The following is a 139,870-nucleotide window of genomic DNA, read 5'->3' as shown; positions in this document are numbered from 1 at the left end:
ACCCAGAAAGACTAATGTAAAAGGATTTTTAGGAAAAAATAGTCTTTCTTGATTATTTTTATCTTTTTCTATTTAGTTTAGGAAATGAAATAATATGCTTAATAATTTTATTTTATTTTTCTAATTTTCTTCTGACTTCTATTACTTTTTATTTTATTTTTGGATTTATAGTTTGTTTAGGTTGGCTTTTGAATTAATTTAAGAATAAATTAAAAACCTAGTGGTGGAACCTGAGATGGGGTAGCCCACATAAAGGTGTAGTATGTAGGGACCTATGATAGAATGACCCATATAAAGCTGCATTAGGGATTTATAATGGGGTGACTTGGACAAAGATTTTAGGAGCATACGATCGAGTGATCTACATATAAAAACACATTTGTGATGGAAAATTATTAACTAAAATCTAAACTTGATGACAAGTTCTTTCTAGTTTAAAGAGATTCATGTAAAAGCTTTTTTGAGAAAGTAAATATTTTTCCTAACTAGTTTTATTTTTCTATTCAATGTTATTATATTTTTCTAGTTTTTTTTTATTAAAGATAATAATTTCCCTATTTAATTTTTTTATTTAGTATTATTAGATTGTTTTAGTTTTTTATATATAAAAAGTTGTAATAGTGATTGAGAATTTACAAATTAAATATTTTGTATGTCGTGTGCGTCCTTAATTTTTTAGAATTTTTATTTATAACAATTCCGTTAGCGTTCATTTCCGTCTCCGTCTCCGTTAAAATTAATTAACTCTCTCAACTTGTTTTAGAAAATTTCAAGTTCCTCTTCTTAATCTTACCCGCTCGCAGCTCCAAATTAATTATAATAATCAAAAAGAGCAAATTGCAAAGGAGATAGAGATGGCTGCTTAGTGCTTACTGTGCAGGCCAGCAGCATCGTTTCCTCTCTCTTTCCCAAATAACAGCACGTGGCACGTGTGCTAAATGTCCGCGTTCTGTCTGATAACACCGGTGGCTATTTTATAATAACTCACGGTTTTAACTTTTACGCAGCCTTCCACCAAAGTTAAATCACCAAGCTACCGCTAATCACCATTATCACAGACCAATCGAATCCAATTCAAGTGCTGGGACCCACCAAAAGAGCCCACTCATCTCCTTTTCTATGGGTCATATTAGAAACACCGAGCATCACAGCTCGTAATTTTACACCTTTCTCACTGCACTCTCTATGTTCTGTATTAAAAGTGATAGAGGCACTTCTTACATCCCAAAACTGAAGCCGCTGCAGTAGAAGCTTCCCTTCTCTCTCAAAGAAATTCTATAAATTCTTGAAGGCCCAGCTTTCTCTCACTGTCTCTCAGAAAAGAAACAATCTTGATGGGGTTTCCAGTTGGGTATTCAGAGGTTTTCTTACCAAAGTTGTTTGTACACACACTTTCCTTTCTGGGTTTTATCAGAAACCTCATTTCGTGTCTTTTCAACTATCTGGGGTTGTCAGGTTTTCTTGAAACAGACAATATTTGGCCCGACAACCCGATCCGAATGTCCTGCTACCCGCCTCTATCAGCTGCCCTTATCCGGGAAATCTTGCCTGTCATCAAGTTCGAGGATTTGGTTACTGGGGATGGTGGTTGTTGTGACTTGCCGGAGAGTTGTGCTGTTTGTTTGTATGAGTTTGAGGGAGAGGATGAGATCAGGTGGTTGAAGAATTGTAAGCACATTTTTCACAGGGCTTGTTTGGACCGTTGGATGGATCATGATAGGAATACGTGTCCACTTTGCAGGAACTCGTTTGTGCCTGATGAGATGCAGGAAGAGTTTAATCAACGGTTATGGGCTGCAAATAATGATGTTAGTGATTTTTACTGTGAGTAGAGTTCATTTTCAGTTTTCCTGAGAGCTTGGTTTTTTTTTTTTTTTCATTTTTAATTGTGGTTGTATCATTTGTACATATACATGGAAATTTGCAATTCAGCCAAATATAAGGTTTTTTTTCTTACTTACTATGAATTTCTGTTACATGAGCCTTAATTCGTATGATTAATGGAACATGATTGATCTGGGTCCATCAAATTTTGTCCTCTTAAGCGTATCTGTTAAAAATGGCCATGAACTTTTGTGTGTGGGTGCATACATGTGTAGCATATAGAAAGGGCCGGCTGCAAGGAAGCTGGTGGGGGTGCGCTGATATTTTTGTCTGGTGATGATAATGAAATTGGATTCCGTGCTCGACCCATCTCTCTCTCAGGCTCGAGGCTCTGTTGCTGTGCCAGCAAACATAGCTTGCGTAAACTGAAAGGTCTCAAACCTACCTACTCGGTTCGGGTCAATATTCATGGTAAATTATATTTCATGGGTATAGAAAGGAAAAGAATTAGGACTTGGGAAAATAGTTAGAACTTGGGAGCCTCTCCAAGGTCAAAGCAGTAGCAGCACAGATGCGACTATGATCCTAGATCAGACTTCTTCGATGTCTCCAATTATTCACGCTCAAGCTAAATTGGCGTTTAAATCTGCAGTAGACAGTGCTGGTTTCATGTTTCAGCAAAAGCAGCAGCTGCTGGTGTCGTTTTTGCAAAGAAAGATGTTCTATAAGATCACCATTCCGAAATTCCAGAAGCTATCGCCAACAATGAAGCACAGCATATCAGAATGAATGGTGTTGAAAATGATAGTACCATAACTGCATTTCGAGCACCCTTCAAACTGGTCCTCCGTCTTCAGTGGGTTCCAACGCACAGGACATTGATACAGTGCGAATACCAAGTATAATTGACAAGACTTTGTACGGAGACCCTACCTATCTCTATTTTCTTGTCTTCATTAAAAAAAAAAAACATCATAAGGAAGCAAGGTCTAGCATAAACCTAAATACATCATAATGAATTGAAATTGATGTATTCATTGAATTTCTAGCCCTCAAGAATTAAATAACAGAAAGCATAATGTAAAAGGTTTTGCGTAAGATTTACTAGTAAATTCAACTAGAAAAGCCCAGATCCTTCTTTCTTACTCTAAATTCAACACCGAACAAGCAACTTTTTTTTAACCAACACTGAACAAGTATGAACAGTATTAATAAAGGTATTTGAAGTTCACGACTAAACTTCTCTAGCAATATATCCTCAGGCAAAATGTTCATGAAGTTATATGATAATGGACAATCCCAGAGACAGACTGAACCAATAAGTAGTATCTGTATTATAATGAGCATAAAAGAAACTGGAAGGCTCATAATCATGGGAGATTGGAAAGAACATTCAATTTTCACTGGCATGCGATTGCATTTCAACCAGATCATTTTTTTTTTTTGAATCAATGTGAGTGTTCGGACCAGTTTGTGTATACCTTAACTAGTTTCACGGACCTGAAATTAACGATTATATAAGTCTCTAGTAGCTTTGAGAGGACTCAAACTCATGATCATTAGAGAACTAATTTAACCCGATTATCTTGATATTATTTTTTCTTTTCTCATGGTATTAATATCTTATCTTGAATACATAATTTCTATAAATTCAATTTCCCGCATCAAAGACATAAATTCCATCTAATTTAATTTCTCGCTTAGAAGGCATAAATTCCATGAATTCAACTGCAATTTAATTGTATATAATATATATAAATTTCTTTGTATTCTAACATTTCATATAATTCTATACAATATATAGACATTTCTTTGTATTCTTAGAATTGGAGATTTTTCAATTTCCCCACCCAAAACATGTAAAAATATAAATTTAATTAAAAAAAGAATGCCTTACCACAATTAATTTACCCAATTTAAAGGCACCTCTTGCAATTAATCCTAAGAATCCCTTCTTCCTCTTCAATTTATGGTTTTCTCTCTCTAATTTCTCACTAAACTTATTAATTGGGGTTTGTTTTTTAGGTGAGAATCTCTATAACTAATCTCCATGACAATAGATTTTTGAAGAAAATAGGAATAAAGGAGAAGAACTGAAGAAATTTCCAAGCTCACTCTTGTATCCCAAGCCATCAACCTTAGCTATAAAAAAGGGAGAGAAAAAACTTTTTTTTATTTACAATCATATCACTCATTTAATACCCATAGGTTATTCTATTCTAGTTAAATCTTCTATCGTCAGCATTTTTTATTTATAGATATATTATTTATTTCATCCAAAGTTTTACATAACTATTTTGAGAATATTTTTCACTAGAATTTACCAAAAACTTTCTTTTAATTTACTATTATTTTTTTTCAGGGTTAATCACGGGGGTTTACATTATAGTACAATTTATTAAGTATTTAATGCAATTAATTTCAGCTACCTAGGAATACGGAACTTTATTTTACTTCCATAATTAGTTTATAGAACCTTTGAGTTGAATCTAATCTATTGACTTAACCTTACTCTATGTTACCCTTTGGATAGGTTATGCATTCTAAGTTTTATTTTGCGTACATTTGTAATGAGAAAAAAAAATCAAAGAAAAAGAAAGTACCCTCATCTTCTAAATTAAGATTATTTGATAAGAGTTTAGAATTAAAAAATTTGTTTTTCCTGTGATTTCAAGTTTAAACTTTGTACTTGTTAATATGATAGCCACTGGAGACTTACATGGTCGTTAACTTTAGAACCCGTGGGATTAGTCGAGGTACACGCAAGCTGACTCGGATACTCATATTAATAATAATAAAAAAGATTATTTGTTAGGGTTTAGACTTTTATTTAGGTGATCAATTGCCCTTGCTGTAATGAAAGTTTTATGTGGGCATATTGTACTTGGCTTCATTTACATCCATTTTAAACCATCAATAGGTGATCGATTGCCCTTGCTGTAATGAAACAATTTAGGTGATCAAATTTTTTTGTGCTGTGTTTGCACGGAAGAGTTTCAATAAAATTTGATTATTTTTTTAAATATATTTTTGAATTATTTTGAAGTGTTTATATTAAAAATAATTTTTTTAAAAAATATATTTTTAATATATTTTATTTTTAAAAAAAAAAATCACTAATATACTTACAACAACGCCCCTTCCCTTATTAAGCCATGCTAATATATATGTATCATGCACCTCGCTAAGCTTAACATTAAAAGCCCAGCTGATATAAATCTATAACACAGTTATTATAATATATAAGACCCTTAACCGCTGTTGAATCTCAAGGACATATATAGTGATATGCATGTCTGGTACCATTTTCAAGACTCATTTTATTTAATTCTATAGTTATTAAACTAAATATTCAAAAAAATTTAATAATTTAAATTATAGAGTAAAAAATATATTTGTTTAGTTAAAACTTTGTCTTTCTTAGGTTTTTTTTTATTTGCCATACTCATGACTTTTTTTATATTAATAACATGATTGTTTTTTTAGTACAAATTTAAAACAATTAAAATAGATATTTATAAAAATATAAATGATTTAAATTTTTAAAAATATATTTTTTAGACATAACTCTTGTTTTATTCAGCTTTTTATTATTTCGATGAACAATGCTTTTTTATTAGAAATTTAGTTATTTATATAAAAACTTATCATAATAGGTAAATTGTTTTAAAAAAAACACAAAAAAAAAATTATCTAATAATTTTCTGTTCTTCCATTGTTTCTAGAGTAAGATCTGACGGTCAAAAAAAAGTTTGTTTCATTTTAAAAAAAATTGAGTTTGAATTTTGGAACAACGACATTGTTGGAATTTTATCTCTATAAATGCATTGGGTTAATGTTAAAGAAGTAGTTCAATAAAAGAAATTTTAATTTCAAATAACACATAAATTAACTTTAAAATGCCTCAAATATGTCGGAAAAAAAAGTTTAACAATGCCTAAAAAATGTCGGGAATAAAAGGTTTTATAAGATTTTTTTTCTTGTTAGGTTAACAATAATGTTTACTTTAAAGAAGATTACATACTCGGTGAATATATAAATAAAAGTGATTATTATTATAATTTTAAAATTTAATTTAAAAATTGATGATGGTAAAATTCATGTTATAAATTGAGAGGATTAACCCGACTGATCCAAAATCTTTTTTTAAAAAATAATTAAAGCAATTTTTTTGATAAAAAAATTCAAAAAAATCAATGGATTTTGACCCGTATTTTATCTCGGATTGATTTGGGTTTTTGACCGGGTCAAGTCAAATCAATTATTTCTTTATTTTTTTTTACTCGGATCAGTCCAGATCTCGGATCAATATGTCAAGTTAATTTTAGTTTTATAATTAAGGTTATTATAATATTATTAATTTCAACATTCAATATAAACTAAAGTGAAAAATTATCTAATAATTTTTTAAAATATATAAGTTTTTATAAACATACGAGTAAAATAGATTTCTTTTATATTTATTATGTTTCGTACACTACAATCAAATTAGATATAATTAAAGACAATTACTTTGTATTGGACATCACTACCCCCACACAATTATATTTTTGTTTTCTTTTTTATCTTTTTTTTATTTCTATTATTTCTATCTTTTATGTTTGGGATAGTAACCAATTGTCCTGACTCTTTTTTTCTTTAAAAATCTCCTTTCCTGGTCTCCTTTGTCTATACCGGTTCCATGAATCTATATATTTTTTCTTTGGCTCTTTTTCAACCATCTTATATTCTTCATTAGGCTTTCAGGTTCTAGGGTTACCTGCTTGCCTGGGCTATTTTCTTACGCTTTTGATGATGAACCCTATATAAACCTCCTGTAATTTTACTTTTTTCATCATTGTAGGGTGGTTGATTGATGATTATAGACTTATAGTACTTGTGTTATAGATATCAGATATGTCACTGGCAGCTGCCGAAGATCTATATATCTGGGCCGTGCCCAAGAAATTTGAAAATACGAGGAGCATAAAATATACAATTCATGAACTATTTTCATAAAAGTAGTAGTAGGATATAGTGAGTGTTACATGTATTTAACAGAGTAGCCTAAATGGTTTCTGTGAAGAGAAAGAGAAGAAATCAGATTGAAGTTTCATTAGCAAATTATTGCTACAAGAAACACGAATGCTGCGTAGCGAAAAGCTGAAGCATACACTATACGAAGTGTCTAAGTTACTTTTTGCGAGAACGTTATATGAAGCAGGGAATGTTTATAAAAAAGAAATACAACATAGCTAACTTTGTTTTCTCCAGGATACGATCGGAATGCAGCTTTCATGCCCATCTTGTCGATAGTATCAGGCTTCCTTTCATTTCACCGTATAAGATCTGCCTTCATTTACAGGCTATAACAAACAACTTTTGAAGAAAGAGATCTCGTTTTTCAAACTTTAGAGATGTTTCATTCTTCTCTGGGCTACTTTTCGGCAGTTCAACCTGGTTTCTTTCCTTTTTCTTTACAGGATTTTGGAAGAGCTGATTTGTTACTTTTCTGTGCTCATGTTTCGATAGGGATATCAATGAAGAGCAGCAATGACAAAAAAAATTGGATAGGATAATACTTCACAGAATAAATAAGAGTAAGGCTCTACATACATGTTCTAGGACAAACGTTATTGTTCTTGTGTAATTTTTAAGTGGAGGGAAATTTCTGCGAGAATAACAAGAGATAAAAACAACTTGGGATTGAAGTCGTGCATTGAAAACAGGGATGACCAACAAAAGAATGCTGTGATTTAGAAAATAGATAACTCTGCTGCAGATCTCCTTTTCAATTTCTTGAAAGGAAAGAATAAGCGCTCTAAACCAGAATTAGGTCATAAAATCGTCAGTTATTCTGGTATATATGGTAAATCAACAGGTGACAATGACAGAGTGATTCTGCAGTAAAATGCTTTGAGTAAATGCCTTTTTTTTGGCTCCCTGAAGAAAGAGGTCGATAATATGGCGAGGCAAGATTAAGCCGTCATATCATGTGCTGAAAAAACAAAGAAAAAGAGAGAAAAGAAAGGATATATACTCGAAGAAAAGGGCTTTCATCAGAACCTTTCCACTGTATATTCATTGATGTTTCACCAACAAAAATACAACTTCTCTCGAAAGTGATCAAGACTGCGGTAAGATTCTCGGGTAACGTAAGATTAATGAATATATTTATGAACAGGAAGCATATGGTAAAGGAATTATGGACTGTGGTAAGGTTCATTGGCTTTAAATGCTTGAATTTGATGTTTTTGATTTATTAATAAATAACACGATCTTTCAAAAATCAATTTTAGAAAAACTTTTTACCAATGCCAATATGAAGATTGTTCTGTTGCTTTTGGGATCTTGGAAACGTATCTTCATCCTTTTACTTTTGGCCATGTATATGCACATCTTCATCTTGAAACAGGAACAGACGGAGGTAAGGATAAAATAAACGGTGGTCCTCTGGTTCCTCTTGTGGTTTTAGGTTCTTGGCATAGTATTTTTCTTCAAATTCTAATGGGAGATTAGATACAAAACAAATGACATTCAGCCAATCCCTATAGATATTTGATAAATTAACTGTTTTTTAATTACGTTGTGGAGCTTTCAATTACTACAGAACTTTTAACAAAAGATCAAAATCGCTAACCTTATTTTTGTGTTTTAGTGGTACCGGATCTTTCTTATTTTTACATGGAAAGACTCTGCATTTCCCATAGTCTCTTCAGGCCTCAGGGGAGCATGAGTTGCAGCTCTTCAGGTTTGCTGACAACATGCTTAATTGGTTTATCCGTAGCTGCATGCGTGTTGCGTATTCTGGCCATGGTTCTTCCAGTGATTGAAAAAGGCAATGTTCGTTTTCTCTAGGACGCAATATGCTCAAAAGCAGTTCAAAATGGTGTAGCCATCCAAGTTCTATTTTGCACTGTCTGGAGCTTTGGGTATGGCTCTTGCTGTGGACAAAAAAGAAAGGTATTTTATTAGAATGCCTTCGCTTAACTGGTTTAGATTTTGATCATAGAGATTTTTGTAGTTATTTTTGTGGTGATTTTTAGCGGTCATATTCATATTTCTTGCACTAGAAATTTACAGTTTCTGCAAGTGATCCATTTAGAAACGGCAAAATCCATTTTGCACGTGCTGTGTTTCTTGTGTTAGAAATTTACTGCCATGGCTGAAGGTTCGGTCATAATCATGGCTAGAAGTTCGACCAGTGCCTCGGGATGGAAAGATCCGTAAAGGAAATAATAGTGTGAATTGCCTGCAAGGAAACGAAAGCATAGGGTCATGCGAGCTAGCTCTTTCCGTACGTATTGCGAGTAATTTTTCTGTGCTATATATATATTTAGATCTTGGAATCCTATCTAGCCATTAACATGAAGGTTTTCTTTTGGAACGACACATTAAGGTAAGCAACAAAACCCTCAATGGCGTCTTTTAATTTTGCTGACAACATCCTTGGAAATTGGAATCTTTTATATATATATATATATATATATATATATATATATATATATATATATAATACACACACTCATTGTTCATCATGAGACAAATGGTTGATTGTTACAGTGATTTGTTTTTTTTTTATCAATTTTTTAATTTTATTTTTATAGGTCAAGTTAATGAGCAATTAAAATATATTTATTAAAAAAAAATTAAAGATAAGAGGAATGAATGGTTTTTCTAAAATTGTGGCTAGATGTATATTTTATTTCTTTAACTTTTTATGTTATAAGATTTTAGTCCCTAACAATTTATGAAGTTCAATTTTCATTCCAAACTTTATTTTCTTTACTTTTTGTCCTTAATTTGAGAGACGAGAGAGAGAAAGAGAGAGAGAATGACTAAATTTAGGTGATAGAAAGAGAGTCTAGATTGAAAATGATTTCGGCCACTAAAATAGGTGATTTTTGGTGTTAATAAGTTTCTTTAGATGCATATAATTTATACAAAGTGTTGCTTTTCTCTTAAACTTGCATGAAATTATGGATTTGAGCCAAAAATAATTTTGGTTTCGAGTTGATTGTAAGGTATGGAGATAATTTTTGAGTTGATAAAGACTATAAACATGTTCTACAAGGTGTTAATGGTGTTTTATAAATTTTATCGGGTTGAAACATGATCCAAAATGAGTTTTTTTTTAATTTGAAATAGATCAATCCAATTTTCAGGAGCCCCAAGATCTTTGGGTCTTCATAGCTCGAGAGACTTAGCCTTTTTTGTTTTTTTTTTTCATCACAATTGCATTTTTTTTTCTTGTTTTTCTTGTTTTTAATTTTATTTTTTAATATCTGGTTAATTATTAATTATGTAATGTAATTTGTTTTTATTTGATTTTTTTCAATTACTTTAATATTTTATTGGTTTTTAATTTTATAAATATCTATTTTAAATAAAAAAATAAAATTTACATATACATATATATATATATATATAATATTTAACAAATAGTTAGTGTATATATATTAATTAACTTTAACTAAAAGGAATCAAGTAGATTTCACTTCAAATTCATAGTGAAATGCAAATGCCTTTTAGTTATAAGTTTTTTTTTTCAATTAATCTTGTTTAATTTAATTTTTTAATATTAATTTTTTTCTATTTAGTTTTCATGCTATCATGACAAGGATTCCAGATTTGACAGGTTAACCTAACTTGAAGGATTAACTCAGTTGACTCGGATTTTTTATATTTTTCTTAATTAGTTTTTTTCTTTCAATTTTATTTTTTAGTATTGATTTCATTGAGAATTAATTTTCATGATTTTGTTTCGTTTATTTTTCATTAGATTAACCTGATCTCATGAGGGGGTTGTACCATGCCCCTCCTCCCAAAGCACTATTCATTGGAATAGTGCTTTGATTTTTTTTTTGTTTTTTCTTTTCAATTAATCTTTTTTTTGTTTATTTTAATTCTTTAATATTAATTATTTTTCTATTTAGTGATCACATTTTCATGACACGGTCTTACAGCTAAACTCGCATCTAAGGCTTTTGAGTCTGACGTAGCAGCCAAACCCACTTAAATTTGGGTCAGATAAATTTAATATTATTATTTGTATTATAAATATTACTCTTACGTCAGGCGTTGTAACCAAACCCAAAACTCTTATATTTAGCTTTGTAGATAAACTCAATATTCTTGGATTTTTTTTTTGATATTTTTTATGCCAAAAAAAATTTAACCCTCCACATATTTCCAGCCACCCAACTAGTGTGTGTATGTATGTGTGTGTGTATATAATTGAGTTCATTTATAGTTAAGTGGCAACATCTACAATGACTTTGTTACTGTAATTGTCTTTATTTATAAGCTACATTGACATTTTTTTTTCCTCATTATGCATTCTAGTATGGAACTAGTTACATGACCTGCGAGATGCCGCGGGTCAATGGTTTTTGCATAAAAAATATCAAAAAAAGTTAAGATCTAAAAGTATTAGGTCTTTTTGCAAAACTATACCCAAGAGTCTTGGGTGTAGCTGCAACGCCTGGCCCAAGAGTAATATTTATAATATTAATAATAACATTAAACTTGCATGACCCAAGTTTAAGTGGGTTTGACTGTAATACCAGACCCAATAGTTTTGGATGTGGGTCTGACTGCAAGGTCGTGTCATAAAAGTGTGTTAATTAAATAGATTAATTAAAAAGAAAAAAACAAAGAAAAAAAACCAAAAGGAAGAAAAAAATTAATGAAGAAAAAGAAAAAAAATCTGAATTAACTGGGTTAACCCTTCAAATCAGGTTAACCCGTCAAACCTTGGATTCGTGTCGTGAAAGTTTGATAACTAAATAGAGAAAAAAATTGACAGGTTAACATAAAATTAACTGGGCTAACCCGTCAAACCCGGGATCCGTGTCATGAAAGTTTGATAACTAAATTAAACGGAAAAAATTAATTAAAAAGGAAAAAAAAAACAAAAAGGCACTAGCCTTTTCACTGTGGACTCAGTATGCAGTCTACAGTTAAAGACATAAAAACAGCAAAAAAACAAAAAGAAAAAAAAACTAAAAGCATCAGTCGATAACTAAATAGAAAAAAATTTAATATTTATGAACTAAATTAAATAAAAAAATATTAAATAAAAAGAAACAATAAAAGAAAAAAAACTTATAAGAAGAAAAAAACTAATGAAGAAAAAGAAAAAAAATCTAAATTAACTGGGTTAACCCGTCAAACCTGAGATCCGTGTCATGAAAGTTTGATAACTAAATAGAAAAAAATTTAATATCAACAAACTAAATAAAAAAATTAATTAAAAATAAAAAAAGGCATCAGCCTTTTTACCGTGGACTGCACTGTGGAGTCCACAGTGAAAGGCATAAAAAAAAACAAAAAAAAAACAAAAGGCTTCAGCCTTTTCACTGTGGACTGCATATAATATTAAAAGATGAAATTGGAAGAACATAACTAATGAGGAAAAAGAAAAAAAATCTGAATCAACTGAGTTAACCCATCAAATCAGGTTAACATGTAAAACCTGGAATTCGTGTCATGAAAGTGTGATAAACTAAATAGAAAAAAGATTTATTATTAATGAAATAAATTTAAAAAAAAGATTAATTAAAAAGGAAAAAGCAAAGAGAAAAAAAAACCTACAGGAAGAAAAAAAAACTAATCAAGAAAAAGAAAAAAAATCTGAATAAACTGGGTTAACCCGTCAAACCTGAGATCCATGTCATGAAAGTCTGATAATTAAATAGAAAAAAATTAATATTAAGAAACTAAATTAAAAAAATAATTTAAAAAAAGACAAAAAAAAACTAAATGTATCAGTTTTTTCACTATGGACTACATTGTGCAATCCATAGTAAAAGGCTTAAAAAGGAAAAGAGAAAAAAAAAAACAAAGGCACGCGCCACGGGTTAATTTTTTTTCTTGCATAAAAAATATCAAAAAATGCTAAGATCTAAGAGTGTTAGGTTTTTCTAAAGATATGCCCAAAAGCCTTTAGTTTAGTTGCAACGCTTGACCAAAAAGTAATATTTATAATATTAATAATAATATTAAACTTACATGACTCAAGTTTAAGTGAGTCTGGCTGCAACACCGGACCCAAGAGCCTTGAATGTGAGTCTGGCTGCAAGGTCGTATCATAAAAATGTGATAATTAAATAGATTAATTAAAAAAACAAAGAAAAAAAAGCCAACAGGAAGAAAAAAACTAATGAAGAAAAAGAAAAGAATTAAAAAAAAATTATTAATAATTAAAAAAACTGTTCAGTGTTTCACGGTGGACTGCACAGTGAAACACTGAACAGTTTTAGTATATATTATTAATTAAAAAGAAAAAAAGTAAAAAAAAATTCGAGTTAACCTGTCAAACCAGGTTAACCCGTCAAACTCAGGATCCGTGTCATGAAAATCTGATAACTAAATAAAAAAAATTAACATTAACAAACTAAATTAAACAAAAAAATTTCATTAAAAGAAAAAAACACAAAAAAAAAAACAAAAAAAACCATAAAAGCATAGAAAAAAAACAAAAAAAATAAAAAAAAACAAAAAAAAAAGAAAACTGCTCAGCATTCACTGTGAACTTAGACAGTAAAACACTGAGGAATTTTAGTTTTTTCTTAATTCTTATGCTTTCACTTCTCAAAAGTATTGCACTAACATTGCTTTTTCTGTAAACCTACCTCGAAGTGACACGTACGATCGCCTCCTCCAAACAATTCCCATAATCCAATCTCTGGTATCGGATAGTGTGTTATCAAGCCTTGGTAGTTTCCATCATCTTCCCTGTGCATCAGAGCCGTCAATCTTCTGACACAACTGGGATGGTGTTTGAAATTGTGTTAATATTACGATTCAAAATATATATTTTTTGAAAATATATTATATTAAAAGAATATATTTTTATTTATTAAAATCTATTTTTAATATAATACATCAAAATAATCTAAAATCATAAAAAAAACTATTTAAAACAAGCTAGCTACCGCACCTTGATCCTATTCAAATCCCGAGTGATAACCACGTGAGCACGCTCCATGCCATTCTATGAAATCATCCGATGAGAAAGGTCATTATATAAATGAGAGTGACAAGGTTGATAATATTACCCTCTGTGTCACTGCAATTCTCTAAACTTATAGTAGCAATATCGAGTCATTATTAATTAGATTTATCTATTATCATATATATATATATGTATATGTATATTACAAGTACGAGTACAAGATTAGTAATAATCAAAATGAAGATATTAATTAGTTGATGGAAGACGAAAGATTACGCTGTACAATCATGTGTTGGTGATAATTTATATCAGAGATATGGTGCTAGCTAATTAAATTACGATATATTTGCATGCAAGATTCTTAGATGACCGGAGTATGATCTCCATTTTGACAAGGTACCATGTTGACTTTTCCTTTTCCAACTTATGTCGTTAAAAGAAAGAAATCTCAAGGTAGGAGCAAGGCAGATACACCTTGGCAAGGACTTACAACCTCATCAGATAAAGTGACCGCCTATAAATCATTTTTCTTTATAGGCTTTGGACATGTATCATGACGTGTAATAGCGGCAGGCTTCTCTCCCTTTTTCTGAAACTGCACTGTAAATAATATATATATATATATATATATATATATATATATATATATATATATATATATATATATATAAATAAAAACCCAGCCCAAGGACAAAAATGTCCAGATAAAAAATACAAATAAAAATCGAAACATATGAAGGGCCAAGAAAGCAACAGAAAGTTAATAAGAAACCCTCATTATCGAGTTCTGTGAGATCTGCAGCGAGCAAAAACAATAGCGAAGACAGCCCCCTCTCCTTCTTCCCCTTCCTCTCCCCACTGAAACAAAAAACCTGCTCTCCGTTGGATCTAATATATAGACACAACAAGTTGTCCTGGTAACCATATATATAAACCCAGAATTACTATTTCTTCAAATATGAGGATTCGAAAGAACGCAAAGCTATCGTCTCTCGTGTTCTCGCACGGTTCAGGAGCTCAGCCACTACAGACGCATGTTTGCCAGCTTAACCAGTCACCATGGGATGTGATTTCTTTCTCTCAAGAAACTTATTACCCGTCTTCTTCACTCAGCCAGGTAAGCTTTCATTATGGAATGTCTCTCTTCATTTCTTTCATTTTTCTTCTTGTTTTGACAGATCTATCTAAACCCTTTCTCTATTTATCCTCTCTTTACCTGCATTTCTTCTTCTTCTTCTTCTTCTTAGGGTTTTTCTGACATCAAACATTAGGGTTGCCTTAAAACCCTAAATTTTCTTGGTCTTGTCGTGTGTTCTTCCCCTAATAGCCGATTAGGTTAATGGGTCTTTCTCATTTCTTTCTCTGTGGCTCTTCTCTCTATCAGTTCGAAGGAGAAGATAGCCTTAATGGAAATGGTAGCTTAGGCGATTCTATCGGTGCTGTTGAGAGGTAATTTAATCGTTAATGCCAATTTTGATATATCGTATTGTTTAGCATTAGGGTTTTTGGAATAGCTCGATATTTTGGAAGCAATTGTTGAGACTTTTTTTATGGAATGGTGAGCTTGTGTTTGCGGCTGTTGAATATTGTTGGATTATATAATTACGCGCAGCGTGGCGTCGATGATGATGGAAGATTCGGAACAGAAGGGAATGATTAAAATGAAGGTCGATAATATGGTTATTATTGACGATAATCATGACAATGAAGGTAACAGGAGATCAGAGATGCTTGACGATTACGAAGGAATGAAAATAGATAGCGAATTCGAGCTAAAGAAATGCAACAAGACTGATGGCAAAGGTTGGCATTGCAAGAATGAGACTAGAAATGGGCTCACCATGTGCGACCATCATCATCATTTGACATCTCTCAAATCATCATCATGTAACAACGGCAACATTAATGGCAGTGCCATTGCTACAAAAAAACCTGATAAGGGTACTTGTATTACCGGGGCACGCCGTGGTCGGGCAAAGTCAGCTAAAAAAGGGTCATCATCCAACTCAAATCCGTATGAATTTTATTACTATTCTGGGTTTGGGCCGTTGTGGGGCAAGAGAAGAGGAGATAGAGATGCAGTCAACAAGAATGAGGACAAAGATGTTGACAACGGTACCATTATTGATTCCATGACTCAAAATACGACACCGTTTTCAAGTTCTTCGCCAATTGAAAATAATCGGCAGTTTGATCATGTCGAGGAGGAGGAGGAGGACGACGACGACGACGAAGAGGAGGAGGATAGCGGCAAGAAACGGATGCGGAAACCCGTGAAAGCGCGGTCCCTGAAGTCTTTTATGTGAAGAGTTTGGAGGAGAGGCAGGAGAAGAGAAGATGCTGTGGCTGCTGCTGGTGTTCCAATTTATTTTTTGAAATTATCGGGGGTTATCTATTTATTTAGTTTAGGGTTAGGGGAGTTTTTGGTGATAATCTTGTTGCACGTGTTGTTGTGTTTTGCTATGTGTGAAATTAATGTTTTCTCTGTAACATGACAGTAGGGAGGGCTGTAGGGTGTGTGAGTAGCTGACTTTAATATTAGAGATTGTGCAGGTCACTTGATTGAAAGGGTAGTAATGTAATTTCAAGCTCTCGTTTTATCTTTTTCAACAGCTGTGGAGTGGAGTGCACAGATCTTTTTAGATCCGGAGCATCTTCTGATCGAATAGATTAAGGAATTAAATTAAATGGACTTCATATTTTGTAATTTTCCCATGCATGTTAACAATCTTCAGTCCCCGATTAATCATTCATTTCAATTTCATTTTTTTAGCATGTAAACATTTCTATTTTTATAAACAATTGAATTCTCACCATAAATAATAATAATAATAATAATAAAGTTGACATTACTTTGCGACTTGAAAACCCTAATTTAGGTGGTTAAGTTACTTCCATGATATTTTTTATTAAAAAAAAACAAGAAATCATTTTTTTTTTTTGTAATTATGTCTCGATCGAATCTTAAAGGTTTAGTTTTGTGGCTCTCTCCATCTCACGTTTTTAAAAAACAAATCCTTAACTCTAGGATATGCATCAATCAAGGAAACTTTTGAGAATTATTATTATTATTATTATTCATTGCTTATTTCTTTTGAGGTCACTTCATTGATTAAGAAAATATCAAATATGAGATTAAATTTTAGATGTGAATTAACCTATTTAACAATGCAACAGATTCTTCTCGCCCCATAAAAAAAAAAAAAACCCTAATTCAGGGACAAAACTAGAAATTCAGGAAGTGCCAATTGGATAACACATGATTTTTAGGTGCGAAACATGTATAATGCTTTTTTAATGATATAATTAAAAAAAAATAAAAATATAGAACTGAAACGTAATTTGTTTTCCAAATCTGGGTTCCATGGCCCCTCGTCTTCAATGCAGTTCTTCTGCCCCTAACCTCGTTTTTACTCAGCTTGACAATGAATGTGGCGCAATGGGTTCTCCTTGCCATTCAACCCGGTAAATGTGTCATCGGGAAAGCGGTGCATTATATTTTTGTACAAAAAAAAATTATCTAATCATAAGAAAATATTAAAGGATAAGCTAAAATTTTTTTAAAAAAATATTAATCGAGTTAGCATGTCAAATTCATGATCCAATCGTGAAACTAGAATAACCACGCAAAACAAATTGAATAAAACAATGAAAGTAAACCCCTAAGCAAACTAAATGATGAAAAATAAAACTGAAAAAAACTAATTTTAAAAAAAAACATTGAAAAAAATGAGTTAGTTTAAGTTCACTCGACTCAAGATATGAGATCGGGATAATTCCATAAAAAAAATAAAGTTCAAAACCCAATAATCTAATGTCGAATGATGAAATTAAAAAATAAAACAAATAATAATTAAAACAATGAAGACCAAATATGGTATAAGAACTAAATGAAAAAAATAATAATGAGGGATTAATTTAAAAAATAAAATAAATCAAGAAAATGATAAAAACAAAAAAAAAATAACGATCAAAATAATGAGTATCAAATTGGATACAAAAATTAAATGAAATAAAATATTGAAATGTGAAATTGAAAAAAATCAATTTAAAAGAATTTTAAAAAAACAAATAAAAATTAAAAGAATAAAAATTAAAATTAATATAAATACAAATTGACAAGATATATTTAATTTTTGGAGAGGCTGCCATGAAATCTAAGGCAAGAAGAGAAAAAAGAGGGAGAGAAAAAAAGTCAATTGAAGTCTAATCACCGCTTCATCGTGAACACACACTTGATTGTTGTAAAGAGAATGACATGACACTTCTACTGTTGTTATGAAAAAGAGTGTTTAACTGATAAAAGATATTAAAGGCACAGCTGAATATCTATTTGTTGGTGCATGTGTAGCATCACCAAACACTTTTATTTTTTTTAATTATATTTATATTTTGTTAAAAGATTGAATTGCCACTTATTCAAACCAATTATAATTAAAAAAAAAACCATAATAAAAATACAAAAACACCCTGGATGGAGTTTTAATTTTTTAGCTTTTAAAGGAAAAATAATTATTTCATTGTACAATCAAATCGTTAAAAGACCAAAAAGCTCTTGGACAATAGTTTTAATTTTTCTATTCTTAAATATATTTAAATTATTTCACTGTATATTTAAAATATTAAAGAATTGATTTGTTCTCGATGAATATGAGAACGACAAATAGATTATATGAAAAAAACTATAACTAGTAAAATGATTTTGTTTAGAAAAAAAAATTATTTTACTGTGTTGCAATCAATAATAAACTATGTTTTGATTTATGATAAAAGACGTATCTCTTTTAGCTTTTGTTTGAATAATATTAGTGATTTCTACGAGAATGTCATTGTAGTATTGGTGATGTTGTTTGATTGGATTAATTGCATAGTAAATTGCCAAAAAACTTTATTTTTTGTAATTTCTATTGTATTTCAGACCTAAAATTTCTTTCCTAATGGTTACTTATAATTTCATTAATTGATTAAAAAAACCTAACGAGGTCAAGTAGTGTAATAATTTCCCAGAAAGCTATTATTCATCAATTTGAAAGAAAGAAAAAAGATTTGGAATCAATCCTAAAATGAAATGATGGAAATGGTATGTGTAGCCAAGTAGAAGAAACTGAGTTCACACACCACCGACTGCCTGGGATGATAAAGGGATTTATGGGAATTTTTTTGAAAACTAGCAGTGTTGTGAAATTTTTGAGAGATTGACATACGTTATAAAAATATTTAGAAAGTAGTATACTATGTTTTTAAATATTATTTATGTATATAATTATTATTTTTAATAGCAGTTGTTTAGTCATATTTTAAAATGTATGTCTTCCAAAAAATAAAGGAATAATAAAAGAAAAAGAAAGAAGGAGTTATCGTGGACACACTAGAGCTCCGTTTCATACACACATGGTATCGTTAAAAAGATTTTGACGAGATGATTCTAACTACACCTTAGCAGACCACCAAATACGGTCGTAATTAATTCCAAATAAAATCCCTAACCAAACAAGGTGGTCTTTCAAGGTATGATTAGAATCGTTCATTCAATATCTTTTTAATGATACTAAATTTGTAAAAAATAAAGTCTTTATGTGTCTCAAATTTTGAGTTGACCTTTGTACATGTTAATTAATTTGAATAAGATATGAATTTTAAAAAAATTATTATTTCCAATAGCAATTGTGTTTAAACTATGTTATTTTAATAATATTTTTTTAACTTGTATCATTTTTTCAAAAATTTTTTTAAATTGTGTTAAGGATGTTTAACAGTACAGCTAGAAAATTATTTGTCTAAAATTAGAAAATTTATTTTTTACTTAAAATTTATTTTTTACTTAAAATTTATTTTTTTAATTTTTTTTAATTTTTTTAATATTAAAAATAAATTTTTAAAAAATATAAAATATTATTTTAATATATTTTTAAATAAAAATATTTTAAAACATAAAAAATATAACTTTTAAAATACACAATTAAGATACGGTAAATAACTCGATTTATGGACCCAACTTTTGTTAATCACTGAATTTCATTAAAGGGGACAAGTCACCAAACGGGACGTCCACTTTTTTCTTTAAAATTTACGGATAAAATCCCTTTCTTGTAAAAGTGGTTAGGAATATAGTTGTAGTTATTTTTTAAAATATTTTTTATTTAAAAAATATATTAATAATATTTTTTTATTTTTAAAAATTATTTTTGAGTTTAATAAACTAAAATAATTTAAAAATATTAAAAATATATTATTTTAAAATAAAAAATTAAATTTTTTTTAAAAGTACTTTAAAAAAGCACTCCCAAACGCTTAATTAATGGGCCAAAGTTGAAAAGCCGAGCACGCTCCTCATGCGCGTGAAGGAGCATAAATGGATGGCTCATGTCATCAAAAGGCTGCAATCAGATGGCTCATCTTTATTTCACAGTAGATTAATTGACAGTTAAATAAATGTAACAGCATTTAATCATCTGAAAATCTTTCTGAAAAGGTTTTTTAAAAAAAAAGAAGGAAGAAGAAAAATCCCACGTTTAAATCAGGGTTGCAATAGGGCTCCGATTGGGAAACTGGGAGCTCTTGGTTTCTGGATAATAATAGCAAGGAGCTGTTATAGTAGATGTTTTAAATATAAATTTAAATTATGCTTTGAAAGTTGTTTCAGTTGCTATTATTTTTTATTTTATTTTTCCATTCAATGTTAATAGATATTATCATAGACTAAGTTTTTCTCTAAACAATTTTAAAATCGTTCCTTTTTTATTTATTGAAACTACCTTGCAAATTTCAAATACAACTCTAAATTATTGTGATAGTCTCAATTTTATACTTAAACTACTATTTTTATGAATTTTTTAATTATAATATTTTGATTTTTCAATAAAGAATTATGTTAGAATCATTTAATAGAAAACGCTAAATTTTTTATAAACTGTATAATACACCTTGAATGAAAATATGGATGATTAGTCAAGAAGGTTCTTAATTAAGAATTTTTTGAAAGTCAAAGGGTTTGTTTTGCATAAAATGTTTTATAGAAAAATATTTTCTAGATTTTTTTATATTTATTTATGAAAAATATTTTTCTATGTTTGTTTATTGTACAATATCTTACAGGAAATAGTCATTGAAAAATATTCTTACAATCAATCTTCAAATTTAGTTTATTTATTGAAAAATATTTTTAGCTTATAAAGTCTCCTAAAATATTTTACAAATATTAATCTATTTATAATATTTTATTAACTCAGCAAGTCGAGCTTGAAACCTTATGGTCTGACTCTTTATTTAGCCAAGTTTGAAATCAAATTGCATGAGAGTTGTCTTGATATGATAAAATCAACTTGGCTAGTTCAAATACATTCCAGGAGACCGGTAAAAAAAATCCCGTAAAATATTTTATAAATAGTAATCTACTTATAATATCATCCAATTATTTTAACTTCCATATCTTTCACCATCATCTACACGATCACCTCATCACCATCTAACCACTACCATGACCACCATCTCACCACCATCTTCTCTTTTATCATTGCCATTAAAAAATATTTTACATGTAAAATTTTAGATAAAACTTTTTGCAAGTCAAACATTAAAAATATTTTTTAATTGTAAAATATTTTACCCAAAACAAACTGATTTTAAAAATAAAATTGAATATAAATTCTTTTTTAGTGATAGAGTTAAGACTATCTATATACTTGAATAGTATTTTTAAAATTTTTTTAAAAAAACCCCAACTCGAACGATTAATATGAACAAACAGGTGTTCATCACAAAACAGGATCAAAAAATTTCAAATGTGCTCTGAAAAAAGTTAACACAGGGTAGAAAGGATCATCCTAAAAGATTTCACCAGCGATGCTTGGCGTCTACTAACTAATTGGTAAGATCCCAGAGAGAGCACATAGAGATGAGTTTAAATTGATAAGCAGCAGCATTGAATTGAATATGCTAACTTCGAAGAGACGATGGAAACTTGCCATGATAAAGAGGAATCATATTAAAATGGGAGTATGTTTCAGTTTCAATTTGCTGAAAATTATAGTTTATATATAAATTAACTACTTTATATTAATTAGAGCCATTAGAACTTATACATATTATATTCTTTTCTTTACGAAAGAAAGCAACTATTTTTATAAGTTGAGGTATGAATAATACCTAAAACTATGTAGGTGCTTGTCAAATGATATATATACTGAACTGACCCGCATGAAAAATTTATACGGAGAGATCACCTGTATATATGCAAAAACTCACGTGATAGTTATGTAAGTGATCCTTAGACTTAAGATCACTAAATTATCTTATAGAGAGAATGCTATATATGTTTTGATCTTGCTACGTGTTGTTCTAATCAAGGGTAATGAACAAGCATATATTATGTATAACATGAACTATATGAAGGTATTTGAGTAATCAAAAAAGGATTCACCATTCTAGACAAATTAAGGAAAATATTTCATTTGTTATCAAATAATATTTATTGTAAATCCTTGTGTAAGGTGGAATGAGATTTGAAAGAGTTTCAGATCTTATTTAAAAAATCAATGACTATGGTGTTGAAAAAAACATTACTTGACAGAGTAGACACATTTCATGCTATAATGTCTAAATCAAAACATTATTGATGAAGAGATAATAATTACACTGAAAAACTAGTTACTACAAAGTTAAGTCAAACCACTTATGACTTTTCTAATATTTAGAGAATCATGACAAGTTGCTAGACATTGTACTTGATCTTCACAACTTATTAGGATTGTGATAATCATATAAGAATCATTAGTTATAAACTAAAATGAGATGATTAATCAATTGTAACTTGATTGTAAATAAGTTTTAGATATTTAAGACTAGAATGCAATTTGTATAAGGAATTACAATTCTAGATCTAGAAAAATCAAGTAGGGACTTGATTGAATAAATTTATAAAATTATCCTAAAATAATGTATATGATATTATTTAGAGAACAAATTGATATTTTATTATTTATAGAGTTTTCAGGTTTCTCTATAAATATAATGACATGCCTCTTATTTTTTGTATAATATAACATTACATAGAAAACTTGAAAAAAACAAAAGAAAAGAGTCAGAATTCAAAGGCATAACAATCTCTCTCTTCTAAAAAGATTTAGGAGATTTCTCACAAGTAGTTTGTGTAAATTACTGTTAGAGATCAGACTCTTGGATGACTTGTGGTTTGTGACAACCTAACCTTAAAGCATTTATTCAAAGAAAAAAATAACATATGATTTTCATGTAATCTTCATATAAATCCTAACCAATTCTAGATCTATCTAATGATATTCTTGGGATTCCAGATAAAATTAAAATTTATCATTTTCTCTGCGTTTATATATTTTGAAAAACACAACAAGCTTAGCATGTAACGTATGAGACTTGTTAAAAAACGTGTTTAGGGATGTTTTCCAACTTTCAATTCCCTGCAACAAAAAACCAACCCAACATATATATCAAAATTTAGAAACACAATTCACAATTCACAACTCATCTTCCCAACACAATTAATAACTCAACACACCACAATTCATCAAATTTAATAATTCATAATTCTTAAAACATTAAAGCCTACATTCTAACTACATCTAAAAATCACTCAAGCTAGTGAACGGGCCTGGAGCGCTCATGGGTGGGCCTGCACCACATCAACTTGTTCATCTTGAGGACGGGCATGTAGTGCCCGTGTAAGGGTTGGCATAAAAATCATTCCATTTCATGGATAACATAATTTATCAGTAAAACTCTAACGATAACATATGTGTGGTGAAAACCTAAATTCATCAATTACTAGTTGATACACTTCATAGCTAATTATCATATTTTATATCTAATTCGGTAAAATTCTTGAATTAACCTAAAAAACCCTAACTCTCACCCTAATTTACAATCAACAACAACTTAAAACCATTAATTTTCTTCAAAAATAATAAAATTAACAACTCAAATCAATATATTTTATGGCTAATTAACGTAATTCATAAAACAAACATATCTGAGGCTTGTCGGGGTAGAGAGAAAGAGGGGGTGGTCTTGCAGTGGGGAGAGAAGGGTAAGCTTATGTTCAAAAGTAGACATTATAAATAGTGAAAATCAAACCACTCCAGATGCAAACTATGGGTTAACACGACATGATTCATTTTTAAGAGTTGAACCATAGTTAGAGGGAGAAGAGATTTTGGCAGAATTTAGCTCTCTATTCCTAGAAGAAAATAAGTTATCTCCAGTACATATAAGAAAATATAGTTGTCCATACCAAACAAGACTTCTTTGATTGCATCTACCAGATTATTACGGCAAAACATGAAGTTAAATTGAATTAAAAATACTAAAGGAGAAATTATTGTTCCTCTAGATACAAATTACTATTTATTGGATACAAAATCATCATTGGACAAAAAAAACCTTTGAACTAGGCATGGGATGCAAAATGGTTTTTTTTACCAAGATATAATTGTTTTTTACAAATTATATGGGGTTATATTGGTAATTTTATTTTTTTATAGTAAAATTACTCATATAACCCTAAAATAAAATAATCTAATGCTTATTACTCTAGGATTTTTTTGCATTTTTAATTTTTTTTATAATAATGTAATTATTTGATGCTCTTAAAGACAAAACCAACAAAACTCTCATCCAAGGGTTATTTTTGTTATTTTACAATGTTTTAATTGTAAATTCCAAGGGTACTCAAGAGCGTTGTTGTAAATTACATTTATTAAATATAATTAAAAAAATCTTGTTGGCGAGTGCATGGCACATGCCGGCATGTGGATGACCCCTGCATCGTTCAAGCAGTGCGTGTGGAGCTATCCGGCCACTAAACACTATCTTTTGAAAAAATATGTTTGAAAGGTCTCTCCATCCTTATTGTTTTATCAGCCTTTTATATATTTTAGATAGACTCATATTAGTTCTTTTTTTGTTTTTTTTATATTGTTATTTTTATTATTATTTAAATTATTAATTGGTTCGATGACTTGGATCTCGGATCTCGGATGTTTTTTCTTAACATTTTTTTATGTAAAAAAAGAATAATGGACACAAATCTACTGTGTCCTATAGCAACAAGAGCCACGAGCTGCTTCTCTGCTCATTATTGTTCCCCCTTTTTTCTGCAGTATTTTTTTTTTCTTTTGACTTTCTGTAAATGTGTATGTACAGCCAAAGGTAGGATAAACAGGTTAGTGGATTGAGGAAAGATATAAATGTAGTTGAAAAGATTTAGGGGGAGGAGAGCCAGCGTTGAGATTGAATTTCTTGGGTATCCAGTCATTTAGGATTATTTTGGTTATTTGATATATACATATTATTAATAAGATTTAACTTATTTATCATAGAAATACATATGTGAATGGATTCATTCCCTCTTTACTACTTGCAAATCAGATCTTGAGTTGTAGCTGGCCGCAGAAATGTTTGAATCTATTAACAAACTGGAAAATTAGTGCCAGCTGCTTTTGGCAATCTGAATAAACGACGCGGGAAACAGATTGGACCAGGCATCCAGTTTCCAAGTTAGACGCAGTTTGCATGCAAATGGAGATCATGAGTGAAATGCTTGTGTAATTCTTCAGAAAGTGGTGATAAATATTGCGAACCTATCAATATACAATATTCGCAAAGTTTTACCCAAAAAAAAAAACAAAACCATTCGAACATGGCTCTCCCAGAATGATAGTTCAAGATCGCCAGAAATATTTTTAAGATTTTTAAATATGCAGCAAAAATGCAGACCCCAACCTACGGCTTTTTAATAATGTCGCAAGTAGTGTTCCTCCTATGATCTTGCAAGCACTGAATCTTATTAAGCAATATTGCGTCATCTTGGCAATGCTCTATGGAAAACTATTAATCCTTTCTGACCACCCTGCGCTGTTACTCTCATATCACTTGTTCGTCTTGAAAAGCAACTGCTTCGGCTTGCTTCTCTTTACATTACCATTTCTGGTGTGGGGTTGATTTCCACAATACTAGGCAGCTATTTGTTTATTCTTCTGTTATAACTGAAAAACTCCCCTGTGATTTTGAAGAAATAAGATAACAAAAATCTGAGGTTGATTGTTCCTTGTAATCCTTACGAATGCTCCAAAGAACCTCTGCGCATTTCCTCATGCTCGGCCTGCTCTGTCTGCCAGGAGCCAAACATTGCAATGCTAGTTCCAGAATCTTTTCTAGGGCCAAGTTATTTGCAGCAGTTCGCTCTAGCTTCGGGTCCAAGATCACAATGGCATTACCTTCTGCAAACTTCTTTATTGCCTGCATGTAAACCAACTGAAATCAGAACAGAGAGAAACCTTCCTTTGCTATTACTCCAGTAAATGTGATCGCTTTGATCTCTTGGACAAAAGTATTAATTGCTTCGACATATTGGTAGACAAGTTCCAATAATATTGAGATTAGATGGAAGCTCTGGGATTGCTTTATTGGTTCGGTGGAGGACTTCCATCAGATATTGCAAGCGTTGGATAACTATAGAGCTGTGGTTTTATAGCAGTTACAGAACATTATTAATAATTTAGCAATACTTGTATTGAGTGGAGAAACAGAGGGAAAGAGGATTGTACCCATTTTGCAGTTAATCGTTCCTTTATTTCCCTTTTCGGTTCAATAGGACGCCTACCTGTCATTAGTTCAACCAGCAACACACCAAATGAATAAACATCGCTCTTCTCAGTTAATTGATACGTCCTCATGTATTCTGGGTCCAAGTATCCAGCAGTTCCTTTAACTTGGGTAGACACATGGGTGGCACCTGAATCGCTGTCAGCTGCCAGTCTAGCAAAACCAAAATCAGCTACCTTGGCTCGAAAGTTTTCTGTGAGGAGAATGTTGGAGGACTTTATGTCCCTGTGAATAATTGGGTGATCTACATGGAAAGCAACAATGATCCAATAAGATATCTCTGACAACGTTGCTGCAAGTGGCAGAGAAATAGCAGAAGCTCCAACTTTGAAACAAGTAAAATTAGGTTGGCTGCCATTAAAGAAAACCTGTGTACATGTGAAGGTAGGTGACTGCATGAGCCACATCAATTGCAATATCTACGCGCCGAGCAAGGTCAATAACATTTCCATGCATACCTGCATCAATGCCATTCTTGAATCAACAAAATTTCCCACATTTGCAAACATATATACATCTCCATCCGCCACATCCAACACAGTATGTATATATATATATATATATATATATATATATATAGGTTGCTAAGAACTCACAATCCAAGTGTTCTCTGAGAGTTCCATTGGGAACATACTCCATAAGAACAATTCTTTCATTTTCATGTTCCAAATATCCATAGAACTTTACTAGATGTAAATGTTCCACCTGTGCCAGTGTTCGAATCTCACTTTGAAATTCTTCACCTAAATGCTTGTCATTTACACTCTGCAGGCACAGATAACCAAGCAATCTGTGAAACCCCAGAACACTCAGCGAAAAAGAAAAACAAATTGCAACTTTCACCAACCTTCTTGGCACGTTTGATGGCAACAGCGGTTCCATCTTGGAGTCTCCCCTTGTAAACAGTCCCAAAATCACCTTGTCCAATCTTGAATGTGGGGGAGAAGTTCCTTGTGGCTGTATATATTTCCTCCATGGTAAAATTTACACTCCCAGGTTCTCTCTCACGGACTGAATTGAACGGACTGCTATAAATGCCTCGATTTGAACCTTGCCTTCTTTCACTGCTCCCAGAAGTATTGGATACAACTGGCAGGAACAAATATGAGCGGTTCATTAACACTATAAATTCATTTCGTATGGAAAGGCAAAAAAGAAAACCTCATCAAATACTGCAAGTATGCGTCAATGTCCTGAAACTAAGCATTTTGTTATATTTTCTTTAGTAAAAAAACTTAAAAATCAGATATGCAAGTCTCCCTTCTTTTTTTTGTTAGATTAATGACACAGTTTTCAACTGGGCCAATAACCTGAACCCTAGTTTCTGGTGCTTTGGAATAATACCAAATCTGCTTATGTATTTTGTTTTTACCATAGCAATAAATTGACGTTTTAATCAAACTTTAGTGTGTATAAACAAGCAAAACACACACAAGCATCTGATCACTTGCTCCCAACAGAATATTTAAGTTGTGATTTGTTTGCAAAGATAATATTTTAAAATAATAATAATAATAATATCAATTTCTATATTATTATCACACTTTACAGTCCACAAAATTCAAAAATAAAAAATCCCCAAAAGACATTTATATATATCTTATGAATCAAGAACTACAACTCTCAAGTTTCCAACCTTTTCTCTTAGCAAAAACTCACTACAAGACAGTAATAAGGTAAAGAAAAAGGCAAGAAATTTACCAGAGGGAGCTTTTAACTCTTCAGAGGAACCAAAGGCCTTTGAATCGTTCGGCTCAGGCTCGGGGGGCATTAAACAAGCACCAAACACTCCGGCCACCGATTTCGCTACCGCAAACAATGGGTCCCGCTTCTTCACGGCGGAGCTGCCTGGGCAGGAGGAGGATGTAGGGGAGTAAGGAATATGGTCCGGCGTAGACCGTACGCCAGAGGCTGGGGTCCGGCGAACGTAGGGAGAACATGGGCTTTTCATTGTTTAGACTTTAGAGAGCAAGAGCGCGGTGGAAATGGCCGTTAGTAGTTGTGTTAGTCAAAAAAAAAAGGAGGGAAGACTTCGGTTTTTGAAAGGTAGGTGTGGCTACGTGAGCCGTTGAGGTTATGAATGGCAATAGCACCAGTTACGTTTAAGATTAGTAGCAGTGATTATGTATTAAGGCCAGCAAGCTACCTCTTTTTTTCTCTCATGGAAACCCTCTTTTTTTATACATATACGTTATTCGAAGACTCGGCAATTCAGAAAATAACTTGGTAAGGAAAGAAGCAGAGAGGGCAGGAATAATCAGCGTGGAAAGATTCAACTCGGCTTGAGAAATTGCCAATTTCACGCAATGATATTCCACCAAAAGAAAAAAAAGCATGGTGTTTGTCTATTGACGTTATCAACGCTCCAAAAAACAGAAAAAGATGTCAAATCAACTGGAAGTACTGTGGGAAATTTTGTCTGCTTGAACCACAAAAAACCCAGAAGGCAAATGTTGTTATCGAATTGCTTGGTATTGGTGTTTAGAGTTGAAATGTGTGGTTGGGTGGGAGCTGTTATGGATTTTTTTTTTAATAAAAAATATATTTTTTTATTTTTTAGAAGATGTGATGTGTGCTTTAAAATAGTTATAATTTTAAAAAAAAATCATCACACTTTCTATCCAAACACAACTTTTAGAAATCGATAACCGTAACATAATAACATTGTAAAAAGTAAATTTAAATAAAATAATCATGTAGAAATTAAAGATCAAATTTTGTGAGTTAACTCGAAATAACTGAATTATTTTATTATTTTATTATTTTTATCTTTTAATAGTAGGTTGATTAAGAATTGATTTTCATAATTTTTTTAATTTTCTTTTTATAAGGTTATTATTATCTCTTAATACTACTTTTTTTTCCTTCTCATTTCTCTGGGTTTTTTATTTAATTCATTTTCTTTTTAATTTTTGCCTTTAACATTTAGTTGGATGAAAATTGAGTTTCATGATTTTTTTTCTATTAAATTATCATGGTCTCACAACCTAGGTTATAAATTTATTGGGTCAACCTAGATTGAATCGAGTTATTTTTTTCTTTTACGATTTCTTCATTCAACAATGAGTTAGTTTAGAGCTAAGCTTTGTAATTTTTTTTTATTTACTTTCTATAAGATAATCTTGTTTTCTTGATTCGGTTCGCGAGTTTAGTTTGTTGGGAATTGGACTTCATGTTTTATTTATTTATTTATTAAATTATCTTAGTCTCATGAATTGGGTTGTGGTTTGCCGGATTAACTCGAGATGACTTAAATTGTTTTTTTAATTGTTTATTTTTTGATTTTATCCTTCAATAATAGATTGATTTAGAAATGAGCTTCATGTTTTTTTTTCTTTGGGGTAATTATGTTCTTATGACTTGGATCACGAGTTTAGTTGGTTGAAAATTAGAATTTATGATTTTTTTATTTGCTTTCCATTAAGTTATCACGATTTCATGATTTTTTTTGCCTTTAAGGCCATGCATTTGAATCTATGTATCTCAACCCTAAATAAAGCCACTTACTTTTATGGTATGCATGTCATTTTATCACCAATTGACCCATAAAGTTGTGACAATTATGTTGAAATCATTTTAAGCTTAGTTAATGATCTTTATGACAAGATCATTTTCTTTTAAAAATAAAACACTACCATTCATTAGAAGCTATCAACTCAAATGATTGCCATATGCCTATGTGTAACTATTTTTTCCTTATCACCATGAAAGTAGATATGGTTGATAGATATAAATATGCTTTCATGAAACACAAGGTAACTATAAACACTCTTTTTACATTCTTAGTCTAGTTTTTCTTCATAACTCTATGTAAAAATACCTATAAAAGCTCAATATAAAACATAGTCTTTAAGGTTTCATTTCCCTTGTAATCTTACTATTGTAAGTATTAGAAAGGCCCCTAAACAACACAAGAGACTTTTTCTACAGGTGTTTGTGAGCCTCTAGTAGTATCCTTTTTCTTTAATCATACATCCTGATTTTCTTCATTGATAGGCTTAGATTCATGAGGTTTACTACAACTTGTCCGTAGCTAGAAAATATCACATATCATTGCACCAAATCTTCACATATTATTTCATCAAAAACATGCCTCACTTCATTGATTGATCTATATTTTCCATACAAATCAACTAGAGTACTGATAAAACAATTGAACTCAAAATCCAATTTCACAATAAAACAAAACAATTCTCTACCAATCTCAACATCATTTAACTCAAGAAATGTGAAGCAACTTGTTAATAGTTATCACATCAAAACCTATCTTATCAAACAACATTTTTATAAAATAAAAAAGACCATGTAGATACTTTACTCATAATCATTACGCTTGTAAGCAATAAGCTAGTAAATAAAGTATTCCATATTATTTCTCCCAAGCATTTCATCAAATAATCTATGTGTATCATTAATCTCTTTGCATTTCATATAAATATTCAAGATGATTTTAGAAATATGATACATTATAAAATCTCAAATTTATAATTTGTGAATGTAATCATTTTACTTCGTAAACAAAACCCATTTTGGTAGTGATTTTTAGGACTTTGGAGTAGATATAATGGGCTGAGTGAGAATCAGTTAAGTGGGTTGACTTTATGAATGGTTGTTAACGATTTGAGTCAATCAGGAAAAACAGAAATGAGTTGTTATCTTTTATGGCATATTTGGCTTATAAGAGAATGGAATGATGGGATCAATAATTGACATTCAAAAGTAGACGGTGGGAATGGAAAGACTTTTAATATTTTTTTTACAAATTATTAATAATATATTTTAATTAAAATCTAAATTTTTTTTTGAAAAATAAAAGATCTAAAGGGTTACAAACAAAGGCTAAATGTCCAGGCTTAAAAGGTTGAGCCTATGCACACTAGCCCAATGGAAAGAAAGACAACTTTTCTTGCTTGGCTTTTTTTATTTATTTAAAGGTAAATGACACGTTCATATTAGTAGTATGATGCATCGTCTCCAAGTTTAGATTCCAGTCACCACCAATGGATGGGAAGTTCTCAGTCCAAGTTTTGGAACCCCATAAAACTATTTTCAACCCTTTCACCGGAAAATACATAATAGGCATTCTAAAAATCATATTAAATCTATGTCTAACATCAAAACATTCTTCAATCAATTTAAAAAACCAAAATTGAATCAAATGAAAAAATATCTCAAACACAAATCTACTTTTACTAGCAAGATAAAAACTCTAAAACATCTTAATGACACTCTTCTCAACAAGATGAACCTATTGACACCAAAATCATCCTTTTGTTATTCTTGAAATGGGACAAACCGACCTCTCTCTAACCCTTCCTTTTCCAATGACTTTCTCTATCTTTTGTCAAACACAAAGATTAAAACGTTAAACAAATAAAGTTTAAGGTCAAACACACATTAAAAAAATATAAAGGATCAAACATTTACAGGTTCAATATTTGGAGATCAAAGTGATTTATAATATTATTTTTTATACTATAAATTTAAGTTAGATTCCATTAAATTGAGCTCTAATTATGTTTTGATTTTTTATCAAACATTTTGAACTTATAAGAATATACAAAGAAAAGAAAATCTGAACAAACAAAAAATACCAATATAACATGTAATGATGAAATTGAGAAATAATAAAGTGCAATGATCAAAATGAAAAAAAAAAAACATTATTCACCGAATAGTTCCATCCACAATGCAAATGTATGGTAATATATAGTACAAAAATTCATCAAATAGTTCCATCCACAATGCAAATGCATAATAATATATAGTACAAAAACCATATTTATTGTATAACAAGTTTGAGTTCCAATGAAGATGTTGCGGGAGTATGACTTTTGGATCAATAAACCACAACCTTTATATAATCACTAGATAGGTAAAAAACAAAAGTTTTAAAAGCACTTACGAGGGAGGTGAATTAGGAGCTTAATTTAAGATTTAATATCTTAATTCTTTTTTAATTTTTTAACTCCTTAAAATGCCAAAACTATGGTTCAATATTCTTTTTCTGTATGCTAAAATTTTTCCTTGATATAAATATCCTGTACTTTGTTGAAATAACCAATCATACACATGTATAATTATTCAATGTATAAGTGCATAAAGTAGAAGAGATAAACAGTGAGAGAGACACATCAAATTTATAATGGTTTGATCAATCTTGCCTACACTAATTGAGTCATCGTTCAATTATTCACTAATCACTCATGATCTACTTGTGAGTGAGACCTTATCAATAATCTAATTTTTCATGAGTTTAAGATTAAAAAACCCTACACTCATGGTCTTTTTTAAGACTTAAGATCTTAACATTTCAATAGCTTATAACTAAGATTTTTTCAAGTGATTTTATTGTCACTTACACTTTCATAATGGATAATGTCTCATAAATATTTATCACACCTCATACTAATAAGAAGATTACAGTGAATTAAACTCAAGTTTTTATAAAAAGTAATCAATAACACACGCGCCAACCAATCTGCACTACATGTTTACTCTAACCCATTATATTTGTTTTGTAAACCCTCGGTTAAAAAAAAAACATTTAACCCATAAATGATACAGGTCAATTTGAAATATAAATGGAATATTTCTAAGTAATTAGAAATAAAACTTTAGGGAGAAAGATGTTTATGTTCAATAATTTAAAAGGGGGTCGAGACTGGATATCGAGTTAAATGAAAAATACTGAACTAGACATAAGAGCATTGTGGTAAAGAAGAAAATTCTAACCTATAAATACATGTTTTTTTCTTCTTCTTATAACCAACAACAATAATAGAGAGGGGGGGAGATAAGGCTTTTGATTTTCTTTCTTTAAATCCTTAAGAAAAACACAAAAAATAAGTTAAATTAAAGTGGTTAAGAGAGTTTTTGATGGATTAAGAGGAGGGATTCAAGCTTTTCTATAGTTTTTGCGCTTGGAAAGAGAAAGAGAAAAAAAAAAAGGTGAAGAAAAATGGTTTTTCTTTGCAAATTTCTTCTTGAATTCTTGTAAGAGGCGAGAACTACTCCTACCATGATTAATTATGATTCTCATGCGTTTTGGAACTTGGCATGTTGTGATTTTGTTATGGAAAATTAAATTGAATGTATTAGGTTGTTTTAATTGATGATTTTGCTTTAGAAAAGAGCTCTCAATTATAAAAAAGATCGGGTCAAGTGGAATTAACACAAAATTGAAGAAAAACTCATGCCTCCTTTACATGGAAGTTTCAAGGTTAGTGAATTAACCAATGTTTACTCATATTTTTTTCCGTTGTTTTTTTTTTAATTTTTTGTTTTTATCTTTCAACATTCGATTGTTCGACAATTGAGATTTGTGATTCTATTTATTCTGCTTTCAAACATGGTTGCTCTATTATCACGACTAGATCAAAAATTTCGCATCTTAATCTAAATGGGCTTATATCGAGTTTTTTTTTTTACTTTTTTTAATTATATTTTTTTCTTGATTTTCATTTTGCAACATTTTATTTGCTAAAGGTTGAGTTTCTGCTTTTTCCTTTTATTTTATATGAGCTATCATATTCTCATTTGATTTATTTGGAATTGGTCTTCAAACTTCTTCTCCTGCTTTTCTTTCTATGAGATTATCTCAATTTTATGTTCATGGTCACAGAATCTACGAGTTAACTTGGTTCAACTAAGGGGTTTTTTTTGTTTTTTTTTTGTTAGTTTCACCCTTCAACATTAGATTTTTTTATACTTCGGATGGACTCAAATCGGGTTTTTTAATTTATTTTTGTTATTTTTTTTATTAGTTTATTTATTGTTGTTGTAATTTTTATTTAAATTATTAATTCAGCTAATGACTTGATTTTTTTAAAAAAAATTCTTAATATTTTTTATGTTGAATTTTTTAACTAACACGTGTAATACAGGCAATAGATCCAGTTAATGCTAAACCATATAATAATAATCAAGCTGCAGTAATTTTTGTAAAATATACTTCATTTAAGGGTGTTAGATTCATGAGTTGACTCGTAAACGAGTTAATTTATGCTAATCGTGCTAAATCGCTCTAGAAACTTAAAAATAGAAGAAATTGAATTAAAATCAAATAAAAACAGTAAAATTAGGTGAAATAGAATAAAATCACGAGTTTAAAACCGGTTTTACGATTTCAACAAAATAAAACATATATAGCAGTATTCTAGCCCTCCACATCAGCATCAGCCAATAGCCACACACCACACACAACATTTACCCTAATCTCTTTCTCTCAGTCTCAGGCTCTCTCTACAATTAACCAGCTACTGTGAGATCGGCGGCTTCCTCTTCATCAACAACACTCTCTTTTTTTCCCATTATCAACGACTTTTCTAAGTAATGCAAGTTGTCAAGTTTTACTCATCTGAAGCAATCAACATCATATTCACCTGCTTCTTAATTGAAACAGGAAATAAGGGAACTGCGAGCTTTGGGTGCGGAGAGCAACATTAGTGGTTACACCTCGAGTACTGCTGAGGCTCCTGATCAACAGCAAACTTTCATGGAAGCAGGTCTAAATGGCTGGTTTCAAAAGCCTATGACTTTTGAGATAATAACTCCATTTCTTTCTAACCTCACAAACATTAACTGATCTAGATTATCATGAAGAGAGATCTGCCAGTCGATCCATGAGCTTTATGCATTTACTTTTGTTGTTGTTATCTGAGATTTTATGCATCCCAGTTGTTATCTACGGACTAATTCAACATTCTACTTAGTTTGTCCTCATGAAAATTTATCAGTTATTCTGTGTCTTTTCCAGAGGAAAGAAAAATTGTCATAAATGCTTGAAGAAAAAATAGATTTTGTTGCTGCAATGTCAAAAAGTTTACATTCTGTGTATACCAGGGAGTCAGGGACCATATTCCACGTTCTTGGTTTAGGCCATTTGAAAACTTGCAGGTGATTTTTTTAGGAGAAGGTGGAGATCCAATAAAAGTTAAATTCTGGTAGAAGTTTGAAAATGGGAAGAAACTTGGATATGTGGAATGTAAATTGTGAGAGAATAGAGTGTAAAAACAGAGAAGTAATATAATTTTTTATATTTCAAATCATCAAGCAAAATTTAAATCTCCAGAAGTTTTAAGTGTTAGCTAATGAAAATTTATCAACATGAATAATTATATTGTATTTTTAAATTATGTATTTATTTTTATTTGAATTATATATTTTTAGGTATTTGAACTATATATAAATTTTTATTTAAATTATTTATTTTAAAATGTTAGAATTATATATAAAATATATTTTTTGTGCTGTGTTTTTGACAACCTTAACTCCATTAATTAATTAATTAATTAATTAGGCAAAAGACTCGACTCAACTCAGACTCGAAGGGATAATGAGTCTGTATTATCAAAATGAGTGGAGCGCGCAGTGAGGAAAGCAGCAACAGAAAAAAGTATAGCAACAAAGACAAAATTACAAAAAGCAGAGTCACTCCTCCCCTCCCCTCCCTTCCCTGTCCTTCCCTTTCTTCTCACCGAATCGTATTTTGCTTCAGCGTCTCTCTTCAGGTAAGCTTCATCCTTCACATCTTTTAGTACTGATAGGCATCTCTTTGCCCATTTGGGTTCCGAATTTGACGCATGATAGTGTCTGCTAATAACTTATGTAGTATTAGTTTTTGTGATTTTTAAGGTGATGATATTAGTGACACGTATAAACTATACTGTTCTTTTGATGGGAAATAACAGGAAGCTTAGCTATGCCACAACCATTGGTACCATTTATTGAATAACAGAAGCAAGATTGCAGGGAATGGGAGGTTGCTGTTGTTCTTCAAGGAAACCTCATTTAAACGGAACGCCCGTGTATTATTATGTTAGTAATATTTACTTTATCCTTACTCTCGAAGTATATGTATATGATATCTGCCGGTCATGTTAGTTCTAGTAGATTTTGGTTGACATTAATGTTGTGTCATTATGGTTTCTTGCTTCTGTTGAAGTGGATGTGGGTTCTTGCAGGGCGAAAGCTGTGCTTTTCGGAATTGTGCATAGGATTCGGAACCAGCTAGAGTTTTAGGATCTCTCTTTGAGGTTTAAACCTGGGTGGGGTTGTTATAATACAAGATGGCGTTTTTGGTTTTCCCCATTTGCTCCAGTTTATCCTCGTATAAATGCACTGCTATAGAGATAGTTTTGAAGTGGAGCTGGGGTTATTTAATGGCTGTTACACCTGTGAAATGTTACACTTTGGTGTTCAATCAGTTTGGATTGGGAAAGGAAAGGCTATTCTTGAGAATGTTTTATGCGATAATGGGAGAATTTTAGGGTCAACGTTGCACGTATAGGGGACAGAACATGTTATAACTCAGTTGTTTTAGCCATGAATATAAGCTTAAAAACATGCCTCTAATTTTAGCTTTCTAATTCTTGCACTATTTCACAATCCGTTCCTTGAATGACAGCAAGCCAAATAGAGAAAAACCTTGATGCTGTTCAAAAGTGCCATTTGATTGATCAATTTTTGTGAATGATTGCTTAATTGAATTGTAATCTATAGGTTTGAGGGAGCTTTATTGTTGAGATTCTGTAAGAGAAATGATGTAAGATGCAATTATAAATAATTCTTAGAACAGACTGATACTCAAAGTTTGTATTCTGCACTTTTTTTCTACTCCATTTTACAATGACATAGCCTAAAACTACTACCACTTCAAGCAAAATATCTTGAAAATGGGCTCATATAGGTTCTTTTGGCTAACAAAATATCATCTTGAATTTGAATACATCAACGCCTGATAGTTTCCGCCCCCCACCTGTGCCTCTGCCATATGATGTGGTTTTGGGATGTCCACAATCACCAGATTCTGAGTCTGTTAGGGAAATAATTAGTCGCAGTAGTTTTGAAACTTTGGCAACATGTGAAGATCTTGAAGAATTGGACTGCAAAACTCATGCTAGTTCATTTCTTTTCTCCCCAAGGAAGTCAGACGTGACAAAATTCCATGAACCTGTTGCATCAGCAACAGAAGAAGATGCTTGTCCGATATGCCTTGAAGGTGTGGTGGTGCCTTTTCTCATAGGAGATAAATGCTGTTTTCAATTTATGTTTTTACAGTTTTTCTGGATAAAGAGAAGTAAATCAAGGTCGTTCCTGAATTGATGTGTAGTTGTCCAAAAGTAATTAGTCAGCTTTGTCTGCTTGCATTTGCAGAGTATGACTTGGAGAATCCAAAACACATCACGAAATGCGAACATCATTTTCACCTTTCCTGCATTCTAGAGTGGATGGAAAGGAGTGACATCTGCCCCATATGTGACCAGGTTTGCCTCTTGTAAAATGACCTTATGTGCTGTCAGTGGATGATCTTAGTGCTCTCTTATTACCTATGAGATGATTGATGTAATCTGGAATTCCTTTTAAATAGCCGCTTTGTTATCCCCTCGAGGAATATGCTATTTAGTTGGTTGTTTCACGTAAAAGATAGAAGCAAGTATGAGGGAAAAAAATTACTCTTCATGCTTTTGTGGAATGACTCTACTACTCGCTATTGACTCATGGTTTTTTTATACATTTATTTGCACTCTGCTTTTTTATGTTACAGGAAGTAATAATTGACCGCACCTACAATTAGTTGCTGTCTAATGCTTTTTGAGATGGAGGTTTTTTGGCTGTTTCAGTTAACAGCTTGCCAACTTTAGTGGGCTGCGGATGGTGTCAATTCTGTCTCACTGCTGGTTGGTACAGTGCCCACAGGTTCATTTTTAATTTGGTCTTGCTTGGTTTGAAGGGTCAAATTATCATTTTGTGTGGCTCCTCTTGAGAAGTTTAGTGGTAGTAAAGGAATGAACTTTTAGGACTATATGGAAACAGGTTTTCCTCTGTTTGTGCCTCTATATCCATGTTAATACCTCGGTTGCTAGTTATGAAATGGATCTGCAGATAACTACACGGTTGTTGGAGGGAGTACATGCAAACCATGTACCTTCAAGTTAAAAAGCAAATGGTCAGTGCTGTCTTCCATGTTGTTTTAGCATACTATATTTCTCTTTCTTTTGCATATTCTTTTCTATTTGCTTGTTGTATGCTGTGTATAGTTGTTCTTTAAAATTGCATCTGTTAGTTTCTGGATGAATTCAGCATCTAGGAGTCGATGAATGTATGGAAAGCGCATTGAACAATGAAAAGGTATACTGTGTGAACTCAGATTGACATGGCATTAGATGTATGCCTACTGTTTAATTTTAAGAAAAAATCTTGTATAATCCCCTAAGATGCATGCTTCTGCATATCAATTCTTTGTATCTTTCAATTGCCTGATCACAGATTTATAAGCTCCTCCCATTCCTTGTTACTGGTATTATATAAGAATTGTAATACCTTTTCTATCTACGATCTTCTTTGGGAAACTAAGTGAAACATATTTCTAGGAACTTCTTACATATTTCTAGGAACTTCTTTCCAACATTTTTTTGAATCGAAATTCAAGAATTGGCCTTGATATTTGGTAGAAGGGATGGTCAATGGTCAGGTTGGGTTAGTGTTTTTTTTTAATGTTTTCGCACCTGACTTGGGTACCTCCATAACCATCATTCACTTCCGATCGAATAAGGGGAGTTGAAAGGTTTTTTTCACCTATTGAGGTACCCAACACAATCTTTTTTATTTTATTTTTTTGAACTTTTTTTTTAAATGATCTCTTTAATGTTTTTTTAGCACATCACGGAATTACATTCTAAAACATTTACGCAAAGAATCTCACAAATGTGACCAATAATCTTATTTTTTTTAATCACATTTAAAAAGCAATACATGTGATAAAAATATAAATTATGTTATTAAATATATTAGTGATTTATGATAAGTAGTACATCAGTAGTAATCAGGATCATTGTCAAGATATCTTTTATGTTTATAAAATGTTTAGTTATGTGCTCATCATTTGATTAATAACTTTATATCATGTGTTTTGAGAAAATATATGGAAAATCAAATATCATCGTGACGCGTTCAGAATGAGGACTCCACTTGGGAAGGTACTGTTTCTGACAATATTGGACTAAACTTTGTGTATTTGATGTGTTTAAATTTTTGCAATTTTATCTTTTTGTTAATGTTTTTGTTTCCGTGCATTTTATAGAATTGTCTTATGCATCACATGTTTTAATTTTTGAAAGCACACACAAGCTTCTAAGTTTGGTGAGGAACTAGCGATCTATCCTATGATTATTGGTCAGGGTTCAGATGCGTGAAACACCCAACTCATATCTGAGTGTCTGCTTGGTAATGGTGGGTATACATGCCTTAATCATTTCTCGCAACACCCCTACACTATCTTTACGAAGATCGTCACTAGGTAGATATGAGACCCTTTTGAGACCAGTTAGAAAACCTACCCATGTTCACATAATGAATAGAACCCATCTTTACAAAGGTATTAACACCCTACTTGAGGTAAGTTGCATCGCGATTTGATGTGATAAAAAAAGTTTTAAAAATTGTCTTTTCATCGGATATTAGAAATACAACTTACGTGTATGTTCATAATCCTTCACCATAAGTAAGTCAAAACATTAAATTCTTCTTTATTCTTTGCAATTTTATTATAAAAAAAATCCATAAATAAAAAAAAATTACAAACAACACTCATTTTCACTAAGATGTTTTTTTTTGTTTTCTCTTTTTTACATCCACATTTGCACGCTACAAATTAAAAAAATTCAAAAAAACTAAATAAATATTACATCAAACAATTTGGAATTTACAAAATAAACCAAAAAGAAATTCAGAACAGTGCCGGACAGCCCTCTGAGATTGTAGGAAATGTGGTGGGTTGGCTGGGAAAGGAAAATGTGTGGTGGTCGGGCATGTGTGGGGATGAATAAGAGGTGCTGGGCTTGGGAGAGAAAAATCAAAACCAGGAGGGCAGCGACTTTTTGTTTTTGGCCAAGAGGGGGCGATCGGCTGGTTTGAAAGAGATGAGTTTTTAGGGTTAGGGTTTTTTGTGTTCCTTTCAAATGTGCGAAATTGCCCCTCTTTGTGTATGTGTTGGAAACTTTTATTTATAGGCAAAAATATTGTTAGGTCCCCAAACTTGATCTCTCAACTTCTTTTTTTTTTTTTGTAAATTTGATTTTTCTTATCAACATTAACTCGAATGAGGAAAATCATTGATTTTAAAAATAACGAGTAAAAAGTCACGCATTCAAAAGACCTTTGAAAATTTAAATCTTTTGAGAGAAGATATTGAAAATGCTAAAAAAAATTTTGAATGCGTTTGACTTTTCATGTGTTATTTTTAAAATCAATTATTTTTCTTTTTTGAGTTGATGTTGATAAGAAAAGTCCAAAAAATAAAAAAAATTGAATTTACAAAAAATGAAAGAAGTTGAGGGACTAAGTTTGAGAACCTAACAATATTTTTGTCTATAAATAGAAGTTTTCAACACATACAAAAGGGGGGGGTAATTTTGCACATTTGGAGAGCACAAAAAAAACTCTAACCCTAAAAACCCATCTATTTCAAACCAGCCGGTTGCACCCACTTGACAAAACAAAAAGAGCAGCCGCACACCCTCTGGTTTTGGGATTTTCTTCTTCCTTGGCCGCTCCATTTGTCTAGCCACCATCTCCTTCTCACAGTCACTCCTTTTCCCACCAGCCAAAGCATTTCCTTTCATTGCTCACCGGGCTTTCCTCCCAAAGCCAGCACCCCCCGCCCTTCTGCCAAAGAGAACCAGAGAGCAAAAGCTTCTAGCCCTCTCTGCCACTGCTCTCTTTCCCCCTGTTTCCCTTTCCATTTCCCCCCACAGATCGACCTCCATTTTTTTCCCATTTCCTTTCGCCCTCATCCAGTAGATCTTACCTTCTTCAGCCTTTTATGCACACCGACCTCCACAAAGACCCGACATACCTAGAGTCGTTCCCCTTTACTCTCCCATCTTGCTGGCTGTTTCAGTTTCTTCTTCACATCATCACCAGCCATCTTGCCAAGACCCAAAGTAGACCCTCCAACATCAACCCGCACATGATTGGACCTGTAGATCTAGATCCATTTCCAACCGAACCCCCTGACCGAACAACCTCCTCCCATATCCACCACAACTTCAGCGGCCCTGGACGACAGCAACAACCAGATGTGCCATTGGCAGAAGGAAAAAACTAACCGAGAGGAAAAGAAGGCTTTGAACATATCTAAAATCGAACAAAATTGTTTGTTTGTTGTGTTTCCTTTGCTTCGCAGGTGACGTTGCTTGTCACCACCGGCGAGGGAAGGAAGTTGGGCCAAATCCACTTGCTTCCTGAGCGTTGTCTGCGGCGGCGCGAGGAGAAGAAGTGTCGTCACTGTTCCTGAAGATCCAGGAGTTTTCCCACCATTGCTATGAATTTTAGGGGTTTATTTTGTAAATTTGAAATTGTTTAATGTACTTTTTGTTTAGTTTTGAATTTTTATAATTTGTAGCCTGCAAATGTGGATGTAGATAAAAAAAGAAAAAGAAAAAAGAAAAAAAACATAGTTAAAGTGAATGTGGCTGTATTTTTTTTTATGGATGTTTTTTATGATAAAGATGCAAAGATAAAAGAAGAATTTAATGTTTTGATTTGCTCACAGTTAAGGATTATGAACTTACATGCAAGACATTCCTAATATATGATGAAAAGAAAATTTTTAAAAACTTCTTTAACACAAAAAAAAACCATGAATCATCTTATTTTAGGTAGGGTGCGCTAGTGGTACTAATGCCTTCCATAGTCACAACCTGTCCTTTACTCGTGAATCTCTAATAAAGACCAGTACATTGAGGTTTTCTAGTAGTCTTCAATCAAATATTAGGTGGCGACTCCTAAAGAACAAACTAACGAGCGAAAAATTGTCAATCGACGCCGCGCAAGTGACGTGTGATGGAATGACGACTCCATTAGGAATTTCTCCTTTTGGGTAGGTCGTTTATATGTTCTTAATTGATACCATTATTATAAATTAAAATTTTAAAGTCAGAAGCGTATATTGGCTTTTACGAGGATTGTAACATAATATTGTAAGAATAACTAATTATATATATGAACAAAATCAGAGAAAAGATTTTTTTTATTTATCAAGTAAAATTTAATTCATAAATAACTTAATATATAAAATTGAAAAGAAAAATCAATTTAAAAAACAATGAAAAAAAGGAATCGGGTCTGGTAATTTATCAAACCTGTGACGCATGTAATGAAATTGAGATAACCTCATAAAATGAAAATAGAAATAAATTATGAAATTAAATTTCTAATAAAATTAATATTGAAAGATAAAATTTAAAAATAAATCAATTTTAAAAAGAACTTAAGAGAAAGGCTAAAAGACAATCTAGATTAATTTTTTAAACTTGTGACTCAGATTATTAATATGAGATTATCTCATAGAAGATAAACTGAAAAGAATCATGAAGCTTAATTAACAATCAATCAAATATTAAAAAATATAATTGAAAAAAAAAATTAAAAGGAAAAAAAAAACAAAGATTAAATTTGACGTAACACGTTGGTATTTTTTTAGAGAATTTATGCGGAAATTAAGGAGAGAAGAAGAGAAAAAAACAAAATTTCATGTACCATCATTTTATACACGTGTCGCACCACTGATAAGTGCAAGAATCTTTCAAAGCCACCAAGAAAGGCAACATTCTAATACCATATGTTGTCACACGTGGTTTGAGCATGACGATGTCTTTTATACCCAGAAACTATCAAGTAATTTGAAGTGATAAAATTCAAGAGTCGAAAGAATTGAGTGACAAAAAAATACGGCATTATTATAATTCATAGTAAAAATTTATGTGTGAACAATGATTCCATAAAATCAAAAAATGTTTTTTCTTTTCTTTTTTAATGTAATTTGATCTCCAGGTGTGCTTTTGAATCACCACACCAGAATCTACTACAAAGCCGTAAGAGACTAGCTATTACTAACTGAAGTTTCTAAATCCATTTCAAAAAAAGAAAAAGGATTTGCTACAGAGATCATTTTCTTCAGTAGTTAGACACGGATATCAAAGAGTGGTTTCAACTTTATTTTTTTTTTATTTTATTTGTTTATTTTTTTTTTAGGGGGGGAGCTGGGGAAGTGTAGCTTCTTAGAGAGGCTGCTTTCAGAGATGGCCGCCTCTCTCGTCGTGACTGTCCCAATCATAGCATTCATGGTCTTTGCTGTAGAAGGTTTAGTGGATTCTTATATTTCAACAGTGGCAGTTTGTATTATAACTTGAAAACATGTTTTGCTTAGAATTGCAGTGTCATAATTTTTAAAACTACATAAAATCCTGATATTCTTCTGGATTGAACACAACTATTTAAAGTCAGATGAAACTATAAGGTCAAACGAGGTGGCAGATTGTTGACTTCAGGAACTTTTGAACTGATAAAATTCTGTGTTTTTAATTTCAGGCAACACTTGCCAACTTTCTTTTCTTTCTTTTTCACAAAATAGTAGGGTTAATTTTTTTTTTAATTTGATATCTATAATTCGGTATCAAGGTTTAAAAAATTATAACTTGCAATCTGGGTTAACATAAACTTTTAAATCAAATAAAAAAAATCAAATTATCCCATATATAATATACATTACAAACTCAAATAAAAGACAAATACGAAATCTTCTTTCCTCCAAACACAATTTCTCTCTCTTCAATTATCATTTTGTCCTTTTCATAATGATATGATAACTCGAAAAATAGCGAGGAAAAAGATCGATGCAGTAAAGCACCAGGAAAAATAGCGAAGAATGATGATAAATCTGTTTCTGGGAGTGAAAATCAGGAATCTCCTGCCAAAAATTGTTTATCTGTAGATAGGACCCTGATTACGGTGGAGATGGTAATTACTTTGTTTTGTCCTGTCTTTTGTTCAATTGCATGCTTGCTTTATAAGTTCAGCTCTATTAATTATGAATTCTCCACCACTGTAGTTAATGAAAAGCAGTCTCCAAGTTCATTGCTGGCCCAGGAGGTTGATAATAAGATCAATTCAGGACAGGCGTGCCAATAGATTTTGTGAATTTCTCCGGAATCCATCAAATTTTCACCTTTTGCTTCAAGGAATTTTGGTACAGCTAGCAGTTAATTGTTCATCACCAAAGCTTCCATTTTTGGAATGATTTGGTTTAATAAGGTCAATGCAGGACAGAGACACCCGGACCTGGGTCGCTTGGTGTTGGGGTGCGCCTGGTTTATTTGAAGTTCGGTGAAGGTGGTGGCTATGAAGTTCGGCTGGATTGTGGGTTTGATGAGGATATGGGTTTATGGCTGGAGATAGTGGCTGGTGAGGGATCAAAGGAAAAGAAAGGTGGCGGGTAGGTTTAGTATTTAGGGGAAGAAGATGGGTGAAAGATCAAAGAAGATGACTAGGTCTTTTTTATTAATGTGAAATTTGTAATATTAAATGTAAAGATTTTTTAGCAATCAAATAAAAAATTAGATAATTTTTTATGATTTTTTTTGGATGTGTCAGTACAAGATGTCAACTGTTATGGGTGAACTATTAGGATGGAAATTGTAATTTTTTAAAATTTGATAGGTAATGCAATTTTGAACAAATAATAAAATGATAGAGTTAATTTTTCAAAAAATAATCAGAGAAATGACATTGATGGTTGTATTGTGAAGAACATCACAACCACACAGATAAATTTAAACAACAAATTCAATATATTATGTTGTTGGGAATACCGTAACCTATTAAAATATTATATTTTTAGTTTAATTTAAAATTTAAAATAATATTTATCCACTACAAATCAAAATAATTGATTATTAACGCTATTTTATTCTCAATAATTATGATAATTATTAATTAAAATGGTTAGTTGCAGTCAAATTTTTTTTAACTTAGTAGTTTCATTAATAATTATGTTAACAATTTAAATTTTAATAAAGTTTCTTAGTAGGTTAGTTGTGGTCAATTTAAATTTTAATAAGAATTTTTAACTTAGTAGGTTAATTAACAATTATAAATAAAATGACGTTAGTTATTTTAATAACTAAAAATTTTGGAATAAAATTTCTGATAAAGAATTGATCAAAAAAGAAATAAATATTGAAAAAAAAACTTATAATTTTGATTCTATTTCAATAAGTCACGCTATTGCATTGAAATAACATAACTCAATATGCTATTTTATTTATATTTTTTTAAATTGTGCTAATTTATTAAAAAATAAATCATAAGCTACTTGAGGAACAAAAAACTCTAAAATTCTAACACGATTTTTCAACTTTCAGGCACTGAGAACCACAAATCTCTCATATTTAATCGTAAATTTTTCTTTAAAAAAAACATTGAGTATACAAGTTGTTTTCTAAAAAAATTCAAAAACTGATACGAGTATCTAATTAAATAAATAAAAAATTATTTATATAAATAAAAAAATTCATTAATAATAACAAAAAGAAAAATTAGAAAAATTAAGAGAGAAATGTAAACCAAGATATCTAATATCGCAATATAAATCATTTATTCAATTGTGTGTAATAAATTTATTTATAAAAATCAATATGTTACATAAACCAATATACACATAAAATTTATTGAATAAAATAAAAGAAAAAACTTTTATGCAAGACTGCACAGATTAAAAATTGTAAAAAAATAAATATTTTTATTTTAAAAAATGAGTTTAATCTATATATAAAAAAATTATAGATGAATCACGTTAACCTCGTAAAACTGAAACACACTTTATATAATTAAAAAATAATTTTTTTTCAATAAAACTAAGAAATTTTTTTTTTGTCTTATTCAAATAAAATCAATTTATTTAATTGGTCAAGATTATAACTCATATTATTAAATCTTTTTAAGAATACTATTAGAATCTAAATATTTTACTAGAAAAATAACACAACCGGTGCTGTTTTGCGAGACCATCTAGCATCAACTAATAAGAAACAATACTGCCATCAGTTGTCCTGGACGACTTGTATTTTCATTGAAGACATCATGCAGTTAATGATGAATCTCATTTATAAAAAAGAAAATTAATATATCGGAAAAAAAAAAGAGGAAACATATACTTTGAATCTGCCATTAGTCATGTTTTGCTACTTAATTAATATAAGAAAAAAGAAAAGAAAAGTCTTGGGCTAAAAACGAAGAAGAAAATAAATTAAAAAAAGCCCTCCAGATTGGTAAAAAACAGGCAACTCGAAAACCTTCCTAATAGCCAAATCCCAAGAGACAGAGTGCAAGAAGCACACCCGAAGCCCAAGAAAGATTACTGAAAGAAAGAGTTGAAGCACTACTAGGTGAGATCTGAGATGACGGAGCAGGACCCAAATTTGAAGTTGCCGGAGCGACCAGGATATCAATCTTTTGTCCTGCTTGGCAGTGACCAGGGTAACCACATATAAAGTAGAAGTGGCCAAGCTTTTCAAGAGTGACTGTATCGGAGCCGTTGGTGTAAGTAGCTAGTGGTGACGTTGCATTGCATGACTCGAAACCCTGATGCGTCACTTGCTTCACGTTGTGGAATTGGTTGTTGTAGTTGAAGACGAGAGTATCACCAACGTGAAAATTCTTGTTGGCAGCCCAATCTTGGTAATCCACTTGACCCATGCTTGTCCAACCAGCAGAGTCACCGACTTGGTAAACGGTAGCCATGGAGACTCCGCAAAGAGCCGTCGTCAAGAAAGAAACCACCAGTACTGTTTTCCTGAAATTAGCCATGGTCGCTTGGAAGACAATGAATATGGGTTGCAAGAAAGCTGGTGCGTAAAGAGAGAGCACTGAGAGAGAGAATTCTAAGGTTTGCTTGAATGGGTTTGTGAGATAAATCGCCTCAGGTATCCTGTATTTATAGTGCGAATCTAATCCGGATTCTTCAAGGATACGGATTTCCTGATCTGTATATTCTTTTTTACGTAATCCATATCACTGAAGGAGAAGTTCCTGATTTCATGTGTACATACTGAGTTCGGATTCGCGTTGTTGAAGCTGCCATAATTCCCTGAAACATTAAAGGATATAAAAAGATTAAAAATAAAAAATAATAATTAAAAAAATAAGGATTAAAATTGAAATAAAAAAATTAGAGGGAAACAAAAAAAATTTAAATTTTAGGGTTAAATTGAAAGGAATAATAACATTAACCAAAAAAAATAAAAAATTTAAAAATACCAAGACCAAATTGTAAAAAATAATATATCATATATAGGCTATGGTTAGAAAGGAGATAATTTATCACCTCCAATGTTGAATTAGTGTCTCATCATGTCATCTCAAATACCTGAAAGCCTACTTAATTGATGCATTAAAGGTGAGCTGTATTTTTTATTCTTGAGAAGATCCTTTCCATTAAGAATGTGATATTTGCCACAAGAATCCCAACAATTTTATATTATTGGGCATACAAAACATATGGAGAAGGTAAAATATCTCTCTTAAAAAACAAGTGGTATTTTCAAAATCTTTTGTATATTAGATATGAAAAGACTTAGAAAGTTATTAATGGATCAATATATTTTATATTAGAATCAATTCCCTCATACTGGAGCTTTATCCTAGCACCCAACATAGGAATCTAGGATCATCATCTCTCTGCACACTAGCTAGGCAAAAAATTCTTTAAGAATCGTCCATGCAACAATTAATATTAGTGTTAATTATAAGAGTTGATCTCATCAACATTAATATTATGTATAAAATAATATAAAGCTGTTTTTTTATAGACACGTGGTACTCACATCAACATTAATACCATGTTAAAAAACACTTAAATGTTGATTTAATGGTCCCCCCTCGTCCCCACCACTTGGATGGGAAGAAGAAAAAGACTTATGACCCCTCGAATAAGAGGAAGAAAGTTCGAGGTATAAAGATTATAAATACTATCTAAACAACTCAGACAAGGAGTGTTTACTCTCTTGCATTATATTCTCAACATTTATCATACATAAACTAAAAACAAACATTATTGTTCGTAGAATTTTATTGTTCATTTACTATAACTCCTCACTATAAAGCCATTAACTCAATCATTAATATGTATTTAAATCCCATTAAAAATAATTATTTTGCAGAAATTCAGATTTATGTCACTAACCCTATTTATCCTAAATCATGGATAATAAAAAATTAACATAAATATATGATTATTCATTATTCAGATACTCAAAAACTCAAATTCCTTGATATATTGGATTCCATAATATCATCTCATATTAACATTTTCATGTTTCAACTTTCAAAGATCACAAAAGATATTGCAACTCATGATGACTTCGGCTTATATCAAAATCATCCTGAACAATTGTAGCAGAAAAGGAGAGGTAAGTATAAATTAGTACCTATAACTTTTTAAAATGAATTAAACAATTCATCTAGTTTCAAAAACTAATTAATTAGTCCTTAATCGTTAAGTGGTTGACAGATTCGTCAATTTTGCACTTAATACCTAAAATATCCTTTAAGGAAAAGGGGGAGGAGGGAAAGACACGGGGAAAAAGGAGAGAAGGAGAGGATGGGAATGGAAAGAAGGCGAAGGTGAGAGTTTGAGGAGACAGAGAGAAGAGATGGTGGTTGTGTTGGCGGAGGAGAGAGAGGCAGCGAGAAAGGAAAGGGGATAAAGAAGGAGAGAGAGAGAAAAGGGAAGGGGGAAGAGGGAAAGAAGAGAAAGACAAAGAGAGACAGAACAAGGTTATTGCGTTGGTAGAGGGAGGAGGAAAGGGTAGGTGCAGGTGGAGAGGTGAGTTGGTTGACGGCGGAAATTTACGAGTTGAGGAAGCAATTTTGAAAACAAGAAGCATTAAAGTAAGGACACCTTATCACCATTCTAACAACAAGCTCGTAAAAAGACAGTAAAAATAGTTAGAAAAACAATCTTTTTCTAGGCAAGACATGATTTCCATATGCATTTTATTAATTAACTAGCCGTGAACAATTAAGAAACAGGGTAATCAGACAAGACATGATGAATGCACAACTCTAGATGGGGACTCACATACCATGTCTATCGAGGATACTTTAGGCAAGCATTCTTTGTTGGCAAATAAATGAAAACTGACTAGACGCCTAAACTCAAAGACTCAGTCAAATTCCCCCCCTTTCTCTCGTATTTTTATCCTCTTGTTTCTTTCCATGGCTAGCCTCGTTTATAGCAAGCATTCTAGAAAAAAATGGTACATCCTTCTTTATGCTTGCTAAAAATAAAAATAAAAATAAAAACATAATCAAGGAGAGCAAGAGAACTTGAGCTTAATCTTAGAAACAAAAAAAGCAGAAAGTATAGTAAAAATAGGGAATACTAAAGGAAATGAAGAATCCAAAGCAGAGGAGAGCAGTAGCTCACCCTCTGCTGGATCACCCCCCAGTGAAAAGTTAAGGTCAGTTAGTGCCTCTCCCTTTATTGATGGTGTCTCAAGAAGCGATTCATTTGTGAGGGATAACCACCATTTCCTTGAAACTGCGGATCTCCACCCTGCACCTTCAACGTTGATCACTAATGATCAGGGGGGAGATTATCCTCCTGCAATAGGCTTTGGGGACGCAAAATACATTTGTTTGTTGGAATCTTCAAAGTTATGGGCAATTGCAGGCCCCATTGCATTCAATATCCTTTGCAATTACGGAGTTAACTCGTTCACAAACATCTTCGTTGGCCACATTGGAGATATTGAGCTATCTGCGGTTGCAATCTCTCTGTCTGTCATTGCAAATTTCTCTTTTGGTTTCCTGGTCAGCTTCCCTCGGATCCTCCTTTTGTTTTCTTCTAGTTATTTATTGTTGAAGCAGTGAATTTGCATCATAGTTTAATTTCCAATTTTTGGTTTTGATAACTAAAACAAAGTTGGGTGTCCTAATCTTACATTCATTGAACCTTTTCGAATCTTTTTCTGCATTTGGTTCAAATTCATGGTAGGATCTCTGTTTAAAATTTATAGATGAACTTTATAGATGCCAAAAGTAAGGATAAAAGTCCTTTGCTTGGTTCATAAGGTATCAAGGGCAGTGCTCGAAGTAATTCTTACCCCACCTCTCATGCTTTACAAGGGAGAGAACCGGTAGGCTAAACACCATTTATAATCTGATTGAAAGTTAATGATTAGGGAAAACCTGTTGGGGCAAGATTCATAGTTTCTAGCACATACTTCATTGGCAGGAAAGAAAAAAGAAAAAAAAGGAGCCAATCCTTGATCGGCACCTTTATGATTGACTACTTATTTATCTTGTTGAAATCCATCTTTAAGCAATGGAATTTAGCTTCTGATTTGTGAGACCAGGTAAAGGGTGTGTCGCACATTTGATTTCATTTTACCGTTCTAGCAATCCACTAATTGTTAGATTTATTTAAAATGCAGCTTGGTATGGGCAGTGCTCTTGAAACGCTATGTGGACAAGCATTTGGAGCAGGGCAAGTAAATTTACTTGGAGTGTACATGCAAAGATCATGGATAATTCTGTTTGTTGCTTGCTTGTTCTTGTTGCCGCTGTATGTATTTGCTACTCCAGTACTAAAACTGCTTGGACAACGAAAAGATATCGCGGAACTTGCTGGAAAATTTACTATTCAAGTTATCCCTCAAATGTTCTCGTTAGCCATCAATTTCCCTACTCAAAAGTTCCTGCAGGCACAAAGCAAGGTTGGAGTTTTGGCATGGATTGGTCTTGCAGCTTTGATCATACACATTGGGGTGCTTTATCTCTTCATAAACGTATTCAAGTGGGGTTTGGCTGGTGCTGCCATTGCTTATGACATCTCATCTTGGGGCATTGCTTTGGCTCAGTTAGCTTATGTGGTTGGTTGGTGCAAGGACGGATGGAAAGGATTGTCTTGGTTAGCCTTTAAGGACATTTGGGCTTTTGTTCGGCTCTCCATAGCTTCAGCTGTGATGCTTTGCCTGGAGATTTGGTATTTTATGACCATAATTGTTCTTACTGGACACCTTGAAGATCCTATCATCGCAGTTGGGTCCCTTTCTATCTGGTGAGAAACCCCTTCGCTGAAATAACTCTTCCTGTGCACATTCCTATCTTACAGTAGTAATGAAAACTTGAAAACATTTTCCAAAGCAAATAAAAGCACCTTGAGAGAAGCAGAAACAGATTTCCTATAATTGATTACTAGAGACATGTTAGGGGGACTATTTTTGGTTCGTTGATCTTGGCTTCAATTTCTTTCTCAGCATGAACATCAATGGTTGGGAAGGCATGTTGTTTATTGGAATCAATGCAGCTATAAGGTACAGCTAACCTCACCTCATTTTCTGGCATCCTTTTGCATTAGGATTATATATCTCCCTTTCATTGGATGTCAACATTCCTCATGAAACAACGGGCTTTCCTTTGTTTCGCAGTGTTCGAGTTTCTAATGAGCTAGGATCAGGCCATCCGAGAGCTGCAAAATACGCTGTCATTGTCACATGCATTGAGTCTCTCCTTATTGGGATCCTTTGTGCAGTGATTATTCTGGCAACTAGGAACCATTTTGCTATAATTTTTACTGCTAGCGACGAGATGAGAAAAGCGGTGGCCAATTTAGCCTACCTTCTTGGTATAACCATGATCTTAAATAGCATTCAGCCAGTAATCTCAGGTATAAATATGCTAACAATATATATATAAAAACCCTATAGATAGGCGCCATGGAATAATTAGGTTGCGTTTACTTGTGAAAACTTTTTTCATTTTTCAAAAAAAAAAATTAAAAATAGAAAACTAAAAAAAGGGTGTTTATTAACAGAGAATGAAAATTGTTTTCTTGGCTAATTCTCCATTTTCTTAGAAAATCGAAAACCATATTCATGTCTTTTAATATTTTCAAGCTAAGCCAACCAAGATAATTGTTTTCTACTTTGAGAAAACTGCATCTAAAAAGCATGTTTCCTTAATTGTTCATAGAAAGTTTCTATAAAATAAACAGGGAAACGAGAGATGAATACCGAGATACTGTTTTCTGAAGAAAACAACAACATTAACCTCGCCAGTACGTATAACTTACATCACATGCAGGTGTTGCTGTGGGAGGTGGCTGGCAAGCCTTGGTGGCTTATATAAACTTGTTTTGTTATTACGTTGTCGGCCTTCCTCTAGGGTTTCTTCTTGGTTACAAAACAAAATTGCATGTCAAGGTATTCTTCTTTCATCACCTTTACGATCAAACCAACATAGTTAAACTGGAATGTTAAGCAACTGCAACTATGTATGGATCAGACCTGGTTAATAAACTGGAGTAGTTCATGTATTGTCATTAAATACTACTTTCTTACAGGGAATTTGGATAGGCATGATTATTGGGACTTGCCTGCAGACATTGATCCTTGTTTATATTGTTTATAAAACCAACTGGAACAAGGAGGTGAGTACCTAATTACTTACACTTCCTGACAGTGATTTTGTGGACATGAATATTATTGCTGCATCCATGTTTATGACTCTAGTCTATTGTTCCATGTGTTCATGCACCATCAGTTAACCTTGCGGGAAAAAAAGAGAGAAATGATTAAATGTTTGATCTGTTTCTGCTCTTTTTTATTTGTTCCTCGGCTTTGATTTAGAGTTGAATCTTCAGGTTGAACAAGCATCTGAACGAATGCGAAAATGGGGTGGACAAGAAGAGCAACAACTATCCGGCGATTCGAATCAAATCAACATTTTGACCACTTAAAAAATTTCTCCTGGCACCATAAATGCCTAAAGAATTTTCTTGTATGCTTAGAAATTTGTATTTGTTTTCCGTTGTCCAATTCAATAATTTAGGCGGTGTATTAAACAATTCCAGAATTTAATTTCATCAAAATTCAAATGCTTCTTGCAAGTATTGTCCTGTTCTTATGACTAAAATGGATAAGATTCGGATTCAAGCCTTGTATAACCCTACTTTCCTGGAAGAATAATACCACTACACTTTATTTGGGATGAAGATTAAGAAAACGAAAGGGATAAAAAATAAAATAAAAATTCCCTCCTTTGTGTTTGGATGGAAAGAAAATGGAGGAACGAGAATCAAGAAGTTGTTTTCGCTTGGTTTGGGAACTAGAAGAAAAAGGAAGGGACTTTTTTAGCAGTAAGATTATGCTCGTAACCGCATAAATTTCTCTAGTTTTTCAAATTAAGGGTAGATTTGTAGATCTAATACTTAAAATCATATTCTAAAAAAAAATTGAAGTAAAATCCTCCCGCTTCCGCTGCAAGTTAGAGAAGAACGATTCTGTGGATTGGAGGAAAGATTCTCTCTTCAGTTTCCAATTTTCTGCTTGAAAATGACCGTTTTCTGTCCTCCTACTTTCTTTTCTGCCCCACTTTCCCTCGTTCCAAACACGGCGTTTCTTGTTTTGTTTTCTAGATTCTTTGCTGGCATCCAGTTTAGGGTGGCTTCTGATATTTTACTAAAAAAGGATCCCTCCGTTGCAATTCCTTATAACCTTCCCGCCCTTTTCTTTGACACCCTTTTCAATTCCTTATATCATCATTCCGGACCTAACTACATATTTTACTAAATTACTGTGAACCCCGTTTCTAGCTTCCATTAATTGCAATCTCGCCCAAACATTCTTTGTCTTCATTTGTTTATAATGGCACATACATTCTTTAAAAAAATATTTATTTTTTAAAAAAATCAAGATTTAAAATAGTTTTTTTAATAAAATATAGTTATTTAAAAAAGTTGTAGATTTCACATGTAAATGTTCAAATTGTGTTATTTTTCTAAATAATTTTTTAATTATGATAGTTTTTTTTCTTTTTTTGCTATGTACTGCTTAAAAAATCTCAATAAAATTCAATAATTTTATAGTTTGTTTTGATTTGCTTTTTATGTAATTATCATAGTTTAAAAAAAAGATCCAATATCAAGTTGGTGTTTGATTTCGCAAAAAAAAAAATTGATTTTATTGTTTGCAAGAAATTGAAAATGAGAAGATCAAAATTGAAATAAGAAAAATAACAAAAAAAAAATTAAAAAAAATATGGTGTCTTCCCTAATTCTATTTTTTAGATTTTGTTATTGAGAGTTTTTTTTTAATTTTATCCTTTAATATTATGTTGGTTAGGATTTGGAGTTGATAATTTGTTTGTATTTACTTTATATGTTGTTATCGCGGTCTCAGAAAAATATACTAACAATGGGTTGATGCTCAATTTCATAAAAAAAACTTTTGATTTTATTATTTAAAGAATATTAAAAATAAAGGGATGAGAATTGAAAAAAGAAAAAAAAAAAAAATAGGTGCCTTTTTTTTTAAGACAATGCAGTGTCAGCTCCTTTTTGGTTAATTTTTCCTTAAGGTATTTTCAAACTTTCTTTTTGGTCCATTTAGTTTAGCAATTAAAAAATTTAATTTAAAACTTTATTTTATTTATATTTTATTCATTGAATTTGAAAAAGGACAAAATGAGTCATTGTAAAATGACGAATGAGAGAGAAAAAGTCCAAAAGAATTTGATTTTAGTGTTAAAGTATTCCTTTTTATGTGAAAAGTTTCTTTGAGGACTTTTTAGGTTTCTATGTTACTGAAAAAAATAGATAGGAGTTTGAGGGGTTTTTTTTTATTTGATTTTGTATTTTTAAATTATTTTTTAGAGATTTTTTTAGTTGATAAGGTTTTTCAAGATTCTAAAAGTATGTTTAGATGTAAATATGTTAAAAATAAAGTTTTAGATCAAACACTTCTCTCGATTTTTTTACCACCTTCATGGTGGCTGGAATTTGAGCAAGACAACAAAGCATAATCTAATTCATTTAAAAGCAATTGGGCAAACATGTAGACTTGATCGAGCAAGTCCACACATGAGCTTATTTTAAAAACCTGGGCACACCTAACCTTTTAAAAAAATTAAATAATTATATATATAATTTATTTTGAAATAATTTGTCTTTTAGATATTATTCTATGAAATTCTATTTAATTTTTATTTTGCTTTTAAACCATCATTCTTTTTTACAACCCATCATATTCAATTTATTTTTTAATTTTATTTGGTTACTTTGCTATGATCATCAATTTTTGTTATCATATATTTAAATGAAAATAGTTTTAGAAAAATAAACTTAATAAATCGAGTTGGGTTCATGATTCAGGTTACGGGTTTGACTGATTGACCTTAATTGATCTCATATATCGCTTCCTTAATATTAACAAAAGGATATCAACTTGAAAATTTTCAAGTCAATTTATGTTTATATCAGTCTTCTATGTTGATTTTAGACCTGTCAAGTCAATCAGATCACATTAAATCAACTCCCACAATTTAAAACTCATGTTAAGTAAGGATTTGGGTCGAAATCAAAAGGTAACAAGATGATCAACTAAACTAGATTTAATGACACTTTTACAAAGTTTATCATAACAACGCACAAACATTATATTATTATTATGTTTTTTTAATGTACTTGCATTAAAATTTTTGGGTGTTAATTTTTTTTATTTTTGAATTGAAACTTGTTTCTTAAATCATGATAGATTGTTATCAAAGAAATAAATATTTTGGATAAAATTTTTAAGAAAAAATTGAATACATTAATGAGACAAATGGGTTTTAGTTACAGATATATCTTTTTTATATTCTTATTTTAAATAGTCCTAAATTTTTTAGGTATCTCTTTTCAATCCTTTTAGTTTTTATTAAATAAATATAAACTAATAGATTTTTTAAATTAAAGATAATAATAAGAAAAAAATTTACTAGCAAATTATTTTTTTCAATGAAATTTAAATTATTATTTTTCTTATAAAATATATTAGTGCCATATAATTAAGTTAACAAAAATGACATATGATCTAGTATCTTTAATTGTGTTTATTTCTCAACTTCATAATTTAGTCTTTAATTAGCATTAAATTTTTTTAAAAAAATTATTAGTGCATATGATCCTCAATCTATTTTATTAAATGTATGCATCATATTTTGAGTTAATAATTAAGTTTTTTCTTGCTACTATAAAACATATTAGCAACCTTGAACATTCTTTTTTTACATTAAAAAAATTATTCCAACCTACGATGCAACTTAAGCCAATTATCTAATAATGAATCTAAAACTAAACACATAGCAATAAAAAAACTTGTTTGGGTTTCATTTTTCAAAGAGAGCGAGAGATAGATGAAAGAAAGAAAGATTTTTGAGTGCTCAATTTTCTTTGAGCAACCATACCAAAAACAACAGATGTAGGAAACCTATGAATTCCAATCATTAACAAAAACTAAAACACATAGGGTTTTCACTGTAGGCCTACGCCATTGTAAACACAAAAGCAGAGCACCATGGATTGCAAGCATGCTTTTATTTTTTTAGTTCTCAAACCTTTTTTTTCTTGTGATTTGATCTCTAAATTGTAAAATTGATGGTCAATTGCTCCCAATTTTTTAGGAAGGACAAGATTCAAAAATTAGAGATCAAAGTTAAAAAAAAAAAAAAAAAACAGGGAGAATAGATGGTGGTTTTAAAGTTGGCATTGAAAGTTAATTTTGATCCATCTACTTTTTAAATGGTTCATTGTCAGTCCATTTATTTTTTAAAAAATAAATTTGGTCCAAAACTTCATCTTACTTGTTTTTTAATACCTAGTTTGAGGAGAAAATGAGTTATTGGATTTTGATGACAAAGAGAGAAAATCATCAATTGGTACCAATTTTAGCCACACAAAAAAAATCATTCTTGATTTCAATGGGTTCCATTTAATAAAAAAAAACTTTTATTTGTGTGTTATTTGGTATTCACCTTATCTGAGATGGTAAATCCAAACTCGATAAATTTTATAAATTTGATTTGATTTTTAGGTTTTTATTTATTTTTGGATTATTTGAACCCATTAATGGGTTTACTTGAATATCTAAAGTTTTTTTTAAGTGTTTGTTGGTCGAAAAAAATGTTGGAAGATGATTTTTCAAGCATGAAATACTTCTGCTCTAATTTTTCAATAATCTTTTGGTTGTTGCTTTTTAGGAATATAAATGATCAATCATCAATTTCTAGGAATGTAGTTGACCCATCATCTGTATTATTATTTTAATCATTTTCCAGTTAAGGGGATGGTAGCCCAAAAATGTCTGAAAATGAGTCATGTTAATAGTAGGGTGACAACTTAAATTATACCATCATTGTGCTAATATCAACCAATATAACCACTTTTGCAACCTATACATACTCAAGCATCTTAAGTACATTTCTAGGCATTGGTTAACCCTCTTAGGGTGATACATATAACTCATATGTAATTTGGCCCAACAACTTGAATAACTCTTTCTAGAACAGACTAGTGAAAATCTTGTCTTTATTGATAACAATAACTGCTGGTTGTCTATGCAAAATATAAAATTGGTCCATGAACATTTGTGCAATATCTTGAGCAGTAAATGGATGGGAGATAACTATAAAATGTGCATACTTAGTGAATCGATGAACTATCATTATAATGATATCCTTTCCTTTTAAAATCGGCATGCCTTCAATAAAATTCATGGTAATATTAACACAATCTCTTTCTAGTATTGGAAGTGGTTACAATAACTTAGGATAAGTCACCCTCTCTATCTTGGCTTGTTTACAAACCATGCACCTCACTTCACTTCATAGTGCCCATTTGGCACAGCGGTAACAACAACGACAAAAAGTAAAAGTTGAATTAAAGTGTTTGGTTAATCCAAACTACATATTTTTTCACATGGGTCCCACCTAATAACTGAGGTCGAACCTCAGCTCATGAGAAGTAAGTTTATATGCTTCTCCTGCGTTCTTCTCTTGTGGTCCCGCCTATGTCTTCTCATGTGGAGAGTTCCTCCACTGTTCACTTGAAGAGTAGAGACTGGACCCGGTCCAAAGCCATAAAAATATATTGAACCGGGTCCGACCTAGTAAAAAAAATATTTTTTATTTTTAATTGTGTTTAGTTCGAAAAACTAGTGTTTCACATTATCCAATAACACTATATAAATTAAAAAAAGATCGCTTGATGACGTAATATTTGTAGAATTTGATCACAATCCCAATTTTATTTCTAATTATATTTTACCTAATATTGTTGCGCACTTACGAAACCAATGAAACTGTAGTCCTTGTCAAATGTATTTCATACGTGATGGAATTGTAGATAGTTTAATGGAACAATATAAAATATTTTATATAAAGTATTATTTATTTCATGATGTAATAACAATAGTTAAATCTACAAAATTTAAATTAAAAATAATCAATATATATAGCCTCAATTTGAAATATATAACCTCAATTTGAAACTGTAGTTCTTGTCAAATGTATTTCATACGTGATGGAATTGTAGATAGTTTAATGGAACAATATAAAATATTTTATATAAAGTATTATTTATTTCATGATGTAATAACAATAGTTAAATCTACAAAATTTAAATTAAAAATAATCAATATATATAGCCTCAATTTGAAATATATAACCTCAATTTGAAAAGCATTTTTTTAACCAAACACATTAAACTATTTTTACTCAACTTCAGTTTCAACCACAGTTTTAACCAAACATATATTTTTTCAAACAAATCTCAACTAAAAGTACTTTTTATAAAAACAACTTTTTTTTAAACCACAACTACAACAACAACCGCAATACCAAATACACCCAATATAAAGTTCATTGGTGACTAATAAAAAAAGGTCTTGAGTCTTTTATACGTACTATATACCCCTCCATACTCATCAATATAAAAATCATGCACTATACTAACTAATTTAGATTTTAAATATCTTTTTTTTGTCCAATTACCTATCTTCATTTATATTTCATAACTCTATTGGTCATACTATAATCTGGTCATTCAATGGGATTAACTTTCTTTTAAATAGTTATTTCTTGTACTTAGGATGATCCTTGTAAGTAAACCATCAAAAACAAAATAAAAAATTCAGCCCAAGTGCATTGGTCTGGGTTTTCCCACCCAAGCATGCCTTGGTCTGGATAGCTGGCTAAGTGCGAGAGCCTTACAACTTTATCTTTTTTGTTCTGTTTTAAAATTTTTGAAGTTTGATTTTTTTAAAAAATAACCTTCCTTTTCATGTATTTTTTACTTTGAATTAATTTTTTATTTAAATTTAAGTTAATGACCTCTCTTTCTATTTTTTTAAATTATTTATTTTATCTATTTTAAATAGTATTTTTTAAAATTATTTTGTATTTTTATAATATTTAAAAAAGATTAATGTGATTTATCTTTAACTATTTTTGTTTTATATTTTATATAAATAAGCTATATTTGCATAATGTATTTAAAAAAGCAAAAATAATTTTTTTTTGTAAGAAAAAATAAACTCTAAGATAAATACATATACAAATTTAAGAAAATTCGAGTAAAATATTTGTATACTCATCTTTCTTTTATTTTTATAAAAAGATTAGCTTTTCATTTTAGTATTTAATTAATACTACAATTATTTTTTAGTTTATTGGTTTACATATTTTAAAATTTATCCCATTAAATATAAATAATATTATTAAAAAACCATTATAACACATTATTTTATTATGTTAAAAATTAATTTAGAAATCTACTCGTGAGGCAGCGCAGGTTATTTTCCCTGGAGGCGCACGATTTGTCTTTGAAATCTATTGGCGGCATTATTCTGTCATTGAATTTAAATGTTTTTCAAATTCAACCCCTTTTAAGAAATTCTTATCCTATGCTACCCTTAGCTGAGTAAAATAGACTTAAAAAAGCCAACTTATTTATAATATTTATATTATTTGACTTATATAGAAGTTAAATAATATGGATACTATAAAAGACATTGAATAAAATTTTTTTAAAAAAAAAACATTACAAGTTGGGTGGTGGGTAGAGATTTTTGAAATATAATTAATTTGATCCAGCTGGTATATCCTACAACAACAAACATAATTTGTTGTTATATATTCTGTTAAGCCTAAATTATTTGTCACAATTTATAATAAGATTTGAGCTAATTTATTTAATTTATTGAACTTAAATTTTAATTTTAATTAAGCTCAATAAAATTAGCAATATAACCTAACCTATAATATCCATAAAATATTTAGCCCAGCTTGATACATCTAAATTGCACGAATCTAAATAAATTAAATAAATAAAGTTTATAATTTATAAAATTATCATAAATTAAGTTAAATAACTATATGCTCAAATCCAAGTCAACTATATCCATCCACTTCTTTTTACACTACTTCAAACTCGGAATAGGCTAAAGTTGGTAAAGATTGGAGTTCCAATTAATTCAATTCGTGACTTTATTAAAGAGAAAAAAAAAAGATATTTGGAATCAATTTGACAAAAATTGTAAGAATTGGCAAGTCAAGGATCAAAATGGAGAAGTTGACAAAGTTTGAGGATCTAATTAATTCAATTATGGATTTAATTGAATATAAAAATTGGCATTTGGAGTCAATTTGACCAAAATTAAAAGAATCAACAAGACAATAATCAAAATGAAGAGGCTTAATTCTTTTAAAGCACTTGTAAATTCAAGAGTTGTTTATAACCAAAATAAACACAATAATAAAAATCGAAGGGGATATTCAGGTATAAAGCCATGTGAGTATTATCGTTTTGGTTTATATAAAATCTAAATAGTTTAAGACATTACATTCACTATTTTACGAGTAAATTCAACTATATTTCACTAAGAAATGTTCAAAACTAAAAGCTATAACTCCTGGTGTAGTGATATATCAAATCAATATCTTTATATAATCTCTTGAGTTGGTTTTAGACTAGTAAGACAATTTTCATTCATGCGGAGGATTGTTAGGAGATTTAGTTAAAAAATATGGTTAATGGGTACATTTGAAACCAAATTAAAAGTAAAGTCCACTCATTTTTAGTGCCAAGACTTTGTTGGAATTTAATCTTTAGTATAAGCTCTTTTCCATATAATATTAGTATGTTTTAAACAAATTATAGATGAATGAGAAATTAATCTCAAAAAACTATTAGTTGGTATATTTTGGTGAAACCTAAAACACTCTAAAAATACATTATCCTATATAGAAAAAAAAAACTTTATTTGTATTTGTAAAGTAAGAAGTTTAGAAGTTAAAACTAGACTAAAAAAGCACCCAGGCTTTTAAAGAAAAGAGGTCTTAAGTAAAGTAAATTTTGAACTTAAACTCACATACACACGTGTGTACTGGCCCAACCTAGCTTACACTTGGGCTCAAACTCTGAGTCAAGCTTGGGTCTAGGTTTGAGTTTGGCTTTATTGTAAGATAATATTTTGGGCTATAAAAGATATTTTTTTACCAACTAAATTTTAGACTTGGACATAGTCTATAAAGAATTATTTTTTTCAACCAATTAATTTGTTGAGTCCATGAAAGGAAAAACTTGATCAGTTTTTCTAGAATTCTATCAACAATATATGAACATATTTTTCAACTCAAAAGTCACTTTATTTAAATAAAAAAAACATTCATGTTTAATTATAGTTTATCATGGGTAATCAAAGCTATTAATGGGAAAGTCCATCAGTTTTTTATTATTAAAATTCTCTATAAAAAGGAGTTGAAGAAGAATATTTGGGTTTAGTTAATTCTGCAATCTTTTGGTATAATTTGACATTTTTATTCACTAAAATTTTCAACATTGTTTTTCTGGTTTTAAACCTTTCTTTTCTTTTAAAATTTATCATAATTTAGAGCTTAAATTCAATCCTTGTAGAGGAATAATTGAGTATTATTTTCTTAGTTCATTGAACTTTATTTAGTAATTCACCTAAATAAATATATATATATATATATAAAAGATTTATCTAAATTAAGTTATGTGTACATTTCATATAATAAATTAAAATTGTTATTTTTATATATTATTTTCTTAAATTACTTAAACGATATTGATATGATAATTAATTTATCATCTTGACACAATTAAGTGAAGTGTCATTCCTTTGTTAAACATATCACCCAAGAAACCAATAAAATAAAATAAAATCATCCAATTACATGGAATGATTTATTTGAGTTTCAAGACCGTCTAAGAATCAAATGTGATGGCTATAAGTAAGTTTTGTTTGTAATTTTTTATTTGTAATAATTAAGGAATTCAAATTTATTAAAAAACTATATAAAGTTTTTCATTGGCTCAAAAATCAATTAGGTGGGGCCACAACCATATTTGACCTTAAAAAAATATTTCTAGTTCCTAGAATATTCTCAACCCTTTGATAAAACCATAATTAACTCACCTTCTTAACTCAACTCAACTCAAGAGTTAATAATTAACCAAGGTTAAGTCAATGATGACCACTATAAATAAAGGATCCTTGTGGCCATATTCCTCAAAACCCTACTCTATTCATTTTATTTTATTCTTTTAATTAGAGCTTCTAACATCTCCAACCAAGCCCAAGAAGTCCTATAAAAGAGAGAGAGAGAGAGAGAGAAACAAGAGAAAGGAAGGACTCCTAAAAGAGGGAGGGTCAAGCAAGAAAGAAAGAGAAAAGGCCAATCCCCCAGAGAGGGTCAAGACAGTAATCACAACCTCACCAGTGTTGGTAATTGAAACCCCACATCCACAACACACAAGTTTCACACAAACAAAACCTACAAAATTCTGGTATGTCTCTCCTTCTTTCTATTTTTCTCTTTAACCCCCAGAACATTACTCTTTTTAGATTTTGAAAACTAGGGTCTCTGTCTGTTCAAAACTTATTTTCTAGCCCTCCATTTAGACACGCTCTTTCTCTCCTCTCTCTCTAAATACATAAAATCCATTTAAGAGAGAGAGAGAGAGAGGGAGAGGGAGAGGGCGGGACCATAAATTTATTTCCAGGCGTTTCAAAACCCTAGATCAGCCCCCAATTTCCCGCCAAAACCCATCTCCTAAATACGACCTGTTTGCAAAAATCGTGCATATAATAGCGTACCCTTTTCTCTTAATGACTGTTGCTTATTAGTAATGACTTTTTGTTTTTGCTTTTGTTTTTGATGATAACAAAGAGAACAACTAACCCATTTTTAGGGTTTTGAAACAATGGCAGGTTGGTCTATGATAGCTAATGATTGTACAAAAAACCCACGAAGAAAGATAGCCCCGAACAGGTTTTGGGTGGATCCTGAGCCGAATTCAAAAGGGTCCGTTGTAAAAACCAAACTCAATTACCAGCTCAGGAGTTGTTTTGATAAGTTTTCAGAGTCATTTTTCAAAGAGGTTTGTGGGTTAGATAGTTGTTTATGGACTCTACCTCCAATGCTTGGAAATGGGCAGTTTGTAGATTTGCTTAAACTGTTTTTAGTTGTGAGAGAGAAGGGTGGATATGATGTCGTTTCCAAAAATGGGTTGTGGGGTTTGGTTGCTCAAGAGTCTGGGTTTGGATTGAGCCTTGTGCCGGCTGTGAAACTGGTCTACATTAAGTACTTAGACGCATTGGAGAGGTGGTTAGAGAGGCTTCTTGTTGACAGTGTAGAACTCAACACGGAGTTGAGTGGTAGCGGGGTTAATGTGGTTGGGGCTGTAATGGAATTAGGGGCCGAGTTCAAAGGGTTGTTATCACAAATGCCAGAGAAGGAGTTTTTGGAATTGAAATCGGAGTTGAACGTGGATGCCGAGGTGGAGTCTTATGAGAGTGAGAAGTTGGTCGAGGATGAAGAACCTTTGCATATAGACTTAACTAAGAGTGGTGTTGATTACGTGGAAGTTGGTGAATCAGGTGATAATGTGGTAAAGGGTGTCATGGTGGATGATTCCTTTTCTAACTGGAATGTGAAATGCAAGGATGTTGGTGAAAAACTGATATCTGATTCCAGGAAAAACGAGAAAGTGGAAAATGAGGATGAGGTGAAGAGTGTGGTGGTGGTGGAAATTGATGGAGAGGGGGAAGGAGATAAGGGTGATAACAGTGAGGTTGAGGAACTGGATTTAGCAACTTATAACGAATCTGTTTCTAGTCGTAAGAGGAAGCGAGAGTCCATTCCTAGAATGCTGAACTGGGTTACTGGGATTGCAAGGGATCCATGTGATCCTGTGGTTGGATCATTACCTGAGTGGTCAAAGTGGAAATTTTATGGGAATGAGGAATGCTGGAAGCAGGTTTTGTTGACTCGGGAAGCATTGTTTCTGAAAAGAAATGTTGATTCAACCTCAATTGCAGAAGGCTCTTTTCGGCAGGTATCTATCACTTACTGATGTTTCCTGCTATTGTTAGTAAAGGTGACTTAGAGCATACTGTCCTTCATAGATGGTGTTGTGTTATTTATTTACTGGTTAAAATTACATCTTTGTATGTGTAAATATGGATTTATGATCTCTTGTATATAGATATGATGGGCACGCACAGACATTATTTATCTAAGTCAGACTTATCTTCTGTTACCTTTTCTCATTCCTTCACAGTGCACAGAGAGTGTAAATTCTCATTTTTCTGATCATTGTTATCGAACGTTTTGGCCATTGAGTTGCTGTTATATCCAATGCTACTATGCGTGGACTGAGTTTATAATGGTTTCATCTGATTCTATACTTGGCCATTTGCCTTTTTGCAATGATTTTTACTATCTCGTGTAATGCATTCACCTAGGGCCAAATAGTTTACAGGTGATGACATATTCTCATCATATACTATCTTACCCATTTGGCAAGGGGATTTCTAATTTACATAGTATTTTGGCCCTTGCAGCTTTTGAATTTGTCACCTGATTGGCTCTGCTAACAAATGAGGTCACTGGTTGTTTATGCTGTTTCTATGTTAAAATTGATTTTAGGTCACACGCGCATGTTTTTGTTTGATGGAAAGTGTCCTGCTATGGGTTGGCTGCTGATTGTGATGTCCCATTAAGTTTAATGCCTTAATTTGCTGATCATCTAATGCTTACATTTATCCATGCAAATATTGTTATGTAGCTCAGTTTATTTTAACACCATAACAATCCAAGCATCTCCAATTCATTACATATTGTAAGTCACAATGTTTTACCACTTTGTAGAAAAATCCGAAGATGCATCCATGTAGGTATGATGATCACGCTGGATCTAGTTACAATCTTAGAGAGAGGTTAAAATGTAGAAAGAAGCCACTTCCTGGGGAAACATCTTCTCAAGCACATGTTTGTTCACAGTCATCTTCTGCGGCCGCTCAAACTGATTCAGACTCTTGCATGGATGGGGTTTATGATGGTGATTCTTCAACTGAACATTCAGTGCTTGACTTTCCAATTACAAAGAGAATTCCCGTGGGGCCAGTTTTTCAGGCCGAAGTACCAGAGTGGACTGGTGTGGTTTCCAAAAGCGACTCAAAGTGGCTTGGGACTCAGGTTTGGCCACTCAAAACTTCAATTAACAAATTTGTTATTGAAAGGGAACCTATTGGTAAGGGAAGGTCAGATTCATGTGGATGCCAAGTGCCGAAATCTATAGAATGTGTCAGATTTCACATTACTGAGCGAAGGTTTAGAGTGATGCGTGAATTGGCGAAGGCTTTTAATCAGTGGAGATTTGATAGGATGGGTGAAGAAGTTAAACTCTCCTGGACAGTCGAAGAACAAAAGAAGTTTGGAGCTACAGTGAGGTCAAATCCTCTCTCTCTCGATAAGAATTTTTGGGTTGAGATATTCAAATGTTTCCCTGGTAGGAGAAGGGAAGATCTGGTGAGCTACTACTACAATGTATTTCTTTTGCAGCGCAGAGCAAACCAGAATAGGTCTACTCCAGGTAACATTAATAGTGATGATGAATCAGAATGTGAATTATTAACCAATGGCTCTGGGCGTGAGGCTGTCAATTCACCAGGCTCTCTCATATCAGCAAAGAAGCAGCATAAACATGTTAAATAGTGTCTGATCCGGTTGATGCCTAACAGAGATATAGAGCCTGGCAGTTTCCTTTTTTCCTTTTTCCTTTTCGGTTTTGCTATTTGGCAATTTTGAATGGCTGCTACAGAATTTCCACTGCTTTTGAAAAGCGGATGTTTAGCAATTCAAGTTCGTGCATTGGTGGGTAATTAAAGGAGAGAATTGATGACAGCTGTTGTTGTGGGAGCAGCAAACTGTAAGAGCTCAACCAGCCAAATTGATTTTGAAGTGCTTTCTGGTTCATTTCTTCTGGTTTTTGAGACATACCCCTGTTCATTCATATATTGCAACATCGATTTCAGGTATCTTCACTTAGCAAAACCTTTTCCTTTTTAAGCTGTTTGGTGACAAGGCTGGCTTCAGTAGGAACATTAGGAATACAGTGAAATGTCATATTGGTTGGTTAGATGGAGATGGATATTAGAAAAGTGTATACTGTTATTCAAATTGTAGTCTCTCATCTATTTTTGGTACATGCACTTGATATAGTAGATTTTAAACATGAATGGAACCTAGTCTTGCCCCAGGCATTTGCATTTTCGATTGTGCTGTTTTATTCTTGTAGAATTGCATGAAGACAACAAAATGTTAGGTGCATAGAGAAAACCACACGACTTTTGTAGTATTGAAGATGAGAGAGAAGTCAATTGTAAGGATGGTTGTTTCAAATGTTACGCTTGAATTTGCATGTTTTTAACCGCTTATAAATTTGGAATTCAACTTTCAAGACCATTACCAGTAGCAGGTGTGAAGAAATGTAAATAAAAAGCAAATTTTTTGACTTAGTCATGTTCCATTCTAGTTTTTTTTTGGGTGGAAGTGCGCATTTCAGAGACACACTTCGAGGTTGATATTCACTGTTTTGTTCTTCCTTTTGAATGGATTTGACAGTTTAATGGAAGAAAATGGCTGGTTTGAATATTGGGTGGATTTCAAGTTTGCCTGAAACGAACCAACAAATTATTAGTTTTTATGTTGTAAATGCTTCGACTGTTGTTTTGGCTTTGGCAAAATGGAATGCTTAGTGAGTGAAAATGCTGTCAGATTATCTGGGGTTTAAGCATGTACCTAGGTCGCATGTGCAAACGGTAGGGGTCTTTAGTTTTGGCAATGGCGTGTTGCATGTTGTTTCTCTGTTGAGTGTATGACCTGAGATTTGAACTGCATGCTTAGGTTTAGCTCGTGGCAAGTTCAATATTGTTTTCCTTCAGGCATCTCCATCAATAGTATGCATACAGAGATATCTAGAATTCATGAATCGTTTGCATTATATTATAATTTTTTTTTAAAAAAGAACTAATCGGGGTCATTGTTTAATGACCATCTTGCAATGCTCAAACAATCATTTAAACAGTTTTTTTCATAGTATATCTTTTTACGTTTTAGATGCATAATGAAATGACTTCAATATTTTAAAAGTAAAAAGAATAAAAATAAAAGGGGGTCTAGGGGTTTTTTTGATCTTTTAATGTTTTAATTGTACAGTGAGATGATTAAATTGCTTTTTAAAATAAAAAAATAAAATAAAATTGACATTCAGGGGTGATTTTGTTTTTTTTTGTTATGGTTTTTTAGTTATAATTAATTTGAATAAGAGTTAATTTAGTTTTTTTTAATAAATATAAATATAATTTTAAAAAAGTAAGTGGTTAGTGTGTGTATACAGCAGGCGAATACCTTTTTTAGACAGGGCATGCGACACTTCTTGGTAGTTGATCAAACGTTGCCGTTTGCAATAATGTTGGAAGCAATTCCTGGTGGTTAGATGTTTATGCACAATAAAGGATGCCCCATTCCAAAAATCAAATGCTGTCTTTGTCAATTTTAATATTTATTTTATTGATATATGTTTTACTTTAATGCTATTTGAAGTTGATTTTTTTTTAAATTTTGTTTCTTAATAATATTTTTTATGTACTTTTTGTATCTAATTTAGTCTTAGTTTTTTTTTGTTTTTTTCTTGATTTTTTAAAAAAATTACTCTGATTTCTTTATAGTTTAGTTATTTTCTCATTTGTTCTTTATATTTTTAAAAATTATAATTTATATCTAGGGTCAATGTAATTTTTATATAATACTATATATTTTTATTAGGATGAGTAAAAAAATTAAATAACTGATTAAATTAAAAAAACAAAAAAAATAATTGAGAAAATAAATTTTTATCTCTCTTAAAATTTTTAAAATAAATTTGGTTCGATTTTGATTCCAAAAACAAAGACTAAATAAATTAAACCAAATCAAAATTAAACCAAATTAAACCAGTTTGATGTAAACCCAGTTAAAAAAAACAGTATAATTATTAAGGTTTCTTTTCTTCTCACCCTAATCAGACTAGCTGCCGCCCTCTCTTTTCTTATCACCCTCTTTATCTCTCCCACTCTTCTAATCTCTCTGTATCCATGACCTCACATGCTCAAGAACACTATTTTTTTTACCGGTTCATGAACCATGACTATTGCTAAGCAACATTTTATGCCCTCTCCTTTCCATGATGGAACTTGATTATTTGTGCAGACTGTAGACATTGTTCGAGTGGGGTTGCTTTCATTCCCACAGAATGAAGATTGTGCAGCTGTATCGCCAGCATCACGGTTGAAGCACTGCAGATTTCAAATGCTTGTGGAGATGATAACATAATCTTGGCATTTCTTTGCATGTTACCACAGAAGCTAAAATTGTTAGTGTGCTTAGCAACATAGGTTTTTTAAGTAAATCCTACATCTTAAACTCCAGCAGCGATGTGTTTATTTAGGCAACAATTTTTTTTTTCTTGTCTGGATTGGATCTTTATGATTTGTTTGTGCATTTTGGTTTGTGGTGTTTTTGTGAAAATCAGGAAAGAAGATGTTCGTTTAGTGCCGTCAACCGCTTCACTTTATGTCTAAATTTAATCAGATTGAATTTTTTCGGTATGAACCGGTTTTAGTTTAAATTTTTTTAAAATAATTAGTTTAGTTTTTTTTTTTAGATTCAAAACTGAACTGAAAATGTTCATCTTTAATTTTTATCCAAAAATATTAATAAAAAATTCAAATTATTTACAGGATTATTAGTATCTTTTAATTAATAACTAGAAAAACCCTTGTTGGGTTAAAATAAAATAACAAAATTACCGTTTGAAATTTGTGTGTTAAGAGATAAGAGTAAACTCCTCTTCTTCTCCATGTTTCTCATCACACATAAGCGTGGACCCCTTTAATATCTATCATTATCAGAGCAGAGCATTAACAATGTCAAATCCTCGCCACCATAAAAGTCTCTGCTTCTCTGCTGTAATTGAAGCTTTCATCTTCATAATTATACAAGGAGGAGATGGGAGAATCTGAGCCCTTTAAGAACAGGACCAAGCATAGGCAGTTCATATTCCTTTGTCAGTAAATAATTATGAAAGATGTAGCTAAACCGGTGAGATTTTAAGTTTTTTATTTTTAAAGGTTTATAGTTTGAGTTTTATAAATTTTATGTTTTTAAAAATTTATATAATTATTAATTTTAACTCATAAAAATAATGAAGATATATAAAAACTGATCTGGTCTAAAAAAGCATGTTAATCTAAAAAAAAATCAGTCGGCGCATATCCTGTAGATTTTCGTGCCCCCCCCCCCCCCCCCCATATATGGATTCCTCTTCCAGATCTGGAGGTCTCTGAATCATCGAATGATGGACGAGTTTCTTTGTCTGAAATCCCTCTTCTTACTCAACCCACAAGCATGCCACCACCTTCTAGATGCCCACCTCCAAGACCACCGTGAATATCAAAGCCGGAGATGGGTATTTTTCTTTCCCAGATTCCACACTGCACTCTAGAGAGAAGGCTACTAAGTTTCATTCTTTTTATTAAAATTCCACTTCATACTCTTGAAATCCTAGTTCAGGTGGTGCAGCAAGGAATTCAATGACTTCTCAAATTGATGAACTTGGGGATTTTGTCACGGGAAGGACTAAAAAAAATAATGATGAGTTTGCAGACGTTCTACCAGGTGACGATGTGGATAAAACTCTCTCTTTTGTTGTTTTCTCTGGGTAGCCTTCAACAAATCAATTTGAGTTTTTTTTTTCATAAAAGGTTGTCTATGCTTTTCTATTATTTGTCTCTCTTCTGTTTCTTTCTCTTGGTAGCCTCCAACAAATCAATTTGGATTTTCTCTTAGTGGTTGTTATATATGAGAGTAGATTTGTTTTTTCATCCAATTCTAAAAATTGCATCGATATAATGTAAAATGTAATTTTTTAAAAGAATGGAGTAGAAGTAAAAAACAATTAAGTGTTAGGCTAATTTTTTTAATTTAATTTTTATATTTAATTTGGTTTTTATTTTTTTAATTGTTATTTTTTTAATTATTTTTTAATTTATTTTTTTTAATTTAGTTCTTTATCATTTCATTTTATTTAGTTTTTATACCGTCCTTATTGTTTTAATTTTTATTTATTTAGTTTTCTTTAATTTTAAATGATTAGGAATTTAGGATTTTTAATTCGTATTTTTTTTTGTATTTTTCTTTTATGAGATAATTTTAATTTCATGACTTAAGTTACAGGGTTAATTGACCTAGTTAAAATTCAGTTTTTTAGATCTTTTTTAACACTGTTTTTTTCTCAATTTAATTATTCAACATCATGTTATTGAGCTTTGAGTTTCATGATTTTTTTCTCTTTTTTTTTGTGGGGTTATCCTAATTTTGTATCTCGGGTTGCGAGTTAATTAAATTAACTTAAGTTGACTCGAGTTTTTTTCAATTTTTTCTTTCATCATTTAGTTTGCTTAAGAGTTGACCTTCATTGTTTTATTTAATTTTTTCTGTGCAGACTTATCCTAGTCTCACAATCGAGCCATGAATTTGATATGCTGACTCGAGTTCGGTTTTTATGTTCATTTTTAAAAATGATTTTTTTATTTGTCTTTCAACTTTTGTTTTGCTGATAATTGAGCTTTGAATTTTTCTTCTTCTTTTTATGAGGTTATCTTGTTCTCAATCAATTTTTGCATTATTATCAAATAAGATCATTGAGACCTTTTAAGAATATTTAGATGGTATCTTTTCATAATATTAGCAAGCATTCTTTTTTTTACTAGTTATTGTTGGGTTTTTTTTTGTGATTTACTTTTTTAATTATATTATTAAATTAATCAAGTTTATTAAACATATTCGACTCAATGATCCATGTCATAGGTTTTTCTTGCTCCTTTAAAAACGCTATCATCGACTAGGCATCCTTTTTTTATGAGAAAACATTTGATTTGGCTCGCAGTGTAGCGCGAACCACCTATCTAGTTATAAAATATACTAAAACAACATTTCATTGTAGTAATTCACGGTGGTACTAAATTCTTTTTTCAATTTCATCCTCAAACTTCTTTTTAGTTACAACATTTTATGATCAAATTAATGACCAATTTCTTAAATTTTGTTAAGTAAAAGATAAAATTCAACAAAAAAGGACTAGAGTGTAAAACAATAAGAAATCTCATGTCTAATGTCAAACTCATATGATACAGTACTATTTAATTCATTTATTTTTCTTTTTATATTTTTACAATCCCTATAGTTTTTGAAATTTTAGTTTTGGTTTAAAAGTTTAATTTTTTTATTTTTTATTTTTATATATGAGAGAGAAGAGAGAAAATCATCGGATAAAAGAGAAAAAGTTATTGTTGGTCATATTTTGAAAAGCCAAATAGCCAATTTTTATGTCTTTTATTTGATAAAAAAAACCTCAATGATGATGTTTTTTTTATCTATAAACATGTCTAAAAAAATAGATTGAGCTCATTTAGATTTTTTTTATTCAATTGCTTTTTTTTTTCCTTTTTTTTTTATTGATTTTGAAGTGTTTGATAAATTTATAGAGTGTTGTTGTGGTGTTTTTCATGTCTTTTTAGAAAAAAAAAACCTTGAAAATATGATTTTTTTGTTTTCATAAACTTGGATCCTAATTTTTTGTCAACAAAAATGACTTGACTTGAAAACATTATAGTAGGCGATAGGTTATTTATTGTCAGTCATTCACTCATTAAAAAAAAAGAATACGTGACATGCTCGAAAAAAAAAAACAAAACAAAGCACACCTATGCTTTTTAATTAATATCAAGCACATGAGCTTAGTCTAACCTGTTTTAGAGGGCCAAACATGTCAGTCTATCCCATCCCGCAAGCCTAGCTTAGGTTTTTATTATTATTTATTTATTCTTTCATTTAATTAATTTAAAATATTATAAATATATAAATTCTTAAATTGATTAAAAATATATTTTATTTTTTTATTAAATACAATTCAATTTTTACTTTGTTTTCGAATAAAAATATATTATTCTTTTTTTCATAATATTAGCAAAGCTTTTTTATAGCCTATTATTTTTTTTTAGTCTTATCATATTGCTTTTATGATAGAATAGATTCTCATTATCAAACAATTAGTTAATGGTTTTTTTTTTAAAAAAAACAATGTTATCAAGTTAATGTATTTCATGATCTAAGTGCAAGTTAGTTTATATTGACATGGATTGATAGAAGATATTCTTTGCTAAGTATCATGAAAAAAAAAGAAAAAAAAAAGAGCTGTGGGCAGCTCATGTTGGTTTAGGTGGAAAAAAGATGTTATCTTCTTTATATTTGAAAAACAATGCTTTTTATACTAAAATTCTAAGTTCATAATCAAAATCGTACATGCAAATTCTAAGTTCAAATCAAAACCTAACAATGAGTAGATGTGGTGATTACTGGTCTATTTTCCTGATCAATAAAAATAACATAAATTGTATGTCATCAGTAAAAATAACTTATTTTTTAATAACATCCAAGTAGCTTGTTGCCATATTTCTTAGGATTCCTTTCTTCTTCTTCTTCTTCTTTTTTTCTTTTCTGTTGCTTGCTCCGTCCCATAAACAATATGTAACGTAATGATGCATTGCATCTTATGCAAGATGATTTCACTAGACTCTTTTATATATATATATATATATATATATATATATATATATATATATAGAGAGAGAGAGAGAGAGAGAGAGAGAGAGAGAGAGAGCACCGTCTGGGTCAACAAATTCTGCTGTGTTGTGTGCTTTGCTTCAGTAGCTGGATTTCTCTATATTGTCAAAAGCAGCCCCATTTATGAATGAATGCGTGCTCCAACTTAATTTTCACCCCCGTCTGTGAGGCCCATTTGAAGGTGGAGAGAGAGGGAGAGATGCAAGGATAAGAAAGGCTGGGATGTGCCATGACATATATACCAGGACATGCCCTTATTCCAAATCCTGGCAAAGCAAACCTTTCTACTAGTGGCTGGAAATACTTTCATCTTTTGATATCAAAGACAAGAAAAGGAGAGGTTAATTAGCATCCCCAAGTGATCACCAAATTGGAAGGTCCACTTATCTTGATGTAGAGAAAGAGAAAAAGGCCTGATGAACACTGCTGAAAAACCCTTTTGCTACCCCACACGTTTTCAAGGAGAATATATTTTGTCAAATGCAATATCGGCCGCCCATTGATTGGGAAAAGACCTCATCAATGATTGAGTTTTTTCGCTTGTTGGCCTGTTAGAATGTTCATTGAATGGTGTGAGAATAGATTCGAAGGTCTGGTAACTCTTGAGGATTATGGGAGGGCATCTAAATGCTGCAGTGTTGTCTCTGTGATCAATGAATCTCCCTTACTCCATAGCCCACCGGCGCTGTAGTGTTATATGTAGCTCTTGGGAAAGGGGAAAAAGCAGGGATCCTAGCTAGTATGGTCTCCCCAATTACTACAAGGCCCACCGGCACACACTAATTATACTTTCAAACTTCCACGGTTAAGGATAATGTATAAATATTGGATGGTTATTATTTTCCTTTTATTTTGTCGAGGAGGAATCTCGAAAATGACCAAAGCATAGACTGGGCATCCTCAATTTCCCACAAAATACATTGTATTTATTCCTGACATTTATTTATTATATTTGGAAGAGTTTAATTTCCACCGTCTCAAATGTGGACAAAAAACCTAGAGTTACTATCATCTTCACCCATGGAAGGATTGACACTGAAAGGTTACAGATTTTTACTATTTTCTAAAATGTTAATTTTTTTAACAACCGAAATCTTTTAAATTGAATTCAATCCAGAAATTTCAAAGAAATTTTATATTTAAAACAATTAAATTTTAAATGAAATTAAATCTTTAAAAATGCTTAGATTTCAACTCCTCTAATTTACAATTTTAAAAAGAAAAAATTTAATATTAAATTTATTTTTTTCAAAATATTCGTCTAGCCCTGTCTTTTTTTAATATAAAGTAATTACTACAATGAGAGGTAATTAGGCTAATTCAAACTTTAAACAGATTTACTTGTGATAAATTTCCATGACCTTCATGTCATTATAGTATAAAGAACTAAGCTTTTTTTTTTCTTTTTTTTTGGCAATCGTAGATATTCGTGCTAGCTTACTAATTTTTTTTGACCGCAAAGATGCTATTACCAGTAGGGACGCCATGTAATGATGAAATAAATAGTAAAAAGAATGATGGTAAAAATGAGAGGAAAAAAATAAAAATACAGCACAATAGAAAAAAAGTAAGAAGACTATAACCGTTAGCAGCCGTGTTTATATATATATATATATATATATATATATATATTATTCATTATTATCCCTCGCTAGTCGCAACTGGTGTATTTAAAGTACATATTGATGTCCTAACCATTGTCGTCGCTTCTTCCAGTTGTACAAGCAAAACCATAACCATAGCCTTCTCTTCTTCCTCTCTCTCTCCCTCTTTTGATTAAAATATATATATCTTTGAAACAGTAATTAAGAAGGAAGAAACCAAGAGGAAACCATGTCTTCCCCGAGCAAACGCAGAGAGATGGACTTGATGAAATTGTCAGTCCTCTTATTCAGTTAGCTGCAGTTGTTTCTTTTTTTATCAGCTTTTGGTTTTGATTTTAACTTCTTTTTTTATTCTTTTTTGGGTTTATTTTTTTTTTGGATTTTGAATAGGATGATGAGTGATTACAAGGTGGAGTTGATCAATGACGGTATGCAAGAGTTTTATGTTCATTTCAATGGACCCAATGAAAGTAAATCTTCAGTACCTTTTTCTTCTTCTTCTTTTTTAGCACATATTTATTTTCATTTTTATCGTCTTTTCTATGGGATAATTAAAGTGATTGCTTTTGTGGGTGTCTGTTATTCTTTATTCTTTTTTTTTTGTGTGTGTGTGTTTATACAGATGTTGATAAATGAAAATATCATCTGTGTTTTGTGTTTAATAGAATATAGTTAGCAAATTAACACCTCAGATTTTATTTTTTTTTGTGAAAATTTTAATTTTTGGATTTCTGCACAGTTCTCTCATTCAACTGTTTTTTGCAGTTTGTATATCCTAAAAACTTAAATGCCTTCTGTTTCAGAAAGAAGTTCACTTCTAGGAGGTTTTTTTTTTTTCATTGCACAATCTGCATTTTCTCAGACCTTTTTAGCCCAATTTAGAACAAGTCTAATCCTCAAATTCATTTTCTTGTTGAAACTTTTTTATTTTTACTTCATGTCCAAATTTAATATACCAAACTGGGTATGGATATTTTTGGTTTCAGCAAAAATAAGCATCTTTTACCCTTTGCTCTCATGTGATGGATTACTGCAGGTCCTTATCATGGAGGTGTGTGGAGGATAAGAGTTGAGCTACCCGATGCTTATCCTTATAAATCTCCCTCAATAGGTTTTGTTAATAAGATCTACCATCCAAATGTTGATGAAATGTGAGTAAACTAAGTATGAAAACAAGAATTATGATTTTCTAAGCTTGGTAAATCACCACATTTATTTGCTTATAGAGGAATACTAACTGAAGCTTAACATATTCATGGATTCTAATCTCAGGTCTGGCTCGGTTTGTTTAGACGTTATTAATCAAACTTGGAGCCCCATGTTTGGTAAATATTTTTGTTAGGCCTTTTCAGATAAAAAAAATAGTTTAAGCTGCTGTCGAGCTGTAATGTTTTGGGTTTATGTCTCACAAGTTGATACACTTGTTCTCCAGATTTGGTAAATGTGTTTGAAGTATTTCTTCCACAGCTTCTTCTGTATCCTAACCCATCAGACCCATTGAATGGTGAGGCTGCAGCTCTGATGATGCGTGACAAGCCTGCTTATGAGCAAAGAGTTAAAGGTAGTGATATCAGTATCTGAAATTGGTTGATCAACTTTTCCTGTAATGAAACATGAGAAAAGATCTTGATTTTCTTGTTCTGAATCAAGTTTCATTGATGATTCTACCTGCTCGGCCGAAACCCTTGGAGTGCACTAGTTCATTATGGCATACACACAGCATCCTAGAATAAATGGTCTCTAAAGACTCAAATTTTAGAAAATTTGAGCTTTTCACCATTTCCAAAAACCTCAATTATCATGCAAGTCATAATGTTGAATAGATGCTCTTAAGAATTTCAGTTTAGCATTTGATGGCGACTGATCCTTTGAGATGACCACAATTGATTTCTTTGTTGTGTCATAATTTGAAAACTGAACTAGCAATAGATTGACCTGCCTCCTCAGACTTATGGAGTGTTGTATTCGAGTAAAACAAGAAGCTTCGTTTCTTCTTGAAGGTGTTAAGATATAAACCAGATCAATCAGCTTAATTTAAGTAGAACAAAACTCGTTGTTATGATTGATTATTTAGGTATACTATCACTGTCGAACCCTGAGCAGTGCTTCATCCTGTTTTTTCTGGTAATTCATCTTCTTTTGAAACAAAGTTGTGGACAAAATGAACTTCTACCTGATCATTCTCCAGGAGATGTATTCTTTTGTCAATCAGATTGCATATCTAACTTAAGTTATTATACATTGATATCTGATTCCTTCATTCTGTCGTGGATGTGTTCTCTGCTTTGCAATTCAACTTAATTTGTGCCCATTTAACGTTACCTATACTTTTATTGGCTCCTCAACCAGAATACTGTGAGAAACATGCCAAGCCAGATGACATTGGAGCTGCCCCAGAAGAAAAATCAAGTGACGAGGAGTTGAGTGAAGATGAGTACGAGTCTCTTGATGATGAAATGGCAGGCCAAGCAGATCCATAGCGAGCTGTTGCATGCCCTGCCAAGCTTTTGTGTCTGTACATATTTCTAGCTTCTGTTAAATCAATCCTAGCAAACGTTCTCGTTTATTGGGCAGGAAAAAAGAATTCCATGGCCTCGTTATCTGTTTCTTTTGTAAAGAAAAGCATGTTCACTTTGTGTTCCAGTCTTTTAGTTTTTGTTGTGCAATCCCACCTCTTGCGATTAAGTTTAAGCTACATGCATGCATGCATGCAAGTGCCACCACCTATGGTCATCAGCATCATGGGAGCCATCAGCAAAATGAAGATAAACTTCAATCAAATAGAGGCATAGCAATAACTACTTGGCGCGCATGCAAAAACTACTAAAATCTTGCAAAGAGCAGTATACAATGGAGGAGCAATGACCTACAACTATATTAAAAGCACCGGTTTACAGCACTGGCACAGGCCACGAAGGGCCACTTGTACACACTGCGGCTGAACTCGACTACAAATTTTTCCATTAAATTATACACTATGCTTGAGAAAAATCATAAATGGCTTGGCCGCCTTTTACCAGCATCTGTCCTCAACCTCTTTACAGGATTTGCCCAACCAACACTCCCCGCACCACCATTTGTTGGTTGAGGTTGATTCACCCACCCTTGCTGATGGGTATTCTGCTGGTTTGGTCTCGCATCTTTAGGGATTGAACTCAAAATGGGACTCGTGATATTACGGCCCATGCTCGGGGGGGAAACTGGACCACTTGATCCAGTTCTTGACCTCACAACTGACTTGTCCCGGTCTTTCCTCTTCTTCTTGCAGATAACCAACTCCCCTGGATGCAGTGGAGAATCATCCTGCGGATATTGTTCTCGACTACTGCCACTTCCACTCCCAAGCCTTGTTTCCTTCTGGGGCACATGGACCCTCCTTGTGTCTTCACCAGTAGGAATGGATCCTCGCTGCATTGGCTTATGGGTAGTGCCGTTGTCAGGTTCTACATCATTTATTGACTTGTGTCTCTTGATTAGACCAAGAGCAGCTTGTTTTGGAGATGGAGCTGAAATTGAAGTTGATGATGGACCAGAGAAAGAGAAAGTATCCCTCGCCTCTCGGAAATCTGTGTCTGGAAACGCAATCTTCAAGATATCAAAAAAGAGATCATGCACCTTTCTTGCTTCAGTTCTAACCTGCATGGTTTAAACATCCCTTGAGATTCTAAATGATTTTGAAGTTTGACCAAGAGAATTAGCTTTGACAATAGGGGCATGATTGGGAGTTAAGGCAACTAATTGAAGCAATAGATAGAAGAATATCGCATAATTCCATTATTCTGACAATTTGCCATTTGTTAAATGATATGCGAGAAAGAAATTGGGAATTTTTATTCATGGATGCGAGGAAGAATTTTGGAATTTTCATTCATGGGAAAATTCTATGAGGTAGGCATAACCAAAGGATAAGCTTTTTGCAAGCACAGTAGCTTCCAACCTTTCTGTCTTTTCCTTTAATGGGATAATAGATAGAAAGTTGAACTGCACCACATTCAGAGGTGATGCTTCCATAAATTTCCCAATTGCACCAATCCATTATGTAGATGTGAAAGAAAAAGAAAACCAACAAGAAATATATAATTGGACATGTTAAAATTACATATCCAAAATTTTATGATGGAAAAATTTTATAGATCTTGAAGATAACAGAGCACTCCAGAGATTGGTGTGATACATGGCTGGACACAAATTCCAAGCTGAATGATTGACAAATGTCATACCATAAAAAAATTTCAATGACCATGTTCATGCTTCGAAAGGGTATCCAAGATATTGTCAATAGCATTTTCCAGAAGAAAATGTTAAAAAGAGAAGAATTATGTTTAAACACAAGTTTGGATGAGAAGTCATACCTCATGCGAGAACCCATAAAATTGCATTGCACCTTTTAACATGAATTGCACGTCGAACACAAGCTCCATTACTCCACTATACTCCAATCTGTCAACACGTTGTTCAATCTTACGTAAATCCAAAAGATTAGTTCCAGCACCACTTATGTAACCAGGATTTTCAATCCTCTTCCACAAATCAGCTAGAAGAGGTACAATTTGTTGCCCTTCCTTGTCTATTCTCCTTTGAAACTTGCTAATAACATTTTTACACTGCACAATTGAAACTTCCAGTTAATATACAGAAATACGATGTAACTAGAAAGACAAGTTAAAAAAAAAAAAGTCTACATTAAAGAGGAATACAAAAAATATAGTGCCAAGCAGATCTTGATTTTCTCCTGTCAAGCCCTCTTTTAGACAAGTATGATTTATCCAATTATATTATATTAACAAGACAAGATAAATTAAAATAATAAATGACCAAGTACATACCCTTCTCTGGATGACATCAGACATCTTGCCCAATGTTGAAGCACCACTTGTACTTGGAACTTTACTATCCCAGCTCTCTCTAGAGTGTTCAGCAGCATCCTCTGCTGGAGCAGACTGCAAATTCAATCTGCTAGATTTTGGTGAAGCCCGCAACTTAGATGTTTTGGCTATTCTTCTTGAAGGTAGATTTCGTCTACTTCTTGAGGAATCACTCTGATCATGCTTGAATCCACTGGGCTCTACTAATGCTTTCATGTCAGTATCACTCTTCAACTGTGCTTGATATTTATTATCCACTTGGAATGGCAACAGAAAAGAATCTCCACGTTGCACATCATTGCTAGACTTCTCCTCTGGCCTTTCAACAGTGAGGCGAGGTCGAAGCCGAATACTACGTTTTCGTTTTATTTTAGGTTGTAGAACCTGTTCATCTTCACCTTCATCACGATCATGTATCCAACTTCCCGATTGCTGGTGATCCATGTGAGAATCTCCAGACACCGCAATTTCCCCCTCTTCTAATTCATCCGGCTGTAAAATATTAATGGAATAGTAAATGGATAGCAAAACCAACCAAGTCAGTAATGAAGCACACGTATAGAGATAGAAGAAACATACCAGCTTCTTGGAAAGTGAACCTGGTCTAGCTTCTAAAGCAGAAAGAGACCCGAATTTCCGAGGAGAAACAGGAGAGATCATTCGTGTCATTCTTCGGCTGTCAGAGGATGACCCTGAGGAGCCAGCTTCATCTAGTGCATGATCATTTCTAGTGCTTTCCACAGCTTGGTGATACTCGTAGCCCCCATCACATGCTGGACCATCATCTTCTGATTGGTCCTTATTAACAGGTGGTGCCCCAACAGCATCACTGGATTCATCATCTTCAAATTCCCTAATTTCTCCCTCTTCTTCATGTGCAGAATAACCATTTCTCTCATCAGAACTTGCCTCAGAATAGTCTCCAGTTTCTTCATCAATTTCCTTGTAATTAGGAGACTTTTTCCCTTTCGGCCGCCCCCTTTTTCTTTCAGTTTCCATTTCACCGGATGCCATGCCCATACCATCAGCAAAAAGGATCGCTTTTGATGGTTTCTTCGATAAGACAGCAATAGTAGCATCCACTTCTTTTGTACTGGCTCGAAGCCACTTGGGTACCTGGTCATACCTCGTCATCTCCTCGATCCAATCAAATTCTTCATCCATTTGATCAAATAACTCAACTTCATCTTCACTCCTGGCTATCATGCGATTTACCTCTTGGAGTGATGGAACATCATGCAAAGTTTCTTGATATCGCTCTTCGTCATGCAATAATGTCTCTAAAGTCATCCGCCTTTCCTCGTGTGTTGTTCTTTGGTCAAAACGCCCAGCATTGATAACCTCATCAGCCATGTCAATCTTGTATTGCTGGATATTGTTCCTTATAAGGCTCTCAATAGAACCCATATATCGATCCTTGCCAACAAGGTCATCTTCTAGATCAACTGTACCTCCGCTTCTTAATTCATCCTCCTTTTGACAGCTAGAAATTTTGTTAACAACTGCTTCCATATAAATGACTTTGACTTCTCTTGTCTGTCCAATCCGGTGGGCTCTAGCAACTGCCTGTTCCTCATTCTTAGGATTCGGATCAGGATCATATATGACAACTGTGTCAGCAGACTGCAGATTAAGACCCCTTCCAGCTGCACGAATACTAAGCAAGAAAATAAAGCAGTCTGAACCAGGGCTATTAAAGTCCACAATAGCTGATTCACGATCTTCAAGGCTAGTTGTTCCATCGATCCTTCTGTACACCAGTCGGCGCCATTGCAAGTATTCCTCTAATATATCAAGGAGTTTTGTCATGGTGCTAAAGAGTAGCACCCGATGGCCTGTTCTTTGAAGTTTTATGAGTATCCTATCCAGAACCCAAAGTTTTCCACAAGATTTAACAAGGAAATCCTTGGATAAGTCGTTAAAATACGGGTAATTAAGCAAAGGATGATTGCAAGTTTTTCGGAGCTCCATACATCTGTTATTTAAAGTTCTATACACCTTAGCCTGATATGCTGGATTTTTTTGAACCCTGCGCTTCTCATCCTCAGGGTCAACTCGGATAGTGCCAGTAGATTTGATCCAATCATAAATTGTACTCTGTATAGCAGACATTCTACATCTCAAGACAATGGAAACCTGCAGTGCAGCCCTATATTAGAATCCATCGCTTGAAGACACAGCAGTATGTTAGAATCCACAACGTGAAAACATCATGATTGATGATGACAAATTAATGCCATACCTTGGGTGGAAGTGAACCTTCCACATCTTCCACACGACGTCTGAGCATAAAAGGCTCTAAAATTTGATGAAGTCGATGAATTATGATAACCTTCTTTTCAGTCTCAAGCCAGTCATCCTCTCCATCATGCACAGGAGCTTCCCTTTGAAAGGGCTTCGAGAACCAATCATGAAATGCTTTACGATTATCAAAAACTTCTGGTAGAAGTAAATTCAGTAGTGACCATAGCTCCTTCAAGTCATTCTGCAGAGACAAAAATCAATCTATGTAAAGTCATTGCCAAAATACCTTGTCGAGGAAGTTAAAATTGAATTTCTGAGCCATTATTTTTCTTAATATCACAATCTAGCTTCATACATATCAAAGCAAGACCATCTAATTTTCATTTGTAAGCCACAGAGATTCCAATCTCTTGATCATTACCTTGAAACCTTTTCACAAGTCTTATCCAAAATGTAAGAAGACATCCAACCAGGAATCATAATATGTGCAAACAGAAACATATCAGCAGATGTAACAGGTTCTCTGATGGAAGGAATTTTTCCTTGCTTTCCTACAAAATCATGAAGAGGGAAGACAAGGACATGGATACACTAGTATAGTATATCACAAACATCCTAGTCAAACACGGCCAGGTTTTGCAAATCTTGCTAATCCTCCATTTTTAAAACTTGGCATCAGGAAATGGTGGGATGCTTGGATACTATAATAAGCCTGAAATGAATTTTTATTTACTCTGCTACATGTCAGATAAAGTTGGCAGTTTGATTAAAAAAATCTCTGAACATCAATTTTTTCCCTTGTGTACACTGTTGGAACATTTTTACCTGCTCTTAATTAGTTCAAACAGAATTGTCATTTAGAAAGGCCATGCTTGCATGTAGTAGTTCATGATTTATAAACATGTTTTATGCAGCTAGAATGATTATTTGGTTAACGTAAGGTTCAGTAGAACAACAGCCTTTTTGTGAATAACAGTGAATGCACAGCAGCACACCGATATTAACAAGAAAGATATCGAGGCTGCATTCAGGATAAAAACACAAAACAAAAGGTGGAGAGAATAGAAAATTACAATCTTATTGTGCTTGGAAGGAATTAAAATGTAAAAAAGAAAAGGTGAATAAGGAACAAAGAACTGCAGCTAAATATGTAATTGTCCTGCAAAACAATGCTGATCTATAAAATCAAACGTGAAAAAGGCGTATCTATGTAAATCAATCTAGTAAAATGTAAATCAATCTAGTAAAAACTGAAAGGATTTATTTTCTTCCATTTTGGAGAAAGAAAATGAGCCTGAGGAGAAAATTTTGTCCCCGTCTTCCATGGCTCACTTTTTCAATCTTTTCTAAACAGCAGTAATATCAATCTAGTAAAATGTAAATCAATCTAGTAAAAACTGAAAGGACTTATTTTCTTGTATTTTGGAGAAAGAAAATGAGCCTGAGGAGAAAATTTTGTCCCCGTCTTCCATGGCTCACTTTTTCACTCTTTTCTAAACAGCAGTAATATCACCTATTCTTTCTCCAATTTTCTTCCTGCTTTCACTCTTTACTCCTATCTATCCTCTCCCAATCACTTTAAATAGCAGTCAGACCACAGAAGCCCAGACTACATGACTGTTTTGTGGTGATAAGTTTTCCCAGACACACAGATAAGCATTTGTGAAACAATATTGTGTAACTGTAAAATAGACAGCTTTAACAGACCTGTAATGGTGTCCCTGTGAGAAGTAAGCGCCTCTGGCAGCGATATCTATCAAGATCACGGGCTAAAACTGATTCCCTGTCCTTCATTCTCTGTGCCTCGTCAATTATGATGTACTTCCAATCAAGTTTAGAAAGTTTTGTGCGATCATACATGATAAACTCGTAAGTTGTCACGAGAACATTAAATTTCATGGCAGAAACCTCCTACAGAGAGCCAGCAAAAGAAAGCTCAACAATTCATCATAAATCTGAAGAACGAAAAACAAATGGAGTAATGGTGGTTTTCTTACTTGGGAAAATAATTTTGCGCGCTGATCCTTTCCACCAACATAGTAAATGCAGGACACAGATGGCAGCCAGCTGTGCAGCTCGCTCTGCAGCATGAACTCGGTCAGGCATCAAAAAGCACTAGAAAAACCATACCATTAAATGTGGAACCAACAGTAACTAACCTTCCAATTCACCAAAACAGCATTAGGAACAATTATAAGATGCGGTCCATAGTTTCCTTTGAATTCCATTAGATAAGCAATCAGTGCCATCACCTGCATAGGAGCAAAATTATCAAAGAATAGCAAGTCCACATTAAGAAAAAATGTTCATTATGTCATCTATAAATTTTTCTAGTTGACTACCAAGCTGCCAAAAGAACTGAAGGAAATGTGCCAATACGTTCACTTTTCTTAAGCAAAAGACCAACAAGTTCATTATACAACTACCACCTCATATATAAGAATTACTCCCACATTCACATGCGAGTTTGCTAAGAAGAAAAAATGGGTACATGCATCATTCTTCTTTTCTTGACATTTATAACATTAGCTTTTAGGGTTTCACAGTTAATTTTCTCAACTTCTATAATTTAGGTTTAAACCTGCAATTTTATCTAGTTACTCCTTTTCTTATATTAAAAACAGGCTTTTAGAGTTAGATTGTTATGGCAATAAGTTCCTTTGTACATAATCAGTTAAAGCTCCAGGGTTGTTAAATACTTCTCGTTATTTAAAAGTGAACTTTTTCATAGGATACATACCTTGATATTATTTAATTTATATGATTTAATCATTGACACAACAGATTCATCTTTTGATTTATTAGATTTTTATCCTCATAAAAAGAAAGTTTCTAGGATTTTCAATTGGTAATGAAAAGTTTCATAGGGTACTTTAAGAGTATATAAAGAAATAAAATCCTTTAAAATAAATTTTTAGTTGAAGTTATTGATCAACAAAAAATTCGATAGACCTTATTGGTCTGTTGCTTGTGAGAAGTGTACTTATTAATAGTTTTTCCAAGAACAAAGGATCCACATATGTTTTCAAATTTTTCATTTTTCAAAAAGGATGTGGTTAAAGGCTTAAGCTTCCATAAAAAAGAAGCTTGAGCAAGAAACTTACCTGCACAGTCTTTCCAAGCCCCATCTCATCTGCCAAGATTCCATTTAATTTGTTGTTATACAAAGAAAGCATCCACTGCAATCCAACCTGGTGGGGGAAGGACCAAACAAACACACAGAGATCAGTAGCTTAAGAAACTTACAACATAATAAGGCTTGAAAAATAGCAAAAAAAAAGAAATAAGATAAAAAGGTACAGTAAACTTTAGTGACCTACAAGCTGATAGTCTCGTAAGGTTCCTGTTCGTAACATAGATGGTTGCCTTATGACCCTTTCATTCACTGCATGGGCAAGATTGTAATATCTGCTGACAACAGGGAATGACAAAATTTAAAACTATTACAATCAAACACCAATTTTGTGCAGGAAGAAAATATGGAAGTCAAATTATATGTATGTGAAGATTGGTTGTTAGATACATTTTGAATAATATTGTATTGCATAAAAGCCTCCCATCTCTTGGAGCCAACTACCCCATCAGTACTTAATAAATCGCTTGACCAGTTCACTCCTCTCTTCAATGTAGGAAAAATGACAAAATAACTCAAACAAATAACTTACTTGTTAACAGATGAACTGTCCCTGGGTGCATTCATTTCCATAAACCGGTTTCTTATCATTACTTCCTCGCTAGTACAAGCTGCAGCTGCTCGTACTTCTTCTTCTGATAGGCCCTTTAATTAACAATAAAACTAAATGAAAAGGCAGTTTGAAACAATACATCACATGAAGAATATGAAAAGGAAATTTACGCATCAGAAATCATGAAAGAAAAGGGGGGATTTTTTGTTTGAAGATAAATGAGGCATGTAGCTTAATTGTGCAAGAAAAATGTGAACAACGAATTGGTGGGTTGCAGAGAGAGAGGGAGAGAGAAGAATAAATCATGCCTGCAGTCGAGCAGCTGCAGCGGCGGCATTAGCTGCCTCCTCCACTTCCTGTTGATTCTTAGTAGCTGTTATTTTACCACCCAGCTTATGAAGATATTCTTCTGTCTGGGTCAAGAATGATGAGAGAACAGCATATCTCTCAGAAGCATCGCCTGAAATGCTAGTTTGTTGCTCCAACAACATTTCTCTGTACCTTTCAACATCATTGTTCTTTAATGCCTCCATCCTTTTATTTCGGTCATCATCCTTTCTCTTTGAAAATTCCCTCAACATTCTCTCATGGTATTTGGCAACTCCTCTGTTACGGGCAGTGCGTGAATCACGGATGGCCCAATGAGACTCAAGAAGTTTCTTGCGCCACTGCATGATGGATTTCAATTGCTTCTCTCTTATGGCTTTCTGAGAGGCCTGTACCTGTCTCGTCAGCTCCATCCTTTGACGCTCACATAGCCGAACAAACTTCCTGTATAGCCTGTCAGGCATTGCCATGATTTCCTGTTGCTGCTGATCAACTTCATCCCTTAAACGCGCCTGTAGATCTAGAAGCTTTAACTTTTTCTCTTCAATCTGTAACCGCAACACAAGATCTGGCCTAATCCTTTTCCTCTCTAAATTTACTGCTAAGAGACCATTGATTTTCTTCAAATTCTCTAACCTTTTCCTGGTAAGCATTTCCACGCCTTCCTCAAAAAGAAGATCTTTGACATCATAGGCCAATGTTAGGTTATTATTCGTGTTAACTATCCCAGTTGACCCAACAGAGTCATGTTTCCTAGTAAAAAAAGGAAAATCAAATAATGGTCCGTGATACTTTCTGGTGGAGCCAGAATCTTTTGTCTGTGGCACAGTGCTCACTTGTGCAGGTTTCTTAGCTTGCACAGCATCAGATGCAGGAAACTGTGGTGCAACACCCTTTCCCCTATCTGATGCAAGATCACTTATAACAGGAGCTTTCTGAAGTCCATGCTCACTCTCCTGGTCTGACTTGACAGAAAATGTAGCAGTTTGCTGCTCTTCCTTCCCAGAAGCCACCAAGGGCATGGGTTCCTTCATCACAGCCGGTGCCTTTTGCATATTAATGGTTGAGACAGCTGCTTTCTCATCGCCAGTAAAAACTTCCTCTTTAGAAACATTCTGTCCATTCATAGATGGCATTGCTTGTAAATCCTTATCATTGGACTCCGGATGACTTGCTTGTTCTTCAGGAATCTTTCCACCTGGCCTGTCCTGATTACTTCCTCCTGCAGGAAGAAGTTGCTGCTGCAGTTGCAGCTCAAGGGGTGGTGGGGCTATAGCTCGAAGAAGCTCTTGTGGAAGAGTACCTTCTCCTTTCTGTCAAGCAATTAAAAAAAAAAGTATGATCTGCTGAGTGCTTATTAAGTCAATTGAAGTTTTCACGTGTACATTAAAAAAAAATGTAAAGTGGCGAATGAAAAGAGATTTCCAGACCTTCAATCGCCTAAATGCTAGAATTTGTGCTTTCAGAACATGTGACTGCTGTTTAGTGAACCCGGTGCGCTGTTGTGCCATCTGAACAGCTGGCCCACCTTGTGAAGAGAAGCGGTTGCCCGAGCCTCCTTCAGTAGAAGGACCAGCAGATTGTGGAGAAGATCGATTCAGTTGCCTGAATTGCAGTGCCTGTGAAGTTTCTGAGCTGTTTAATGCATTTTTTGAAGGCAAAATCTGATCCACACCTTGGCCTGTGTTTGCAGGCATTCCATTGCCAAGCACAGCTGTCTGTCGAGGAGGCGCTTGGTTCTCTCTGCTGTGAAAAGCCTGCTGCTGCATTGCGAGGTTGCTAGGGTTATTCACCATGCCTCCACTGGAAGTTGAGCCAAAGGGACCAGATGGAACAGTTTGCCTGGCTTTCGCAGTGCCAGACTGCCCAGAGACATCACTGGATGAATTAGCACGAGGAGAACTTTCACTTGCAATGGATGGAGAGGCAACCTGCGGCTTTGACACAAGGAGATGTGATGACTGCGCACCAGGATTACTTTCATTTGCCTTTAGTTGTGCAGCCATCCTTGCCTGCATGAATGGAATAAGCTGAGCCATCAAGTTGACATTTGCAGGTTGTGACAGATCAATGTTGCGCTCAAGTGCCCATGCTTGAATTGCTTGTAACTGTGCAGTCATTGCGAGATGGTTGTTTGCCATGTTTTGGATGGTTTGTGGGGCCTGCATGGGCCTCGTAACATTTGCAGGCATTAGTTGTCCAGTGGCAGTAGGCTGGAGTGGAGACTTTTGCTCATTCCTCTGATCAGAGGCTAGGTGCTGACCTTGTTCTACCTGCTTTTCACTACGAGAAAAATGGTCAGATGAGTTCTTAGAAGAGGATGCCTGAGCCTGATTAGCCGCCTGCATGGACATGAGTTCCTGCATTTTCAAATTTCCCATCCGAATGTCCTGATCCTTGCCAGCAGTAGGGCCCAGCATTCCTATTTTAGCTTGTTGCTGAGACTGCATTGCCAAGGCCGACTTTTGTTGGGCGGCCTGGAAAGCATATTGAAGATACGCCTGTTGCATTGGGTTCAAAGCCTGTTGCTCAACACCTTGATTCCTATTCTGTCCATCCTGAGAGGAACCATGTTGTCGAGCCAAATCAAAAAATTGCCTGGACTGTTGAGGCGTTTGCATTGAGCCTGGAGATGAAGCAAAATTGTTCCCTACCGTAACTCCTTGAAGAGCCCCAGCTTGATAAGCTAGAAGGGCTTCATTTCCTTCAGGTTTTCTAAGTAATTGTTGCTGTAATGCCTGCATGGACAGTTAGAGATATAAAACAAACGTACCAAAAGTTCACCTGAAAAAGAAGATTCAAAATCCCCTTTCACATGAGGAAATCTTAGAACTAAAGACAACAATCATTCAATTCACTAAGTACACAAAATCGGATTCAGAAACAAGCACAAAGATGGTCAACTGAACATTAGAATCACCATTGCACCTTCCCATTGCCAAGAATCTAAAGGAGAAAGCACTGTAACTGCATGCATGATGGATCTACAGGTCCATTTTTATGTCAAATGCACCATATACTTTCAGTAACAAAACAAAATGAAAAAAAAAAAATTAGTTCCTCCATCCAAAATTGCAGCTCAAAAATGAAAGCCAACAAAACACAACAGGCAACTGCAACCATAAAATTAGATGGACTCCACCATGAACATCAACTACAATACTTCTGATGAATAACTTCATGATCCTAAACAAAAAAAGGGTCTTCTTTATTTTTGTTAAAGTTAGAAGAAGAAAAATAAAATCACAATATCCACATAAACTAACAAGGAAAACAAGAGACATGATCAACTATAAATTACACATCACCCAGATAAGGAAGGCTAAATGGTAATACAAAATTCCCAGTAGCCGACCCCGCGCTTAGTTGTCATTAGTCTTCATTCTTGAAACAAAACCTCAAGCAAACATGGATGATTAATTACACCTAAAAATAGTTTAAATGACCTAATCTTCTCCTAAATTAAATGCATGCCTAGTTTGCCTCATCCAAACTCATGATTAATCAAAAATTCAAATTAATCAATCACATTAATTACAACTAGAATTCACTAATCACATATCAATTAATCAAGTTTGATAAATTGAAAAAAAAAAACCTTACCTGCCTAGGCTGCTGCTGCTGCTGTACTGAATCGAACCCCAACTGAAGGTTCCATACAGCAGCAGACGAAGACGAAGAAGAAGGTGATGCTGCAGCGGATGAAGTGGACCCCGCACGCCCAGCCGGTCCCACCCGACCGGGCCCACCTCCTCCACCACCACCGGATTGCATGCAAATTTACTCTATAAACCCCTAATTAATCAATAATTATAAACAAAAAAAAATTCATGCCCGGACAAAAAAGAAATCGAAAGATAAAATGTTGTTAAAAAATCCCTCCAAGAATTTGAATAAAGCTCCGATTTTACCTCCGATCGCAACGTTAGAAGAAGAGGGAAAAGGGGAAAAAAAAACAAAAACAAAAAACAAAGCTTGCTTCCTTGCTTGCTTTTAGTCTGTCTGTCCACTTTCTCTCTCTAGGTTTCGAATTTTCTCTCACTACAAAAAAGGCGAGAATATCGGTGAAACGAGGAAGAATGGATCCAGAGAGAGAGAGAGAGCGAGAGCAGATGATTGTTTTTCACTCTCACTGATACTTGTTTTCTCTCTCGCGATTGGATTTCGAGAGAAAAATAAAAAGGAAAAGGAAAGTCTTAATTTTTTTTCCGGGTGTTAAGAGTCAAACAAACCCTAAGATTTATTGGTTTTATTTGGGGGTTTTTATTATTTTATTTTTTATTTTTTGAACGGGAAGGAGTAAATTGGGGTTGGTACCTGGTAATGAGTGAAGTTTTTCTGCTTTTCTATTTTATTTATTTCTTCTGTTAGAGTGTGGGTCCACGTGACGACTACGGTTACAAGTTTACTAAAAGGTAGTGTAGAGGTTTAACCTTTGCGTCTGGTTATAATTACTATTTTGGTCCTTTAGTTCATGGAACGGGAGATCTCAAAATATCTGTTAGTTCCTTCGGAGTTCCTTTTTTTTTTTATAGTGTAATTATAATTGTTTTTTAAAATATTTTTTATTTATAAATATATTAAAATAATATTTTTTATTTTTTAAAAATTATTTTTAATATTAACACATCAAAATTATTTTAAAAAATTAAAAAATCTCAAATTTTTTTAAAAATGCTTTTAAAATGCAAAAATAAACAGGGACACATGCTTGTTTGGGAGTGTAGGTGCGGTTCAAAATATTTTTCGCTTGCAAATACATTAAAATAATTTTTTTATTTTTAAAAAATTATTTTTTTTATCAGCAAATCAAAACGCTCCAAAAATATTAAAAAAAATTATTTTAAAAAAATATAATTTTTTTAGAAACACGGATTGCTCATATTTTTAAACTTGGCCTTATCTTTCCGAAATCGAATTAAAACCAAATCATTTTTTTATATATTTTTTAATTAATTTAATCAGTTTTCTATCATTTTTTAATTTTTTAGTTTCATTAATTTTTTTGTTTTTCTGCCGACCAAGCAGGTGATAAAACAAAGCTTAGTTCATTGCATAAAAAATAGTGCAATGCCACTACACAACCGATCCAAGAAGGTTCCATGAGAAACCTACCAGCCTGCCAGCAGTTTCCACGACTCAATAACGTGTAAGGAGAGTCTGAGATTGTGAAGCAAGATAAATATTAGATTAATTTATTTATTCTTGATTTCAGTATATTAAAATCAAAATAATTAATATTAAAAAATATTAATTTAATATATTTTTTAAGTTAAGAATATTTAAAATAAAAACAGAAACAAAAACTGTAGCAAACACCTGAGTAAGCTTTAAAAAAGAAGAAGAGCGATATATACTCTACAATTCTCTATACGTACGTGTAGTATTTCTCCATGTGATTCTGAAACATACGGTGTTTCTCTAAAATAGACAAAAAGTCGGAGCAGTTTGTGCTTTTTTGAGGTTATTTTTTTAGATAAAAACCGGACGGTTCAAACCGGAAGTTAAAAAAGACCGGGATATTAAACCTTCTTTTCTTCCCGCCCTCATCAGACCTGGTCGCCGCACACCCAACCATCAAGACAGACTCTCTCTTCAACTTTCTTGCTCTCCTGGCCTCGTCTTTCATTCTCTTTGAAAAATTGGTCCCAGTACTCCTTCTCGATAAGTAAGGTAGGGGTGTTGTTTGGTTCCAGTGATCGAGCGCTGCTATTCATAGATCTGGAGTTATATTCTATTGTTTATTTTGTTGCCTTCTTTCATAACCTTAGTAGCGAGTATCTTGTAAGTGTATTTAGCATATCATTTTCTGTCAAATGTCGAGGAGGCCATCGAGTCCAGTAGTTATTGATCTGCCCACGCCAGTGCAGTATTTACAGTTTGCTTGGGATAACTGCTAATTGCTATAAGAGAGTAGCAAGGGCAGACCCACCCGAAGCAGGGGCAAACCAAGAGCGTATCTTCCATCTTGAGATGGTGATTCGGTCCAGCAGCGGCGATGGTGAAAGCATCAGAGGCAATAATATGTTTTTTTTCGTCTTAAAGGTCAAAGATTGAGTCTAATGAAGGGAAAGATTATTGCGAGCGCAAGATTATTTCTAACGCAAGATTAGATCTGTGTTCTTTTATTATTATTTTTTTTGGTTTTTCAACAATATAAATTAATTGAACCAGACTGGTCTAAAATTGATCGGTTTAAATTGATTTCAATTTGATTTTGGTTTATTTTTTTTAAAAATTAATTTAGTTATTGTTTTTGGTTAAAAAGTGAAATTAACCGAAAATGTTTACTCCCATGCAAAGGTGCACCCTTACTTACTGGTGTGTAGGCGTGATTAAATTAAACTTAATTAATTTGATAATAAAATAAAAAAAATTAGATAATAATAATAAACAAATTAAAAAAATATAATTGTGAAAAAAACTCGTGATTTGAGAGGTTAATAAAATTCTAATCCATGTCTTATCCATGTTTGAAGATTTTTTAATTTTAGTATCTTTTTTGTTTCAATCTGACTCTCGATTAAGACAATTAATTTTTTAATTAGAATTAAGTCATATAAAATAAAACTTCAAGAAATAAAATAAATTATTGGAAAATACACATATGTACACATTATTTTATTTTATGAGTGCGTGAACGGTATGGGCTCAACAATAAGCATCCCGTGCCTTTTTAGATTTTTACTTAATAAAAGTGTGTTTTCTCGAAAGCACATATCATGCACTATTTTTTTCATGTCTATCCCCGGGGTATAATACTTGCCTTGGCAAGCAATAAAAGAGTGATAGATAGGAAGTGCAAAAGTGTACGAGTGATGCCGTGGATCACACCACAAATATATCGATAAATGTATTCTTAATTATTATTATTATTATTATTATTATGGATACTTGTTATCAATTATATTTATCTGTTCACTTCTCTAAAATACATAAATAACACACACACACACACACCACTCTCGAGGAACATATTTCCCTGTTCCTTTCTGTAGCATTATTTCTTACAGCGCCATTATTGAAGAGGAATATTTCTTACAAGACACAAAAACAAAAGTTTTCAAGCATCCCGAATGTTGGGGTCGATTGTCCAGTCCGGACACCAGTCAGAGGATCCAATTTCAAAGACTCCCTTGATGACCAATGGAGGATAACTTCCTCGTATGATACCGGAGACGTTGTGTAGTGGAGGCTGGATAGAGCTGCAGCAGCAGCTACTGTCGGCCTGTCTAGCAAAGGACCTAACTAGAAGATTTTGGTCCTTCACTCGATGTATATCTGTTATTGTAAAAATCGTCTACCAACAAAATCGTACTCTTGAGCCTCTGATTCAGTTATTTTCTTACTGGTAGCCAACTAAGCTTTATGCAAGAGGGTCATTTGTCTCTCTCTCTCTCTCTTTTAATTATAGATATATAAATAATTTGTATGCACTTTAATTATTTCTACGAGTTCTGAAATTAACAATTAAATACACTTTTAGTGATTGGATTCAACTAATAACTATTCAAGAATAAATTCAAGATTGACGGGCTTAGCTATCTTTTAAGGATAAATTGTGAACTAATTATATTCTGCAGACAAGCAACTATAATACAGTACCTATAAAGTTAGTTGTGTACTAATATTAACTCTATAATTAAATATAAAGATTTGTTTTCTATTTTCCAGGGGCTTTGATATTTGAAAATTTAATAAAGAATTTTTTTTCCTTGTAAAAACTCCACATTTCCTGTGACTCGGGCTTCTCTCTTGAGAGAGAAAAGGTAAAGGAGTAAAATTGTGAAGCATGCAAACGGAGTTAGAAAGCGTTTTAACAGAGGGGAAGTAATTTAAACGCAGGAAAAATCAAATGTCAAAAATTCCGACCTGCCGGATTCGAACCAGCGACCTAAGGATGACAGATTGCTAGAACTACAGTCCTCCGCTCTACCAACTGAGCTAAGGTCGGATTTAAGAACGTTTGGTGACAATATATTTATATTATGAAACAATATTTCTAATTTCCTATCTAATTTATCCCTTGCAGTCTTCGCCCTGGCCTTGAAAATACTGAAGTCTTAGAGAACCATAAAAGGAAAATTAAGGCTTTCGGGATAAAATTAATTGATTTGCACATACTAATTCAACTGATGCTGGTAAGACCAGCTGAATGATTTTTGAGTTGCAAGAAGTTTTGGCACGAACATGAAACCAGAGGTGTAGGCAACAAAGAGCAATTGCTTGAGTGCGTTTTCTATAATAGAGTTTTATGCTGGTGTCAGGATAAGATTTTATGTTCAGGTGGTATCCAAGAGTTGGCTAGGAATTATATCAGCATATTCAACTCTCAAAAGATCCCCACAAGGTTTGGTTATGAATTGCTGAAGATATACAATTTATATTGATAACGTTAACACTGCAAAACCTCCAGTTCAAGCTGAGATGAAAGGAAAATAATTTAATTTCCACTAATCAAATAAAATTTGAGTATCTTGTGATTTCTCGTAATAAAAGTGACATTGGAAACTGATGCGAATATTTAAAAGACAAGCAAACTTTATCACCACAAATGTTCTGGAGATTAAACCCTGTGTATAGACAGAGTGGACATATTTTGCTGCACGTGGTTCAACAACTAACTACATTGGGACACATGTTTGCACAAGAGCCCATTGCCATTCATTGAGCGAGATATCTGAAAGAATTTAGTCCACAGGAACTGGCTGCATGTTTTCAGCTTCTTTCCTCAACTCTTGAAACAGGACAGATGACAAGTATCGCTCCCCAAAACTTGCATGAACAGTCTGAAAGTCAACCAGTAACAACTCTTACATAGCATTCATACTTCAATTGATTTACTTGCATAAAAAAGAATTCTCGATTCAAGGATGAGGAAATTTGCTTAAATTGATGAAACCTTAAGCCCTTTCGACAACCAAATATATTGGTTGATGACTCGAGTAGAGAAGTCATTACTAGTGGCATGCCCCCATCCCGCAAACAGTGTAAATTACCAGCACACCTGTTAAATTCTGTGTTTTTGAGAATTGGAATATAAGTTGTTCTTACCACAATAAGTTTGCCTTTATTCTCAGGCATTCTAGCAAGTCTAAGTGCAGCAACTGTGTTGGCTCCGGATGAAATTCCCACCTATGGAAACCAAAAATATCGAACTAAAATTTAAACAACAAATAGTAGTCTCCTGTTGCTCATATCTCGAAAGTAAATGGAAGTCATAAAAACTAGAAATTCAAGAACTCAAAAATTGCAGCCAAAGTTCAAAGAAATCCAATTCACATCCCAAAAATTTGAACATTGCCCTGTGCATTAGCATGTGTATACCATCTAAAGAGGCTGTCAAAGACAGAAAACCAGGTGAAGTGTCAACTATAACAGACTTAAAATCGTTAAGATTTATTACCATAAGACCCTCCTCCAATGCCAACCTTCTAGCCATATTCACAGCATCTTCGCTACTAACCTGCCATTGAAGTGTTTCACTGTTAGTTTTCCATATTAGAATCTGATATTGAAAATGCTGTTATCTTTTTGTTTCTTTTGACCTCTTCCCTGTTCTTCAAATCAGCAGTACCTACCTCCAGAACCTTTTCCATTACATCCATGTCCAATATGTCTGGTTTGAATCCAACCCCATTGCCAGTAATGTGATGAGGACCTATTTCAATTGACAAGATGCTAGAGACACTTCATAATTCCTTTTCCCTATTAAGAAGGGAAGAAAAGAAAAAAGACAGACCTAGAGTGAAGCGAGAATCATACCTGGTTTGCCACCATTCAGTATATTACTCTCAGTAGGCTCAACTCCATAAATCTACCATCACAGAAGAAAAACAGAACATTATGGGAGGAATAAAATAAAATTTATGACGGCACATGTTAGTGATGCAGTGAAATCACCAATAAGAATTTAAAATTACATACCTTAACATTAGGATTTTGGGACTTGAGATACTGCCCAACACCAGAGACAGTCCCTCCACTGCCTATTCCCATGACAAAGATGTCAACTTTTCCTAGTGTATCCTCCCATATTTCAGGGCCAGTAGTTTCAAAATGGACCTGATTTTTTCCATTTAAATTCAGAATTCAAACCAATAATTACAAAGCAAGAGAGTTTAAATCCCCCGATCATCAATTAATAATAACTCGAGCAAACTGCTCTCGACAAACCATTCAAGCTATGCAATGTCGTTGCTATTGTGAAATTAAGCACCTGAGTATTGGCAGGATTTGAGAACTGTTGAAGCATGAAAGCATTTGGTGTGGATTCCAAAAGTTCATATGCCTTCTTAACTGTTCCTCCCATTCCCTTAGTGGGGTCAGTCAAAATTAGCTCAGCTCCAAATGCTCTCATAGTCACCCTTCTCTCCAAGCTAGTGTAAGAAGGCATGGTTAGTATCATCTTGTATCCTTTCATGGCTGCCATAAATGCCATACTTATCCCCATATTACCAGATGTCGGCTCTATCAAAGTCGTCTGATACAACATCAATAAAAAAGTTGGAGAAATTCAAAAGATCAAAACATCTGATTGAACCAATAATATCAAAAAACTCCAGAGCTGTGACTATAAGCTAACCTTCCCAGGAGCAATCAAGTTCTTTTTTTCAGCATTTTCAACCATTGCCAATGCCGGTCTGTAACATAAACATTATGGTTCTTATATGATCTCTAAGGTCAATGATAACATCTGAAATAGTTTGAATTCTGAGATACCTGTCTTTGATGCTAGAAGTGGGCTGAAACATCTCTTGCTTGACAGCTATATAAGCTCCACATCCTTCGGTCACTTTGTTAAGATACACAAGTGGAGTTATCCCAATGAGCTGAATATTTTGAATTAGAAAAAAAAAGAAAGAGCATTAGTTTGGAGACAAAAACTTGATCCAAGATTAGAAAATATTTGATGCTGAAAATCCACACTCCTTAGTCCTTTCCTTATGAACGAACAACTTGGTAGAAGTAGAACTGCCTGAAACCTATGTCGACGACCAGTCTTCGTCAAACATGAAGACGATCTGTCGTTTCAGAGGCTGAATAAGCAAAGGTACAGACAGCACGTGGCGCGACATAACTGCCGCAAGGAAGAAAAAAGGCACAGCACAGCGGCCAATCCAGTGGACGCAGAAAGACGTTTCTATTTTCCTTTTCTTTCTTTTTGTTTAAATATGAGAATTCTTAATGGACTAAATTTTATATCAAATAAAATCACACACACACACACACACACACACACACACACACATATATATATATATATAGCAGGATTGAGGAGAAAAACATTGAAATCAAAAATAAAAACAGCAGGAAAAGAATACCACTGTAGTTGAACAAAATGGTAGGTTGCAAAGTAGAAAAATATCATGTATTAATGCAACAAGAATTAAGTAATGAAAGGTATTCTTGGTTTAAATTAACGATCCAAAGAGAAGAACGGGGTTGGACATACTTGGGAAACTCGTGTCTTGATTTTCGTCCCAGGAAGATCTTTTGGCAGATCTCTGAGTCTTTGAGCAAAAGAAGCAGAGGCAACAGTAGCAGCTTCTGCAGAGAACAATCTTCTAACCATCATCAGCTCATTACATGCTGGGATTGATGATGAACTTTTCTTCAATAAGCTCCTTATAGCAGCCATTAATGGAGGTGATAATAATAACAAACACCCACCCAGGAGGTTACTAGAGTGACAGCCACTTGTTGCAGTGGATGACAGGGACAAGGATGAAGGGTGGCGTGTGAAGATCTAGGAGTCATGGGAGACCCCTTTTTATAAGGTTTTTGAATTCTACTCTCTGGTTTCTATAGATAAAAGATGGTCATTTTATAATTCCATTTTTTAAATTACCACATCATCCAGTCTAATTCTAATTCTAATTCGAAACTCACGTAGGCTTACAGTATTTATAAAATTATTCTATAAATATTCAACTTGATATGAATATTTATATTAATAAAAAATAAATTTAAATCTTAAAAAATATAAATCAACGGATGAAATTTTAGATTTACTTACTAAAAATCACTAGTTTGAATTCCACGAACCTTATGGCAACTAGAAACTTACATGGTAGTTAATTTTAGGATCCGTTTGATTAGTCAAGATACACGCAAGCTAATCCAGACATCTTAGTTAATAAGATTTTGAAATAATTTGAGTTTTTTTAATCCATATTTTGAAATAAGAGAGAGAGGATCACTTCATTCTAGTTGTAAAGAAATAAAAAATGATACTAATGTTAATTTCAGTCACAAAAACAAAATTTTTTTATATTAATTGGTTTTCTATGATGAGGAGAGTTCCATTTAAATGTTTTTTTTTCATTGAAAGTGTATAAAAAACAAATTTAAACTTGAGAATATTTTTAATTCCCAACTGATTTTGGTTATTAGGGTGATTTTTTGGATTAATTGACTGATTTAACAAGATTTTTAAAGTGTTTTAGATCAAAATAAATTTCTAGGTAAAAAATAATTTACTCTCGATTTTTCAATCACCACATTGACCAATATATGAAAATCTAACCTTTTATTTTTCAAAAATAATTTGGGCGAACGACATCCATTGAAAATATAAAAGTCCAAGTGCGTAGACCCTTACTAATGGGTAGACACATTATACTTTTTTTTAATTTATGTTTTTTATGTTATTTTTTAAAAATAAAATTTTAATTTAGATTTAAGTTAATATCACTTTTATCTTTTATTTTGTTTATTTAGACTCTTTTAAATAGTTTTTTTTTAAATTATTTTATATGCATTTAAATAGTTGCTTTTTATATAATTTTTAAATTTTTTTTAATACATTTTTGACATAATTTTATCATATTTACTATTTTTAGCCTTACACCACATATAAAATATGGATACGTTATTTTGATATTATATATATATATATATATATATATATATATATATATATATAACTTGCTCTGATAATCATGATTTAACGGACGTGTAAAAAACATGCCTTCCCTCCCTCCCACGCAAAGCTAGCTTGCTAATTTAAAAGAAGTTTAGACACAAGCAAGGAATCACGATCCCCTGACTGTACGGAAGCGAGCAGATAAGCTTTGAATCCACTAATCACACAACCGAACACGCTTCACCTACTGCAGCCGGTCAAAACCATTTCCTCGACCCTCCTAAACAACCGGCCACTGCAGGTTTACTTGTTCTCAGCCCGAGAGTAGTACAGTCCAGTACAATACAATAAAATCCCATTTCTCCCTCTCGGCACTCCTCTCCAGGCATTTTCCACCATCGTCAGCAAAACGTCATCGTTTTGGTCTCCATATCGCTCCGGATCTCGTCCGATTATATATCTGTGAGTTCTCCATATCTACTTTCGTTGTCTGCATCAGGAAAGATCTCAGCCGTTGTTTTTCTCCGATGGATGATGACTGTGTTTTGATTGTCTGCGAGCTTGTGTATGGGATCTGTAATTGTTTTATTTGACTGATCGGTTGTTTATCATGCGCACAGTTATAGTTTTCCGTATGGTGGAGTTAGGTTTTTGTTTTATTATCTAGTTTGATTCTAAGTGTAGAAATCATTTTTATCAAGTTGATACTAATTGAAGGGAATTATTTTATTAGATTTATTGAAAATGAATTATTCATAATATGTAGAGTTTGTGGTTTTTCAGTTTTATTGATCACCACTGCTTTAACTAGAGTTATCTCGATTGGGACTTGCACATTTTTTTTCGTGTATTAATTCACCGGAGATTGATTGAATTTGTGTTTTCAGGAAACTGAACAGAAAACGAGTGGTTAATGATAGAGCTGAAATATTTTATTTGGCCTGTTTTGTGTGCTTTTTGGTTGATATCTTGGTCTCCTGGCTGCTTTATGGTGCTATTAAATTAACTTGGTCCATAATTTGATCAAAGAATATTGTATTTCTCGATGTTTTCCTGTGTATGTGAACTTAGGAAGATAGTGTACGTGGAGGATGGAGGGTAAAAACGAAGGGGAGGAGAATCCCTCTCGTGGGAATGATTGGGAGGTTGTATCTCTTACAGCATCAACATATGCAGCTGCTCCTGGTCCAAAAGAAGTTGATCAGAAGGATTACGAAAGCAGCAGGGCTTATGATGAGGATGGGGATGAAACTTCTCGGGCTTTATTCATGTCTCGTCATTTTGTGCTTCCACGAGGTCAACATGAGAATTTGTCATTGGAACCTGCTAACAGTGAGATTCTTGATTCACAAGTAGGGAAGAATGTGCCCCCTGAGATTGGTTTAGAAGAGGGAGGTAGATCCAGTTGCAAGAATGAAGAGATTTGGCCACTCAAGGGGTTGGATGAATCTGAAGAGTTTCATGGGATGCAGTTGTTTGATGTGAAGGGAAAAGATGGTAAAGAATTTGAAGAAAGCACAACTCTGCAAGATTTCAGTGACAAGGAACAAAGTATATACAGTACAGCGACATTTGGTTCTCTACACAGCGAAACAGCACTTGGTGGATCAACCACATATGATGAGAACCTTGGAATTCCTGAAGTAAACGAACCTTCTGAAAAGGTCTTAGATTTTCCAACTGATGTTCCTTCCTCACCGAAAGCTGCCAAAGATGACAGCCTTCCTTGTGATGCTTGGTGGAAGAGAAGGGTGGCTTCCTTGCATGCTCATGCAAAAGAGGGAAATACATTTTGGTCCATTTTTGTTGCAGCAGCTGTGATGGGAATTGTAATCCTTGGGCAGCGCTGGCAGCAAGAAAGGTGGCAGGCTATCATCAACAATGAGGTGCTTTTTTCCTGCATCCCCATCCCCCCCTTTTTTTCCATGGATCAAGACTTTATCTGCATATAAATTTTGCTTAAAACTTTACATCTAGCTCTACATGTGATTAGTATGATAGTAGAATCTGCTTGGGTTTTGGGAGCTCATATTTTTTTATATTATCTATTGGGGTTGAAGTTTAGAACCCTGCTGGTTAATGTGTAATCACTAAAGATGTTTGAGAGGCTATGAAAAAGATGTTATGTGAGGGAAAAGAGAGAGCACGCGGAATGTTCTGGTGAAGAAGTAGAGAGAAATGCAATGAAGTAGTCACAACTTATACCAACAACTGCAAGAAGTTATTATTAATTGATAACAGTCTCCTGTTAATACTTCCCTCCATTTTAATATATATAATGCTTTCGTTTTTATTTTTAAACTTTGGCTGCCTGAGCTCTGATATGCAAGAGCATGAGGCTACATACTGGATTGATTAAAGCTTTACACGTACATGAGTTGCACTCCAGCCTAAAATCACTTGAGCTTCTGGTAACTCCTAGTCATATAGGTAGCTTCTGAAATTTGCACACTAGATCATGCTTGTTACCTTTACCTTTGTGCCAGTGTTGTAAGTACTTAATTGGCGCACTAAAACTGCTGCGTAACTTCTTTCTATTGTGTTTGAGCAGATTTTAGCACTTGGCATAAATTAATTTACTCATTTTTGCATATGGATGGCACATCAAGTTATGGTTGCTGCCTTCATGATCCCCGCCCCCTGTTTGCTGCCATACTCTGCTGCATGGATAATATCTATCAATTACAACACTTCCCCCATGTCCAGTTCCTTTTTGAACTCGTCGTTTCCACTAAGTCTGACTTCTATTGCTCTGTTTGCAGAAAAGTGGGAGGATATTGGGGCCAATAACTCGTCTTAAAGATGTGATTGTGGGTGGCCATCGACGCGGTTCTTTTATCAGGGGAAGTACCTCAAGTGACAACTAAGATATTGACGAGAATGTCAGGATGGTAAATTACTGTATTTTTCTGTGTGGTTGACCTAATTTTCACATGACAGAGCTCCATGGCTACATGTTAAAAGTTTGATATTGTCGTGCTTCTGTAATTGTGGTGGTGGTTTTTCAGTATCTGGCTCGTTGTGGGAATTCATTTTTCATTGAAGATTGGCAGGTAGTAGAGAACTAACTGTGTATCTAAAACACCCATGAATTCCGTAGTATCCACAGTGAAGTCTATCTATCATCACCGGGAGATGTATATGGATTTTTATTGGGATTTGTACATATTTGACCTGGTTTGTTAAGAAAATACGAGGATTTGGATCAAAAAGTTTACATTTCTTGTACTGACAAGTCATTTATTTTTTATTTTTTAAAAAAGGTAATAATTTTGCTTGAAAGATGCGAGGAATTTCAAAGAAAAATCGATAATTATGATGCGTCACTGAAACCATACGCATTCAGAGATCGCATGCGTGCTCCGTGGTTGGAAGATTCGACAGGAACATGAAAGCAAAATTATTTTTGCTGTAAATTTTTCTTAAAATTATTTTTTTAAATAAAAAATATTTATATTTGTTTAAATAAAAAATATTTTAAAAAATAATATTTACCATCCATAATTACGTATTTCTTAGCTAGGTATGCTGGAAGGCCTAATGGAACATGCTTTACTTGATATTTGATAATTTAGAGCTTGCTCGCGAGTGGGAGAATAGTTCGAGTATATTACCCCTTGTGTTCAATCTTTATCATGTTTTGAAGATGCATGAGGTGGGACTGGTATTTATTAGTAACACTCCACCTGATACTTACTACTCAAACATGGGATATACAGAGCGTGTTCCTGAATTGTGACCGCTTGCAGAATAAGATCTTCGTCAAATCTTGACGGGTAACCAAGAAGATCGAAAGCTGTATTCCTCCAGTACACCTGCACATACATTACCGCATCTTAATCAGCATCCGAATCTAGAACACTAATTATTTTGTCGACAAATAAGATCGACCAAAAGAGTATGTGAAAGATGCTCAAGCTATCATTTGGGAAGATTCTGCAAAGCACAGAAGAGAATTGTTTTTTTTACTTTTTATGAAAAGAATGCAACTTTGATTCTCTTGCTAATTCCATGGATCATAAATTTTCTATTTTACCATTTTTTTCCCCAGAAAATCTTCTGTCCGGGCCACTTCAGTAGTTAGTATTGAAACTTCCTAGAATGGTCCAGGCTGAGCCAAGTCCCAAGGAATTCTAAGGTTGCTTCTAACTAGAAGCACCTACCAATACCAAACACACGTCACGTGCACTCTACTCTGCAAGTAGCGGTAAGCACCCCCAGACAAGGAAAGAAGCAAATAGCACGGAAAACAGTTAAACCATGTCATTTGGTCCATGTGCTCTATGTTATTAGTCCGGCTTGGGCTCTATAATTCTTTCTTTTTGGTGAAATTGTTGGTAGACAACGTCTTCCATATTAGTTATACGCTCAAGCTCCACTGTAGCCGGTCAAATCTTTTCTAATATAAAATAATATAGCTTAATTTTTAATTAAAAAAATATTTAATGATATATGAGAGAAACAAACTAAATAATTCCAGATGAATCTCATAAATCTAAGTTGGATGATTTTGAGAGTGTAATAAATATTACTTTTCAACATGTTTTTTATTTTATAATACATTAGAACCAAACCTAATCTAGATCAATTCTTGAGTTAGTGGATCAACTCACCAAGCTTACCTATGTTTTTTAGGACTACACGCAAGTCTAAACCACATCCAAGAAAATGATATAGCCATTAAAATGCAAGAGTAACTACTAATTGAGAGCATGATGATCGTGATCGCATGTCCACTCCACTAACTAAAATGTGTGGAAGATAAATGTTGTATTGTCAATTTCATATATATATATATATATATATATATATATATATATATAGTTTAACGTGGATGTCCGGGTCAGTTTACGCGTACCTCGACTAATTTCACGGGTCTTGAAGTTAACGACCATGTAAGCCTTCAGTAGCCATCATATGAGCAACCACATGGCTCGAACCTGAGACCACAAAGAAAGCAAATCTCTTGGTTCCAAGCTCTTACCACTGACCACCACCAATTTCATATTTTTGTATTTGGAAGAACTGCTTTCTGATTTCTCTTATAAAGCTGAGGTTTAAAGTGAGTTTTCTTTAGTGGATGACGTGGTATATTTCTATGAGCAAAAATTACCTATCATCATCTGCAAATGTATATTAATAATGCAAAGGAAAGAAAAAGGCATGACACTAACCCATAGAGAGGTCTTTAAACCAACCCCAAAACAAGTGAGCAGCAATTTATGGGCCTCAAGGATGGTAGGAAAACTTTTATGCATTGGGGCATCCTGGCCTTCAATTATTAATCAGGGTTTTTATACTTACATGTGTTACATTTGTCCTTTTCGGTGCCCCTTTCTCTTTTTACTCAGCAGACTAGACTGCTCCCCCCCCCCCCCCCCCTCCCCCCCCCCACATTCTTATATTACTCTAGTCAAGAACTTTTTCTCTCCAGTTGAAAAAAAGTTCCAGACTAACGTGCCTCTGATATAAAGTGCGACAGCCACCTTAAACACATCAGCCCAAGAACCTGCGGAAACGAAATTGAGAAGAAACAACAAATTAAGAAAGTAAAAATCCCCGCAGCAGAACAAAAGGTAGGAGTTAATTTGCTTATAGTGTTTTACCCCTTTGGAGTATGTATCCAGTTGCGGCAGTACCAAAGACACCTGCAAGCATTCCTGCAGTATTTGAGAGTCCTAATAGAACTCCCTGTAATTGAAATTTATTAGCTTACTTTTGACTAATTTCTTCAAGTTTATAGACGACTTCTACAAAGATGAAGACAGTAGTTTTTCTTTACTGATGTGGGAAAAAAACAAACAGAACAGGCCATTAGAAAACAAGTACAACCATATCTTCAATAAACAAGTAGCATAGGGGGCAAAACATTTTGAAAACCACAATTAAAGGTGATCTCCAAGTAGTCATGCAAAAGATAGAGATGACTCACAGCATAACGGGGGCCAATATATTGGTGATTTGAATAGAGACCAGACTGTGAGAATGCATCCGATCCCTGTCATCAACAAAGGATACCAAGAATTCATCCAGGATTATGAAGAAATAAAAGGCCATCTAAGTTTTACAGCTTCCATCTGCTAACTAATATCATTACTGGAAGCCATAATAGCACAGTCACGTGCACATAATTGCCATATATTGGACATCTTAGAACATGTTTTAATTTATCAGTGAGTTCAAATTTTTCTTCTCCACTTATCTATACATTTTCAGCATTTTTATCTCGTTCCAAGAAAATAAAATGCAGGGGGTGCCTGGCCTCCCTTACGTTGTATTTCAAGGCCTTGAAGTTTGTTGGTGCTCATGCATATAGAAAAAAATCTCTCTTTTGATTTGCCCCTTTGATCTGATGTTCATGAGGTGCTTATGGTTATGCCTTTAAAAATTGATAGGAAAAGGAGAAATGGAAGATGAAAAAGAAAATCCAGCTTTGAAACACAGCACGAAAGGAGGTGGCCTGGTCTTTCCTTTCGATATTCAGACTGCTCGTAACACATCCTCATTCTAAATTAAGCTTTCACGCTCAAGTCTTCTAATTTAAACCTATATGCTTATTATTGAATCAGAGGTAAGTCCATAACAAAACCAGTCCAGGACAGTATCAAGTCATGCAAGCAGGGTGAGTTGGATGGTACAGTTCTACTATTCTTACTGAAATTACTTATACTAGTCCTTCTGAAATCACTTTGCAAACAACACCTAGAAACCACCATTTTTCATCCAACAGCGAAACGGAAGGTCTTGATATCCATGTCATAGTCAGAAACAACAAATATTAAAAGATGAGTGAAACTGGTGAAGGTGGCATCAATCTAGAAAGAACCTGACTGCATGCCATGCAGAGTACAGCCATAGCAGGAGTCCTGACGTGGCTGAGTTGTGCAAGGAAGATGGCTGGACCTAAGAACCCAATTGATTGCATGATCTGCGATAGTAACAAATTTTGAAGAGCAACCATTACTTGGCTTGAAAAAAACCAGGCAGCAGAAATTATTGCAAAAAAGTGGAATGCATGTTCTATTACCCATATCAGTACTGCTTTGAGCTGGTTAAATCTAATCAAACTGACAGCTCTCAAATTATTTACTCCATCTGATAAGAAATACCCGAAGAATCCCAAATATTTACTTTTCGTTCAGTTGTGAGTGTATATGTAAAGGTCCAATTCTACATCCATATCCATATATTTAATCCACATAGTAAGTAAAAGTTAATTTGACAAAGAAAACCACCTATAAAATTAAAGACATGTATGACCTCTCCATACAAACATTAAGGGAAATCGGAAAATTTACTCGGGCAAAACCGACACAGTAGATGTATGTGGCATATCAGTTTATAGACTGCTCTTTTTATCCTCGGAATAACACATAGAATACCAATGTTCTTAGAAACTTAAAATTCTTCTCACTATCATTGGACAATCAGTCGGTGCCCAAAGCATATATTAATGTGATTAAAGCCTGATAGTAACTAAACATGGTTAAGAGTAAGAGCAGTATTTAATCCTTGCCTTCCGAACTGCTGTTATAGACAGACCTCTGCTCACAAGTGTGTCAGCAATCCAGCCTCCTACATTTGCAAAAACAGCCATGGTCAACCATGGCAAGACACATAATACGCCTGACTCAGTGAGATTGAAAAATTAAACCAGATAAAGTGAAGATGAATTCAGAAAATGGCAAATATAATAAACAGAAGTCAAGTTAAGAAGGTAAGCTAACCTGAGCCTATAAGAGAACCGGAATTCCGGTTCGAAATCAAGCCACCGATAGCCATTCCTTCAAATACCGCTAACTGACTAATTGACCGGGGCTATCAGAGAACTATAGCATTTGAGATCACAAAGAATGAAGGTTAGATTTTAAAATTTTAAAACTGTATTTAGTCACTCTGCTTATCAAGCTCCGGTCTTTTAGTCCGGAGAGGATAAACAGAGGGAGAGTTTTTCTCGACGATTTTTTTATTTTCAGAAAGCGGGAAAGAATCTGGGAGGTGTTTATATGCACAGAAAGGAGGATCGAGAGATTGACACGTGGCATATCATCCTCGTGAAGGAGAGGTTCCCAGTAGAAACTGCCAGAATTATTTAGATACCCCTCCATGCAAAGGAAATGGTGGTGGACTTTTGTCGGGTGAGGTTGTGAATAAGGGATGGTGAGAGGGGTGTTTTCGGGAATTTAAATGAGGATACGTGTACGGGCCGTTGTTATCGAGGGGCTAGCTGCTGTTCCATCGCCAAAGTTCCTCTCACATCACCGGAAAAGGTATCCAGAAATGAATAAAATGGAATTTTTTCTATTTTCCCATTTTAAGAAGTGAGGAAATCAACTTATAGAATCGAGAAATCTTGATTCTATTTTTGAATGTTTCTTGTATCTATAGACTTTCCCTACGAATTGGAGAGTTAGATGAAAAAGCTTACACACTCTCAATTATGCACATGTATTGGTTCTTCAATACAATATATTTGTTTTTATATTTTAAAAATATATTTTTTATTTATTTTTTTTATATTTTAAAAATATATTTTTTATTTATTTTAAATTAATATATATTTGATGTTTTTAGATTATTTTGATGTGTTGATTTCAAAAATAATTTTTAAAAAATAAAAAAATTTATTTTGATATATATATATATTTTTTCAAGTAAAAAATATTTTAAAAACCAATCACAACCACAATCTTAAACATCTATACATTTTAAAAAATATATGAAAGATGAATTTTTGTTGGATATATTACAACCTATTAGATTTAAAAGAAAAAACTTAATGATACTTATTAGATTCTATCATGTTGATAAAATTTATAAAATTATAGATGGAATGTTTTAGTAATTTTTTTTAAAAAAATTTAGTGTTAGTAAACACTATAAAATATTTTGTAATTTATTTTATATATCACAGTTAAATAGCATAAAATAATTTATTTTACAATAAAATATTTTATTAGTAAACGATAATGGAGGGCCTAAAAAAAGTAATGATCTAGACCAAAATGTAAAAAGTTTAAGAAAAAAGGACAGGAAATAGGAAGCAACTAATTACCAAACTTACCCCTTACACGTATTCATAATAACGTGAAGAGATGAAAATTTGTTTAAAACTTGAGGATGCGAGTCTAGCAATATTACGAAATATATATTATTTTTTTAAAAGTATTTTTATATATATATTTTTTTTGAAAATAAAACTAGTCTCGTTCAGAATTTATAATTATTCTTTTTAATAATATATTTTATGAATATCAAATTTGTATTTTTATTTTTATAAAAATATAACAATATTTTATTCACTATACCAATATTTTATTGGTAAATATCCACTATTTACGAGTTTCCACAATCAATTCTATCCATTTATTTATTTTTTAAAAAGTTTAATTTTAACTAAATTACCCATACCCTTACACGTATTCATAATAGAACTCTTCTCCACACCATCCGCATTAATTGTATGATTTTTCGTTTTTATAAAAAGAAATAATTGATCAAAAGTTTATTACAAAAGAAAAAACAGGAAACTAGTATGGGCCGACCCAAACCAATCCTAAAGGCTAAAACGGGTTCACGTGGGTGCGGCGACGTTTTATCGGAACGAACGCCTTAGACGGCGACAAAGCGCGCACCTTTCACTCAGATAAATGGCAAAGTTTCGCGGTCACTATCTTAATTATTCTCCCTCCCAACCTAAAACTTACTCACTCTCTTTCTCTACCTCTCTCACGCACCCATCATTATCAATTCCGATTTGGCAGCCAACCGCCAACCGCCAAATCTGTCTCAGCGCGAAGAAATTAATTAATAATGAGTTTATTATTGAATTCCCTTTTTCTTTAAGTTAGGGTCTAGTTTATGTTGATGCAGGTTTCTGAGAGAAGTGACAGATTCATTCTTAGCTTTCTGTCTTTCCAATGTGATGGAGAAGTTGGAGGCTTGGAGCGTCGTATAGATTCCCAGAAACCTCTAAACGCAGCGTTGCATTTTATGCAGCCTTGTTGTGCTGCGACCGAGGGAGATACTTCTTTCGGATATTGTTTGCCAAATGTCAGAAGTTGATATGGCTGTAGTAAAACCTGAGGTTTGTATTATTATTTATTTATTTATTTTTTACGTGCAATTATGTCTTTCCGTTGGCTTTTCTCAGTTGTAGAAAGCAGACCCTTCCCTTAACTGTTCATGGAAATGTAAATTTGGATGTTCTTTTCTGCCGGGGCGGCAACATATTTTCCTGGAATGAGGATAGTACTTGACTTTTACTATCTTACCTTTTTAAGCATTTGTAGCTGATATTATAAAAGTGAGAAACAAGGAGTTAAAAGCGTTTGCTTTTTTTTTTTCCCTTCCCGCAACTCTCTGTAACATAGAATTTGATATGTGTTGTTGATTTGTGATCTCATGCAACTTAAATATATCTTGTTCATCTGAGCTTCTTCTTTTGAAACCATCTGCTTGTGAAGTTAATGAGGGATTGTCTGAAGGGTTCAAATCCTGTTGCTATCCATTGTCAGATGATGAGATCGTATATCTGGATACAAACCACGGATGGTGCAGCTCAGCAAGTGGAACAAGAAGTTGCCATGTTTTGCCCCATGATATGTCAGGAAGTAATACAAAAGGGAATGGGATCTTCTAAGAACTATGCTATATCTCTACCACAAAGAGTTGGTACATCCATGTTTAGCCTAATTCTTGATTACTGCAGGTTTCATCAAGTACCTGGTCGCTCTAACAAGGTTTCTTCACATTTCTGGCATTTCATATGCTGTTTGTTGGCTTTACATTCGTTTCTTGCTCTCCCTAGTTGATATCAAAAGTACTTGGTAAATGGGAAAACTTGAAACAATCATTTGCATGTTCAGGGAACTGTTCTTTTAGTTCATAAAAGCCTTAGAAAGATGAAATGGCACAGGTACAGCTTTACTTACTTAAGGCTGTTCTTTTGCATAGGAACGCAAGTCTTTTGATGAGAAGTTTGTTCGAATGGACACAAAGAGGCTTTGTGAGTTGACTTCTGCCGCTGAAAGCCTTCAGCTAAAGCCCTTGGTTGATCTTACTAGCCGCGCACTTGCACGAATCATTGAAGGGAAAACCCCTGAGGAGATACGTGAGATATTTCATTTGCCTGATGATCTAACAGAGGTGTCTGGTGCTTATAAGAACCGTGTGCAGCATGTCTTTCTCATACATCTTGTGATTTTAACTTGATTCTAATGATCTAGGAAGAGAAACTAGAGCCTTTGAAGAACACAACTGATGATCCACGGATCCGACTTCTAAATCGATTGTATGCGAAGAAGAGGAAAGAACTGAAAGAGAGAGAGAAACTAAAGGTTTTATTTTTTTCTGTCCTGACTTCGTCCCTAAGTCTTATATAATTTCATCATTCTTGTGATTGATTTGGGCCCTCCATTTGTTGCAGAATGTCGAGGCCGAAGAGGAGCATGTGGATGACCGCTCAGTTGATGACCTCTTATCATTCATCAACGGAGGAGATGGAGGTATGCTCGAGTGTTGGTCACCTGGCATTCTTAATTCCTGAACTTTTTCTATCTTTATGATGGCTTGCTGAGGTTTGATATTATAACCCCAAGCCTGCCAGTGAATTTAAGTTCCACTAGCAAATGTTATAATGCCATGTCATAGAGGATAAAAACTAGGCAATGTCTGTTTGTATAGCATTACTCTAAAAAAAAATGCAGAGGATGGGTGCTTCAATCTAGAAATTTCTAGAACTTTGTTGCATGATAATGCCATGTCATAGAGAATAAAAACTAGGAAATGTCTGTTTGTTCCTTTAATTCCTATTTGGAACTGAACGAGTAGACTTCTAGGTTCGAGAAAATCAGGGCAAGAAAAAATCTACTTTCTCCAATTATTCTTTTTTGGAACTGATGTCTGATTGTGATGATTAAAAATTACGAAGAGGATTGAGAGAGCTTGGCAGGTCATGCCGAATAAAGATATATCTAGAGGTACACCTTGATAGAAATGCATGCAGCTCCTCATCAAACATTTGAGTTTTTTGGCATTGGCTTTGCTTTAATTTTTTTTGTTGATCATATAATTAAAGAGACCTGGACTTGATTGCTCATTTATATCATTCATATAATTCTAGTTATTTGAGGATTCTTCATTGCACAGCATTGGCTTATGAATCATATTTTTGTTGAAGATTCAGTTTCATGCAACTGATAGTGAAAAGAATTTAATGACTACAGAGCATTGTGCTATGTATAAATGCATTTAAAGTTTCAAATGATCAATTGTTGTTGTAAATTTCTTGACCTGTATAGAGGATCATAACAATATCGTTGACACAGAATTATGTCTGTATTTAGTGGCTTTTAGTCTTCTTTTTTTATCTGCTTAATATCCTCGTGAAGGCCTTATAGAGGCAAGGAATTTTTCTTCTCAGATTCCAAAGGGATGAAAACTTCCAAGAATAGAAAGAAACAACAAAAAAGAAAAGATCGGCAAAAGTGTGCCCCTGAAATGCATAAAAAGGTTGGACCTATCATGTTGCCATCCCTTATTTTTAAATGTAATGAGGTTTGGCAATAGTTAAGCTTCTGTTTTGTTACATTTTTGCAGGAGTCTAATGCTTTTAGTTCGTTATGCCATAATGCCAAGGATGATCATGAATTACAGTCCAGCCTCAGAGAGAAATTAAAGTTACAAGATGCGGCAGATGTAATTTTTTCTCCCACAGTGGAGTTTGAGGATGTTGATATTGATGGCGAGATAGATCCAGCTTTAAAAGAAGAAATTGATAGGTGAGCGTGGAGGTGGGTTATTGGTGTATTTTATAGCTTATATGTACATATATGGTTATTTTTTTTTCTTAAAAACAGGATACCTTTTTCTAGTTTTTCCTTTTTCCACATCAATTGTGATGTGAAGTTAAAAGATGACCTTCTTGTCTGCATGGTCCAGGACCGACCATTTCCATCAGTATTTCTTCATGCCTTTAATTGCATTGCTTAAAAGTAAGATGGTGCAATTTCATATTCAGTGAATGAGAATTTATGATGGCGATTATTTGGGCATTCAAATATCTATCACGATCAACACCACATGTATGATAATTGGAAGCTTCTGAATTACATATTGCAGCCTTTAAGTCTTTGAACGTTCCACATCATGTTACTGGTTGAGCTTTAACTTGTGGCCATTTCCCATTGATAATACCCGTGGATTGGAAAAGAATATTACACCCTACCTTGCACTCCTTCCCCACTTGGTCTTGACCTTATTTTGTTGTATTTGATAATGATTGTATTTTTAATTAATACAAGGACATGAATATTAATATTTTCTGCTTTGGTATCCCATAATATCATTTCCCCAGGGAGGTTGAAGATTTTGCTCGAATACTAAATTCAGATTGGCCTGAAAGGATGCAGGAGCTTCTATCTTTGGGTCAAGAGAGGAGACCGGCACAATTATCTATTAATGGCAATGGCAATTTGAAAAGATATGGAAGTATGCCCTCTTTTCCCTGGTGGTTATAATATTGCTCTTGCATGTAATGATTTACTTCTCTGCAATATCCTAGTCCCATGTGTATTGATAGTTGCTTGCTTCAGTGCTAGCATTTGGTTTCGTACTCTTCATATATTTTGATTTGTGGGATTGGAGCTTCAAATTTTCAAACAATAGTATTTTCCTAAACTGTATTCCATTTAAATTTCCAAACCTTTTCATTTATGATATATTCCTTGAGAATCTTGTCGCTTTAATCTGCATAGCTATAAATTCTTGTCTTGACTTTGCTGTTTTGTCCAGTGACAATTGTTAGGGTTGTAACAATGTGACCTCTTATAGCTTGTGAATGGATAGATAGGATAAAGCATGCCTGTTAAAATGTTTACTTGCTGTTGATTTATTAAACAATGCCAGCATTATTCCCCGAACCCTAATCCGTTAGAGCCTCCATGACCATTATGCTCCTCGAAGACTCCTTGAATGATTTGTATGGATGGAGAGGACCAGATCATGGGCAACAATGAATTCTGCAGTATGGATTCTCCCTCAGGCTGCCAGTGGTTGGAACAATTTTGACCAGATGCTAATACAGGTGGCTTATGGAAAGAAAAAGGATTGTAGTGTCAGTGATGTGAATTCAGATGTAAGTTTTTTTCCCTGTATTTGTTTATTTATTTTTCGCATAAGGGAAAAGTAGAAAGAATTGCTTGTGCCTTTCACGAGTCAATTTGTTTGTAGGGGCGCAACCTTTGTCCTTTTACGGAAGGAATAAAAACGCAAAGGCCATTCTATGAGCCATTTCTTCTCAATTGGGGGGTGTTTGTTAATTCCTGTTAAAGTAGTATTGGTTACCTTCCCCATCTGATAAAAGGTTGTCTTTTTATTTTTTGAACTGGATGAAATTAAGAGGCACACATACCCCTTCAATGATTTGGCAGGCATTCCTCAGCTCATTTTGGGTTTCTAAGCAGGTTTCAGAATTGTGGTGTGCATAGAGTGATTTAGCCTTATTATTATTTTTTTGGTAAAATTAAAGGAATAGCAACCACATGTGATAATTGAAGATATAAAGGATAACTTTGTCTGGCATGATCTGCATCATTTAATTTCATCTCCCTCGTATCGATTCATAAATGTAGAATAGAGAGCCTTCATGGGAGGACTACCCAGGTAAGAAGCAATGATTCTTTGTCGTTCAGATTGCAAGATTTGCATCTTTTATACTGCATTGAGTTGACGCTTCATCAAATTGTACACCTAAGAGGGGATAGAATTATATGCTGGAATAAGATACTCCCAGAGTGGCCTGATTACAATGAGATTACATATACGAGGATACAATAACAAAGCAAGGTGTTGGATAAAGCAAAACGTCTAAAGGCCCTGGAACCAATGCTATGTTTTCACTATATCATACGATCGAATCCAGCACGAGGCTCAGGCACCTATGTATATGGTGATGTTGCAAGTAAAAGTTTCTGGTGAATCCGAGCTGAGATAAAAAGATCATTTGCAATTAGTCAAAACTAATTTTACTCTAGCTTCAGTTCCCAGTCAGTTAATGGCAACAGATATTACAAGCTCTCCTACAACTTGTACAGGTAATTATGACGCGCATGCAAGACCTGTATCACTAAGATCCAGAGGGTTGAAATTGGATGTGCCGGCAGGGTCTTTCAGGCTCTCCCATTGTCCATAATGCTTTCAGATCTCCTCTTTGCTTTCCCAACGTCAAAAAGGTACCTGCATCCACGATTAAAGAATTAATACACATGTTGACAATCAAGACGAACTCAAGGGACTGCTTATCAAGGCCGTTTGTCTGGTTTTCTTTCTTATCCCTTCCTTCTACCTTCTTTTTTTTTTCTATTTTTTGGTGAAGCAGACCAGTTAAGCATTTTACTCCAAGTTATTCCTTGATTAACTTCAAATATTCACTCTTGATTAACAAAGGTCAATGTTTGATTTAGTCAAGGAATGGTTTTGAGTAAATGCTTGGCTGGTCTTGAGCACCCATCTCCATGGAGGAGGTGGCATTTGGATTGCTCAGGATCCTTCAGTTCAGCAGGCAATTGCTTAGGGTCGTTTAATTTCAGCTGGCCAAATACATGAATTTGCAAACCAGGGTGTGCTCATGCAAGTACCACAAGTGAAAGCTTGCAAGCAATGGCCAGTCTTGTTTCATAGTTGCCAGGAAGGGGTAATTTCAAGACTTCCACTTAGAGCGGGTGGTTGTAGAATCTTGTTTCTAACTAAAACCTCTCCACTAAAAGGGAGTTGCCCATGGGCTTCACCAATGGTTAGGTTGTGGCTACTTACCAAGGGTGAATGGAACAATGTAAAGCAAAGCTGGCTGGCCATGCCCATCCATCATGTTCAAAGCTACGTATGTTACTAGGAGACCTGCAAATTAACAAATCTTGGACAGTGAGGATGTTGGCTATGAATTACAAAAATATAAAATACCCACAAATTCACAAGCAACATTCGTTTTGATATATTGCTTCAATTAAATTTGTATCCTATAAATCACTCTTTAGTTTTCAAACTATACAACCTATCCTAATAGAATTTATACTGGCAAATACTTAACTGGATATTGACCTTGATCTCTCGAAGGAGCCTTAATCTCTGATAGCAGATAGTTCAGAAATAAATGATCTTGTCTTTTTATTCAGGGTGCAAAAATACATCATACTTCTTGAAACACCTCTGAAGCATGAAAACTGTTTGCAAGTGCCTCTATATGCTTCAACAAATGCATGAGTAGCTTTTATTGACCTTCAGTGCTGATCAAAATTTATTGTGTGCGTGTGTATCAGCCATGGAATTCAATGTCATTTTTCTTTATTTCCTCCTCATAAGTAGAATTGAATGCAATTCTATAATTTCCTAAAATTCTTTTGACAGGTGGCCAATATGGCTCATATATGCATCCCAATGATGATTTCTATCAGTTGCTTTTAACTATCAGCTTTCCATGCTTGAGTAACACATATGATGAGCTAAAATTTTATGAACAACAATGGTGTGAAAGCTTTGGCACACCTAAACCATAAGCAGTCATTGCCCACAAGAAGTATCCTGCTCGAAGATTCTTCTTTGCAAGCCAGTCATACCTGCAAAATGACCAGTATTGTTGAACTTGTAAACAGTTAAAACATCATATCAAATCCCAGTCTTTGTGGAACATATCTAAGTAAAAATATCCAGAAGTATGATGACAAGAAAAGGCCAAATAAATAGTTCATGGTCCAAGCATCCTAGCCTATTCCAATTCTCATTTGGCTTGTTTGACACTCATAATTTCAAGGCTTTACAACTCCAGATAAAAAGAAGAAGAAAGTAAGGACAATTCCAATTAAAGAATCAGTGTTCTGCATAATCATGGCTATGTCATTCTAAACAATTATCAATTCCATGCCCATTATAGATAAACCAAAAAGGCATGACATGAAGGAAGCTGACCGTAATGATAGGTTTTTTTTTTGAAGTGGATTACTTGCATTTTCAAGGGAATTAAGGGAAACTGTCACTAACCAAGTTAGTTACATGGCTTAAGATTCAAACCTTAATGAAAAAGCTACAAGCAATCCTGGTAAGATGATGTCACCAAACCCAATTATGCTATAGCCACCCCAAGGATCAAACATCCGTGGGATTTTCAGTAGCATCGGTATACCATCCTCTCCACTCTTATCACCACGAGCCACCTGTGGGAAGAGGAAAGAAATGAAGATTTGCGTTTTCTATTAATAGATGTAAATTCATCATAGGACCATTCCACAACTTACCACAATCATAACACTCTCCTTGAACAACCATTTCGAAACAAAAACCCAGAAGATGTCATACAAGAAGGCACAACTTAGAAGAATTGTTCCAACCTGAACATGATAAAAAAAATTTAACCAAAAGAAAAGAATATACATCAAAATCATCATCTTGAATAATGTCACCGTAGTAGTTAAAATGCATTTCTCACTATTTTTTATCAAGTACAACAAGATCTTCTCGCATAATGTACTTTGTATTAGCTAATAATTTATATGCCATCAAATTCTTTGTATCATGGATTTTTAATTTGACCAAGATTTTAATGGAATATGACCTCTTGCAATTTATAGCCCTAAGTTGAAGACAGATGTGAAAAAGATTAAAAGCAAGTTTCCAAAGAAACTAACAACAAATATCGTTACAACAGCCACAAACTCAAACCTAGATAATCTTGAAAGGCTAACAATGAAAACAAAAAAGGGCAACGCTAGAACTGTGCAATGGAAAAATAAACAACTAAAGAATGGATTCTCTCATGATCACCTTGAGATTTGGCACACGAACAATCTGAAGAACTGTAATGATCAGAGCAATACCCTGGTTCATGTAGGAAAAAAGAGAAATATTAGAGGGCCTCTTCCAATCAATTTGCACTGACATGGAGAAGGTGATAAAGAAAAGATAAACAAATTAAGCACTTGAAGTGACAACGACAAACAAACTAAATCAGTTGGAAATCTTTCCATAATGATGGAAGTGTTGTACCTTTAATTACCTCAAGTTAGTTTTTCACTGGTAAAATCTGATATTTAACTACAAATTCCACACGTGCTTCCATATTTAGTTAACATCAATATGCAAGTACTGTAATCAGAGTGTGCCCGATTTAGATATGATATTTCCCTTTCACCTTTCCAATTAAAAACTGTGATTAATAATAGTAGAGGGATTATTGGCTTGATGACGGTGGAGTGCTGGAGCTATTTAAGAGAGGGGAAACAAACATCATATTTTCCATATATGAGAGTAATGATAAAACTGTAGGCAGTCAAGTGGTTGTGTTCTATGGTCTGAAACTTCCAAACTATGTACATATGAAGAGAACTGAAGCTAGAAGAGCAGGAAAAAAACAAAAATTGTCTTACAAGGATATCTTGACCTATCCAGGCAAAGGAGATAGAGCGGAAAACTGCCCAAACAACAGCAAATGCTATGCAGAAAGGAGAGACTGCCAGTGTTAGATACGAGACAGCTCCAAAGAAGGGAACTTTAACAAATGATTCTCCCGCAGGTTGAAACCATCTGAAACTATATTTGTTAGGTGTCAGTTGCACATTCTACGCGAGCTTTGAAAAAAGATGGAATTTAACAAATGTAGTAAAAGACAAGAATGGATGAATAAATAACAAAAGAACACAAGTAATGTTGCCGAATGAGGATAACATAATTCTTATACTGTAGGTACTGAAAGAAATAAAAGATCCCAATTTCATTGTTCTGCTCACATCTAATGTTGCATAAGGCAGTTGCCAATTTTTTTCCTTCTTCTTTCTTTTCAAAAAAATGCATGATAATTGCATATGGTCCTCTGACTAATTTTATCAAGAATGAATAAAAATAGTGGCAAGTTAACACTGTAGGGTTGTCACGCAGATAATCATCTTTTTAGAATCAACATGGACAATTGTTTGAGGTACAATAAAATGAGCTCTTAAGAAAACAGTCCAGGACCTGGAAAGATCAATGCTGTTTCAGTTTTTCATATAACAGTTCCCTCATTAAATAAATAAGAGAGAAAGCAATAGTAATAGGAAAGCTAAAAAAAAGTGCCAACATAATCAGGCAGTACAGGAAAATAAAAAAAATGTTTGAAGAAGTTATGCTTCTTGTCCCTATCACACGTAAAAATTCACAACACACAAACAATTATGTTGGGATTTCAAATGCCGAAAAAGGGAAAAAAATACACATACCATGATAACAAAGCAGCCAAGCAAGTTTGCAAGCCCTATAAACATGAAGAGATTTCAAGGTTCAACATTCACAGTAAAATGAATCGACAATTTCAAGAAATGTTTGAAAGATGTATGGGAACTTGGGCACTTAGAATTGGCCCTTGTTTCACCAATACATTGATTATTTGATGTTTGAAAAGGAAATAAGACAGGCATTGAGGAATAATTTTTCACTGACATTTTTTGTGTCAGTCCCCCTTTGTGAAAAATTGAATTGCTTTCCAGCAGTTCGAAATAACAGCACCATATGGATTGGTTTTATTAGAACATGATGTTTTCAACTCATAGAGTCCTACAATTTGATGCCTCACTAACTGGAAATCATGGAAACTTTAGATCAAATGTGTTTCTCTGAACACTATACATGGATTCTAGTACTGAATATAGATAAAAAGGTGTTATGACAAAGCAACTTCCAAAGAACAAATGCCCATAACAAATGTATCGTGTAAAATAGTAGTGTATCAGAGGCTTGAAAAGTTGAAAAAAAGATAGAACAAAAAGAGATAGTCACAACCAATTTAGACCTAAATTTCAGTGACAAGCATAAACTAAAAAGACCACATGTGAAACCAGTAAAAAATAATCATGACAGCAAGCAAGTGTGATGACAAAATTTGGTTAGACCTTTGGAAAGATCTCGGATGAATATACAGGTTTAAAAAGGAGTAGCATAGTTCTAGAAAAGACTGATTGGAACTTCCAGCAAAAGCCTGAAATAAAGGATGGCACCATATAAATTTGAGAATCCTCAAATTATTTTACAAATGCATGTCTGTGTCTCCATTAAAAAAAAGAAGTAAAGATGGCAGATACATTAATAAAAAGGAATTGAGCATCAAAATATAGAAGACCCACCTCCACTCCCCCAATGCAAAACAGAACCACCAGAACCTCGATAAACCAGTACGACATAAGTTTGTAAAGCATAACTAAGAAACAAGAAGCGATCACAACGAAGAGAATTGCAGATGTCGTGTTGATGTTAACAATACCACTGGAACGGACACCATCCATATGAATCAATTCATCCAAACCATCCTGCAAGCGCAATGTCAACCACATATCACTTGAAAAAAAATCAGGGATCTAATTCACCAAGGATCACACTTGACAGGAATTGCAAAAATTTAGCTGTCTAGATGCCCAAAATGACCTTCAATAGCTTATCCTGCTCTATAGCAGCTTCTCTTGCACTCCATGCAGACCAGTAAGAGGCACATAAAATGGTACCGACAGCCATAAGCCATAAGAACACTTCTGCAACATCCACCACTGGACGTCGTGGTGAGTATAGCTGCACTTTAACTGGAAAGGAACATATGGAAGTGAAAACAAATGAATACCCCCATCAAATGAAAGCCAAGGTCTCATGTTTAGGTTTTATAATGATACAACCATTTCACGTACAATTGCATCCAAAGAAATGAAAAGGCATATCCAAATGTGCCACTGATATAAAGGAATGAGGGAATACATTACTATAGAGAAATGCAAACCTGATGAGCTGCTCGTCAAATATTTTTCCAAGCTTGCACCAGCATCTTGTGGGAGCATGACAGAAGCAATGCCAATCTTTACATCAGTTTCATTGACTTCACAAACCATCTTGAACAGTTCTACAGAAAAAAAAGTTCCAAGAGTAAACCATGAAACCAAAAATGCAAATATAATCAGCATCAACTTTTGTTCATTAAGAAGCCATGGTAATGGTGAATTCACCAATTTACTTTGGTGACACTCCTCACAAAATATTTACATTTTTGAAGAAAAGAAATCGGCTTCTGATGTTTCTAATATGATAACAGCTGTACAGTTCCACATAAACTCCTGTATATTGAAGGGAGTTGATGAGACATTTCAGAGGAAATAAGTTTCTTCTAAGAGTATTAGTTTTATAGAGCCAAAAGCAGCAGAGAATAAATGCATTTTTGGCAGTAAAACAAACGAACAGATATCAAGAACGACCAACAGCACCAGCAAGGATATAGATACCCTGTTGAGAGAGAAAGAGAAAGAAAACAACGACATTTATATGCATCAACATAAACAGAACATGATGAGTTAGACAGATCAGTTATTTCAGTCTTAAGCTCCAGGAGATCTTATTCATAGCAGCATATTGGCATGCATGTCAATTGAGAGGATTTTGAACAGATACAATCACAAAGATGACAAAATGTTACACGCAAATACCTGTCCGGTTGTTTATGATGAGAATAGCTGAAGCACCAGCATCTTCAGCAACATTTGCCTTTGTTGTGAAGCTACAGTTACCTCGGTGCGCCAATATGATCTCCCCTGAAAGCTACCAGGCAGCGAGAAAGTCCAATTTATAAGAAAATGAATAGAAGAACAACATTTTGTGTAATTAATTAAACCTGATCAAGAAGAACTGTACAAATAGATAAAAAATAAAAAAATAAACCTTATTTTTGGGTTTGCTACAACAATCAGGAGGGTCAGCCAGGGCAAGTATAAATAAATTAGCATGTTTTTCCTTCGATTCCAAAGTGAGACCAAAACGAGCACCGACACCAACATACTCAATGTCTTCTACGCCATTAATCCAAGTTGGTACTTTGACCTATAAAATAAAATTCAATAAGAAATAACGCCCAACAACATTGCCTTAAAATCCCACAAAATTTTTAATTCCTAAATTCAATATTAAATAAGCCAAAAAAAATGCTTGTCAAAATTAATTTTTTTAGATAACAAAATATCTCATTAATTAAAACAAGAATCATACAGAAATAACTAAGAAACAGGGCAGAACAAAACTGTGATAAAATTAATATTAAAATTAAATTAACAAAGTAAATTAAAATATTTATTTCCAAATTATTTCTTGATATTCAAACAGAAAAAGGTGGGAAGCATATAAAGCGTATATCCTCTGAAACTCTACTGTTACTGTTTTTAAAAAATCAATAAAACACTCAACTTTACACAATTTCCATGATTTTCTCAGCAGCCAAACAGAAACCAAGAGAGAGAAAAAAGAATTAAATTAAAACAAAACACTTCAGAAAATTGAACTAAACAATTCAATTCAAGCGAAGCTAAACAAAGTAACTACTACTTCGCATAAAAAAATGAACCTAATTCATCACAAAAATCAACCACAGAAAAGCAAACAGTTTCCTCCAGTTTCCTTTCATCTCTTCAATTTTTCAGCATCCAAACAAAAATCAACAAAAAAAATTGAAAAAAAATCTTCGAAGTGAAGTTAGGGATTTTTCTTGCAGCTTTACCAGAACGAAGTTATTTTCACAGCCAGGCCGCTTAGGAGCGACGTCGTCGTGGTGAACTATATCACCGGCTGATCCCAAACAAAAGCTTGAAGCTAGCAAAGCTATTACCAGATATATCTTTTTATAAGTATCCATTTTAAACTACATAATTTGAAGTGTTTTTTTAGGGTTTCAGCGGAGAAAGGGAGGAGAAGGAGGAGGTGTGAAAGTGCAGAGAGAGAGAGAGAGAGCCTGAATTCTCCTTGTCGTTTTAGGAGGGAGACATTATAAAACGCCGTGTGGTAACCGTTATTGAGCTGGTAATGCTTATTGTTTTTTTTCTTTTAGTTGGCGGGTATAATGAAACGCATTGCTGAGAGCGTGTCAGTCACGATCCTGAAATTTCATAATTTCATTAGCTGTATTTTGCTGTGTTTGGGAATGCGGTTACTTTTTAAAATATTTTTTATTTAAAAATATATTAAAATAATATTTTTTTATTTTTAAAAGTTTATTTTTAATATCAGTACATTAAAATAATTTGAAAACACTAAAAAAATATTAATTTGAAACAAAAAAAATAAAAAATGCTTAAATCTTTTAAAAATATTTTTAAAACACAAAAATAAATAAAACGACATAATTTTAGAGCTAATATAGTTTGTATAAATTGAATAGTTTATCGTGCATTTATTGCCTAATTTTTTTTTCCTGTTCAAATATCCTTAATGTTATTTTTTATTCAATGCATGAATTCTTAAATATTTATTTATTTAAATATATGTTAATATAATTATTAAATTAATGCTTAATTAAAAAAATTAGAGATTCATACATTTAAATATAAAAATGATAAAAAAATGCACACCAATATATAGTATTATAGACTAGAAACAATCCACTATTTAATTACTAATAATTAGTTCAAAGCTAATTTGATTCATTGTTGAATTGAAAAAATAAGATTACATCCATGTGCAGTAGAAGTCTATATAATATTTAAATACTATCATTTTCGCTTCACATAATTCTATTTATTAACACTATTAAGGTCCATGTACCAATAATTACTATGATATCAAATAATGCTTAATACTGTTAATTAGATCAAAGGGAGAGAAATCATAATATAATTATTCACTACAGTTAAATCCATAAAAGTGATTGGGTGAAAGAATTCATATTTTAAGATTATTCGAAAAAAAAAGTTTATAGATTTATAAGATATTTTTTCACTAAAAATATTTACTTTATTAATCATGTCACAACAAAACAGTAACTTACCATCATGATGGTTTCACTCATCATTTTAAATTTACCCTGGTGATTAACTCGGCTCAGTATTGAGTCATCCTAAGTCAATCTTTAATTTTTTTATAAAATAAAATGATATTATTTTTTAAAAATTGTTAACATATTTTAACCTAGTTTTCAACCGAGTTTTATTAGGTCAAATTAGATTTTTAACTAAATTATATGATATTTTCCTTTTTTTATTTTTTTAAATCTTATTTAATTTTAATTTCAAATTAAATAAATATCAACATTCAACACGTGAAACCGAGCCTGTTTTTAAAATATGACATCACCTATTAACAGAAAGGCGGTGATAAAAAGCAAAGCGCGTGGGACAGTATTTTTCATCTTCAATCAAAGGTCACCGCCGGGGACTGTGCGAAGAGATTAAGAATACCGTATAGGCAGGCAGTACGGATAGGACGGCTGGATTAAATTATAATCTGATTCCTATATTCTGTGCTCAAATCCACCTAAGCCTATACACGTTGCAAATAACTATTGCGTTGTGAGTGACATTTTTAACCCTTTAATGGTACCAATATTCTCGGAGCACGTATGACGGTTACTGGATCTGAAAGGAGTGGTCAGTCCATAGATTTTTCGGGAGCCAATACGGCACTAGGGCAAAGAAAGGGGGTCCCCCACATGTCTGGTCAGCTCACTACAGGAGGAATCACACGTGGGCTTCATTAATTTCTATACACCCTTGTATCTGGAGATGAGTTCTGGTGAGCTTGTACGGATATAATTTTAAAATTGTAATAAGATTTTTTAAAAATTATTACAGTAAATATTGATGATACATCATACCTTCTATTTCTAAATTTGAATATGCTTATAAGTCTAGTTTTGTTATTTTTAATGTATATATATATATGCCAGGGAGGGTCTGAATTAGAGATTGGACAAATATTCAGTAATAAAAATAAATTGATTAATACAGTTAAATAATAACACATTGCTTGAATATCGAGTCCAACGGTCAAACTCAATATTTATTCAATTACAATATGTGGAATATGTGGAAGCACTTGAATATAAGTAGTATTCTTGTAGGGATACCATTAAATGTCAGATTCATTTAAGATGGAAAAGTTAAAAGGGTTAATCACATGTGTTTCAATCTTTATCAAAAAAGATCATCATTAGTTTGATGCAAATTTTTATTGCTAATGCTATATGAACCCTTGTGATGAATAAGTTTTCAATGGCAGTGGCAAGCGTACAAGATGAAATAAATTGCCTTACAAATATAAAAATTCATATGACAAAGCATGAGTTGCAAAACAGAAGGTCATTAAGCATCTTTTTGGTTCACACAAGGAATCTTTTAAAAAATTACGAAGGTTGTTGTCGGTAATAAAGGAATCAAATCTTGGAACAGTTGTTGAATGAACGTGTAAAGGGAATATTGATGATAGTATAATGGTTTTTAAAAAAGTGTTTTGGTCATATGGATCTTGTGTTAAAAGTTTCGAGTACTACAGACCACTCATTAGTGTTGATGACACACATTTACATGAGCGATATGATGAGAAGATATTAATTGCAGTTGCTTTTGATGCAAATACTGGGTTATTTCCTTTGGATTTTGCAATTATTAATAAAGAAAATAATTATAATTAGAGATGGTTTTTGCTTTGATTACGAAGATATGTTACTGGTGATAAACCATGTATACGTATAATATCATATAGATATTAACTCCATTTTATATGTATTTTTATTTTTATTATCTTTGATTGTTTTTATTAAACAAGTTTAGTGGACACAAACAAGTAAATTATCTTGATCTACGTCAATCTCTCATTTTCCCACCTTTTCTTTTACTTATTATTAACGACTCTTTTTTATTTATTTGTATAGATTATTATTGGATGTTTAGATAAACTTTTTGATTCACGCTTATAATTTTTTTTTATGTAAAGAAACATATCAAAATAGCCTTTATACTCAAGTTTTTTTTCTTTTAAAAAAATTACTACCCACAATGGAGCGCCTATCAAATCAAATTTTTATTTCCGTCTAATTACTTTTTTTCCCTTAATGTTTTAGATTTTTTTTTATGGATTCATCTTTTGAACATTTGATTTATTGGGGATTTGACTTCGTACATTCTTATCATTCTACAATTGTTTTTTTCTTGAAAAAAATATTGATTTGGTGATTATCTTAAATTGCTTTTCTATGAGTCTATCCTTATCTCATGATTCAGGTCACGGGTTTTGCATGCTATTTTTTAATAGAAGGCTTTTTAGAATGATTTTGTTTGTGTTTGATTTTTCAAGAAATTAGTCTAATTCATATATAATTATTTTTTTTATTTATATAAACAAAGTTTATTTTTCAAAATAAAAAATATTCACTTTAAATTAACATTGTTGATTTGTTCGGCCTTGCGTAATTTTTATAGGACATGAGTTTATTCAGTCATTTCCGTTTGTATTTATCTTTTAGATCATGCGTTTTTTAGGATGTGAATTTATCTTTTTATTGGTTTAAGTAAACAAGTTTAGTGAACACAATCGAGTGAATGTCTCATTTTGCGTGATTGAATATCTTGATTTGCATTCATCTCTTATTTTTTTTCAATTTCTCTTTTGGTTATTGTTAACAATTTTTTTCCATTTATTTACATAAAATGGTTATCGATTTATTTAGTTAGATGCTTACATTGTCTTTTCAATTTACACTTTAAATTTTGTTATGTTAAAAAATACATTAAAGCAACATATATACTCGATATTTTTTTGAAAAGAAGACCCTCAGCTTAGCTTAGGTTAAATGGCTAGTTTTTAATGCTAGGTGGACATGTTAATATTACATATCCAATGTGTTGGTAGTGTGTTTGAAAATAATCCAACACATGTGTTGGCATTTTATCGGAGCAAGCTAAACAGAAAACATGTTATTCAGGTATTTTTTTGAATCATTTGTTTAATAAAAGACGTTACACTTCATCGAATTATTGTTGTTTAATATTTAAAAACTAATATTATACAAGTTATGTGGACGCTTTATTTATAGGAAAGATTGACAATTGCTTTGGTTGTTTGCACTAACAGGATGGACACGTAGACATCAATGGTCTCATTATTTATTTTTTGAGATTGTCAAGCTACATTGCTCAGACCAGGTAATATGACAGTTCAGCTATAGACAACATATTCCAGTCGACATTGACATGAGTGATGCATTACATGCCATAACTTTTCAAGATAAAAATGATGATTATGATTGGTTAAGCCGACATAGAGCATATGTGTTTATAGTGGGATGCACGAAGAAATGAGATATTTACAGAGATGTATCTCATGATTATAGAAGAGTAGTACATGATTTGGTATGTGAGTATCATATATTGGGTCATTATTTCAAATCCCATCCAGGTTCCTCTACCTGGATACATGCAGTACGAGCAATATGCCCAACGAATTCAAAATCTCGTAAGTAATCAAATCTTTTTGTAATTATGAAATGCTAAACGTTGGGTTTTATGTATTAATCTTTTAATTTAATATTAATATTTTATTAATATTAGATTGATTTCTTGTTACGGGAAGGTCGTATCTTATCTTTGTAATACTAACAAAAAAAGAAGGAGTTCACATTGTTGCGTTCCAGTGGCTAAATGTTTGCCGCACTAAAGTTGATATATTTAGAGAGAGGTTAACTCTTGATGATGCTGTTGCAAAGGATGAGACCACTTAGGCAAGTGCAGGAATTGAATCCAATCATGCTTCTAATGAGCTTGGATCATCCAGTAAATGATGTAGACGTAGATAAATAGATGAGTTATGTTTATATATTTTGGGATTACTTGAGTATTGTATTATTGAATTATTTTTTGTTCATTTAAAATTTATATATGTTTTTTTCTCCATTCCTGAAGCTACTTTGTGATTATGAAAAGTAAGAATTTATTGAGTTTAGTTAGAAGTTGTCTATTGGGGCTATTGTGTTTTTTTGCAGGGTTTTTAAACGGGATAAAATTTTGGGTATAGTTCATACATAGGAGAAACTTTTTTCAAATTTTATTAAAATTATAAATTTTTTAACTCTCTAAGAATCATGAAGTAAATTAAATTTCAAAATAACAAAAACTGTAATTTTATAAACGTTTTTTGTTTCAAAACACAAAAACTTTTAAAAATAGACAGTAGCCAAAACAATCCGATTATTTTTTGAAATGTCTAGTCTCGTTTCTTAAAACGGTTTGTCAATTGATGTTGCGATTCAGAACCATGAAAAAATTATAATTGATGTCACGGTTTACAGCCGCTTTTCTGAACTGCGACATTCTTAAACTATGCTATTTCACCAAAAAAAATTTTATTTTGTGTTACTTTGCTATTTTTTTTTTAATTTTCTGTGATAATTTCATGATTTATCCTTTTTTTTTTGTCCCAAAGAAAATTACGAAATACCCACACACAGATTTAAATTAACTCTTGATTTTGTATATTTGGTGACTTTTCACGAGAAATCCATTAATGGAAACACCATCATCCTCGTGTGATGCTGAAGGAAGTAATTGGAGTCGTGCAGGAAGATTAAAATAAAAATTGTTTTTTTTTTTGTCCTTTTAAATCTAATTTTTTCGTTGTATTGGGAATAATTTATTTTTAAGTGCATTAAAATAATATAGATGTACCTATAAAATTATATATATATATATATATAAATAATAATTTAATCTTAGTTAACATGTTAGTTGGAACAAACAAATCCATTTAAATCTTGATCAAGTTATAAAAAAATAAATTTATTTTTTAATTATTAAGATGCATGGTTTGTTATCTTGACTAATTCGAAATATTAAGTTTTAAAGAAAGAAGAAGAAGAACTGTTCGATTTATTAGGGTCAACGAAAACTTATAAAAGTCGCAATGATTGCAGCAGGGAGAAACGACCGCATAGACATATCTGCACACGCAATTAAAATTAGACAAGCAACCGCTGGACATGCTATGGATTCAAGAGGCGCTTGTAGCATAATATTCATGTGATTATTTTAAAACCAATAGATTTTTGCACTTCCGTAGGCCCTAATGGCATGACTACTTTCAAGAATATCTGCCCACTTACTATAAAGATACGAGCTCAGCCTAATGCCAAGAATTATAAGGTGCCTGGTACTGTAGTATAATTGTATTTTTTAAGATTTTTATTGTTTTTATTTTTATATCATTTTGATGCGTTAATATCAAAAATAAATTTTAAAAAATAAAAAAATATATTATTTTAATATATTTCCAAACAAAAAATACTTTAAAAAATAATTTTTACAATGCTTCCAAACACTTAGTTATTATTTAGAAAAAAAACCATAGGCACAAAAATACAAAAATACGAGAGAAAGTCAAATCTAAAATACATAAAAAATGATAAACATATTTGTACCTATATTTTTTCTCTTGTTTTTATTTATTTATATTTTTTTGAAAAAAAATAGGCTTATACATGCTACTAATAGAATGTAACTGGTTATTTAATTAACACCCTAAAATTATTTGCATTTTATCAGATCTTTGAACTAAGCAATTTATTTTTTCTTCGACTAAATTAGAGCACCAGGAATATAATTTTTTTCTTTCGGAAGTTTGTGATTTGAAAACAATTAATTTGGACAATCGAAGAGGGCCTGAAAGGCGAGTGTCAATACAAAACGGCATCGGAGTAATTTGGCGAGTGACTTACAATCCATAACCTTGGATAGATGTTCAAACCCAAGAGAGGGCAGAGCATATTTTTAGAAATATCCCGATTGTTCCCAGAGATGGAGCCAATATTTGCTAGCAATGCTCCAGGTCTCTATCCATAAACGGTGTCGCTTGGTCCTTGAATTCTGCTGCTTCCCACGTCATCCAAAGGGTCATTCTAGTTTTACGCAAGTTGAGTCATGGACAAACAAAGTAGCCCGAAACATTCCATCCAACAATCAGACAGAAGCAAGCTCCAGATGGAGAAACCTTGTATCATTTTAGGCGAGAAAGTAATAATAATTAATTTTAAAATATTTTTTATTTTTTTTAAAATTAATTTTGATATAGTAAATCATTTTGAACTGAAAACATAAAATATATATTAATTTAAAATAAATTTTTTTAAAAAACATTTTCCAACCATAAAGCCAAATATACTGCTCAGGTATTGATATCCTCCGAGTCGTATCAAGAATTTTTTTAATTAAAAAAACTATTCAGGCTGTGAAAAATTATATTATCAGTATACCTTAAATGAATTAACAAAGAAGGAATGAATCATGAAAAAAAAAAGAGTTGAGAGATGTCTGCACCATAAAAAACTTCGTTCACCCAAACCCACCAAGAAAAAAGATAATTCTCGGAACCAAAACCAATTTCAATTATTTCTTACCTGCTTGAACACCTATAAGATATAATAAAAACCCAATTAAACTCTCTTTTAATTTGATCTCCTAAAGTAATCCAAAAAATCAGTGTAAAAATTAATCACTAAAACTCAATTCAAATATCAAAAACTTCTCGACATCATATTTATTTTTTCTTGCAAGTTGAAGGCAAAAACAATTCTAAACCGAATCATTAAAATTAAAATTAAAATTGATCTTTTTCATGGGCAGAATCAATTCCAACTTATAATTTTTTTTGTGTGAATTAAAAATTGAATTATGACTCTTGGGAATATATATCTTCCATTAATTTGTCACACTTGATCCCTGAGATGATAGACTAGTTTGGTCCTCCATTCTGTATTTGTAGAGGAGCTGCTGCACCACACGACCTGCGAATCAGTGTTTAGCTCCACAACACGAAATCAAGTCTCCAGTCCCAATTAGTAATCTTACTGTTAGTTTTGATTCCCAATCAGTAAATCAAACTTGGGAGCAAGAAATAATTGTCAGAGTGCAGTAGGGTCGAAAGGAAGCATGGCTTCGCGTTCAACCTAACTATCCCATTGAGGAAAAACAAGAGGTCAGACGAGTGGCATGCAGGGGTACAAGGCAGAAACCCACAGCAACATGAGACATACTTACCCACAGCAACCTCCATTGCACTCAGGAGGGGTGCTTGTCTAAGGTCTCCCCAAGCGGGAGAGCCTACGTTATAATTTGTGGTAGAGGGGGCTGCGCAAGTCGCGGCCCCTGCCCAATTCTAGTTACAGAAGCTGAGCTTGGTCCTGGTTTACGGCCAGTTATTGAAAGATGCCCTTAATTGGTTGCAGAGTAAGGTCACCGCTTGAGTCAATCCCTCTTGTTTGCATCCTATTCCTATCTGCTAAACATGTATATGATTTTCAACCCTCCTCCTCCTCCTCGTCGTCATCATCATCACTATGGTACTCTTCAAAACCTCTTCTTTTCGCTGATAACTTTCCGTTTTTCTCCAAATCCTTGAACATTCTATCCTCCTCCTTAGAATTCCACTTAAACTTCTTTTACCTCTCCTTTTCATTCCTACAAGCAATTCTTGAGGAAATTTACTTTTCTTGAGCCCCAAGTAATCTGAAAGCTGGCGCTTCTTTGATGGATTTATTCCAAACCTATCAGAAAACCTTTCGTTTTGGAAGCCTTTTAGATGTCACTCTCTCCTGAGTTTTCTTGCAGATAGTGTGGAGAACTTTTCCAAAATTCTGTAAAGCTGACATCTTAGCGAGCCAGAAATCTTTGTTGTACTACTTTTTTCTTAGTATCTGTTTCAAAAAGAGAATCTGGCAGGTCCGGTAAGACGCAATTATATATCATCTGGGAAAAGAACTCATGGCTTCTGGTTCTGGGGTAACTTGCTTGGATGGAAGTGCCCACCGTAACCACGGCCACGCCAGGACATTGGGCGGTGGAGATTTGGGAAAATCTGAGAAACGGGATGGATAGCGTGGATGCTTGGGAGATAGGGTTTTAGGGGTTTCTCTTTTTAACTATGCAACTGGTGCTCAAATACTGAGCATTACCAGAAAATTGATAAATACAAACAGAAATATCGAGGGAATATTTCCGTCGGTAAATTTCCGAGGGATTTTACCGACAGAAATATTCCCTCGGTATATACCGAGGAAATTACCGTGGGAAAAAAATTAAAACAAAGCAAAAAAAAATAATGACGTGTCATTTTTACCAACGGAATTACCGACGGAATTTATTCCGTCGGTGATTCCGTTGGTAAATTTGTTTGTAAATTGTGAATACTGTTCATCATGTTAATTACAAAGGGAATCACCGACGGAAAATTCCGTCGGTATTTTCCAGAGAGTAAATCACCGACGGATTGAAAAGTCGTCGGTGTTATTTGGCGGTTTTCTGAAAAAATTCAATGAATTTAAAATTTTCATTTAAATATTACAAACGAAATCACCGACGGATTGAAAAATCGTCGGTAATTTTTTTGCGGTTTCTGAAAAATTTTTACAAAATTGAAAATTTAAATTAAATATTATCGATGGAATTACCGACGGAATAATTAAAAAATATTAATATTTAATTATCCGTCGGTAAATCCGTCGGTAAAGCGTCCCAATAAAAAGCCTGAATGCCCTTATTTCATAAGAGACAGACCCGTTTCTTATTATTCTTCTTCTTCTTCTTGTTCTTCTACTTCTTCTTCTTCTTATTCTTCTTCACTATATGTAAAAGATATTATTAAGGTATGTCTTCTTCTTTTTCTTCACTTTATGTAAAAAACATCATTTCTTATCTATTTCTTTCTCTTCTTTTCTCTCCTCATCTCCTTCTCTTTTCCTCCATGCTTGGGTATGTCTTCTTCTTCTTTCTTCTTTTATCCTCTTAGTTTTTTTTTTAATTAATATGCTTAATGAAAAAAATTTTCTCTCCTTAGCTTCACTTGCAACTACATTAAGGTAAGATTTTTCTTTTTTTTTTCTTTTTTCATGATTTTTTTCACTATATTTGTTTTTTATTTTATTTTTAATTGTTTTTGTTCTTACTAATTGTATAAATATTGTTGTGAGATTTTTTTTTCATATGAGATCAATTTTTAGTAGATTTATTTATAGGATTTTTAAATTTTTAGCAATTGCAACTTCATTTTTTTCATATGAATTTTTTTAGTTGAATTTATTTTTTTATTTTATTTATTTGTTGCAAATTTGTTTGAATTGATTTTCTTATTCTTTTTTCCAAGCATTTTGAGTATATATTATACAGTGTTAATTTATGTTAATTTAATTATTTTATAATTTTATAAAATGAATTTTTTTTAAATGTTTTTCAGTAATTACCGACGGAAATTCCATCGGAAATTCCATCGGTATTTCCGTTAGTAATAAAAAAATTATTACCGACGCGTCTGTTCTGTCAGTAAATCTGTCGGTAATTATATTACCAACGGATTTACTGACGGACAAAACATTACCGACGAACGATTCACCGACGGATCATTTCTGTCTTTGATTCCGTCGGTAATATAATTACCGATGGAATATGTGTCTTACACCGACGGAAAAATTCCGCCGGGAAAACTGTTAAATCTTGTAGTGGAGGTGATTGCACACAAAATTTCTCTGCTTGTCTTGTACTAATTAGTTGGTATACTGTACATTAAAATATTAAAAAATTTATTTTATTTGATAAATTTATATATTTTAAAAATAATTAAATTTTAATTTATATTGAGTATTAAAATTAATAATATTATAATAACTCTAGTTATAAAATCCAGAATGCCTTAACGGGTTAATCTGAGATTTGATAGACTTAGTATTTTAAAAAATAATTAAATATTATTTTTTATTTTAATTTATATTGAGTATTAAAATTAATAATATTATAATGACTCTAGTTATGAAATCCAGAATGACTTAGCGGGTTAATATGAGATCTGACAGATTTAGAGCTTGAACTAGTTCAAGGTTAAAAAAAAATAAAGAAATATTGATTAAACCCGACCCTATAAAAAATCTAGGTCAACTCGCGACGCAAGATAAAACAAGTATTTTTGAATTTTTGTGGTCAAAATGAAGTTGCTTTTATCGTTATCTTTACCTGGGTCAACTCGAGTTGAGTTTTAAAAATATGATAATAAATGTTTTTGTTTTTATTTTTGTCTGGGTGAACTCAGGTTAACCCTTTCAACCCATGACCCTAGTTTTGCATTGGGTTGACCTTCTAATCAGGTTTTAAAACTATAATAATAACTATTTTTATCTTTATGTTGACCTAAATCAACTCAAATCAACCCTCACAACCCGTAACTCGGGCCTTGCCCCGAGTCGATCCTTAAGTTATGTTTTAAAATTATGATAATAACTATTTTTATTTTTACATTAACCCAACTCAACCAAGGTTTGGGCAACCAATGTTGACTCTTTTAACCCGTGTCCTAAGCCTTGTCTAGAATCGAGTTTTAAAACTATAATAATAATCATTTTTATTTTTATATTGACTTGAGTTAACAATCGACTCGACTCAAAATCTATACCTGTCTTATATCAATTTTCTAAATTAAATTTTAAAATTATATCGATAATCATTTTTAAAGCAAGAATAACCTTCTCTATTCAAGATTTAGAGACCTGGACTTGTCCCTAATGAACCCCTAAATTAAGTCACCATTCATCAATCAAATTGACCCAGGTAAAACCTATCAAAAGCCCGTTATTATATATATATATATATATATATATATATATATATATATATATATATATATAATCTTTTCCTCGTTTTGATCCTTTTATAATGTTTTTTATTTTACATGAAAGATAGTAGTCATTTCATAAATAAGAAGCCTTTTGTCAAGAATTGAACAAACTTGTGGTACCTTTTTTTCCCCACTAAAACCACCTTGAACAAGAAAAAAAATTAATTTTTATCTTGTAAAATCCAAGTCCATCTTTATACAGCACACCAAACACACGTTAGGAACTTAAAATCCATTAAAGAAACTACCAAGAAAAGAAAGGACATGGAGGACTTAGAAGGCAATAAATGAAACTAATATTTTGAGGGTCCAGCATCATCAATGGGAACTTCAAACATAACCGACTGCAAAGTCGTAGCTTAGGGATAGCCATGTCTCTGAATATAGAATGAAGGCATTTTAATGCTGTTGTAGCCACTCCTGAATTACAGAACGAAGAGCATGGTTAGGGATAAGTTCAAAGCGTTCAAGCTCCAGGTTTGTCATTGGTGATGTATCATGGCCGCTCTCCAGCCAGCCTCTCAAAGCCTCTGCTTCATAAGTAAATCCATCTGCCGCAATATGAGGATCTTGCATAACTTCCTGCAAACATTTGCAACGTTAAGATAGAAGAGTGAGAGAGAGAGAGAGACATGCACTTAAGAAAGAAGAAACTTTCTGGAATTTCATGGACTTGGGAGGATTAAGTCCCAACAGATGAGCACCCCATTGATGCTAATGAAATATTAAAAGTAATGGAATTGCCTGTAAAATGGGACAGATGAAATAAGGCGGAGGCGTTTGACATTGTAGAGAACCAAACTGGAATCTTGATAAGGGCCCACAAGAATCTCTCATTGGTTCTAGCACACTCCACACTTCTGAGGCAAGGTCAGGGCGGCTGCTTCGTTCCATTTGACAGCATTTCAAAGCCAGACGAGCCAATTGCATGGCTTGCACAAATGGCCAATCCCCAGCTAAGGGATCTATGAAGGAGGTCAGATTTTCCTCATCTATCACATCTCTGATTTCCTTTACCAGGCCAAATTCTGGTCTCCCAGTCAACAACTGTAAGAGTATGATTCCAAATGCGTAAGTGTCTGACTTGGGAGACAACTCTCCTGTTGTAAGAAAATGAGGATCCAGGTAGAGAAAGGTGCCCTCTGGATCAGTTTTGTGATATTGCGTGATGTTTCTTGTGTTGTGATCAGCTAGACAGATTCCAAACTCACTGAGTTTACATGAGAGATTGGCATCAAGGAGTACATTTCCAGGTTTTAAATCACCATGCACAATGCTTGTAGGAGTACTGGAATGAAGAAATATTAGGGCAGAGCATAACTCAGTGGCTATGCGTATTCGGACTTGCCATGACAATGGTGGAGTGTTGCCTTCACAATTGAGGCGGTCTTCAAGGTTTCCGTTTGGAAGATATTCATAGATTAGAGCACAAGCTTCAGAGCAGGCTCCGATGAGAGTGACCAGGTGTGGATGCCTCAACTTACTCAATACATCAACCTGAACAAAACAACAGATCAAATTTTGCTTTATTATTTCCAAATCTTTCTATGCTAAATTCCTAGACAATGAAGTACTAGCAAACATGCATCTGTTCAAAGCCTGCAGAAGATAAATCATCAGGATAAAATAATTAATGGACAGCCTGGAACTTAGAGATATCTTTTTCCAGCTTCTTCCTTGTTTCTGCCCAATAGTCTGATCAAAACATTAGTGTTAACATAAAGCTCCAATTCAGAAAAAATGTCCCCATAAAATTTCTTTACGCAGATACCATGAGAAGGTTTATGATTGCCAGACCACAACCTAAGGAGCCGTAAAGAACCATCGGTAAATGGTAGCCTGTCATTTTCCACATGTGTTCGAATAAAAATGCCCAATACATAGGTATATCAGAAATAATTTTGGTAATTTCTTGCATGATAAAGAAACAGACCATTCCGGTAAATACCATAGTGCATTAATCTCGAGAATTCTTACCTCCTGTTTAAACACAGCATGCCCCTGCATGCTTTCTGGGTTCAGCATTTTTATAGCTACTGGGGTATGACGAAGGAAACCTTTATAAATGTTCCCGTACCCACCTTCTCCGATCTTTACTGATGGGTCAAAATTGCGAGATGCTTCCTGAATCTCTGACAAAGAGAAGACAGAAAGAAGCTGATGAATATGCATGCTCGAGGCATCTTCTGCTTGCTTTTTTGAAAGTTCCTTAACTAACTCATCTCTTTCTTTCTCATATTCCTTACACTGTTCCGCGTAAGCAAGTACTTCGTCACCCAACTCTTTTATCTTATTATCAAATTTTGAACGATCAGTCTCCCACAATAATCTCTGATCACTGGCAACCAAACGTGTTTCATCTCGTTGGTCCTTCGTTCTTCCATGCTCTTGTTTTTCTTTGACTAGTGCTTCCTCGGTTTCTTTCCTGTGCCTCAACTCCTCGGCATACAGGCTTCCCAATACTTTGGCCTGAAACAACATTATTAGAGGTCTGAATAAGACCACAAAGGTTATACAAGCTTCTGTTTCGAGTTTGCCGGTCCTTCAATTCATAAGGACAACACAAGTTTTTGCAAATCGCATGGGCTGAATTGTTTCGTTAACTAACATATATATGCAGTAGAAAGAAGTTTTGAATAACTCCTAATAACAAGCATTTTTCAGTTGATTTTATCCACCATTTATATGTAACGGTGGTTGGGTGGTGGCACTTCTGATAAAACAAGTATGTTGCTTGTAAGAGGTGAACATTATGCTCTTGTTTGTCGTGCATAAAATAATCATCTCAATTAAAGAGGAGAAAAACTGCTTTAGAACAAAGAAATTACCTTACGAAGAGCTTTGATGGAAGTCTTTTCAGCTTCCCCTCGAATTAGTGACTCTTCAAATGCTTCTCGCTTAAACTTTTCAGCCTCCTCCATGGCCCGGTCCAATTGTTTATAAAGTTGTTCAACACTATTCTGTTCCTGTAAACAAACCACCGAGTCTATGAAAAATGTTTAGTAAATATCCTAAAGAAAAAGCTAGAAAAATTTCATAATAATCAATATATGAACGGAACCGGTTTAACATTGTGTGCATGTGGCCTAATATTCCATTATTGAGATGTTTCCAAGTACCAAAGCATCAGGAGTATGTAAATCACTCTCTTCCTCAATATCGGGAATTTCACTTAATTCTAGCTCAAGTCCAGTAATCTCCCCACTTATATGAAGTGTAACAGGATCCAGGTCAGCAAATGCATCTGTAGAAGTCCTGTAAGTGTAGGGAGAATGACAGTCAGCATTATTCGACACTTAAAGACGATCAAGTCGCTTGGATGTACTTTAAGCAGCTGTAACTTGGAAGTACATTCACTCTGATAGATTATTATTTGAGACTGCATTACATCCATGTACACCCAATGCTATCAGAACAGATTGACATGATACTTGTAAAGCATACCCTGTGTGTATGAGATGCCCCTTGCAGATAAACCAAATTTGACAGGAAGAAGGTGCACACTGTTGGACATATTTGGCCTTTCTGGACTGGAGATCCATCATTCCCCTGCAATTTTAAGGCAGATTTATGAGCAATTTCATATTACTTCATAATAGAATTTGGAGAAAACGAAAGGAAAATAAAAACTGGAAACTCTGGTGAAGGGCATAGAAAGTCCAGAACAAAAGTGAATTGTGGCCCTTCTGCAGGCTCTATACCATTTTGTTTTTGTGCGCTTTACTTCTTATATCTTCTAGTGTGACTATTCTGATACTCTGCATTGTCTCCCAATGATTTCATCGCTGGTCTAATCAGCATAAAAAATGCATGGTACAGTTCATATGATGGAATCCATCAGGGCAGCATGCGGAAAAAAACCTAGCTCTACAGAGAGCATCATCCAGAATCCAGTCATTCAGACATCACATGATTTTTTTCCCAATGACATCTGATTTTGATGAAATACGATGCTAAAGTTATGGATTGTACTCTGAATAATGTCTGTCAGCAGCTGCACCCAAAACAAGTTTCTTGATAGCGTGCTGGTACATGAGTTCCACAATCCCCTTTCCTATGTCATCCTTTTCAATGTAAAGCTTTTCTGCATGGACCTTCAAAATAAAGTCATAAATGCCTTTATGCATCAGTTTTGAGGGTTCATTTCTAATGTGAGCAGTTCATGTTTACAGTTTCTTGGAAACACTGACAGAATTTTGAAAGATACACTTGGAAGGGCAATCTTTTCAAGGGAAGAAATTTTTTAATTCACCTTTTTAGGGAGATACCAGAACATAGTTTTATGTGTTTCAACAATTCATTCCTATTAACAACTGAAAGCAAAGGAGATCTCAAAAATGTCATAAGCAAAGAAAATCTTATGTCATTTCTGACAAAGCGGGGACAATCAGTATTTGCACTGAAATTATTATAAACTTTAAATGCCTACAAGTAAGAGTTAACGAAGAATATGCATACCGCTGCTCGGTGACACAAGAGAAGGTAATCATCCAAGACCTTGTGCATAATCTTCCTTTCAAGTTCACGGAATTCCCTCAGTTCATGTTGTTCAAGTCTGCTAGCTGGGAAATTTCCACCAACTGCATACCAGAAACAAAACAAATAAACGTATGGCAAGAGACTGATTTGATCCAGGTCTATGGGTGAAACCCATGTTTTAAAATCCAACAAAATTTACATGCTCAGACACATTATCAAAAACCTTTAAACCAAAAATCAGGATGATCAGAATCCATAGCGAGCGTCAAAATTTTCACTCTTCACCAGAAGAACGTTAACATATTGAATATGGAGCGTATTGTTAAAAAAGACAGATATGCATAAAGTTGGTTCTTCCATGGCATGATACTCGCGCACAAAACAAAACTGACATATTTACTTACTCAAGGGGATCATTTTTGCAGGCTGGTGAACATGAACAAGGCAAAGTTTCTTGATAGAAAAATTCTGTAATGCCCATAACAAAGTCGACTTGCTTTCTCCAACATCCTTTCCCACTGCAACATACACTATATCATCAATCGCGAGTGACATTGATTCCTCTGAGATCTCAGCATCTATTGTTGCCATTAAAACTCTCACCCAGATAATCACTTGGTCTGAAACTGTACGAGCAGAGTGGTATTAGCTGCTATTCAAGTAGTATTAGTCATGTACAAAAAGAGAATTTCCAAGCAATTTCCTGGTCAATCTAAAGTAAAGTCAACAACAAAGAAAAAAATCAGCATCTTTAAAAGGTCATTAGGCTAGCCTTTTGACGTCAGCCCTGCGTTGGTGAAACAATCATGCATTATGCACTTTTCAAGATGATTCAATGAATCAATGTTCTTTTTCTAATCGATAAACTTAAATTTAATGAGTATAAAAAACTTTTTAAATACTTAAAAATTAATAAAATATAAGCCTAGACATGTTGTTGAGGCTCAATTGCTCATCAGCACAATCTTTAAGCTGAGTCCACCAATAGTAAACTCGATCTTCTAGCTGACCTCACTGATAATAAGCCCAAATAATACAGGGCAACCGTCTAAGGGCACATGCCAAGCATCTTGGTGTTGGGCATGTCGAGCATATTGCTAAGCACCCCATGTACTAGGCGCATGCCCAGCTGGGAAGCTAGGAATGCACCCGAACAACGACATGGGCTCAAGCACGCACTTAGCTTAATGTGTTCAAGTTAAGATAATGCATCTTTGTTTATTTTTTATTTATAAGAGGCTTAGATAATTTCTCTGAGCCCAATACTTCATTGAAAATGTTTTCAGGCCACCACGAAGGTCTTTTAAAAATTTTTTGGAACCTCCACGTAGATCTTTTGGTATTTTATATTGATCCAGTATGTATTATTTTAAGTGAAATACAACTCGAAATACCACATTAATTTATAAAGGTGAAATGACACTTCAGCCCCTCCTCTCCACAAAATAATAAGACTCATGGGTTATAAATGTTTTTTTGTATATATATTTTCAGATATTATCTCCCTAAAATATTATTGCACTTTCTCTCTTTATAAAGTTATTGACTTAAGCATCTGAAAGTTCGCACATCCATAAAAAATAAACCTTTTGCAAGTATCAACTACAAACCACCCCAGCTTACCAGGCATCAACTACTAGCCACCTTGGCTTACTAACTATTAGCAACCTAAGATATATTTTCAGAGATTCTCTCTCTAAAATATTATTGTACATTTTCTCTTTACAAAGTTATTGACTTAAGCATCTGAGAGTCCTCACATCCATTAAAATAAACATTTTGCAAGTATCAGCTACAAACCACCCCAGCTTACCAGACATCAACTACTAGCCACCTTGACTTACCAGCTACTAGCAACCTAAGTTTTTCACATCAAGCTACCAGACACCTTGGCTAGGAAGAATGAATTAGATTGCTAAAAATAAATAATCAACAAATTATTCAACCACATAAGTCTTATTTCTAAGCACCTTGGATTTTAGGACATCATCAATTGGCGTTATCCATGAGAAACTGATCAAAAAGTCATTAGTTTCTAAAACTTTTTTTTTACATATTCAAGTCATTCAATGGCACATAATCAATACACACTTAGGCCAAAACAAGTGATGGATCTACCCGTTACTATAGACAGTTCTACCCAACCAGACCTTTAATAACTCATCAGTCAAGTGCAATTCCTCACTCTGGTCGTGTTGGCAACCCAAAGTCAAAACCAAGTCTTGTCATTCTAACAAGTCTTGGCACCT

The 139,870-nt window shown here is 33.1% G+C and overlaps 15 protein-coding genes, 1 long non-coding RNA gene and 1 other non-coding gene across 32 annotated transcripts; 9 read left to right on the top strand and 8 right to left on the bottom strand.

The window, feature by feature from the left end:
• Positions 1-1,167: 1,167 nt before the first annotated feature.
• LOC133691818 (brassinosteroid-responsive RING protein 1-like) lies at positions 1,168-1,958 on the top strand. The gene has a single exon (XM_062112414.1). The coding sequence runs from the start codon at positions 1,335-1,337 to the stop codon at positions 1,830-1,832; it is 498 nt and encodes a 165-aa protein (XP_061968398.1). The 5' UTR covers positions 1,168-1,334; the 3' UTR covers positions 1,833-1,958.
• Positions 1,959-14,526: 12,568 nt separating this feature from the next.
• LOC133691913 (uncharacterized) lies at positions 14,527-16,372 on the top strand. Its single transcript, XM_062112537.1, has 3 exons — positions 14,527-14,879; positions 15,147-15,211; positions 15,375-16,372. Exons 1-3 carry the CDS (start codon positions 14,721-14,723, stop codon positions 16,066-16,068), a joined length of 918 nt encoding a protein of 305 aa, XP_061968521.1. The 5' UTR covers positions 14,527-14,720; the 3' UTR covers positions 16,069-16,372.
• Positions 16,373-25,322: 8,950 nt separating this feature from the next.
• LOC133691902 (calmodulin-binding receptor-like cytoplasmic kinase 2) lies at positions 25,323-28,864 on the bottom strand. Of its 2 annotated transcripts, none has more exons than XM_062112522.1 (6): positions 28,100-28,864; positions 27,246-27,520; positions 26,995-27,163; positions 26,767-26,856; positions 26,341-26,642; positions 25,323-26,032 (listed from the first exon to the last, which is right to left on the bottom strand). In XM_062112522.1, the coding sequence occupies exons 1-6, from the start codon at positions 28,347-28,349 to the stop codon at positions 25,763-25,765; spliced, it is 1,356 nt and encodes a 451-aa protein (XP_061968506.1). In that variant the 5' UTR covers positions 28,350-28,864; the 3' UTR covers positions 25,323-25,762. The 2 variants fall into 2 exon arrangements, with proteins under 2 accessions (XP_061968506.1, XP_061968507.1); XM_062112523.1 differs by having other exon boundaries at positions 27,246-27,487; positions 28,100-28,861.
• Positions 28,865-35,916: 7,052 nt separating this feature from the next.
• Positions 35,917-41,869, top strand: LOC133690799 (probable E3 ubiquitin-protein ligase RHB1A). The gene is made up of 6 exons (XM_062111062.1): positions 35,917-36,217; positions 36,364-36,388; positions 36,607-36,683; positions 37,112-37,400; positions 37,556-37,665; positions 37,947-41,869. The coding sequence occupies exons 1-6, from the start codon at positions 36,155-36,157 to the stop codon at positions 37,974-37,976; spliced, it is 594 nt and encodes a 197-aa protein (XP_061967046.1). The 5' UTR covers positions 35,917-36,154; the 3' UTR covers positions 37,977-41,869.
• A 4,330-nt stretch (positions 41,870-46,199) lies between these two features.
• On the bottom strand, positions 46,200-47,128 carry LOC133690924 (mavicyanin-like). Its single transcript, XM_062111204.1, has one exon. It carries the CDS (start codon positions 47,045-47,047, stop codon positions 46,538-46,540), a length of 510 nt encoding a protein of 169 aa, XP_061967188.1. The 5' UTR covers positions 47,048-47,128; the 3' UTR covers positions 46,200-46,537.
• A 979-nt stretch (positions 47,129-48,107) lies between these two features.
• LOC133690790 (protein DETOXIFICATION 34-like) lies at positions 48,108-53,085 on the top strand. Its single transcript, XM_062111052.1, has 8 exons — positions 48,108-48,189; positions 49,554-50,053; positions 50,677-51,302; positions 51,502-51,558; positions 51,673-51,911; positions 52,328-52,446; positions 52,587-52,673; positions 52,887-53,085. The coding sequence occupies exons 1-8, from the start codon at positions 48,108-48,110 to the stop codon at positions 52,980-52,982; spliced, it is 1,806 nt and encodes a 601-aa protein (XP_061967036.1). The 3' UTR covers positions 52,983-53,085.
• Positions 53,086-62,613: 9,528 nt separating this feature from the next.
• On the top strand, positions 62,614-68,968 carry LOC133692468 (AT-rich interactive domain-containing protein 2-like). Of its 4 annotated transcripts, none has more exons than XM_062113438.1 (3): positions 62,614-62,870; positions 63,295-64,421; positions 65,237-66,641. In XM_062113438.1, the coding sequence occupies exons 2-3, from the start codon at positions 63,303-63,305 to the stop codon at positions 66,080-66,082; spliced, it is 1,965 nt and encodes a 654-aa protein (XP_061969422.1). In that variant the 5' UTR covers positions 62,614-62,870; positions 63,295-63,302; the 3' UTR covers positions 66,083-66,641. The 4 variants fall into 4 exon arrangements, 3 of the variants coding, with proteins under 3 accessions (XP_061969422.1, XP_061969420.1, XP_061969423.1); XM_062113436.1 differs by having other exon boundaries at positions 63,276-64,421; XR_009841895.1 differs by lacking the exon at positions 62,614-62,870 and adding an exon at positions 68,618-68,968 and having other exon boundaries at positions 62,890-64,421; positions 65,237-66,402.
• A 357-nt stretch (positions 68,969-69,325) lies between these two features.
• On the top strand, positions 69,326-70,368 carry LOC133690616 (uncharacterized). The gene is made up of 2 exons (XR_009841478.1): positions 69,326-69,496; positions 69,738-70,368. It is a non-coding gene; the product is annotated as an uncharacterized LOC133690616 (long non-coding RNA).
• A 4,367-nt stretch (positions 70,369-74,735) lies between these two features.
• On the top strand, positions 74,736-77,360 carry LOC133692474 (ubiquitin-conjugating enzyme E2 4-like). The gene is made up of 6 exons (XM_062113450.1): positions 74,736-74,967; positions 75,085-75,164; positions 75,731-75,845; positions 75,967-76,019; positions 76,127-76,255; positions 77,044-77,360. The coding sequence occupies exons 1-6, from the start codon at positions 74,924-74,926 to the stop codon at positions 77,172-77,174; spliced, it is 552 nt and encodes a 183-aa protein (XP_061969434.1). The 5' UTR covers positions 74,736-74,923; the 3' UTR covers positions 77,175-77,360.
• Positions 77,361-77,489: 129 nt separating this feature from the next.
• Positions 77,490-90,112, bottom strand: LOC133692473 (ATP-dependent helicase BRM-like). 2 transcript variants are annotated; one of them, XM_062113448.1, is made up of 15 exons: positions 89,728-90,112; positions 89,420-89,611; positions 87,247-88,554; positions 85,798-87,129; positions 85,469-85,581; positions 85,124-85,214; positions 84,908-84,994; positions 83,963-84,055; positions 83,801-83,884; positions 83,511-83,714; positions 81,802-82,044; positions 80,139-81,695; positions 79,521-80,051; positions 79,047-79,298; positions 77,490-78,330 (listed from the first exon to the last, which is right to left on the bottom strand). In XM_062113448.1, exons 2-15 carry the CDS (start codon positions 89,588-89,590, stop codon positions 77,686-77,688), a joined length of 6,711 nt encoding a protein of 2,236 aa, XP_061969432.1. In that variant the 5' UTR covers positions 89,591-89,611; positions 89,728-90,112; the 3' UTR covers positions 77,490-77,685. The 2 variants fall into 2 exon arrangements, with proteins under 2 accessions (XP_061969432.1, XP_061969433.1); XM_062113449.1 differs by having other exon boundaries at positions 85,124-85,211; positions 89,420-90,111.
• Positions 90,113-93,682: 3,570 nt separating this feature from the next.
• TRNAY-GUA (transfer RNA tyrosine (anticodon GUA)) lies at positions 93,683-93,770 on the bottom strand. Its single transcript is given in 2 exon segments — positions 93,683-93,718; positions 93,734-93,770. It is a non-coding gene; the product is annotated as a tRNA-Tyr (tRNA).
• Positions 93,771-94,244: 474 nt separating this feature from the next.
• Positions 94,245-97,619, bottom strand: LOC133692396 (bifunctional L-3-cyanoalanine synthase/cysteine synthase 1, mitochondrial). 2 transcript variants are annotated; one of them, XM_062113294.1, is made up of 10 exons: positions 97,272-97,616; positions 96,539-96,648; positions 96,402-96,459; positions 96,036-96,299; positions 95,744-95,881; positions 95,582-95,633; positions 95,398-95,477; positions 95,223-95,282; positions 94,871-94,951; positions 94,245-94,605 (listed from the first exon to the last, which is right to left on the bottom strand). In XM_062113294.1, the coding sequence occupies exons 1-10, from the start codon at positions 97,455-97,457 to the stop codon at positions 94,507-94,509; spliced, it is 1,128 nt and encodes a 375-aa protein (XP_061969278.1). In that variant the 5' UTR covers positions 97,458-97,616; the 3' UTR covers positions 94,245-94,506. The 2 variants fall into 2 exon arrangements, with proteins under 2 accessions (XP_061969278.1, XP_061969279.1); XM_062113295.1 differs by lacking the exons at positions 94,245-94,605; positions 94,871-94,951; positions 95,223-95,282 and having other exon boundaries at positions 95,408-95,497; positions 97,272-97,619.
• Positions 97,620-98,839: 1,220 nt separating this feature from the next.
• Positions 98,840-101,901, top strand: LOC133692218 (ATG8-interacting protein 2-like). 3 transcript variants are annotated; one of them, XM_062112998.1, is made up of 4 exons: positions 98,842-99,146; positions 99,756-100,570; positions 101,447-101,575; positions 101,693-101,901. In XM_062112998.1, the coding sequence occupies exons 2-3, from the start codon at positions 99,776-99,778 to the stop codon at positions 101,549-101,551; spliced, it is 900 nt and encodes a 299-aa protein (XP_061968982.1). In that variant the 5' UTR covers positions 98,842-99,146; positions 99,756-99,775; the 3' UTR covers positions 101,552-101,575; positions 101,693-101,901. The 3 variants fall into 3 exon arrangements, with proteins under 3 accessions (XP_061968983.1, XP_061968982.1, XP_061968981.1); XM_062112999.1 differs by having other exon boundaries at positions 98,840-99,146; positions 99,760-100,570; positions 101,447-101,901; XM_062112997.1 differs by having other exon boundaries at positions 98,843-99,146; positions 101,447-101,901.
• Positions 101,902-102,273: 372 nt separating this feature from the next.
• LOC133692219 (ascorbate transporter, chloroplastic-like) lies at positions 102,274-106,676 on the bottom strand. Of its 3 annotated transcripts, none has more exons than XM_062113000.1 (6): positions 106,412-106,675; positions 106,201-106,310; positions 105,511-105,612; positions 104,617-104,682; positions 104,291-104,375; positions 104,059-104,193 (listed from the first exon to the last, which is right to left on the bottom strand). In XM_062113000.1, the coding sequence occupies exons 1-6, from the start codon at positions 106,464-106,466 to the stop codon at positions 104,084-104,086; spliced, it is 528 nt and encodes a 175-aa protein (XP_061968984.1). In that variant the 5' UTR covers positions 106,467-106,675; the 3' UTR covers positions 104,059-104,083. The 3 variants fall into 3 exon arrangements, with proteins under 3 accessions (XP_061968987.1, XP_061968984.1, XP_061968986.1); XM_062113002.1 differs by having other exon boundaries at positions 106,201-106,259; positions 106,412-106,674; XM_062113003.1 differs by lacking the exons at positions 104,059-104,193; positions 104,291-104,375; positions 104,617-104,682 and adding an exon at positions 102,274-102,499 and having other exon boundaries at positions 106,412-106,676.
• Positions 106,677-108,213: 1,537 nt separating this feature from the next.
• Positions 108,214-113,131, top strand: LOC133692128 (SKP1-like protein 21). Of its 3 annotated transcripts, none has more exons than XM_062112836.1 (9): positions 108,214-108,771; positions 109,202-109,426; positions 109,641-109,832; positions 109,913-110,023; positions 110,113-110,191; positions 111,109-111,197; positions 111,285-111,466; positions 112,042-112,175; positions 112,650-113,131. In XM_062112836.1, exons 1-9 carry the CDS (start codon positions 108,736-108,738, stop codon positions 112,700-112,702), a joined length of 1,101 nt encoding a protein of 366 aa, XP_061968820.1. In that variant the 5' UTR covers positions 108,214-108,735; the 3' UTR covers positions 112,703-113,131. The 3 variants fall into 3 exon arrangements, with proteins under 3 accessions (XP_061968820.1, XP_061968821.1, XP_061968822.1); XM_062112837.1 differs by having other exon boundaries at positions 112,593-113,131; XM_062112838.1 differs by lacking the exon at positions 112,650-113,131 and having other exon boundaries at positions 111,285-111,478; positions 112,042-112,174.
• A 296-nt stretch (positions 113,132-113,427) lies between these two features.
• LOC133692125 (signal peptide peptidase-like 4) lies at positions 113,428-121,510 on the bottom strand. Of its 2 annotated transcripts, XM_062112835.1 has the most exons (15): positions 121,228-121,510; positions 120,399-120,557; positions 120,167-120,278; positions 119,470-119,589; positions 119,127-119,278; positions 118,829-119,011; positions 117,929-117,963; positions 117,101-117,263; positions 116,499-116,552; positions 115,973-116,065; positions 115,749-115,891; positions 115,227-115,297; positions 114,498-114,581; positions 113,804-113,921; positions 113,428-113,670 (listed from the first exon to the last, which is right to left on the bottom strand). In XM_062112835.1, exons 1-14 carry the CDS (start codon positions 121,360-121,362, stop codon positions 113,812-113,814), a joined length of 1,614 nt encoding a protein of 537 aa, XP_061968819.1. In that variant the 5' UTR covers positions 121,363-121,510; the 3' UTR covers positions 113,428-113,670; positions 113,804-113,811. The 2 variants fall into 2 exon arrangements, with proteins under 2 accessions (XP_061968819.1, XP_061968818.1); XM_062112834.1 differs by having other exon boundaries at positions 113,428-113,921.
• Positions 121,511-133,286: 11,776 nt separating this feature from the next.
• On the bottom strand, positions 133,287-138,569 carry LOC133692869 (U-box domain-containing protein 33-like). 3 transcript variants are annotated; one of them, XM_062114033.1, is made up of 9 exons: positions 138,026-138,569; positions 137,601-137,722; positions 137,115-137,236; positions 136,587-136,691; positions 136,262-136,397; positions 135,971-136,108; positions 135,120-135,611; positions 133,887-134,639; positions 133,287-133,724 (listed from the first exon to the last, which is right to left on the bottom strand). In XM_062114033.1, exons 1-9 carry the CDS (start codon positions 138,210-138,212, stop codon positions 133,542-133,544), a joined length of 2,238 nt encoding a protein of 745 aa, XP_061970017.1. In that variant the 5' UTR covers positions 138,213-138,569; the 3' UTR covers positions 133,287-133,541. The 3 variants fall into 3 exon arrangements, with proteins under 3 accessions (XP_061970017.1, XP_061970018.1, XP_061970019.1); XM_062114034.1 differs by lacking the exon at positions 137,115-137,236 and having other exon boundaries at positions 138,026-138,167; XM_062114035.1 differs by lacking the exons at positions 137,115-137,236; positions 137,601-137,722; positions 138,026-138,569 and adding an exon at positions 136,844-137,108.
• Between the last annotated feature and the right edge of the window lie 1,301 nt (positions 138,570-139,870).

The sequence above is a fragment of the Populus nigra genome, chromosome 4 (assembly GCF_951802175.1).
Source record: "Populus nigra chromosome 4, ddPopNigr1.1, whole genome shotgun sequence".
In the NCBI taxonomy this organism is placed as follows: domain Eukaryota; kingdom Viridiplantae; phylum Streptophyta; class Magnoliopsida; order Malpighiales; family Salicaceae; genus Populus; species Populus nigra.
The sequence above is the reverse complement of the archived record's forward strand: the minus strand, read 5'-3'. Positions and strand labels throughout refer to the sequence as shown.

Coding starts and splice junctions, on each gene's coding strand:
- LOC133691818 (XM_062112414.1), top strand. CDS start 1,335: ATGGGGTTTCCAGTTGGGTATTCAGAGGTTTTCTTACCAAAGTTGTTT.
- LOC133691913 (XM_062112537.1), top strand. CDS start 14,721: ATGAGGATTCGAAAGAACGCAAAGCTATCGTCTCTCGTGTTCTCGCAC. Junction 14,880..15,146: donor CGTCTTCTTCACTCAGCCAG/GTAAGCTTTCAT, acceptor TCTCTCTATCAG/TTCGAAGGAGAAGATAGCCT. Junction 15,212..15,374: donor TCTATCGGTGCTGTTGAGAG/GTAATTTAATCG, acceptor AATTACGCGCAG/CGTGGCGTCGATGATGATGG.
- LOC133691902 (XM_062112522.1), bottom strand. CDS start 28,349: ATGAAAAGCCCATGTTCTCCCTACGTTCGCCGGACCCCAGCCTCTGGC. Junction 27,521..28,099: donor AGAGTTAAAAGCTCCCTCTG/GTAAATTTCTTG, acceptor ATGAATTTATAG/TGTTAATGAACCGCTCATAT. Junction 26,643..26,766: donor CTACCTTCACATGTACACAG/GTTTTCTTTAAT, acceptor CTTTCCATGTAG/ATCACCCAATTATTCACAGG.
- LOC133690799 (XM_062111062.1), top strand. CDS start 36,155: ATGGGAGGTTGCTGTTGTTCTTCAAGGAAACCTCATTTAAACGGAACG. Junction 36,389..36,606: donor AAGCTGTGCTTTTCGGAATT/GTGCATAGGATT, acceptor GTGTTCAATCAG/TTTGGATTGGGAAAGGAAAG. Junction 37,666..37,946: donor TCTGCCCCATATGTGACCAG/GTTTGCCTCTTG, acceptor TTTATGTTACAG/GAAGTAATAATTGACCGCAC.
- LOC133690924 (XM_062111204.1), bottom strand. CDS start 47,047: ATGGCTAATTTCAGGAAAACAGTACTGGTGGTTTCTTTCTTGACGACG.
- LOC133690790 (XM_062111052.1), top strand. CDS start 48,108: ATGGTCCCCCCTCGTCCCCACCACTTGGATGGGAAGAAGAAAAAGACT. Junction 48,190..49,553: donor TAAGAGGAAGAAAGTTCGAG/GTATAAAGATTA, acceptor AACATAATCAAG/GAGAGCAAGAGAACTTGAGC. Junction 51,303..51,501: donor GTTGGGTCCCTTTCTATCTG/GTGAGAAACCCC, acceptor TTTCTTTCTCAG/CATGAACATCAATGGTTGGG.
- LOC133692468 (XM_062113436.1), top strand. CDS start 63,288: ATGGCAGGTTGGTCTATGATAGCTAATGATTGTACAAAAAACCCACGA. Junction 64,422..65,236: donor CAGAAGGCTCTTTTCGGCAG/GTATCTATCACT, acceptor ACCACTTTGTAG/AAAAATCCGAAGATGCATCC.
- LOC133692474 (XM_062113450.1), top strand. CDS start 74,924: ATGTCTTCCCCGAGCAAACGCAGAGAGATGGACTTGATGAAATT. Junction 75,846..75,966: donor CATCCAAATGTTGATGAAAT/GTGAGTAAACTA, acceptor TTCTAATCTCAG/GTCTGGCTCGGTTTGTTTAG. Junction 76,256..77,043: donor TTATGAGCAAAGAGTTAAAG/GTAGTGATATCA, acceptor CTCCTCAACCAG/AATACTGTGAGAAACATGCC.
- LOC133692473 (XM_062113448.1), bottom strand. CDS start 89,590: ATGCAATCCGGTGGTGGTGGAGGAGGTGGGCCCGGTCGGGTGGGACCG. Junction 84,056..84,907: donor GGCTTGGAAAGACTGTGCAG/GTAAGTTTCTTG, acceptor GCTCCTATGCAG/GTGATGGCACTGATTGCTTA. Junction 83,715..83,800: donor GCGCAAAATTATTTTCCCAA/GTAAGAAAACCA, acceptor GGCTCTCTGTAG/GAGGTTTCTGCCATGAAATT.
- LOC133692396 (XM_062113294.1), bottom strand. CDS start 97,457: ATGGCTGCTATAAGGAGCTTATTGAAGAAAAGTTCATCATCAATCCCA. Junction 96,460..96,538: donor ACTTCTAGCATCAAAGACAG/GTATCTCAGAAT, acceptor TTTATGTTACAG/ACCGGCATTGGCAATGGTTG. Junction 95,283..95,397: donor TAATGGAAAAGGTTCTGGAG/GTAGGTACTGCT, acceptor CTTCAATGGCAG/GTTAGTAGCGAAGATGCTGT.
- LOC133692218 (XM_062112999.1), top strand. CDS start 99,776: ATGGAGGGTAAAAACGAAGGGGAGGAGAATCCCTCTCGTGGGAATGAT. Junction 100,571..101,446: donor AGGCTATCATCAACAATGAG/GTGCTTTTTTCC, acceptor CTCTGTTTGCAG/AAAAGTGGGAGGATATTGGG.
- LOC133692219 (XM_062113000.1), bottom strand. CDS start 106,466: ATGGCTATCGGTGGCTTGATTTCGAACCGGAATTCCGGTTCTCTTATA. Junction 106,311..106,411: donor CGGTTCTCTTATAGGCTCAG/GTTAGCTTACCT, acceptor TCACTGAGTCAG/GCGTATTATGTGTCTTGCCA. Junction 104,376..104,616: donor ATATTGGCCCCCGTTATGCT/GTGAGTCATCTC, acceptor TTTCAATTACAG/GGAGTTCTATTAGGACTCTC.
- LOC133692128 (XM_062112836.1), top strand. CDS start 108,736: ATGTCAGAAGTTGATATGGCTGTAGTAAAACCTGAG. Junction 110,024..110,112: donor AAGAGAGAGAGAAACTAAAG/GTTTTATTTTTT, acceptor CATTTGTTGCAG/AATGTCGAGGCCGAAGAGGA. Junction 111,467..112,041: donor TTAAAAGAAGAAATTGATAG/GTGAGCGTGGAG, acceptor TCATTTCCCCAG/GGAGGTTGAAGATTTTGCTC.
- LOC133692125 (XM_062112834.1), bottom strand. CDS start 121,362: ATGGATACTTATAAAAAGATATATCTGGTAATAGCTTTGCTAGCTTCA. Junction 120,279..120,398: donor GTAGCAAACCCAAAAATAAG/GTTTATTTTTTT, acceptor GCTGCCTGGTAG/CTTTCAGGGGAGATCATATT. Junction 119,279..119,469: donor TTTGACGAGCAGCTCATCAG/GTTTGCATTTCT, acceptor GTTCCTTTCCAG/TTAAAGTGCAGCTATACTCA.
- LOC133692869 (XM_062114033.1), bottom strand. CDS start 138,212: ATGGCAACAATAGATGCTGAGATCTCAGAGGAATCAATGTCACTCGCG. Junction 137,237..137,600: donor TCTTGTGTCACCGAGCAGCG/GTATGCATATTC, acceptor TTTATTTTGAAG/GTCCATGCAGAAAAGCTTTA. Junction 136,109..136,261: donor TACATACTCCTGATGCTTTG/GTACTTGGAAAC, acceptor GTTTGTTTACAG/GAACAGAATAGTGTTGAACA.